General features: G+C 45.6%; 4 protein-coding genes across 4 annotated transcripts; 2 read left to right on the top strand and 2 right to left on the bottom strand.

Annotated features, from left to right (window-relative positions):
* Positions 1 to 39,329: 39,329 nt before the first annotated feature.
* On the bottom strand, positions 39,330 to 57,223 carry Saraf (store-operated calcium entry associated regulatory factor). Its single transcript, XM_028877177.2, has 6 exons — positions 56,978 to 57,223; positions 48,573 to 48,751; positions 44,967 to 45,375; positions 42,586 to 42,706; positions 41,812 to 41,972; positions 39,330 to 40,058 (listed from the first exon to the last, which is right to left on the bottom strand). Exons 1-6 carry the CDS (start codon positions 57,081 to 57,083, stop codon positions 40,033 to 40,035), a joined length of 1,002 nt encoding a protein of 333 aa, XP_028733010.1. The 5' UTR covers positions 57,084 to 57,223; the 3' UTR covers positions 39,330 to 40,032.
* A 6,936-nt stretch (positions 57,224 to 64,159) lies between these two features.
* Leprotl1 (leptin receptor overlapping transcript like 1) lies at positions 64,160 to 80,121 on the top strand. The gene is made up of 4 exons (XM_028877178.2): positions 64,160 to 64,326; positions 73,643 to 73,718; positions 76,680 to 76,866; positions 77,940 to 80,121. The coding sequence occupies exons 1-4, from the start codon at positions 64,311 to 64,313 to the stop codon at positions 78,054 to 78,056; spliced, it is 396 nt and encodes a 131-aa protein (XP_028733011.1). The 5' UTR covers positions 64,160 to 64,310; the 3' UTR covers positions 78,057 to 80,121.
* Positions 80,122 to 92,421: 12,300 nt separating this feature from the next.
* Positions 92,422 to 102,551, bottom strand: Mboat4 (membrane bound O-acyltransferase domain containing 4). The gene is made up of 3 exons (XM_028877175.2): positions 102,341 to 102,551; positions 97,427 to 97,651; positions 92,422 to 93,385 (listed from the first exon to the last, which is right to left on the bottom strand). The coding sequence occupies exons 1-3, from the start codon at positions 102,457 to 102,459 to the stop codon at positions 92,422 to 92,424; spliced, it is 1,308 nt and encodes a 435-aa protein (XP_028733008.1). The 5' UTR covers positions 102,460 to 102,551.
* A 3,397-nt stretch (positions 102,552 to 105,948) lies between these two features.
* On the top strand, positions 105,949 to 128,021 carry Dctn6 (dynactin subunit 6). Its single transcript, XM_028877179.2, has 7 exons — positions 105,949 to 106,085; positions 112,169 to 112,233; positions 121,107 to 121,212; positions 122,900 to 122,988; positions 124,815 to 124,862; positions 125,820 to 125,962; positions 127,599 to 128,021. The coding sequence occupies exons 1-7, from the start codon at positions 106,063 to 106,065 to the stop codon at positions 127,695 to 127,697; spliced, it is 573 nt and encodes a 190-aa protein (XP_028733012.1). The 5' UTR covers positions 105,949 to 106,062; the 3' UTR covers positions 127,698 to 128,021.
* The last annotated feature ends 15,760 nt before the right edge of the window (positions 128,022 to 143,781 follow it).

Raw genomic sequence — 143,781 nt, 5'->3', positions numbered from 1 at the left:
GTCCCACCTATACACACACCCTGCCCAAGCCAGCTCAACAATGAGGCAGAGCCCCCTTGATAACCAACACTCAGCCCAGCAGACACTGATTCTGCATGGTGTCCCATTCCTGAGATTCTGAATACAGATGGCCTGAGCTCCCCGCTCTTGAGGAAGCTCACAGTCTTCTCAATGGTTCTGGGAACCCTTCGGCTCCCTCTTTAGCCACAGCCCTCAGCACCTCCTAGCTCTCAGGTCTCAGCCCCAGCACGTTCTCTTCAAGGTGTGCATCGCTAACTGAGACAGCGAGATTTAAGGCCCATGGGTTGCTTGTCTATGTTCTCCGAAAGAATGTCAAGTCAAGGAAAGCAGATGCAGATCCTTGCTGATCGTACTTCCTGGTAAATATACCCAGTGACTGGGGCAGTTCTCAGCACCTCTTGGTGATGAGGATCTGCTGAGTGAGTAACTTAATGTGCCCTCTCTAGCCATTCCCTTTGCTCACACCATCCGTGTTGGTGAGATTTTCATCACTGTGGACAAATATTGAGAGAAACTTTTTTTTTTTTTTTTTTTTTTTTGGTTTTTCGAGACAGGGTTTCTCTATGTAGTTTTGTGCCTTTCCTAGAACTCACTTGGGAGACCAGGCTGGCCTCGAACTCACAGAGATCTGTCTGGCTCTGCCTCCCAAGTTCTGGGATTAAAGGCATGTGCCATCACCGCCCAGCGAGAGAAACATTTTAAAGGATGGTTTGTTTGGGCTCCTGGTTCAGAAGTTTTAACCCATGGTTAGCCAACTGTATTAGACTCAGGGCCTGAGAAGAGGCAAACATCATGGCTGCAGGATGTTGTGGAATATTATTTTAAGGTGTGTTACTTTTGTTTATGTTGCATTTGTTTAACTCTATGAAGCTGTGTTACTGTGCCTGTCTAAAACACCTGATGGTCTAATAAGGAACTGAACAGCCAATAGCAAGGCAGGAGAAATGATAAAGGGAGCTGGCAGGCAGAGTGAATATATAGGAGGAGAAATCTGGGGAAAGAGGAAGTAGCCAGAGAAAGAGAAGGACTCCAGGGGCCAACCACCCAGCTACACAACCAGCCATAGATTAAGAGTAGGATTTACAGAAGAGGAAGGAATAATTTGAGAAAAGCTGGCAAGAAACAAGCCAAGCTAAGGCCAGGCATTCATAATTAAGAATCAGCCTCTGGCCGGGTGGTGGTGGTGCATGCCTTTAATCCCAGCACGCGGGAGGCAGAGGCAGGCAGATCTCTGTGAGTTCCAGGTCAGACTGGGCTACCAAGTGAGTTCCAGGAAAGGCGCAAAGCTACACAGAGAAACCCTGTCTCAAAACTGTGCCCCCCCACCAAAAAAAAAAAGAATCAGCCTCTGTGTATGATTTATTTGGAAGCTGGATAGTGTCCCCCAAAGAGACAGAAAGAATTAAAAGAACAGTGGCAGAAGTGTGTAGAGGAAGAACATCTCACCTTATGGTTGAGAGGAAGCAAAGAGATAGGAAGAGTCTGGAGACCTCCTTCAGAGGCATACCCTCAAGGAACCTACTTCTTCCACACCAGCACTACCACCTAAAGAACCCATGACAGCCCCCACATAGTGCCACCACCTGGGGACCAAGTGTTCAACAAGGAGCCTCTGAGGACACTTCAGAGTCAAATCAGAACATTATCAAACATTCTTTTACCAGCAAACTCCACTGCCAGTGGATCTCAGTCTTCAAGAATAGCCCATCTCCTGGATGGAAAGTAGGAACATATCCTTGAGTATTTCAAATTGAGTCCACAGCAGAAGACAATGCAAGTCAACATCTAATCATTTGTTTTATACGCAGATATGTCTATACTATCAAGGTGGTTTTAATGACAGAGTGTAGACTGTGGATTGAGTTGGATCAAATCATAAAGCAGGTCTGAATTCAAGAATTTTTGGACTGAAGATTTAAACTTGGCTTAATGATCTCTTCACTTGTTCAGTCCTCCCTGAGGAAGTGAGCCATGAAAAGAATGCACACAAAACAAGAGATGTTTCCTTGTTACCTGTCTAATTCTTTACAAAGACGCTCCCAAAAATCCAGTGGTTTCAGCAGGGCATGCAGAATTCTCCAAGACAGAAGAGCCCAACATCATGGGTCACTGGCTTTCACAGCAATTCCCTGTGGGAATATAAGAAAAATCTTCCTTATCTGAGAAACAGCTGTTGTACTTCTGCATCCTGTTTCTCACAACACCAATGGCCGTCTTTGGGACAACAGACCTGGCTACAACCCATCATAGGGAATATCACTTAATGTCACCATCAAATAAATGAATAAATGACTGGACTATTTGAGTGCAGGTCTATGGTTCAAGGAAAGTAGCATGCCAATGAACACAGGACAAGGAGGATGTTTCCAAATATATGACGTGGCTTTGTTTAAAGCTGAGGAGAATGAAAACTTAATGTTCAGAGAGAAGGAACCAAGCCTGGCTCAAAAGGAAACTGTGGACGTGGGTTTTCACAGGCAGCCTAGAGCCATCTGGTGGAGGGTATTGAAAGCAGCCAAGAATAATGAGAATCTGTGAAAAATCTGCTCGGCAAATCACGTTGCAAAAGTGGTGGCTGGGAGATACTGTTTATCTTTACTTATGAAGAAATTGAAATTCAACAAAATCAAATGACTTCCTTAAGATGAAAGGGTGACGTGTAGTCAATATTAAATTGGTCACCTCCAGGTAAGATTTAAATCCAATGTGAACCAAACACCGGAGAATTGATTTTGAAGAGCCTCAATTATAAGATATTACTCTGTTCTGAAGCTTTCACCTTTTTCTTTTTTTTTTGAACCCAGGAATATATAGAGCCAAGTGATGGTGATATTGCTCTGTATGCTGTGAATGTATTGCTCTGATTGGTTGATAAATAAAATGCTGATTGGCCAGTAGCCAGGCTGGAAGTATAGGTAAGATAAGTAGACAAAGAGAATTCTGGGAAGAGGAAGGCTGAGTCAGGAGATACCAGCCTGCCATCCAGGAAGCAGCATGTAATGGCACCCAGGTAAAGCCATGGAATACATGGTAATATATAGATTAACGAAAATAGGCTGAGTTCAAGTGTAAGAGCTAGTCAGTGGTTAGCCTGAGCTAATGGCTGAGCAGTTGAAATTAATATATGCCTCTGTTCATTTGGGTCTGAGCAGCTGTGGGACCTCGAGGACACAGGAGCTGGGTGGGCACAGGAAACCTTCTGGCTACAGCCAAGCACGTGTTTGATTTTGTTTGTTTGTTTGTTTGTTTGTTTGTTTGTTTTGTGATATGGTCTCATGTAGCCCAGGCTGACCTCAAAAATCACCATGCAGCTAAGGACCTTGAACTTGTAATCCTCCAAAGCTCTAAGACTGAAAGTATGTACCACTATGCTAGTCTATGCAATGCTGGAGATCAAAACCAAGGCCTCATGCATGCTAGGCAATCACTCTGAGGCTTGGTGCCCCAGAGATAAAGATGGGATTCCTGCTATCTGTCACAGCCTTGTTTGCCCAGCCTAAAGGCCATTCAGTGGAAATGAAATGGCCACACTCTTTCTTGAGTTAGTGCTGCATTGTTAATGTCACCCCTTTATTATTGGTGGCAACAATAAAATTTCAAATAAACTGCTCTTTAGTCCAAGAATCAATGAGAGTGTCCTACCTCAACTGCATAAGAATTATACATAATTGCCTTATTCTGGTTTAGTGTAGGAAGAGATGTCATTGGGCTTGAAATTTGTAGAACAGATTTGCTGAAGGCATGAGTTTATGCTAGCATGAGTCTAAGTTAGCTCTTAAGATAAACAAAGCATGCAGGCTACTATACAGACAGAAGTATCTATTCCAGCAAAGATACACTTCTCCAGGCCCAATCTCAAAGGTTAGACATGCATGACCAAAGGAAAGATGGACAGAGAAAAGTGAAAACACCCAGAATTATCAGAAGCAACTGATAACAGCCTGATCTAGGCTGAAAAGGATCCTGCTTGAAGATGTCAAACAGCTTACACACCAGCCAATCCCATCAGCTGCAAGGGCAGGAATGACATTCAAACACACTGTAGATTTCTAGAGAACTACCTTTGACAACTAACCATTAAAATGTTTTCTCAAGGAGCCAACCTTCTATTGTCAACCTAGAAAACCAATTCCACCATCTGCTAGAAACTTCTGTGTGGTTACCAGAACCCATGAGTGCACACCTGCCCAGACTCTCTTGCAGCTAGTGAAAATTGTCTGATCCAGTCAGCATAAAACAGTAGAAGAGAAGTACTTTCTTTTCTGAGAGGGGAAGATATAACGAGAAATCCACAGGTCTGCTGAATTCTACTCTCTTGCTTTTGGATAACAGTTTTTAATCTCTCCAAAAATGTTATGGCAGGCTCTTTGCCAATATTCATTATCTTTCCATAAAGAGATTTCCTTATTGGTTAGAGGTGCTACAATTTCTGCTGGTCCATTTCTGTCAATTGATGCAGTCTTAATTTTCCTTTTAAAATCAAGTTAGAGATCTTTTCCACATATGTCTTTAACTTCTTACTCGGTTTACATGGTAGAAATATCTATTCCAATATAATATCTTCCCTCCCTGTTGGGTGCCAGAAATCCACAGGAGTCTGCTTAGGGGGTAAAAAGGAATTTATTAGGACATAAACTGGGAAAGAAAACTCGCTAAATAGAATAGGAGAATCGTTGCAGGGTCCTGGAAGACTGAGGTACTGTTACACACTATTCTGCCACCTGAATCAGTCCATGTCATCCAAGCCCATGAGGGAGAAAAGAGACCCCATGCACATGCCTCTCAGTCTTAAGGATAGCCCCGAGGCCATGCCCCAGGGGCTGGTACTTCAAGGTCATAGGTAAAACAGATATCCACTACAGAAAGGCCCATTACAATTATCCTACAAGTGTTCCTTTCTTGCTTCTTCACTGTCTCTGGGGATCTAGAACATGACAGAGCCACAGATTTAAATTTAAAAGAAAAAAAAAAAAGCCTGAGCCCCTGGGTGAGCATATGGAACAGCGACCCACCAGGATGTTTCACATCAGACTCTGACATGAGTAACAGGTAAATGTGCATTGCTTGTACCTGTGTATTAGGCAAGTAATAATGATTTGCTATAGCTACTATCACTCACCCTAAGGATACCACCACCCATGGAGCTCACTTATAAATTAAATGTTATATGGACAGAGTCTGATTGGAAGAAGCTAGATTATATGGTACACCCTAGTTGCAAGGGAGATGTTATCCTCACCATCTCCCAAACAGGCTATTTTACAACTAACTGTGTTACAGAATACTTTACATTATAAATTTGACAGTGATATAGACAAATGATGCTGTCATATCACATTGGTGGAAAAAAATCACTACAACCATTTTGGAGAATAAAGTTGGACACCAAATAATTAAAGATGTGCATTGAGACTCAACCCAGCAAGCCTGTGTCTAGACTTCTTAGTGATGAGGTGGATACTTCACCCTAATAGCTAAATATCCCCCAAGTGACTCAAATTGGTTTCACACACAGCGCATTGATGAGAACTAGTCAAGCCAGCTGCCCTACTGCAGGACAATAATCTTTCCTCATATCCCAAAGGGGATAGAAAACTAGACAGTTGAAGTCTCTAGCAGACTTTTTCAAAGCACTTCAGTGTGGAAGACTTTCTCATGTGACAGCCTCACTAGGAGACCTTCTCATAATGCAGAGACTTGTTGTCATCAAAAGGCTAGAAGAACTTTCTAGTAAGACAGAAGCCAGAGTGTTGAAAAGGAAAATTTTGTAGAGCTAAATTAGGAAAGGTAACAACTAAATTATACAAAGGTCAAAGTGATTCACCCCTTCCTCAGCATCCAGACTCAGACGTCCATGGTGACATCCTTCTACCTCTTCTACCTAATATAAAATCATTTCTCAACAACTCTTGATCAACAGTAGCGCGGCTTGTTGTTCGCTTACTGTGCTCCATCCCAGACGGACATCTTGATATCCGCATGATGGAAAGCAGCCAAAAGGCCAAGAGTCATAGAGATGTTAACCATCCAGACCACCCAATTTCAGGCAGGCCTGCACTGTTGAATCCACAGTCTTCCGCACAGCCAACAGAGTTACTACTGGGGCTGGAGAGGTAGCTCAGTGCTTAAGAACATTTGTTCTTCAACGGGACCTGGGTTCAGTTCCTAGCACCCATGTCAGGTGACTCCCCACAGCCTAAAACTCAAGTTCCATGGGAACTGATGCCCTCTTCTGGCCTCTGCAGGCACCCGCACAAATGTGCCACATATAAACTCGTGCTGGCACACACATACATATAAATAAAAAATAAATATTTTTTAAAGGGTCTAGTGCTTTACACCTCAACTACAATGCAAATTAAGATCATCTTTCACATCATATCCTCTTGGAACATCTAGCTTAATACCTGGCACCCATACAAGTGTTAAATGCTTGTTAAAGGAACATGTCGGCAACTCGGTCTAGATAACTGTATGCACACTGTTGCTATTTGGCCTACAGATGAAATTCCAGGATAAACGTGGAGCCAGTAAGTCACTACCAGAGCTAGATAGTTGTATATGTACAAGGAATTCTTGTCAAAATGCCAAGGGGAGGTGGAGGAGGAAGATGGGACGTATCCCAGCTGGCATGGCTCTATACATCCCACTGGCAAAGGAAGTAAGGAGGCAGAAACATCTCTCCGAGCCAACTCGGTGAATTCAGAAGCTGGGAGGTTTCACTCCGTCTCTCTGCATAAATAACAGAGGCACAGCATTCAATCTCTCCATGTTCCTGTTTCATCACCTTTAACAAGCCTGACAGAGGAGACTGAGAGTTCTGATCAGCTCCTCTGGCATACAGAAAGGAAGAAGTTATTCCATTAAATAGTTATTAGGATTCAACCTATTTCCTTGCCTGCCTTAGACATTGAGGAATAGACCCCTGTGAAGATGGGATCATAAATCTTCTCACGTGAAGCACATTATACATCCCTGGGTTTAAATCAAAACACATCTTGATCTTTGGAGGAAGCAGCCTTGAAAAAACCTTTTCCCCACAGCACGGCAAATGGTGTGCTAAATGGTGTCTAACCTGGGAAAATGGAGTCTAGAAAACAGAGTATTGCCAGAACAAAACAGTCAGAAAGGATCCCGAGGTTAGGCGAGTTCAACTCAGATGGCCCTTACTCAAAGTTTGAGGCTACTTTTCTTCTGCCTTCTTCTCCCACCCACCCCATCTAGTTTGCTACTTTTAGGTCCCCTTTCTTCTGGATTCTAGACTGTATAACTATTCATTTCGTTCAAAGAAAAATCATCTGAAAGTAATTCATTATTATCATAGTTACCTCCTGTCCAGGTTTGGAGCTGAACTGTTCCCCCCAGTGGCAGCAATTTGGGGCAATTCTGGGGTTTTGGGGCAATGATTACATCATAAAGACTCTGACTTCATCCAGGGATTAATCTACTGATGGCTTCATCAATATATGGTACACTGGAAGATTATGGGAATTTAGGAAAGGGGCTTTGTTGAAGGGAGTATGAAACCAACTCTTGTCGTCCCCGCCCTTTCGTCTCTGTTTCCTGACACTGTAAGACAAGCAACTACCTTGCCCACACAATTTGACCACCATGATTTTCTGATTCACCTCAGACCCCAAACACCAAAGCCAATAAGCATCTGAACCATGAGCCAGAATGGCCTTTCCTCCTCCAAGGAAACCAAGCCAGTAAAATCCACAGACCATGAAACATAACCACTCATTGCCAAACAGCAGGCCAGTTCCACCCCCTCATTCATCCCCCCACTACATGAGGAACATTGCTGGTCCTCTGTAACCCATCAACTAGGGCTCCAAGAGGTTAAATAAAGTCTGAGAATTCATAAAGCCAAGAAGGTAAGAAGCTAGATAAGCATGCTCACTTGTGTGACAACTAAAATGTTTTAGGTATACAAAAAAACAAAAAGCAATAAAATTAAACTGGATTTTTTTTTCACTGTGCCAGGTACCCAGTTCGTCCTCATTAAGGGTTTGAGACATGGCCTGTTGTTGTTCACATCCACAGTTGCAGTTAGAAAGTCCACCACTCCCCTTCCGGTTTGGAGTCCTAAAACGAGTCTGCGTCTTGTGTGACATCCACTGAAAAGATGGGGTACTGGTGTCTGGATTTTTTTTTCTTAATAGTCTTGAGGGTAGTAGCAGAAGATACAGAACTGGCCAAGGTAGACAACTGAGATCAGGTACTTAGGAGCTAAGGTTCCTACTGCTCTTCCAGAGGACCCAGTTCCCAGCACCCACATTAGGTAGCTCACATCTGCCTGTAACTCCCATTCCAGGAGATCTGATGCCCCTGGCCTCCACAGGCACCTGCATATACATGGTACACATGAACTCAAACAGGTACACACACACACACACACACACACACACACACACACACACACACACACTAACTGCTATGAATGTGTCCTCCATAACTGCCATAAATCCTAATTTCTTGAGTTTCAAAGTTTAAAAGCATTTAGCCCAATGTTGGCCCTTCTTTTTCAAGAGAAGATCCCGGTTGACCCCATTGAGGGAGCTTATTAATCTCAGAAGTAACCCTGGCATTAACTTTTGAAAACTGTCCACCAGATCAGTTATCTATCTATACAAAAAAAGTGAATAAGGAATTTACTACATGTGATAAGTCTTCTGCCTCTTTGGGTAACTAGAACTTGTGATTGATTTCTGGAGCTTTGTACTGAGCTGAGGACTCATGCAGATTGATTCTCAGGAGTCAAACGATGGTGTCTGCTCATCTCTATGGCTCAGGTCCCAAGGCCCAAGATGGTAATTGCGGTGGCCTCCCCCCCTCACTCACTCTGGTCTGCTCCTTTGTAAGTAACTGATGGCTTTTCCTTTGGGCTGCCCTCTCTATCCTGGGCATGAGCTATGATTGAAATTGCAGAAATGAGAGCCTCCATCTCCCAGAAGTATTTATCTAAAGTGGGATGGCTGAAGAACAAAGTTAGCTGTTGGAATTTATCCAGTCTGGGAGCTGCATTGGACTGTGAGCTTTCTCTACAGTTTGATTAGCTGCTCCAATATCAATTTGCTCAAGAGCAGCAATGAGATACAACCAGCAAGGTGTTTTAAAAACGCAAATGTAAGATTAAATTAAATGAACTTTTTTACAGTGCAGGAAGCTGAGGGTCTAAGATCTAGGAGGCAGCAGGGTTGATATCTCCTGAGAACCCTCCCCTTGACCTGCAGGTGCCTGAACCACCTCCCTTTGACTTCCCACCCAGAAGTTTCCGTGTGAGAGTTGAACTTCTGGTATCACCTTCTCTTCTGCCGGACACCAATGAGGGCATTAGAAGCCTTGCTGCGTCTAACTTTGCTCACCTTGATACAGACACTATCTCAGCCAGGCATGCTTGTGTGTGCACCTGCAGTCCCAGACACTCAGGCAACTGAGGCCAGATGTCCCTGAAGGTCTAGAGTTCAAGGTCCATGTACCACTGACCTTTAAAAGGAGGGTAGCTGGGCGGTGATACCACACACCTCTAATCCCAGCACTTGGGAGGCAGAGGCAGAAGCAGATGGATCTCTATGAGACCAACCTGGTCTACAGAGAGAGTTCCAGGATCACCAAGGCTACACAGAGAAACCATGTCTCAAAAAAAAAAAAAAAAAAAAAAAAAGTGTCTCTCCCAAGGCTGGAGAGATGGCTCAGTAGTTAAGAGCTCTATCACTGGCTGCTCTTCCAGCTTCCAAGGGATCCAGATTCAATTCCCAGTACCCACAAAGTAACTCATACCTGTCTGTAACTACAGTTCCAGGGCTTCTGACACCCTCACACAGATATACATGCAGGCAAAACACCAATGATCATAAAATTTTAAGAAGAAAAAGAAGCCAGGTGGTGGTGGCTCACACCTTTAATCCCAGCACTCAGGAGGCAGAGCCAGGCGGATCATTGTGAGTTCGAGGCCAGCCTGGTCTACAGAGCGAGATGCAGGATAGGCACCAAAACTAAACAGAGAACCCCTGTCTCAAAAAAAAGAAAGGAAGGAAGGAAGGAAGGAAGGAAGGAAGGAAGGAAGGAAGAAAGAAAGAAAGAAAGAAAGAAAGAAAGAAAGAAAGAAAGAAAGAAAGAAAGAAAGAAAGAAAGAAAGAAAGAAAGAAAAAGAAAAGTCTGTCCTTCCTTCCCAACACAACACAGTGACTGCCTGTCATTGTGGGACCCAAACTCATCCCAAACCCAAGTCCTATGATTATTTTTCTAGGAACTTGTCCTGAGTTTTTATGAGGCACGATGAGGAGCTATGTCTGATCAGGACTTAGGGGACCATCGCTGTGTGTCCTGCATCGCCAATTTGATGTCCCCCTGTGCTCCTACGCTAGAGCCCTTCTGTACCAAGTGGTACGTGGCTGTTCCCACTCGTTTAACAGGTCTTTTCAACCTCCTTCTCCCTCACCAACTCTGCCATATGTGTTAAAAAAAAAAACCTGCCCATTCCTTTTCTTGGTTCTCAAAGATCTAGTCAGTCAGTCAGCCTTGTATTATCCTCAACATTCTTGTGGGACCTCTGCTCTTCTGGGACCTTCATATCCACTGCTTTGTGGAAACAAGTCCTAAGTTTCACTTGTAAGTGTATGTAGTGTGTGTGTGTGTGTGTGTGTCTGTGTCTGTGTCTGTGTCTGTGTCTGACTGTCTGTCTGTCTGCCTGCCTGCCTGCCTGCCTGCCTCAGGTGAAATCCTCTGGAATATAATAATCACTATAAGACCTTCTCCAAATCTAAGGAATTAACCACAGGAAAAAATATCCAACCTACTATCTCATGTGTACTCTTCTCCCCTATCATAATAGAAGATATATCTGTATATTTTCCAAACCCTAAAAACAACTGTAAACACTCATAATAGAATCAGAAAGCACCAGATTTTAAAGACTAAAGTAGCAAGCAGCATAAAATGAGTGACATCAGTTATCAACCGGGTCACCCCAATCTTCTCATGGCAAATCTACTTCTCCTAAGCTCCTCGAAAGGACGCCATCTGAAGATAACTAAAGTTTTGCTACTTGCTAATAAAGTGCATTGATCAACAGTTGAGTAGTAACCATCAAAACATCAAGAAACAAAACACAAAGGATGTATGTAACTTATATTTAAGAAATTGACTCCTTCCTGGAGACTCCTAGGATGAGTAAATAACCGACTATCACAGCTCTGATACTGAACCCCAATAACTCATCCAAAACTATATACTCTAACTTTACAGCCCAAGTAAACATTTGATATTAATTTAGCTTTGTGATAGAGACAACCTGCCCTGGAATTCAGATACTGAAGGACATCAGTTTTAAAAAATTAGAATTGGGAGCTGGGGAGATAGCTCAGTTTTTAAGAGGCTACTGTTGCTGGGTGTGGTATCACATGACTTAAATCCTAGCATTGGGAGGCAGAGGCAGGCAGATCTCTGAATTTGAGGCCAGCCTGGTCTATAGAGTTCCAGGACAGCCAGGGCTACACTGAGAAACCTTGTCTCAAAAACAAACAAACAAACAAAAAGAGCCTTGTTGTTCTTCCAGAGGATCAGAGTTCTGTTCTCAGCACCCACATCAGGTAGTTCACAGCCACCTGTAACTCCAGCTCCAAAGGATCCAACACCCTCTTCTGGCCTTCATGGGTATCTACACACGTTTCACAGGCACAGACAACTCACATAAACATAAATGGCTTAGAACAGCAGAATGGAAAAGCCTAAGTCTTTCTATCCATAAGAGTAATGAACAGAGTAGCAAAGTTTATTGGAATTGGTGTAATATATTATATGCATTTATATATATAAACATATACATATACATATACATATATGACTTTAATACTCCCCTCTATGTGTACACACACACACACACACACACACACACACACAGGATAGTATTAATGTCATTGAGATCTCACTCTTGACACCCTGAATTCAGACATGACAGAGTGCAGTATAGAAGACTAGTAGAGTTTGTTGCAGAGTAGAGGACTGAAAGTAGATATGACAAAGGGACCACTGTCCCATCTGTGATGAGAATGTGAATGAGAATGTCCCCCATAGGCTCATAAGCTTGAACACTTGGTCACCAGAGAGTGGCACTACTTGACAGGGATTAGGACCTGTGGCCTTGTGAGAGGAGCTACGGCCTTGTTGGAGGAAGTGTGTCACTGGGGGTGGGCTTTGAGGTTCCCAAAGCTCAAGCCAGGCCCAGTGTCTCTCTCTTCCTGTTGCCTATGGATACAGATGCAGAACTCTCAGCTCCTTCTCCAGCACCATGTCTGCCTGCATGCCACCCTGCTCCTCGCCATGGTGACAATGGACTAAATCTCTGAAACTGTAAGGCAGACCCAATGAAATGCTTTCCTTTGTAAGAGATGCTGTGATCATAGCATCTCTTCATAGCAATAGAACACTGCCTAAAACATCATCTAAATTTTAGCAGACTTTACACTATTTCTAAAGTCTCTGGAACAAGCAGCTTGTGCTGCAGGCCTTTGTTCTGCCCAAATGATTGTCAGGCCTGTTTGGTTAGAGTCTAACCAGTGGTTCTCAACCCATGGGTCTCGACCCATTTTGGAGGGTTCAAACTACCCTTTCACAGGGGTCATATATCAGATATTTACATCACAATTCATAACAGTAGCAAAATTACAGTTACAAAGTAGCAATGAAAATAATGTTATGGTTAAAGTCACCACAACATGAAGAACTGTATTAAAGGGCCACAGCATTAGGAAGACTGAGAACCTCTGGGTTAGACCCTTATAGGAGGGAGCAATGGTATGTCTTTGTTCCTTATCAAGAAACTCCTACTAGGCAATCATCTCACAAGGTTTAGGGGTCCTAGAGCCAAGGACAGATAGTTACCAACCAATGATTGTTGGAGAATATCATTTAAAGATGTGTTACATTCTTTTATGCTGTGGGATATCTGTTTAATAATACAAAGATGTGTTGCATTCTTTTGTGTTGCATTTAACTCTGTGAAGCCGTGTTACTATGCCTGCCTAAAATACCTGATTGGTCTAATAAAAAGCTGAATGGCCAATAGCTAGACAGGAGAAAGGATAGGCGGGGCTGCCAGGCAGAAAGGATACATAGAAGGAGAAAAAGAGAAGGAGAAAAGAAGAGAGGAAGACATCAAGGGCCAGCCAGCCAGCCAGCCAGCAACGGAGTAAGAAGTAAAGAAAGGTATACAGGAATAGAAAAAGGTAAAAGCCCAGAAACAAAAGGTAGATGGGATAATTTAATAAAAGCTGGCTAGAAACAAGCCAAGCTAAAGCCTAGCATTCATAAGAAAGAAAAGGTCTCCATGTATTTATTTGGGAGCTGGGTAGAGGGTCCCCAAATAGCAAAGAGTAAAAACACAACTACAAATGACTTCCAGGAAGTCTTAGGTTGTCACAGTTTCTTCCAGACCCAGCTCCCATTCAGAAATCACAGCCCTGCTGCTCCAGGCCCTATCTTATTAGTTATTAGTTAGTTGTGAATGGTGAGTCTAGCTAGGCCCAGGGTCCTCCAATCCTGTTGACATCTAACTAGCTACCTAACACTTACAGTTCAAAGAGCTTGCCTTGACTTCATGTAATTCACAACTCTCCCAGGGTTGAGGCAACATGTCACCTGAGATAAATGGAAGGGTGACATTTGTTTAAAACATTCAAAGATAAATAGTTTAGCTGCTGCTCCCAGGGGCAAAGAATGAAACTGAAATCAATAATAGATAAACTACTAGACTTAAGAGGGAAAGAAAGACTCTGTGGAATTGAAAGTTTGAAAAATAAGGCCTTTGGAAAACACCCATGTGCTTCTGAGCCACTAAACAGCTTCCAGAGTAGCCTGACCAGATTAATATTCAAAAAAGGCCCCTGACTGATCGCCAGGCTCCCCACAGGAGTTAACAGAGAGGTAACACTGAGCTGTAGGCTTTCTGGCTAGGTGATGAAGAGACAAAAGACACTAATATATGACAGCAGTGTCAGTCAACTGAAGTGATACAAGAGTTAGAAGCATGCTTTTGTCTAAAGACAGAGACCAGACACTGGAGGCAAAGCTTCCAGAACTTACAGGAAAATGTCAACCGTAGCCGCAAGAGTCATGTTCCACTTCGGATAGAATACCTAGAAAGGGATGTGGAAGGAGAACACTCGACCCTCACTATAAAGCAGCCAGATCTAACAGACTTGTGTCAGCTAATCTCAGTTGCCAACTTGACTACACTGGTATTCAGCTAAAACCTAGGCAGCTAAGCATACCTGTGAGGGGTCTACTTCATTGGATCATTTGAGGCAGGAAGACCTATCCTAAATCTGGCCACACCTTTTGGTGGTAGCCCACGTAAAAGGACGCAGAAGAAGTGGGATATTACTACTGAATTTACAGAAATAAAATCACTATAAAAGAAGGCTGCAAATGATGTCATAAAACTCAATGACCTAAGTGAAATTCTTCACAGTACACAAACTAAGAAAAATGACTCATAGAGAAACAAAAACTAAGAATAAACCCATAAAGAGACTGAATTAGAAATTTTACAACAAAGAAGATCTCAGGACTGGTGACTTCACTGTAGAACATTACCAAACATTCCGAACTCCCTTAAGAGCAATCCTCAGACTTTCAAATTCAAGGAAAAGGAGAGAACATATTAGCTCTTTATATGATTCTACTAATGGCTTTGTGTTAAATCCAAACTATGACACTTGTGGTGGTTTGAATAAGAATGGTCCATACACTCACATATTTAAATGATTAGTCATGAGGGAGTGGCAGTACTTGAGAAAGAATAGGAAATATGGCCTTGTTGGGGTAGGTGTAGCCTTGTTGGAGGAAGTGTGTCTCTGGGGGTGGGCTTTGAAGTTTCAGGTGCTCAAGCCATGTCCAGTGTCTCCTCTTACTGCTGCCTGAGGATCCAGATGTAGAACTCTCAGCTACCTCTGCCTGCATGCTGCCATGCTGCCCACTGTGATAATGGACTAAACCTCTGAAACTGTAAGCCAGCCCCAATTAAATGCTTTCTTTTATAAGAGTTGCCTTGTCATGGTGTCTCTTCACAGCAATAGAACAGACTAAGACAACACTACACTCTAAGAAAGCCAATATATATGTTGAATTTCTACATACCAGTAATGAACACTCTGAAAAGGAATCAAAAAAAATTCCATTTACAATAGCATCCAAAACAGCAATGTACCTAAGAATAAATGTATGCAAAGAAGGCCAAAGATGTGTACATCAAAACTGATAAAGCATGCTGAAAATTCTAAAGAAAGCCTAATGAGTGAAAAAAAAAAAATCCTGTTATAAACTGGTACCCTAATTGGTATTCCCCAAATCTATCTGAAGATACAATGCAAGCCCTATCAAAATCCAAGTGTCTTTTGTAACAGATAAACTGAGTGAAAGATTCTCATGTGTTGTGAAGTATCCAGAACAGCCAAAAATGATTTTAAAGGAGTAAAGAAGTAGGATAACCCACACTTCCCAAAGCTGCAGCAATCAAAACAGTGTGATGTTGTATACAGACAAATGCTGACTGGGCTGGAGAGATAGCTCAGCTTTTAAGAATGCTCACTGTACAACCACAGGACCTGAGTTCAAATCCCAGCACCACGAAGCCAGGCATGTTCTCCCTGTACCCACAGCTTCACGGCTCGAGGGGTGGGGACAGAGATAGGGGACCCTGGGACTTGCTGGTTGCCAGTCTAGTCAAAACACACAACCTGAAGGTTCAGAGAGAACCAGCCTCAAAGAAATAAATCATCAGGTGTTAGGTCAGTGGTTCTCAACCTTCCTGATGCTATGACCCTTTACTTTAACACAGTTTCTCATGTTATGGTGACCGCCCCCCCAACCATAAAATTATTTTCATCACTACTTCATAACTGTAATTTTTCTACTGTTATGAACTGTAATGTAAACATTTGATATGTGGGATACCTGATATGTGACCCCTGAGAAAGGGGCGTTAGACACCAAATGGGTCATGACCCACAGGTTGAGAACCAGAGTGTTAGAGGAAGTCATTCAATACTCTCCTCTGGCCCCTGTGCTCACTCATACATATTAATATACATATTTACAGATCAATGAAACCTGACTGAATGTTCGGAATTTAAGGCCTTAGACCCATGATCAATTGGCCTTGCCAAGCCCAGAGGCTACCCCTAAATGAATGTGTTGATCTGGATCTTACCATTCTCTTTCCTTTATTTCCAAAGTTACTGGTTTTTGTTTGTTATGCTCATTGAGGGAGAATTTGGAAGACAGACATACCCTATTGCCATCCAAAAGTTATGACAAATTTGGAGACATCTCCTTCTCTTTGTCCTTTGAGTCAACGGGTAGGCACTCTGTCAATGACAGAGCATTCACAGGGATGAAATTCTGCCCAGTCAAGAAGCTGGAGGAGACAGGGTTCAAAGCTCATATGAAGTGTTGCAGGATATAATTAGGCCTTGACAGGTCCAAGCTCCAGTGTCTCCTATAGCCAGTTTAAGTGCCGCTAATTTTCTGATTCACCTGAATCATAAACCTAAGTAGGAGAGATGGCCTAATTGACAATCTCCAAAGGAGGGAGAATTCAGAGAGTCCTTTGGGATCTGAGGCTCAGGCGAGGGAGGGCTCACCCCCAGAGAACCACTGTTCTCATCGATGAATCATACCGTCGTCACACGCTGGAGAAAGGGGCAGGGGCTGGGCTAAATTCCAACTGCGATGTCACAAGGTTATGCGTCAACCCCGGCGGCGGGAGCTGCGTTTGGCAGGGGACGCTTCCTCTAATTAGGTATTGCTCCCTGAGGGCCCATCCAGCAGGACCTTTTCTTTCTCCGTAGTTATTAATCAGCTATCCGGTATTAACAGGATCAGATCTGGAAGTATGCAAATCCTTTCCCTGTCCTTCCTCCTAATCACTCAGCAGGCCACCTTACTGGCTGGCTCACTAATGAGGATCTCCATGACTAGCTAACAAGGTTCTCCGAGGTCCTGTCCTTAATGATCACTTGCGAAATGGGATACTTCCGTTACAGAGGCACGGGCCATCCGAAATGCTGAAATCATAGCTTTTCCACCCATTCCTGGTAAAATCTTATCTGAGTTGGGCAATGTTAAAAATGAGTACTTAAACGTCTATCACACGGAAGAAATGCCCAGCTAGTGCGGACTTCACGTGAGAACAAATTCAACACCTGGAGGTTTTTTCTCCAGAGACTGAGTACCTACCAGTGCTTCTGTTATGAAAGTTTCATCCTTCTGGAGATGTGGGGAGGGAAGGAATCTAACAGGAAGGAGGAAGGGGCAGGGAGGAGAAAGGTGAAGGCAGGAGAGGAGAATATCGTTAAAATACATGATGTACTTTTTTCCTTTTTTTTTTTTAATTGAAAATACATTTTTATACAATATATTCTCATCAGTTTCCTCTCCTTCATCTCCTCCCATAACCTCCCCACCCATCCAACTCCATGTCTTCTTTCTCTCTTTTTAGAAAACAAACGGGCAAATTAAAAAAAAAAAATCAGAATAAAACAAAACAAACAGGAAAAAAAAGAAAAGAAAAAGCACAAAAACCACATACACACAGAGAAACACACGCAAATCCACACACACAAAACTCATAAAAACACAAAATCAGACACCATGATACATAAACATAAGACCGGCAAGGCAAAACAACTCCCACACAAAGCATTATGAGGTATCTCCAGAACATCTCCAAGGACGCCATTGAGTTCCTTGGTGTTGGCCATCTACTGCTGGGCAAGGGTCTGCTCTTAAGTGTGGTTTGGGTACTCGGTGAGATTCCACTGGAGAAAACGAACTTTTCCTTTGCAAGAGGTTGTCAATTGGACGTAGCTTCTGGGTTAGGATGAGGGCTCCTCTCCGGTTCCCCTCTATGTGCTGGGACCCCATCTGGCTTAGACCTGTGCGGGCCTTGTGCATGCTGCCAAGCTCCCAGGGAATTCATATGGGCATCAGTCCTGTTGTGTCTGGAAGACGCTGTTTCCTAGTGTCCTCCATCCCCCTGGCTCTTACAATCTTCCCATCTCCTCTTCCACAGAGCTCCCTGAGCCCTGAGGGGAAGGGTCTGATGGAGACATCCCACTCAGTACTGAGTGTTCCAAGGTCTCTCACACTTTACACCCATTGTCTAGTTGAGGGTCTCTCTCTATTAGCTCCTGTCTCCTGCAGGAGGAAGCTTTTCTGGTGATGGCTGAATGAGACCTGATCTATGGGGACAGCAGAATGTCATCAGGAGTCATTGTATTGCTCCATTCCTTAGCACAGCAATAGTATTTGGTTTCCCCTAGGTCCATGGCTTATCTGGTCTCAGGTTCTGGACCTGCTAAAGAGACTTACCCTTTTCTCCCCAAAGACCTCAATATGTTCATAAAACACACTTCATATCTATTGTGTATGTATGACTTTAGTCTCAGCATCCAAAACCAATTCTGGTGGCCCAAAATTTAGGGTCTGCTGCCTCTTCAGGGGACGTAACATCACACATTTAAAACAAGTAATTTACTGTTGTGTTTATAACTCTAAAGACGACACAATAAGCAATATTACCCATCTGTTTATTGTGATGCTTTGGTAGTGCCTGGGTTTGAAAGAAGCGTCCCTCATCTCAGGGAAGATATCCTACTTACAGAGACTTTACTAAATACTGTGGTTTTGAAGGACCATAGAAGTAATGTCTCCCAGTGATGTCATCCCTCTTGTCTGCCTAAACAGAGCATGTAGTCAACTATTGTGAAAAAAGGAAAAAGATATGTGATCAGCTGGCCATTCATTCACTCAGGACTATGTGCCAACTGCCTACCATGAGACAAGAATCCTCTGAGTGATGTGGCTATAGAGCAGTGAAACGCTCCGCCCTTAGGCACCATATACGCCAGTTCAGTGAAGTGGGAATATCGATAACAGAGTGAATTGTATAATGTTCATCTATGATGTTATGAGAAAAAGTGCAATAGGGTAAGAAATGGAATTTTAATAGAATATGTTTACTCATTCCTTGACAATTTTATACATGTAAACAATGCATCTCTATCATATGCCCCCCCCCAGTCTCCCACCCACTCCTCTCGGGAATCTATACCCCCTCCCTTTTACTCCCCTCAGATACTACCATATCACCCCCCACTTCCTCTAGGAACCCCGAACTCTCTCTCCCACACACCCCAGGCACTCCCAACATATCCTCTGCCCCCCTTCACAGCCGCTGAGTCCTAAAGTGCTGCCTGCTGGAACGCTGATGGATCCTGTGTTGACTTGATCGTGTGCTGGTAGCCACAGCTCCAGTGAGTACAATAGCCACGCCATGTCCCGAAAGCAGCGTTTCACACCACTCCTCCCCATCCTCCTGCTCACACACCCTTTCTGCCCCTCTTCCCTGATGTTCCATGAGCTCCGGAGGACTGGTTGACAGTGATGTCCCATTTAGCACGGAGCACTTAGTGAGCAGGTAGTTGACCCAGCTGGGGAAATGCGGGGAAGGTTTATGCTGCATCACAGTAGGGCCTACCCTAATTCATGCAGCTCGTCAGAGGACACCTCACTGAAGTGACCGATGAGGGCGTAAACGTGAGCAGCCATAGCAGGAGAGTCGAGAAGGCCTCCAAATCCAGATATATTTTGATACTTGGGAAATAATCAGGTCCCGTATAGCTGAAAGTGTGAAACCAGGGAGCAGGGAGAGGGCTCAGCCAATAAAATGCTTACTCACAGCATGAAGATCTGAGTCCAGATCCCCTACACCCACCTTTAATCCCATCGATGGGATTAAACACACACACACACACACACACACACACACACTCACTGTTGAACCTATTAACATATCAAAGAACTTTTGTATAAAAAGTAACTTGGAAGAAATAACTCATTTCTCATAACAGTCTGGCAGACAATAATCCACCTAGTAGGTCTACAACAGCAGAACCTGATCTGTACTAAAAGTTTAAGAGATAAATGAATAAATGCAGTTAAAGCGATTGCATTGTCCTGCGGCAGGGCAGGCTCCCACTTTGCGTAATGGATCACTGCTGCCCTCTAGTGCCACGAGCAAACATGAGCTTAGGAACCAGAATGACAGCCAACGCCTCAAAGAAATACAGTTTTCAAATGTGGGTTCTCTTTCTGCCACACGGCGCTTTATCACAGCTATTTTTTTTAAGATTTATTATTTTCATTTTATGTGTGTGAGTGTTTTTCTGCTGCCCACGGAGGTCAGAAGATGATGGCATTGGGTCCCCTGGAACTGGAGTTGCTGATGGTTGTTGTGAGCCACCATGTAGGTGCTGGGAACTGAGCCCTGGTCTTCTGCCAGAACAGGAAGTGCTCTTAACAGCTGATCCATTGCCCCAGCACGCCAGCACAACTTTTGATGGGGAATATCATAAACAACTCTATATCACGGGAGATAAAATTAGGCATTGCCGTACAGTTATCCATGAAACCCCACTGATTAATGTATAACAATTACTACAGCTATAAAAACTAGTGGTAAAGTGACCCAGGCTTTTTCTTTGGGGCCACCAATCAGCTCCCAAATCATGACGTGGAGACTTCTTATCAGTCATAAACGCTCGGCCTTATTTTAGCTCTTATTTCCATCTATTTCTTTTCTTCTTTTCTTATTTCTTATTTTTCTTATTTTCATCTATTTCTTTGTGTTTTGCCTCAGGGCTTTTTAATCTTTCTTTCTGTATATCTTACTTTCCTGCTGTCTCTATTTCTGGCTGGCTGGCAGCTGCCTAGCTTCTGGCCCTGGGCATGTCCCTTTCTTTCTCCTAGTTCTCTTCTTTCTCATTCTTCTTGTTCTTCTGGAGGCTAGGTTTCTCCTCCTACTCATTCTCTCTGCCCACAAGCCTTGCCCATCCCTCTCCTGCCTAGCTATTGGCTGTTCAGCTTTTTATTAGACCAATCGGGTGCCTTTAGGCAGACAAGGTGAAAGAAATGCAATACATCTTTACATGATTAAACAAATGCAGCCTAAATAAATGTAACACACCTTTATACAGTTAAAGTAAGATTCTGCAGCATAAGCAAATGTAACACATTTTCACATAATTAAACACACATCCTTACATCGTTAAACAAATGCAACACAACAACAAATGTAACACCTTTACACAGTTAAAGTAATTTCCACAGCAATAAAGTCTGGAGGTATGCCTCAGTACTAAAGCAAATGGCTCTGGATTCAGTTCCCAGCGACATTAAAACGAAAGAGAGAGAGAGAGAGAGAGAGAGAGAGAGAGAGAGAGAGAGAGAGAGAGAGAGAAATTAGTTTAGCAGTGATATCAATAACATAAATCTTTCCTAAGTTCATGCACACAGATTCACCTGCACACATTCACACATATTCACAAGTACATGCATGCACACTCACACACACATGCATACTCACAATCACACACACCTGCAGGCACATGCACACACATGCACATGCATACACACACACAGACTCACACACATAGACTCACATAAACACACAGACTCACATGCACACTCACACACATTCACATGTACATGCATGCACACTCACACACAAGCACACACACAGACTACAAGTCAGGCAATGAGGTTTAGCAGATACAACCGTGAATCCCTGAACTTGACCCTTTGTTTTGTTTTGTTTTGTTTTGCTGTGGGATTTTGTCAATTGTAAATGGAGGATGATGAGAAACTTCCTGCCAGTAGATCATATGAAACAGAGTCTTGTCAAGCCTGTTGGCTCAGTCCTGTATCCCAGTTACTCTGGAGGCCTAAAGCAGGGGGATTGCAAGTTCAAGGCCAGCCAGGGTAACTTACTGAGATCCTTTCTCAACAACAACTAAGTAAAAATTGGGCTGGAGACATAGCTTCCTGGTAGAGTTACCTCGCTCTGAGAACTTGCTTGCCTGAGGACCTGGGTTCAATCCCTAATTCCTGAAAAAATGTTATCACCTTCATAAAATCACTACGAGATAACAGAGATAATAAAGTGTTTGCTTGGACTGAGAAAGGCTGCGGTGGCTTGAATAAGTATGGCCCCCGAAGGCTCATGTATTTGAATTCTTTTTTTTTTTTTTTTTTTTTTTTTTTGAGACAGGTTTCTCTGTGTAGCTTTGCGCCTTTCTGGAATCACTTGGTAGTCCAGGCTGGCTCGAACTCACAATGATCACTGGTCTGCTCCGAGTGCTGGGATTAAAGGCGTGTGCCACCACCGCCGCTGTATTTGAATTCTTAGTCATCAGTCACTCCAGCACTGTGTGGAAGGATTATAAGGATTAGGAGGTGTGACTTTATTGAAGAAAATGTGTCACTGTGGAAGGCTTTAAAGTTTCAAAAGTCCCTGATAGGGCCAGTCTCTCTCAGTCTACAGATCAGGGTGTAGCGCATGCCTTTAATCCCAGCACTTGGGAGGCAGAAGCAGGTGGATCTGTGAGTTTGAAGCCAGCCTGGTTTACAAAGCAAGTTCCAGGAAAGGCGCAAAGCTACAGAGAGAAACCCCGTCTCAAAAAACCAAAAAGAAAGAAAGAAAGAAAGAAAGAAAGAAAGGAAGGAAGGAAGGAAGGAAGGAAGGAAGAAAGAAGAAAGAGAGAAAGAAAGAAAGAAAGAGCACTAATATCTGAAACTGTAAGCAATGCCTCAATTAAATGTTTTCTTTAATAAGAGTTGCCTTGGTCACAGTGTCTCTTTGCAACAACAGAACAGTGACTGAGACAAAAGCAGAGTGGATCTGTGTGAGGGCCGCTCTGGTTCTCAACTTGACTACATATGCAATTAACTAAAACCCAAATGACTGGTCACTCCTGTGAGGAAATTTTTCTTAACTAAATCCCTTGAAGTTGGAAGACCCACTTCTAATCTTTGGGGTAGGAACACCCACCTTTAATCCAAATCTACCTTTAATTTCGAGCCACACCTTCTGCTGACAGCCTATGTAAAGGACATGGAAGAAGGAAGCTCTCTCTTTTTGCCTGCTTACTCTCGCTCTTACTAGAAGTTTCTTTTTCTTCACCAGCATTAGAGACTACTTCTTCAGGATTCCAGTGTATACCTAAGACCAGCTGAAACATCCAGCCTCATGGACTGAACAACTACTGGGTTCTTGGACCTTCCATTCAGACAGTCGTTGTTGGATTAGCTGGACCACAGCCTGTAAGTTAGTCTAATAAATCCCCCTTCATATACATATACATATACATCATATACATATACATATACATAGAGAGAGATTTGTTCTATAAGTTGTGCTACTCTATAAAACTCTGACTAATACAGAGATTCACTAAACTTTGTACACAAGCAGTGTAACTTATTTAACTAACCCAGAGTATAAATATGGTTATTTCTCTTTGCCCAATCTAAGCCTGAATAACAGTATTTTTGATAAGCCGATGGTCTATTCTTTCAGTGTATTTCTTAAATGCCTCCTGGAGATCCAGAGGACCTGACACATTGGACAGCAGACCACTTTCATCATTCCAGTCACATTGAGAATCATGGTCTTTCCCACTTTTCCTGGTACATTATTCCCATCATGCTTTCAGTCTAAGCTCCTGTGCAGGGCCACACAGCAGTACATCCACTTAGGCTTCCCTGGGATCTGGCTTTCTGGTTTGGACTCATGAGTGACTATTTCTTAGAACATGCTCAGTTCCAAACATAGCTACCAACCAACACCAGATCAGCTTTTCCTCACCATCTAGACTCTGGCAACAGGCCAGGATCCCCATTCCAAACCCATCTGTGAGGGCTAGTTTTATGTCAGCTTGTCACAAGCTAGAGTGATCTGAAAGGAGGGAACTTCCAGTGAGAAAATACCTCCATAAGATCTAACTGTAGGGCATTTTCTTAATTAGTGATTGATATGGAATGGCCCAGCCCATTGTGTGTAGGGCTATTCTTTGACTCTGGTCCTGGGTTCTATAAGAAAGCAGGCTGCGCAAGCCCTGGGGAGCAAGCCAGTAAGCAGCACTCTGTGGCCTCAGCATCAGCTCCTGTTTCCAGGTTTCTGTCCTGCATGAGTTCCTGTCCTGACTTCTTTCAATGATAAACAGTGCTATGGCAGTGTAAGCCAAATAAATCCTTTTTTCCTCAAGTTGCTTTTGATCATGGTGTTTCATTACAGGGATAGTAAGACACAATCCTTCCCTTCCTCTTGTCAGAGTTATCTCTAACATCCTAGAGGCAATATTCATGAACCCAAGAGATTCATGAAAGATGTGGATGCATTCTCTTCTGACAGCCATTTAAGTATCCAAGAGAATTCTTTCCTTCCTCTTAGGCAACCATTGATCTTTCTGTACTATAAGCAGTAGCATTCCTGAAGCCACTTATTAAAAGCCCTGTTGTATACCCCCCCCCCAAGAGCAAATGTTACCTACTTGCCCTATATTTATTCCTTAAAGAGCCATGAAGGCAATCTTCCCAAGACAAAGAAGTTGTACTTCACAGTGACTCAATTTATCCACACATGCAGAAAGATGGAAGACCATGTCCAGAGGGCAGTTCCTCTGACAGCCACATTCTGAGTCCACATTTAGGCATGAATCTCACCCTAGAAAAATATTCTACAAACCCAAACACACACATATATGGAAGATGTAAATTACACTAGTGTAGTGGGTGGCCATTCCAGCTTTGGTCTGGAAGTGCCAACCCCCACTGAGGCTTTGGTAACTATCATGCCTACAAGGCGGGGCCAAGGGAGGGCCCTGAAGACCCGAGATAGGGACGTGCTGTGCTCTCTTGTTTCCTGGACCTGGACGCTAGAGGTAGACGAAGCGGAGTTCCCCAGAGAACACTGCCAGACTGCGCTGCGTCTTTTCCAGAACCCACCACCTACCTATCCCTTCATTTGTAAGTTACCCACTAAGTAAATCTTCCTTTTAACTACGTGGAGTGGCCTTAATAATTTCACCAATACACTAGTCTGACCCCATTGTTTGTAGTGGTCGTGACATAAACACATGTACAAAATCAGTCTTTCCATGTTTGTTAATACATTGCTGAAAATGATGGGTGGTGTTAGAAATATGGGCAATATCCCTCAATAAAAGTATAAACAGATTAAATTGTGCTATGTTTATATGATATATAGCTGTATAAGAGATGCATTTGTTATGAAAAATGTTTGGGTATTATGTGTTATAACCAAAGAAACCTCTTGCTTTTGTAAGCATTGCAGCTCAGATGGAAAGGGATTCTGGCAATCAGGAGCCAAGGAACACCACAAGTCACTGTAAGCATAGCAGTTTAAAGCCCTGGTCCAGGGAAAGGTTTCCCCGATGTAACAGCTCTGCTCAGGCAGGGGAGAGTTTCCCTAGAGAAGTTGTTAACAGTGTTACTCAGGTCCCCCAGAGTTAACAACTCAGCCGGGGTTAGGGTTAGGAAAAGGTTTCCCTAGCCTAAGTGTTACAGTTCTGCTCTGATCTGCTCAGGCTCCTGGCAAAGGTCTCACCCAAACCTCATTCAGGGATTTATTGTGAGGGAAGAATCCAAGAGGGCGGCTGCCTCCGCCAGGAAAAAACCAGCAGCAAAATGAATAGGTACAGGGTTTATATGGGGCTCCTTAGGGGCTGCGTTTTTCCAGGGTGAAGATTTTCAGGGTGGGAATTGGTCGTATTTCAATCCCTGAGCTTGGACAAGCTCAGAGATTGGCTGGGTTTCCTCTCAGGGATTGGTTGGTTTTTGTGCTTGCTTAGTTGGTCAGAGGCAGAGTGTGTTTCTTTGGCTCGGGTTCCAGGGCCAAAGTGTGTTTCTTTCACTGGCTCTGGTTGGTGTGTTTCTTTGGCTGGCCTTTTTACTCTACGACTTCTAAATAGAGAGGCCTAACAGGAATCAGAGGAGAGAATGCACTGGAGGGATTTGGGAGACATCAGTTTTTCTTTCTGTTTAAATCCTTCTAAATTATTTTATTGTTCTACAAAAAAAATTATTGCTTTTACCTCTTATGGAATATGTATATTATACTTAAAATCATTAAACTATGTAAGTTCACAAATAATTTGGTTATTTAATGTAGCTCCACAGAGTATAAACTAATGACATGACAACTCTATGGTATGATTCAGGGGAGGGTTTTTATTGTAGATATGAGGGAGAGTGCAGCCAGAGGCATCTGGAAGAGCCCAAAGCAGAGAGAGAAAGTAATAGACTAGAGCTGGCCATGAGAGATACAGAAGCAGAGCAGAAAGGGAGGGGGAAGGGGGAGAGCAAGAGATGAAGACCGAAGAGAATACGGGCCAAAGAAGCAGCAGAGCCAAAACAGCAGGGTTGTGTGGAGCATGAGCTTCTGGGAGAAGGGAAGCCCACAAACTAGAGAAATTTAAAGTAGGGAGGAGGTGAGAAGAGCCCAGAGGAGCCAGGATGGCAGCATGAATTCTGAAATGTGTAGCAGATCATTGTGATACTGGGGGAGCCTGGAGGCCAGCATCCCCTTTAGTATGCTAATAGGCACCACAGATAGCCATGTGTCCCTTCTGCCAGTGATAAAGGAAATGGTTCCTTCTGGTACAGGGGAATCAGCTTCACAAGTTCCTGAGGAATCCTGGCGTTTACCTAACCACCAGAATTTGGGGAAATGGAGTTTCCTTTGGATAGCCCTGATAAACAGAATATAATGTAATGTATAAATAAAATTCAAGTTGTTAAGTATAAGTAATTTTCAATAATTATAATGCAAGGATAAAAACTAAAGATAGAGCTAATGATCTAAAATGATGACCAGATGTGAGAGATCTAAAAAGTAGATAAGTAAAGTGATCAAGCCAGGTGTGACAGCATATCCCTACCATCCAGGTCAGCCTGGGTTATTTAAAGAGAGATGTTGCCTCGAAATTTTAAAAACAATTTTAGATTTTAAACTTTGGTAAAAGATGGATTTATTCTCAAATGCCTAGACACAGTAAATTCTACTTTCTAGTAAATGAACAAGAAGAAGATTTGTGTTAGATTTGGGAATGTTCACAGCGAGAGGATGCAGTAGGCTCTCTGATGCCCAAACAGGAGCCAGGAGGGGGTAGGGAACAGGATATGTGTTGGCTAATAGAGACAATCCTTCAACATTAATACCCTCTGTCTTAGTTAGGGTTTCTTTTGCTGTGAAGAGACACCATGACCACAGCAACTCTTATAAAGGAAGACATTTAATTTGGGTGGCTTACAGTTCAGAGGTCCATTATCATCCTGGCAGGAAGCAAGGCAGCATGCAGGCAGACATGGTGCCTGAGAAGGAACTAAGAGTTCTTAACCCACAGGCAACGGGAAGTGGACTGAGTGTCACACTGAGCAAAGTTTGAGAAAAGAGACCTCAAAGCCCACCCCCACAGTGACACACCTATTCCAACAAGGCCACACCTCCTAATAGTACCACTCCCTTTGGGGGCCATTTTCTTTCAGACAATCATCCTCTCTGATGTTAACTCACTTCCCGTGGTCATCTGTCAGCAAGGAACCCACTGACAATGCCCTGGTAGGTCCCTGTCAGTATCTGAGAAGGGGGAGCAGGATGCATGAGCTAACGACATCATAGAACAGGCAAAGTCACAAAGATTCGGTGCTCCTGGATCTAAGGGAGAACAGGGGCTGCTAGAAACAATGTGCCATGGTTATGAACTACGCATTTTATGAACTATGAATATAAATACTGAGAAACACCACTGTGAGGCTCAATAAGGCATTCCATAAGTCCACATTATATAAACTGATGATGTGACCACCCCGTGGTATGGTTAAGGGGAAGGTTTTTATTGTAGATATAAGAGAGAGGGAACAGCCAGAGGCATCTGGAAGAGTCCAGAGGAGAGAGGGAAAGAAGCAGACTGGATAGGACCAGGAGACTGGACCTGGCTATCTGTGAGAGAGGGAGGAACAGCAGGGGAGAGAGAAGTGGTTCTCAACCTGTGGGTCACAACCCATTTGGGAGTTGAATGATCCTTTCACAAGGGTCACAGATCAGATATCCTGCATATCAGATATTCATATTAAAATTCATAACAGTTACAAGATTACAGTTATGAAGCAGCAACAAAAGTAATTTTATGGTTGGAGATCACTACTAAGTAGCTCCAGGGGAGGAGCCTCCACTTGACATGCTTTCTGAGGGCGGGGTCTGGAGAGAGGAAAGTAGAGCCAAAGCAAAGCTCCCAGGGCCAGCAGTGTTAATAATCTATTTTTTTTTTCCTAGCAACTTGCCTTCTCTGCTTCCTCAAGGAACAGATACCTGAGGTCTCCAGGATAGCAGTCAACTGAATGCTTCTCCACCCATACCTCCCACTGAGCATGAGCCCACTGACTCCCCAGTTGCCCTCCCCATGTGTCCCATGCCAGCAGGAAGTAGACAGACTTGAACATATACAAGAAGGTGGGGATGTTTAGCTGGGAACTTTGCTTCACGTCTCTCAGACCCCACCCTCAGAAAGTGTGCCAAGTGGTGGCTCCTCCCCTAGAGCTACTCAAGACCTCGCCTACAAGGTATTTAAGGTCCAGTCCATAGACCTGCCACGTGATTTCTCCTTCCCCCAAGATCACCCGGGGATGCTTTACTCATTAAACCTGGACTTTTAATTCAGCTTGATTTGGTTTATTGCATCGGCAGAGAAACCCACAACCAGGGATTTCAAATTACTTCTCAACTACAACATGAGGAACTCTACTAAAGGTGTTAGAAGCTCACTGCTCCATTTCTGCCTCCACCCTTGATTTTAAGATGAGTTAAATAATTTACTTCGTCTTCTAAAAAAAATAACAGGGCCTCCATTCTTCTTATTGTTCGGCTTCCGGGCCTGTTTTCAGAATCTTGATATTTGTACTTGTATTTCTTAGGTAAAATGAGATTTATGTCCCTATTATGCAGACTGTTTTTTCAAACCAACAGACCACAAAGACCTTCTAAAAACTAGATCAACTTCACTTGAGAAACAGCGCTTTCCAAAACTGACTAACCAGAAAGACATTAAAACTTGTAACAATATGTTTGTGCTAAAGGCTAACTGCAAAAAAAAAAAAAAAGAAAAGAAAAAAAAAAAAGAAAAAGAAAAGAAAAAATTTGTATTTAGCTTTACCAGCTTGCAAAATTCATGAAGGACCTATATGAGAATTCCCCTGCTGTAGCTCAGGGACACTTTATTCTTCCTACTCCTATGAGAACAAGTTGGCACCATCATCATAAAGCTTTTGACTTGCAACATCGCTGTCTCCTAGAGTGTTTCACTCTCGACTCCAACCCTACAGCAAAGGGCCACAGCAAATGGAAGGTTGAGAACCACCAGGATAGAGAATAGAGAAAAGACAGTAAGAGAAGCAGAAACAGAGTGGAGACGTATGAACGGGTGGAGACGTATTGAGAATAGCAGGGTTATAAAGAGAATGAGTAGCTCTGAGCTGCTGCAGGGAATTCAGAGGAGGGGAGGAGGGGGTTAGATGGACATTGGACTGTGTAACAGGAACCTGGAGGCCAGCATGTGCTTTGATATGCTGATAGGCACCACAGGGGGCTATATGTCCCTGTTACCAGAGAGGTAAGGGAGATGACTCCACTCCTTTTGGTAGATGGGAACCATTTTTACATGTTCCTGAGGAATGCTGGCTTTTATCTAACCACCAGAAATCCTCCTATTGAAGGGTCCAGGAACATAGAAATATAAAATTACAAGCTTAAGAGATGAAAACTGACAATCATCAGCTCTAAAGGTTAACTGCTAACAATGGCTGTCTGCGTTACAGCCAGCTCCTCTGTCAACAGCCAGGGGTTAACTTTTAACCCCCTTGCCCCTTAGAGCCAACAACTGCCTGGACCAAAGTTAACTTTTAATAGTTGTTTCTATGTGACTCCTAGCATGCATCCCATGCCTGGTACTATAAGAGGGGGTCAGTACCCACCTCCATTGCCACAGCCTCAGAATTCCAACATTGGCTGTGGTCTCAGCTGATAAGCTTTTGTACCCCAAAGCGTTTTTGTTTGTTTGTTCGTTTTTGTTTTGTTTTGTTTTCTGGAATAAAGTTTGTTTCTGGTTTAATAGACTTTAGTGTTCTGTTCCCCCCCCCCATTATTTCGGGACCCCTGACCCAATATTATCACCCAGGTTGAGCTCATTTCTAAATCTTTGGACTGCCTTTTGGAGTTTGAGGAATAGGAGTTTCCTTTGGACCTGACACACATGGTTTTTGAGCAAGGAGTCTCTTAGTGGACAAGACAAATCCAAACCCAGAGTAAATGTCTACCCCAATGACAACAAAACTCTACCCTTTCCATGACAAAAAGGACCCAAACATAATGAGCATGCCACTGGATGACTGCCCGATTCCTCCAAAGAAAAGAACCATGGCACACCAGTGTTCTTGTCTACCGTTGGGAGCCCGGCCTCCAGCAGGCAGTGTGGCCTGACCAGCTTTGATACATAGAACGTCTCTGCTGCAGTTATCTATAACATTCATTTCTACTGCTCTACTCACTTTGTTCAAGAGTAAACTGAGCAAGAATGGGACCTGCTGAAAAAAAGAGATGCCACCTTGCAAAAGCCCCTGCTTGATGTCACCCTTTTGTGAGCATTGTTGTGAACACAACATAAAAAACACAGCTTTGGTGTGCTCACCACCTTCCTTTCCTGTGAGAGCCAAAGTTATGTTTTAAGTTTTAAGTACTGCGCCTAGGAGATCCTAAAACAAAAATGCCTCTCACCTGTAAACCCCTTGCCAACTTCCTGAGGTGCTGGGGCTGTTGTTCATAGAAGATAACAAGCTGCCAGGCAGAGGTGGCGTGCGCGCCTTTAATCCCAGCACTCAGGAGGCAGAACCAGGTGGATCTCTGTGAGTTCGAGGTCAGCCTGGGCTACAGAGTGACTTCCAGGAAATGTGCAAAGCTACACAGAGAAACCCTGCCTCAAACAACAAACAACAAACAAACAACAACAACAACAAAAAGCCACATGTTTCCACTTTCCTAAACAAGTTTGGTTGACCCAACTGCACCAGATGTACTTGATCACAAGTACGCAGGAAGTATGAAGGCAGAAGTACGTCAGGATGTACGCTTGCCCCTGATTGGACAAAGGGGAGAAGTACATAGCCTTGTGGGTTTGCCTTTATAAACACCTAACCACAGTTGTAGCTTGTGGTCATTTTCTGGGAACCCCAGAATGGACCTGGCTTGAGTTCATCATCCTGGTCAGTAGTTAATTAAAACTTGCTTCAAATTTGACTCAAAATTGTGGTAGTGGTTTTATTCTTGCCAGGTAGGATTAACACACATCCTACCACTAACCTTGGCCTCCACAAGGCAACCACTGCTGGCTTTTAAAAATGCCAACTACCTTTTTGTAAGCACATCCCTTGGGGAAGTCAGGTCTTGGGTTATTCAGTCTCATAAATCAGTTCTATCATTCTTACAATTAGATCCAAAAGGAAACCCCCAACACCCTCCCCCACAAAAGGCAGTGATGTTGATGTCTCAAGATGACAATCTCCTGGCTCAGTTCAGGCTGGACTCTAGAAGGATTGCTAGCAGATAGATAAAAGCTCACACACAGCATTCCTCAGGAACCTGTGGAATGGATTTCTGTCTGTCAAGAAGAGTCATTTTCTTTATCTCTTCCTACTTCAGTCAGGCAAATGGAGCACCCAGTTACATATCAAAGCCCATAGTAACCTCCAGGCTCCTCCAGTCCATAATAATTTATTATGCATACCAAAGCCCCTACCTAGCCTCCTCTCCACCTGCCCTCACCATGCTGGCTCCCCGGCTGTTCCAGTTTACAGCTGACTACCCTCCACTCCACTCCCTCCCCCACACACACACACACACTCTTCGCTCTTCTTTCTGCTCCCAAGGGAAAGCCCTGGCATCTTTCTGCTACCAAGTGAAAGCCCTGGCAGTCTCCAGTCTGCTCCTCTCTCTGTCCCTGAGGGGTAACCATGGCAGCTTTGGACTCCCCCAGAAGCCTCTGGCTATACTCTTCCATATTCACAATAAACATTTTCTTTCACACACCCATGGAATGGTTTCAGTGTGCCCTTGCTTACACCTACCACCCTGGGCTTTGAATCAATTAGTCCATACTCTACCACAGAAATTCTGGCATCTGCATCTCACTTACTATAGAAATCATCACATGCAACTTTAAGAAACTATTCTAATATTAGGTACCTCACATTCTGAACAGAACACTGAATCACAAATCATAGGTTAATGCATGAAAACCTCCTCCACCAAATCTCACCCAGCAACTTCCAAATGAACTAGCTGCTCACACATACTTAATAGGTGCTATGATTCCTTTGTTGTGTGATTTATTTCCTCCTAGGACAAGGGCTGTGATCGTGACTCTCCTTGGCTGGAGGCAACGAGATATGGCAGGATGCAGTCTTGAAAAAGAATGCTACCTTACAAGGCATCAACTTCCGGTGAGATCATCACCTGGTCTTTAGGTGAAGGCAAGCTGATCCCCTTCAGCCAAGAGGTGGGGCAGTGGGGAGCCTGTTATGGCAGCAAGAAAGATAAGAGGAAATGTTGCTATTCCAAGTCCCCTAATTGGGGTGAACATTCCCGTTCTCTAATGCCATCCTAACTTCCTTTCATCTCTGGAGATTAAAGTTGTGACACTGGACAGGAAAAAGTCTGCAGACAGGATGAGTTAAAGCAGCTGAGGATGGAGAGGTGTGACGCAACGCCATGTGATGTGTTACGGCACTGACTGTTGCTTCCTGAGGAGACAGACACAGGTTGCGAGTGTAGAGTCACAGGCACATGTGTCTACACATGTCAACTCTGCACCTTGGATGTCTCCAAAGAGTTGCCAGGAAACAGACTATGTAGTCATTCCTGAGAGGAGGAACATTTGGTTCTTGTTGGCCACTGATCATGCATTGAAGTAATCCCCTGTGATTTCCCACGGAAACAGCCACAGCACTCCCTGAACTTTTGAGTTGTACCATCTGGGCTCCTAGCAGCTGCTCAGCAAGCCAAATCCCACCCATGACATGAAGGGTTATGTGGTGTTTTATTTATGTTCTCACACTGGAGAGGTGACCTAGTGTTCAAGAGGAAGAAGGGACTGGTGGAAACTGACAGGGCATGACATGCAGAGGTCCCTCCATCTTGTATTCTTTTTTTTAATATTTATTTATTATGTATACAGTGTTCTGCCTGCATGTATCCCTACAGTTGTGAGCCACCATGTGGTTGATGGGAATTGAACTCAGGACCTCTGGAAGAAAAGCCAGTGCTCTTAATGGCTGAGCCATCTCTCCAGCCCCCATCTTGTATTCTTGCTGAGGTCATTTCAGGTTTAACTAGAGTTTGATCTCCTTGATGGAGAATCCCATGGAAAATTGCCCAACTCTATTCTATAAATCCAAGGTCAGGATGCCCCAACTAATTTATGTTAGCTTTTGTTAAACTGTGTGCTTGTTCAAACCTCTCCCTGTACCTAACTGCTTATCTTAGCTTCTGTTAGACTGCTTGCTTGCACAACCCCCCCTCCCTGCAGTTGCAGAATGAAATACCAGGATGCAATTTTGTTGCTGTTTTGTTTTGTTTTTGCTTTTAAAAGCCCCTTGGTCTAAATGCTCAAAGGCTACACTTGGATCCCCAAATACCTGAGTGTAGTTCCAGCCAGCTGGAATAAAGACTTTCAATTGGCTCTAAACTGTGTCTAGGTGATCATCTCTGGTGGTCTCCCTATAACAAGTCAATCTGAGAAGATGCAAGAGATGAGACTTACATAGTGGTTTGGAAGATCTAGCAAAGTTTCTACTAAGGAACACTGTCACTGTGAACTGGACACCAGCTGCTGTCCTCTAGCCAGTTTGAGTTTTTCATGCTACTAAACAAACAGGTAAAGAAAGTTTGTGGCACTGGCCAGGGTAATTCATCCTAATTATCCTGAGGAGCTATAGCTGCTTCTAGTCTTAACAAAGACGACTACATCTCTTTGAATAGTCCTTCAGGCCTATGTTTAACCAACCTATTATTTGCTTCTTCTATTACAGAGGTCCTGGTGGTTTCTCTGTACCTACCTATACCTTTTTAGTAAATAGTTCCTTAATTAAATCCTCAAAACTATTCTGCTTTTAGCTGGGTATGGAGGTACATGCCTTTAATCCCAGGATTTGGAGGCAGAGAAAAGCAGATCTCTCAGTTCAAGGACAGCCTGGTCTACAAAGAAAATTCCACACAACAGCCAAGGCTACACAGAGAAGCACTGTCTTGGAAAAAAAATTACTCTGCTTTGACTGTGCCATCTATTTCTTGCTGCAACCCTATTTGATATTTCAGGAAGCAGAGACACAGCCTTGCACGAAACAGAGAAAGAAATCTCCTCTCATTAAAAAAAAAAAAAAAAAAAAAAAAAAAAAATAAAATTGAATGAGAAGCACCAAATTTAAATGAGGAAAAGTAGGAAGGAGATAGGAACTATCTGGAAAGGTGACAGATGTCAATTACTAAAGATGACCTTCTAACTGTGTCACCCTGGCTGACACTATGGCCTGCAATTGTTACAGAACCTTCTCTAACTGTAGGCCCACGAAAACCAGCAGCTTTGGGGTCCGTAACGTACACCAGGGTAGCACTCTGGATGGAGTAAGTTGCCTTCAAAGTCCTACCAAGCATGGTGCCTTTTCTTCTCAGAGTGGGTGGCCTGCAAAGGAGTTGTGGCCCTGTCTCCCCAGGAAGTAGTCAGTGCTGTAACACATCGCATAGCCTTGCACCGCAGCTCACCTCTCCCAGCTGTTTTAACTCATGTCTGCAGACTTGCTCCTGACCTAGGGTTACAACTTAATCTCTGGAAGTGAAGGGAGGTTGGGATGGCATTAGAGAACAGGATTGCTCACAATGTATCCTCCGGTGCAGGGATAGTTCCACATACTCCTTACCGCTGGATCCCTAGGAATTCCACTAGGTAAAAGGCCCCCGAATTTTTGTCAGATTTATTCTCATCGAGCATACAAAGGGCCTACCAATACACCTGGAATATATGCTAAGTATTGTTCACCTGGTGCAACCAGCTGGATAGCATCAGTATCGTGAACTGGTTTGAAGTCTAGAGAGGAAAGGTGTGGACAGTGTGACTGACCGATTGCATCATGTCACAGGGCTGGAGAACAAATACCCTCCTGAGGTAAGAAAGTGAAGGTGTACCGCTGACCTTGCCAACTGCAAGCTACCTCTGGGAGTCTAAGGGGTATAGAGGGGAAGCCTTTACCAGTGTGACAGCTGCATGTCAGGTACTTGATGTGTTCATGGACTGACGTAATGAAACCCACGTCTGCAACTGGAGTCACCAACTGAATAAACTTACGAACAATACTCTCAAATCTGCTTTCTGCACAGGCCAAATGGTGAACTGAGTGAGGATGTGGGCTGAATCTCAATCCTGCATCTTGCGGGATTTTCATGGTGTCACTCATCTCTGCAATCCCTGTAGAAATGGGGTGTTGCTTTCGACTTAAGAATCTATGGTCTTACATTTGGGGGGCTGAAAGTCTGAGATAAAGACATAAGCAGGACCATGATCCTTTCGATGGTGCTGAGGAAGGATCTGCTCTAGGCCTTTCTCTAAGCTCCAGGTAGCTTGCTGCTCTGTGTCATACCTTGGTTTGTGACATTAATTCTAATCTTTGCATGATTTTCTCTGCATGTGCATTTGTGTCTATTTCCCTCATTTTATAACATGAGTTGTAATTAATGGTTAATTGCTGTGGGAGCCCACAGAGGCTATCTAGTGAGAAATTACTCAGGGTCAGAGAATCTGAGCTTGCTTTACCCAGCAGGACTGCAAAATGGGATGATTTGACCACGAGTGTAGTTACCAAGTATTTGGAAGGGTCTACACTTGGCTGTACAGTGTGCTTTGATCTTGCAAGGGGGAGGAGGTCTTTTGCCTCTCCCTTGGCAATATTGTAAAAAGCCATTTTCAATAAAGGACGAGGCTGTTGGGTATTGATCCAGGCCCTTCCGAAGCTATCCTGTGTCTCTTTCTTCTCATCGTCTGGGTCTCTTTCTGATATTTTCTTACCCCTCTCTCCTCCTAAGAACCCTTCAAAAGGTGGGAGCAGACTCCTCCACACATTGCCAACTTGAGTGGAGTGCAAACTATATGCATTAGTAAAACATACCTCGGTGGTGTCTGGGTTAAGTCCCTGATGGATTCAAAATATGATGGCATTATTGGGAGATGGTTAAAGATAAAGGGTGGGTACCTAGTTAGAGAAAGGTCACTGAAGATGTATCCGTGAGGGCTTTCTCTTGCCCTGGCCTTGCTGTTTTTCTGCCTCTTGGCCACCATGATGTGAATTCTTCTGCTCTCCACGCCCTCCCTGCCCTGATACCATGAGGCGAAAAACTCTTTTCTTCAAGTTTGTCATGTACTGTCACAGAAATAGGAAAGCTAGTGAAGTAGTCACTCGTAGCTCTTCTACACTAGTATAACTGCATGCTGACTTAACAAGTTTCATTTACTATGACTCTAAAGACCATGCTTTGAGTTACGCATTTTCTGTGTTCATTGCCTTCATCACTCCAGCCCTATCGCCAGCACCCATCATTTCTAACGTGCACATTGCCACCTTCCTTATAATTGCAGTCCCTACACGCTCATGTGCCCCCAGACTGCAGCGTCCATCATAACAGCCCTGTTGAGATACTGAAGGCAGTCCTTGCAGAGACCACTCTAGTGACTTCTACTTGGCTTCTCCCATCCTAAGAGCCCCTCAGGGAGCCTATGTGGTGATCCCTCCAGTTTCTCCATATGTCTAACCAGGAATTACAGACCAGGAAAACACAGGATAGATGTCCTGCGATGGATAATCACTGAGAAGGCTCTGAGCTGAAACTGCATTGGTTATCTAACTTCAATAGGTCCTGCTCTGTGGTGATATTTTAATTGTGCTGAAATGTGATTTTATTTGTATGTTAATAAATAAAGTTTGCCTGGAGATCAGAGGTTACATAGTGAAGTCACGTAGCCATAAACAGAAGTCAGGCGGTGGTGGCACACAACCTTAATCCGATCACACGACAGGCAGAGTCTCTGTGTGGTCAAGGACCCAGCCAAGCATGGTGACATGAGCCTTTAGTCGTAGTACCAACCATAGAGACCTGGAGGTCTGTATAGACAAACAGTCATGTGGCTGGGCTTAGAGCCAATGAGAAGGCAGAACAGGAAGGCAATAAAAATACAAGTTAGATGGGAAGAAGCTCTTTGGGGAAGCAAGAGCAGCGAGGTGTTAAGATAAGGTAGTCGTGGCTCTTCGCTAGTTCTCTGATCTCTTTGGCTATTACCTCTGTATTTGGCTCTGTGCTTCTTATTTAATAAGACTGTTTAGAAATTCGTCTACACTGCTCTGTGGCGAGCACATCACAATGATGGTCAGGGATTCCTGTCAGGTCAGAGGGGGCATCCAGCAATCCTCTCAACATCTGGCTGCTTCTTTCCTCGGTGCACACTCCCCTTAGTCAGCAGCCATTGGTCCTGGAGACTGGGAGAAAGTTCAATAGAATAAACGCTTATCAGGATGGCAGGCTCCTTACTCAATCAACTACTCCACACGGTGGTGCACCCAACAACATGAGATTAAACCAAACACAAGCGAAAGTAATCAGGAGGTAAGCACAAGATGTATGAGGCTGCAACGTGAGTATTTTTACAGCAGACTTTTTACATGGCTGTAGTCTAAAATACTGATCAAAAAAAAGCACAGTAAATACATTTCAGTACCACACTATCCATAATGCACATGTGGTATTATTCTACCACTGGCAATATACACCTACTAACAGCATCATCACCCAAAGAAAGTAATAAGAATATTATAGTCAGCACAAGGCCACAGGAAGCCTCTACCTCCACTGGAACCTATTAGGAGCAGACACATATGCTGGGGAGTGTGTTCTCTGGCCTCTCCCGAGGCGGGTGGTCTTATATGGTAAGACCTAAATCTTAAATCCTAAAATTCCGTTCTCCCGAGTATGATGGCTCCTGTGTGTAGTACACCCTCCCATGCATCACACCTCACCCTTTGGTGCCTCCTGGAATGTGGGTCTAGGCACAGGTCTAGGTGTAAAGCAGAGTGGGAAGGAACTGCTTCTGAGGAGACTCAGCAGCGCCTTGCAGCGAACATCTCTGGAGACTATTACACGCCCTTCAAGCAGAGGGGGGTTTTCTTCTCAGAGGTGGGGCTGTTTCCATGGGCAAGGAAGATGCATCAGAACTCAGGGTTTCAATTTCCCCAGCTTTACAAGATCCGTGTGTCTCTCTGTCTACTTATCGGAACTGAATCCAGCCCAATCTGTGGTCTTCAACAGTAAATAAAATGTAATCTTTGGTGAGTTGGGAGACTTGGAGATTCAATTAAAAGAAAAATTTGTTCTCATACCACTCTGAAAAAAAAATTTAGATCTATTTGTGTGTGTGTGAGAGAGAGAGAAACAGACAGAGACAGAGAGACAGAGACAGAGAGACAGACAGCACCACTTTCAGAGGTCATATCTCCAGGAGTTGGAAAGAGCAGCTGAGTTGCCCAACACAGGTACTGGGAACCAAACTTGGGTCCTTCAGAAGAACAAGTACTCTTAGCCACTGAATTCTCTCCAGCCCCCTACATTTTTGTTTCACTTTGTTAGAGACAGGGTTTCTCACTGTGTAACCTTAGCTGGCTTCAAACTCTACCTGCCTCTGCTTCCTGAGTACTGCATTAAAGGTGTGCACCATAACTCTCAGCCTACATTCTGTCTTGTTTTGATGATTTGAGATTTTTTAAATCATGTCTATTGGTGTGTGTGTCTGTGTATGAGTATGTGCACCATGTAAGTGCAGGTGCCCCTGGAGACCAGAGACAACCACTCTCCCTGGAACTAGAGTACAGGCAGTAGTGAGCTGCCTGACCTGGGTGCTAGGAACCAAACTCAGGTCATCCGGAAGAGCAGTACAAGCTCTTAGCCACTGTGCCTTCATTCCAGCACCGAAAGTGATTTGGAAAATGTTTACCAGGCAGCTGGTGCCTGGTGTGAGACAAGGAAACCACACAAGACACAGCAGGGCTGCTACAGCAGAGAGAGACTGAAATGTTCTCTTTGGTCCCTAGTTCTGGACAAACTGTAAATACCTTCTGCTTCGCCAGTTCCTGTCTCCGTTTTCTGGCAAAGCAGCCATGGGCCAGAGATTCCATGGCAGGAATCAGATTACTATTCAAGGAAACACAGCTTCTGCACACAGTCTGTCCCTCTGGGTGAAAGGGAGAAAAGAAAAGGGGGGGGGGGGAAGCACACCTACTTGTGTACAAAGAACGAGCATACATCCTGGTTTTTAATTTATTGTCATTTAATGTAAAGCTGAAACAGACTGTTACAACACCCGACAGCTTAAGACCATACAGAGAACGACATGCTCTTCCTACTGAAAAACTGTTTCTGAAGCATCTGAATGTTACCACCTGAAAACTGAAAATCTAGTGAGTTCAAGCTCTCTGTGAGCACAGTTGAAAGGTCAAGAGCATTTAACAGACACTCACCACCACAGGAGGGGTCCGGGCTCTGCCAGTCAAGTGACTGGAACCCACAAATCAGTGTGATTAGTGGCCCAGTGCTGGGCTTAATGTCTGAAGAACAGCAAACGCCAAATGTTTTAATACCAAATAGAGGATTGCTGTTTCTCTGAGGGGGGACTCATTAACTGAAGGCGCCTCGGCTCAAGCTGGCTGTGCTCAGTTTCTGGGAGGGGATCCTACATCCTTAATGCCCCCTCTGGTATCACAGTCTTTAGGAACAAGCGGGACAATTTCGGCATCCCACGGTAGCCGTCACTTTGAACGGCACACTACACTAACACACACAACGTAAGCATTCTGTCACATATCAACTCTTGGCCACAAACAACAGGACAGGAAAAGCTATACAAGGACAAAACACCACACAACTGTTGGGTATTCCCATTATCCAGGTGTTAAAGAGATGTAACGACAATCAGAAACGCTGCATCCAATGTTTGCCTCCAACTTCTTATTTTACCGCCTTCTGGTGCCGCCATATCCTGGGTGAGAAAAATAAAGTCGACATTAGCTTTTCACAGTGTAGGAAAACTGCTTATAAAACTGCACAAGTTGTACGTGATTCTTGTTAGGAAACAAGAAACCGAGCTATGAGGGGAGGCTACAACGCACCACGAGGTGGAACAGGATGCTGTGGGACAAGGCAGCTCTTCTGGTCATCAAGTCTCAGAACCTCACACATACTTGCTATCGGGAAACCAAAGAAGAGCTCCACTGTAAGCTAACATGCAGGCAATATGCCAACGTGCAAATATTAACTATGAATATGCAACGTCTAAGCTAAAAATGCGAGAGAGGGCAATGGACCACAAGCCATGTCCTGCTGACCTCTCCCAACTCAAACTCAGGGGTAAACGGAAGAAACGGAGGAAGGAGTCATGAATTTTGAATCTTTTTAATGTGTCGCTTGGATACCACTCACCCATCCATCACCCCATATACACCCTAACAAACAGGCTCTCAATAGTCTGGAACATAGCTGAGCTTATCGGTCAGTTCAAGGAGTGCATGTATCTCTGTTGCTGAAATACAGCTGCCCCTCCATGTCTGTGGTTTCCACGTCCATGAACTCAACCAATTCAAGTTTGAATATTATCTTTTTAGGGATGCCCCTGTAGTCCACACATAGCATTTTCCTTGTTGTCCTCTAAACACCACAGTGTAACAACCACACACATAACGTGTGCACTGTCTGAGGACCACAGGTTGTTCAGAGGGCATGCTGCACTGCTGATATGCAAATACTATGCCATCTTTATAGGGAACTCGAGCATCCATGGGGTTCGTTATGCCTGGGGTTCTGGAAGCAATACCACCACCATCTCTACACGAGGGATTGTTACATCTGAGAGTGGAATTGCTGGGCCCTGGGGTGTCTAGGTTCAAGGTTAGTAGGTAAAGTGATTGTCATTTATATCCAAACCAGCACTAAGAATTCTACTCTTACATTTCTACACGATTTATGTATGTTTCTGTCAACTTCATCGATTGATTATTCTTTGCTCTGTGTCTTCCTTCTGGAGAAAGTCAACCAGTCCAGGGAAATCTGCAAATGCCTCATTTCCCACCACCTCTAACAGTAGTTCGTGGTGTTTGGTTGTTTTTCACATTGTATCTTTCCTTTCTATAAAATGTCCTCTTCACTCTTTAAATAGTATATAATCACACTGCTGACATTTTTTTTAAAGGAAGGGAAGCGTCCAAACTTTTTTTTTTAATTTGTATTTTATGTACATTGGTGTTTGGCCTGCAGGTATGTCTGTGTGAAGGCATCAGAACGGGAGTTATAGACAGTTGTGAGCTGCCATACGGGTGCTGGGAATTGAACCAGGGTCCTTTGGTTAACCACTGAGCCATCTCTCCAGCCCACAGCTGACATTTTTTTAAACGTCTAACTCAGTATATTTTGTAATTCTCTTGAATTTGAAAGGCCAGAGATCTACAAACGTTGAAGGCTCTGGCTGAGAGCTTCAAAGATTCTGGAGTTAAACGTTTATAGACACTAACATCCAGGAAGGCTTACTTTTCAAGCCACTTTTAGGAAATATTTAAGTGGAAAGAATGAATTTGAATTTGGTTTCAGTCTCAGTTAACTGTGTTAACATGTTTGGTGGGCACACCAAATAAAGTCCTGACTGCTCACACTCAGGGGTCTTAGGTGGACACACCCAATGGAGTCACGACTGCTCACACATTTTCACACTTCCCTGCACACACTGCAGCTTCTGCACTCACCTGATGCTGTTCTGGTTCTGCAGTCTGCATTGGAGCTTGAGGGTGCAGAATAACTCCCCGCGCCCCCACCCAGTGGTGAGTAGGTATGACTATTCCAGGCGCCAGAGTATGACGGAGGGTGAGATGGGTAGTACCACGAGTTTGAGAAGGGGGTCTGCGCCCTTAAAGACATAAAAATGAGTTAAGTATCTCACCACCATTATTTCCCTGTTCCTAAGTCACCAGAAAACTGCCATCTTTATCGAGTATTTTTTTTTTTACCATGGCACAAATTTGGTGTCTACCTCTGCCAGTTACAGACACTGCTGTAGGAATAGAAAGTGTGAGGAAGTAAGCAGCCCTTCTTTCTGAATTCCCAGCCAAAGTCTGAGTTCAGAGTACCATAAAACTCAAGCCATTCCAAGACTGGCCCCAAGCTCTTTTCCAAGCCTCCCTCTATCACTCCCCAGCCGGACTGCCACCTGTCCCTTCCCCAACTGCGGTGTCCTCCGACTTCTCCACGTGTGCTCAGTGTCAGGCCCACAGCCCTCCTCCTGTCTCTTAGGGTAGCACAGGAAGGAAGACAGGGAAGGAAAGTAACAGGCATAAGGCACAACACTGACCAAAGCAAACCAAAGTCCCGCGCCTTCCCCTCTATGCAAAAACCACACTGAAGAGGGCAAGATCTCCATCACTGGTTTCCCTTACAAAACCGAATGCAAAGCACGCAACGCTTCGTAAGCAAAGCAAAGGCACCTGGCGGAGCTAAGGGCAAATGATGAGTGCAAAGCTTACCTGTTGCTCCCGAACAAATATCCTAACAGTCCTCCGGCACCCACGCCAGTCCAGAACCCCGGCCCTGAACTGTCACAGCCTTGTCCTGTGAAAGCACTCCCAAAGCCAGGATTCTGTGGTCCTTAAAATAAAACACACTCTATTAGATTAAGTGCCTTCATAGACACATGACATTTCATTATTTCATCTGTACAGTACTACTACTAATAATGTTCAGCCCTCAACTTGTGAATAAGCTGAATTCAAAAGGGATATTTATAAAATATTGGCTCACAACTCAGGTACACATTTCCCACAGGAAGAGAGATTGAGAGAGATTTTTAGTACTTGCAAGGATAGTCTTTCTACAGGATTATCTCCCCTGCTCAAGATCAGTTTCTAGAAGATAAGAACTAGAAGGAAGACCACTTTCAGAGTCTTCCTTTCTATGCTATAAGAACTCCAGGTGAGAACTTTACCTAAGTCTCTAATGGAAAAGGCAGCCTGACATTTATCAATTATGATGCCAAACCACAAACATCACCTTCCCCTTGGGGAAACTGTAAACATGGTATGCACCTAGGAAAGCATGCGAATCTTATATATGTGGCCTATGGAACAATAAGCTGACTCTCTGTCCCTCCATGTAACCACCACCCACAGCAATAAACCAATTTAGCACCTCAGACAGTTCATGACAACACCCAACGGATACCCACTGGATGTTAGCTGAGATAAACAGTACTCAGACTTCTTATACTTTAATTCTGTCCATTCCATGACCATGCATCCCTAGTGCCCAAGGAAGACAGAAGAAGGCATGGGATACTCTTGAGACTAGATTTTTCTTTTAAACAGTTGTGAGCTGCTACGTGAGTACTGGGAATTGAACCCAGGTCTTCTGAAAGAGCAGTAAGTGCTCTTAACCACTGAGCCATCTCTCCAGCTGTGGATATCCTTATAGAATGGCTCTTTGAATCCTCTGCTCAATGTTCGATTATTAGACATTTATTTAGGGGTGTACACAGCACCACAGCATGCATGCACAGAGGTCAGATGACCACTTACAAGCGCCGGTTCTCTCCTTCCACCCCCTGGTCCTGAAGATCAAACTCAGGTCACCAAGCTCGGAGGCAAGCTCTTTACCCAAGGACATCTAACCGAATCCCTCTGCCCAGTTTGAATGATGTGCCTTTTCTCAGATTTATGGATGTCTTTAGAGTCGAGACACAAGTCACAGTCTGCGGTATGTTTTACAATTCTTGTCTTTTTGGTTGTGAGCCTCGCTGTTAACAGGTCATCCCTCCAGCCCATGCTTTACAAATTCCTTAGCCCAATCTGTAACCTACCCCTTTCATTTCTTAGAAGTGTTTTCTGATAAACAGACATTCTCAACTTAAGTAAAGTCTAGTTTATCATCTTTCCTTTTACAGTTAGTACTTTTTGTGCTATTAATCTTTATCTGGGCAGATGTGGTGGTGCAGGCCTCTAAGCCCAGCACTTGGGAGGCAGAGGTAGGAGGATCTCTGTGAGTTTGAGGCCGGCCTAGTGTACAGAGCTGGTTCAGGACAGCCAGAGCTACACAGTGAGTCTCTGAAACACACACACACACACACACACACACACACACACACACACACAGGAAAACTTACCTATATTCTATTTCATTCTAGTAAGTTGTTTTACTTTTTATGTTAAGTTCTATGATACTTAATGAGTTAATTTTTGTGTATAGTATGATGTAGAAGTCAAAATAATGCTTATTAACAAATCTGACTGTGTTCTCCAGCTAAAATGATGATCTACAATTTACCAGGTGTCTTTAACAGTGAGCACAATACACTGTTGGAAGCAGAGCAGCAGTCAGTGACCACTGGCTGAGCTGGGAAAGGTGCTGTACAATGGTGACCATTTTGAGTTCAACCCCACATAAAACCAGGTAAGGGTGGAAGGGGAGGACCATCTATGGTTATCCTCTGACCGCCACATCTACACCACGGCACATTCACCCCCCCCACACACACACAAAATGCACATACACAATAATACATATTTCTTCATTTTTCTTTAGAAAAAAAAGGGCTGGAAAGATAGTTTGATGACTAAGAGCACTTGCTGCTCTTCCAGAGGACTCAAGTTTGGTTTCTAGCATGTATATCAGACAGCTAAATGGAATCACCTGTACCTCCAGCCCCAGGGAATCTGACACCTATTTCTTGCCTCCACAAGACACATACATTTTTTTTAATACCTTTTTTGAAAAAGGAAGAGATTTCTTTTTCAATCCAGTAAACAGACAAATGTTTTGTTTCCAGATGCAATTAGTCTCTTCTTTAGAGACAGACACAAGACTCACCTGCTCACATGCAACCCACTCACTGTCCTTGAGCAGGGCAACATACCTGTGAACTCAGACTTAAAGCCTGGTGGAGGTGCTCCTGCAGCATTGGTAAACCTCGGATAGCGCTGGGAATATGGCGGGTACTCGGAGTAGGGTGGAGGAGAGGCCTGGCCATCACTGAGGAACAGTTTATAAACCACAAAGGCCAGAGCAAGGAGCACCCCAATGGTAACCAGCCCGCCAACGCCACAGGAATCGGATGAGTACAGCTTGTCGTAATAATCAGAGAAGCCCTGGTGCTTTGCAGACTCCTTCAGCCTCTTCAGGCCCAGCTCTGTGTAATCCAAGTGGTACTCCAAGCCGCAGGAACCCCTGAGGACATACTGGTCTTCGGAGGACTCGTAGCCTTCACAGCTCACCACGGTTTTTCCAAACTTGTATGCAATATCCAAGTCGGTCTTACATTCCCACTGTGAAAGACAGAGAAACAGGCTCTAAGAACCAAGATTCTTGTCCTTCCATATGTATCATAGCTCTCACAAAACTGCAAAATGACGCCAAAAAATTATCCACAAAATTCAAGACTAGGCACGGAGGAGACGGTGGTTCTCCTCGCAGCCTCCTTAAGCTGGATGGTGGCTACAGGAGCATTGGCTTTGTTGCCTTTCCTTTTATCCCTAGATGTACACTACATATTCTTCCGTACAGGTTAGGTATTCGTGTTTATAAACCTGAGACAAACTGTCAAACTATGACCTGCTCACCACCGTTGACGAAGGTACTTCCTCTACAGCTAGATCCTCTAGACTGTAAAATCAAAGAAACAACACCAAGGAAGAGTCCCCTAACTGGTTATCCTATACCTAGTGGTCAGCTCTAAAAATATACATGCTTGCAAAACTGAGTACTCGGCACATTGTATTTACCCTATTAATTAGGTATATTACCATATACATGATAATAATTAAAAAGAGGCCATGAATTTAAGGGAGTATGAGAGGAAAGAGGGGGAAATGATGTAAATCCAGTAAAATACATTCTTAAATCAGCATCCAATATATAAGATCAAACAGCTGTATACTGCAGATCACCTTTTGCAAAACAAAACTTCCCATACACATTTTGTAAAAGCCATGGACTGACTTTACAAGATCTAACCCTACATAATCTTTTGCTTTTTAAGATGTACTTAGAAAACACAAAAAGAATCCATATTAGCTTAAATTTTACCGGAGCGAGACAGAGATAAGAGACAGAGATGAGAGACAGAGAAAGCAGGTGTTCTCAACCAGACATGATGGCCCACATTTATAATGCTAGAGGTGTGGAGTACTGAGATAGTCTGAAGTCCAAGGCTAGCTTAGGTAGGCGGCAGACCAAGTTCCAGAGCAGCCAGGGAACACTGAAGATCTCCCCTCAAAATAAACAGACTAGAGCAGGACAGCATCTGGGGTCTGAGCTCCAGCTCCACCAAAACTAAGTAAACAAGCAAGGTAAGTTTCAATTCTTTCATGTTTGCAGAAGAGATAAGATACTTTACTCTGAACATTATGAGGGAAGCAAGTTTCAATTCTTTCATGTTTGCAGAAAAGATAAGATGCTTCCCTCACAATGTTTAGAGACTCAGGCTAGGACAGGGTCTACTGCCTTTCTGCTAGGTTTTGTTCTAATCATGTTTCTCTTTCAGAGTTCAGCTACACTGTTTTACTGTTTATAAAACAGCCTTGCTGGGGTATGAGTCACAGAAAATTCTCACACTTCAATATTTTTAGAAGTTCATGTAGTCATACAATCATTACTATTACCAGCTTTAAAATCTAATGGTCACTCCCAAGGAAACCTCAACCCATGAGAGCTGCCCACATCCCTTTCCCAGCATGCCACCCTAACTGAACTGCTTTGCCTACCCTACTGAGACATTTCCTGTGAGGAGAATCACAGCCATGTAGGTCTCTGTGACTGTGTCACTTTCAAGGTTCATTCATGTTACAATATCAATCTGTATCATTTTCAAGGTTCATCCATGTTACAACATCAATCCGCACTTTGTAACTTTTATTGGCTAAAAAACACTGCACCTTATGAATAGACTACATTGTATTATTCATTAGCAAAGACATTTGGGCTTTTTTGGTTTAGCTATTTGAATATTCCTGCAAATATATGTATAGTTTTGGGGAAGAAATATGTCTTTAGTTCTCTTGGATATATTCCTAGAAGTGGAATGATTGGGGCCTCTTTTTTCTTTTTTTTTTTTTTTTCTTTTAATTTTTATTATTTTGTTTTGTTTTGGGGGAGTTGAGGCAGGGTAGCTCTGGCTGTCCTGGAACTCACTATGTAGACCAGGCTGGCCTTGAACTCAAAGATTCACCTGCCTTTGCCTCCTGAATGCTGGGATTAAAGGCATGCACCACCACACACAGCTTTGCGGCATCTTTCCTGATGAGTTCTTTGAAGCCCAAATGTTTTTTATCTACATAATATGTAATTTTTCTTTTTGTTGTTATTATTACTATATTATGTATTAATTTTATTGGAAAATATGTCTGAATTTGCTGGTTTAAGTAAACAGAACAAGCTGAACCTATAACAGTACATACTAGAGCAGATTCTGAGTACTGCATTTCAATTTAAATCACTGCCAATAAACATGAGCCAACACGTGAGAGGCCCCACTTCATAATGCCTTCCTAACCCAGCACCTGTCCCTCCTCTGAGTCTTCATTAGTGCCCCCACCAGACCCAGCTTCACGCCACTTCGTTGGCATGCACACAATTCAAGTACTTATTTTCTCTCTCCTACTTGATGACTTCTTGCTATCCTAGTCATGTGGCACATGACACATTTAATATATGCTTAAATGGCTCTCTACACATTAGCACCCACATGTCAAAGTACTATAGAATAGATGTGAGACATCTGCATTAGCCAGGAAATCTAATTAAGTAATAATGGGAGAGGGGCTGTGAAGCCAGTACCACCAGCAAACATGAGCTCAGGTCAGGCATGGTGGCACACGCCTTTAACCCCAGCACTTGGGAGTTTGAGGCCACCATGGTCTACAGAGCCAGATCCAGGCCACCAGGCCTACATACAATGAGGACCTGTCTCAAAAACAATACAACAAAACTCTGAAGTACACAGGCCATGCATAAAAGTTTTATCAAGAGAGAATATTAGTTTCTCCAAAAACACTGATGTCTCAATAAACAGTTTAATGGATTAAAATTTGCTGTGTGTCAATTTCCACCGAGACAAAACCTCCAGCTTGGAGGGATGCTCATTAAGACATAGGCTGCCATTCTAACTGGAGGTGACACACTCCATCCTGCAGGGACGCTCGGTAAGCTCTGAAAGTAAACAGGTAGGCCTCTCTTGTGAAGGTGTACACAAGCAGTGGAGACGTCCAAGAGACACTCTCCCAGCTGCCCGGCTGCCCGCAGGTTGTGTGGTGAGCTCCAGCCATGCTGGGGTGGCTTCTGATGATGATGATGCAGCTGTCCTTGAGTCATTTCCGCTCCCATAAGTCACCTGTCACCCACACCCCCAATAAATGTTAGTGGTACCCTTGCTTCGGTCTGTCAATAAATTCTCTGTCTATTCACATCTCCCCAGGAAGAGTGTCACACAACTCCACTGGAACGCTGCTGCGGTAGGAACCGTTACCTGCACGTCATAGCCGTCCCAGCCTTTGTTCTGGCACTGGATCACTTTGGGGGTATAGGCATCGCAGCCGGCTGTGCCTCCAACACACTTGAGCTGAGGAATAGGGTCCAGCCTCCGGGAGGTGGTGTAGCGGTCATAGTGGAGGGTGAGAGCTTTCACGTCCCGCAACAGTATTCTGTCTGAAATAAGACACATCAAAGTGAGGCCCGCACACTAAAGCAGGAAGGGCAGTTCAAAGTCAAGTGTGTTTCTTGGCTTCTGAGGGGACTGAGACAGGACACAAGGCCATCCTAACAGCATCCAGGCCTTTCATACAAAACTCAGAAGACCATTTAAACCTCTCGTCACTTAAAGCTAGCTAGGTGTTGCTTCATCATGAGTCCTACATAATTTTTGCTAACTCAGAAAAGTTTAATATCAAACTACTATATAATAATATTCAGTTAAGGGGCTGGAGAGATGGCTCAGAGGTTAAGAGCACTGACTGTTCTTCCAAAGTACCTGAGTTCAATTCCCAGCAACCACATGGCAGCTCACAACCATCTGTAATGAGATCTGGTCCCCTCTTCTGGTGTGCAGTCATACATGCAGACAGAATACTGTATACATAATAAATAAATCTTTAAAAAAAATAATATTCAGTTGATTAAAAATGGCAAAAATACACAAAAATGTCCCTAAAGAACATTCAGTGACTTAAATGTCTACCCATTGAAAGAAAGGATAGATTCTAACCTAGTTTTTTCCATTATATAATTAGAATGCAACCTCTTTATTCTTTAGTTTTACTTTTTACATCCATTTACTGTGTGGGCAGTTGGCATGTCACAGGGCAACAAATGTGCACATGCCTTGACATGTGTGTAGAGGTCAGAACACAACTCTAGGGAGTCCACGCTCTCCTTCCACTACATGGGTTCTGGGTATGTAACTCAAATCATCATGGCTGTCTTTATACACTCAGCCATCTTGACAGCCATTATTATTATTATTATTATTATTATTATTATTTACTATTATTATACAGGATTACATAACATTTTCAAGCACATAAATAATGTACTTTGAGCCTATTCCCCCATCCCCAAGCCCCCTTCCATCCTCTCCCCCATCCCATTAGTGCCCTTTATTCCCCAGACAGTTAGACTTCCACTTTCAGTGATCAGTACACACGTGCTCTGTTTCTATAATGTCTAGGACCCTCAAATGAGTGAAAATCCATGCAATCAGTCTGGTATCTCCAGTTATATCTACTTTCCTGCAAATGACATAACTTTATGGCTCCAAAAAGTTATACTGTGTATATAAGCCTTTTTCCTTACCCATTCATCTGTTGCTCGACACCCAGGTCAGTTCCATAACTCAGTTATTGTGAACCGCAGTGACACTGGTACACAGCCATCTACCTACCTACGGTGCACGGCCATCTACCTATGGTGCGCGGCCATCTATCCACCTATGGTGCGTAGGCAGCCATGTGGTGGGTTGGTTTGGGGTCTTTGGAGTAATACCAAGAAGCAGTAGAGCTGCCCACACCTTTAATCCCAGCACTCAGGAGCCAGACCCAGGTGGATCTCTGTGAGTTCAAGGCCAGCCTGGGCTATAGAGCGAGATCCAGGACAGGCACCAAAACTACACGGAGAAACCCTGTCTCATAAAACTGGGGGTGGGGAGGGGAGGAGAGAGAGGAGAGAAAGAGAGAGAACTATGTAGCGTGTGTAAAACAAGGAAACTAGAACTCGTGTGTCAAACCAGACAAATGGCAAAAACTTTTTACACAAAATGGAAATGGCAGTGTTGAAAAAAGGTGAAAGTTACTACATACTAATGTCTACACACATTCTTGTTGACGTAAGCACACTTACTGAGAAAACATGCACAGGTATAAGTAACCAAATACAGAATTCAGATGAGTATCTCAGGGCAGAAGGAAAACACCGACTCTGGAGGAAGTACTCTGTACACTCCATGAGAGTAACACAGTGAGGCAGGGCACCGGCCCCTCCCATAGGCCGTGGCTGGCCTCTGCTTTACCTCAAAAGGGAGTTGGGACGTTGCAGGCACTTGGTCAGAAAAGGGAGCAGTCTCAAGCCCCATAATACTTGTCAGGAAGCAGGATGGGAAGTTTGGGAAGGGGGCTCTGCCAGGAGACCCCAAACACTGCCTCTCTAAAGCACCAGCCCATAGGAAAATGAGGGCAAGAATTTCTCACCAGCAGGGACTTCCGCTGTCTTGGCCAAACCAGCCCACCAGCCATTTTAATGTTTCTCTGCGCAGACATCCTTTTATGCAGAAATGTAATTCTAGATGCTTTCTTTCACTGGTTTCTTTATGCTGCCCACAGTTCCATCCTAGTGTTAACCTTTTCCTTTTTTTTTCTTTTCTTTTTTTCTTTTCTTTTTTTGAGACAAGGTTTCTCTGTGTAACCCTGGCTGTCCTGTGACTCGCTCTGTAGACCAATCTGGCCTCCAACCCACAGAGATCCACCTGCCTCTGCCTCCCGAGTGCTGGGATTAAAGGTATGATCTGCTGCACCACCACCCAGCTCATCTTTTCTTTTTAAAAGCCAATCCTATTTTCTCCAGCTCCCCATTTTTGTGATAACCACAATTACTAGCCTAAAAATTACCCAACCAGATTGTAACAAAAATACGCTGTGTAGATACTTATTAGTTTACCTAATAAAAACTGAGACATACAGTAAGTACCATTCTTTAAACTTTTTCCTTAGTGTGTATAAGGGTTTACAGGTGACCATGCCATTATTGCGCATGTGAGGAATCAGAGGGCGACTTCCGGGAGCCAGTTCTCTGCGTTCAGGAGATCAAACTCATCAGGCTTGTGTGGCAAGTACCTTTACACACTGGGCTATCTCACTAGGCCTCTTCATTTCTTAATCATAATCATGGTCAGCCATTTATGTTGGCAGATACAGATCTCCACTTACACTTTACCTATCAGACAGACATCCAAACAAATTTAAAATTGGCCTTATACACTAAAATGCCTCAAGAGCAGGTTCAATGTTTACAGCCATGAGAGGTTAACTGGCTAAAGCTTCTCCAGGGGATCTAACGCCCTCTTTGGCATCCACAGGCACCAGCACGTGCATGTACAAACATCTGGTTTAAGTATATAAACAGTTAAATATAAATATAAATTGCACCATAATTAGCACACAATTAGAAATTGAATCCAGTACTCAGAATTGTGGGTCGACTATGAGGCACTTTAATTCAGTGGGGATGTGGGGTGGAGGAGTGAGTGAACAAATGGGGCTGGGAAATGGAGTATGCACAGCCAAGAAAGATCCCGCCACACAGTTCTTTGTCTCTAGCTGGGCATGACCTCTGCACTTAGGAGGCTGGAGGCCAAGCTGGGCTAACTACCCAGATCCTGTCCCAAACAACAGCAAAACTGATAAGCGAAGCAAAAGACTGACCAGCAAGATAAGTGATTCACTGAGAGCTGCTCAAACGGGAGCAGATGTAAGATGACTTCAGTCTTACTAACGGTAGGTGTTGATAGTCATGGAGATTTTCTCTGATCAGAGATTTCTTCTGGCCGACAGCTGCGTTCAAGATTGTGTTTATTCAAAATTCAGCTTCAGTAAGATGAAGAAAGGAAGGGAGAGGCTCCAGAATTTTCTTCTGATTCCAGGCAGAGAGATGCAAAGCTAGCTAACTGCTAGACAAGACAATGAGTAAATCTACACGGTGGTTGTTCTGTGTCCTCACTGATGAATGAATCATCCTGGGAATTCCTCCTGCAGGGACCTGACCTGACTGACACACAGTTCTATAACTGCACATTTCCCTCACCTTTTTTATCCAGTTTATTAAAGTATTAACAAAATTGTATCCCCAACATTTAGGAGGCAGAAACAGGAGAACCAGGAGTTCAAGGCCAAGGTCGGCTACACACTGAATTCAAGGCCAGTCTAAGCAACATGAGACCTTAAAAAAAAAAAAAAAAGATAGGGATTTTTAAATTTTTATTGGTTATTGGTGTAAATACATCTGAGTGCGCACCAGTAACACGTGGAGGTCAGAGGACAGTTTGTGGGCACTGTTCCACCATGTGGGTCCCAGGGATCAGAACTCAGGTCACCAAGGCTTGGCAGCAAGCACCTTCACCCACTCAGCCATCTGGCTGGTTTACAAACTGGTACTACCAGGGCAGAGTTTCTCTGTGTAACAGACCTGGCTGTCCTGGAACTCACTTTGTAGACCTCACAGAAATCTACTGCCTCTGCCTCCCAAGTGCTAGGATTAAAAGCGTGCACCAACACATCCTGCCTACGTTTTAATAAATATTTTCAGTTGCAAAACTTGGCTCATCCTCTTTATCTATATCCCAAAACTCTCAAAACATAGAGAAAATAAAAGCAATGCATTCAGTATCAATTGTTACCTTTTTTCAAATTCTGAAATACTATTATTTTTTATCATTTATAATATAAATTATACTATATTTTAAAAACAAATAGTGGATCAAATCATGAAAATTACAGAAATGAGAAATCATGATACTCAGTGAATATCAAAAATTTGCTCATTGCTAAAGTGGCAACCAATTACTTCCTACTTTAAAAATAGTTATTAAAGATTAAAATTTAACATGCAGCCTGATTTCCCAGCAGGAATTTAATCATAAACAGCCTCAGCTGTTAAGGGAAAGCTCCACTTCATTCGTTATAATACTAGCTAATAATTAAAACGGACAGAATTGGAAAAAGTTTTCACTTTCATTTTCTAACCCTTAGGAGACAGATTCAGACAATGAGTGATTAGTGGTAAAACTCTGGAACAGTGCCAAGATCGTTACACAAATTGTTCTCCGATCCAGTAAGGAGACAGTAACTTAAGAAAGGTAAGGCCGCTTCAATGCAGTGATTAACCAGCAAGGCAGAAAGCAGAATAAACAGATGCTCGCTCTCTCTCTCTCTTATGAACCCCCAAAAGGATTTAGTACCACTCTAATGGTTATCCTTGGCTAAGAGGGGTTTGAGGCCAGCCTGGACTACATAAGCCCTTGTCTCAAAAAATTAAAAGAAAAAAAAAAAAAAAAACACTATAGAGACCCCGTCTCAAAAAAAAAAAAAAACAAAAATAAATAAATAATAAGTCACTGAGTTTAATCCAATCCCAAATTCAGAAGCAGTTTTGATGAGACAGCTTCAGCAAATTTCTAGAGTTCACATCTGAAGAGTCCTTATTAATGACTGTTTGACTTAAACCTAATCAAAAACTGCCACATTATTCTTCATGCATTTTCATTACATAGTGTTAACAAGCTCAGCTGACGATGAACACAACACTTAAGCTAACAACAAAAATAAGGGAAAAAATCATCTTTAATAAATGGAAGCAACATAACTATGATGCAGCTAGAAGAAAATCCACCTGCAGCCACACACAAAATTCAATACGGGATAAAGATCTAAAATTTAAACACTTCGGAAGCCCAGGAAGGAGCACCTTAAGTTTAAGGCTAGCCTGAACTACATACATACAAAATAGTGTCTCAAAAAAAAAAAAAAAAACCTAAAACTTTCAAGATCTATATTAAAGTTTGCTATAAGAAATACAAATTACTACCTCATACATAAAAAAACTAAACTAATGAAAATGTTCCATGATTTTTAGCTATGAATAAGCTAACTAAGAGGAATAGCTTGAATTTACCATAGGAGGCTTAAATAATGCAAAGAACACTGAAATGACATTACCAACTTAATATGACTTTGGCTGAGACAATAAATTTGTCTGTTCATAAGTTTCATCACCTGTAAAACTGAGATAGTAATCTTTAAATTTATCATAAACCTTAGATATTATTTATTAAAATTGCCAGGCAGGATATTTGAATATTAGATGCATAGTAGGTGATGAGTATGAGAAACAGGACCAAGAATATTTTAAGAACTACACACACAAGAGTATAATTACCATAACCCCCAGAGCACCATCCTCTAGAGAGCCTTCAGGTCTAAGAACAAAATGCTAACTTATACCCACTCCCACTTGTTACATCAGGCAAAGCTCACACAGAATCCCCTGAACTCCAGGCAAATCATTCAAAAGCTTTTCTCAGGTATCAGACTTGCGATAAATGAAACCAGGCCCCTGAACTCAATTCTCCCCACACTTCCCAGCATCTCAGGAAACTGATTAACACTTCAGTCACTCAAGCCAGAACTCTTGTACCATCCTTACCTTTTTTTTTTTTTTTTTTTTTTTTTTTTTTCTTTAGACAAGGTTTCTCTGTGTAACAGCCCTGCCTATCCTAGAACATGCTCTGGAGACCTGGCTGGCCTCAATCTCAGAGATCTGTCTGCCTCTGCCTCCTGGTGCTGGGATTAAAGGGGTGTGCCACCACCACGGCCACCACCACCATCCTTATCTCCCCCACTGACACCCCATCAGAATACCCAACTTCAAAACAGTTGGGACAATCCAACTCCACTGGCTCTCCCTTGACCTACAGGGGTCACTGCTCTTGGAACCCACTATTGACACCTTTTCACTAGGCTGCTGACGCTTCCTTCCCACCCATTTTTTTCAGCCTGTTTTCCAAGGATAGCCCACATGAACTTGCTCAAAAATTTGAATCCTATCATTTAGGCCTCCCTGCCTTCAGGTTTCTAAAAATGTCACTTTAATGATGGCGTCTTCCGAGACCGATGTATACTTCAGTCCCCACTTCCGCCTGCAGAGTCCGCCCTCCGTTTACCATTGTCCATACCTCACTTCACCACATGACGAGCTATTGCATGTTTACTGTCTACTCCACCTCAACAGACGCAAGTTCCTTGGGGACAAGACACTTCTTCAGAGCTATATACTCTCAGCATTCAAAGTACTAGCTTGGAGGAAATACCAAGAAAAAAAATTGAAAAATTTTAACTAATCTTAGAATGGTGTTTCCCCCCCACTCCCCCGCCCAGACATATTCCTGAGTGTTCTATATTACCTAAAGACAAAGTAAACAAAGCATAAATTAGGAAGTTGCTTAGCTGAGTCTTAATAGTTGATATTCCAATCAGCTATCTTCATAAGACAGTTCCTAAAAGTCTTAAAATGAGGTTGACACCAATCGAGTTAATACTGCAAAATAGATTGGTGCTTTCTGTTCCAGAACAATAATTTTTACAGCAAAAGTAGACAAAGAACCACCAGGAAGTGGTTCACCATGAATTTAAATGTGGTTTTTTGTTTTTTTGTTTTTTTTTTTTTCTTCTAATTCCCCTGAGTCTACATCTCTCAACTTCCCCATGTTTTAAACGAATTCTAATCAGGTCTCTCATTGTTTACACAACCTTCAAGGATTACTTATGCAAAGTGTACAGGGGATTTGTTTTGGTTTTTGTTTGTTGGGTTTTTTTTTGTTTTTTTGTTTTGTTTTTTGAGACAGGGGTTCTCTGTGTAGCTTTGCGCCTTTCCTGAAACTCACTCTGTAGCCCAGGCTGGCCTTGAACTCACAGAGATCCGCCTGGCTCTGCCTAGCGAGTGCTGGGATTAAAGGCGTGGGCCACCACCACCCAGCTGCGTACAGGTATTGCATAACCACTGTGGCTTCTTAACTCCTGACAACAAAGCACCCTTCTCAAATTAAAGGTTACTCAGTGTGAAGTGGGGACCAACTGCACTGCCTCACTCCAGTACACACAACAGAGTAGCTTACAAACATAAACCTGTTGCTTAAATTCAAAACTCAAGCATGCTCCGTCATTGCTATTTTTCACGCCTGACAGCTTTCCTCTCCAAACCAAAAATGTCATTTTAATTGACGCATATAGTTTATTTCTGCATTTTAACAACATATATAGCGCCACCTCCCTGATAATCAATTCTCATATATCGTCACCTAAAAGTTAAGAAATTGTATTTTAAATTCCCACGTGCAGTGAAAAGTAATGAAGACAAAGATAAATAAGAAGGTAAACAAGGCAGCTCGCGGCACTAACTAGAATAAACAGCGGGATTTCTGTTTTCAAAAACCAATCAATACAATCCAGAATTCCCCAATTTGCGGTCCTGGCTCCTAAGCATGACTCAGAGACTGCTGGTGGCATGGTAACTACGAGCCATAGCAACAGGCATCCATGGCAACGGTGGGAGACGATGACATCAAACAGTCATGATACCAAGACAAGATGCGCAGGTGAGGGTCTAACTTGTCATCAGGACTCGGGGATGTGGCCTAGAGTCCAGGGCCTGGAGAAAAGAACTTTCAAAAACAGAATCCTGCGCCTCGCCCACTCCGAGGGAAAAAAAAAAAAATCAAAGAAGCCAGGAAGGGTACAGAAAAGCCAAGGAGCCAGGAGAGGACAGAACGGAGGAAACCGGTCAGCGGGGCAGCGACGAAGGGGGTGGGCACCCCTCCGCGGGGCGAGCACTCACCAGGGTCGTTCCAGCACAGCGCGGGGCCGGCCACTAGCAGGAAGGACAGCAGGCGCAACAGCGGGCGGCGCGCGGCTCCCGGGCGGCCGACAGCGACCACGGCCATGGCGCTGGGTGAAGACGGCGCTCGGCGGCCCGAGATCCGCTGCGGAAGTGCTCCCGCCGCTGCGCGGCGACCCCGGGGAACCCGCGACCGAGAGAGAAACCGACGGACGGCGGCGCGGCGCGACCGTTCTGTGACCTGCGCCACCCTGACGTCACTGCCGCTGCGGCACGTTGGCGTCCGTGATTGGCCGCGTCCTGCCCCAACCCCGGGGCCCCGCCTCTTTTGGGGGCGGGGCCAGACGGGGTGCTGTCGCGTGGGCGGAGTCTAGGCTCAGACCCGGTCAGGCGCGTTGTGTCTGGTCGGCTGAGTGCGGGGAAAGTTCCGGAAGGTTCGGTTAGTGCGACGCTACCCCCGTTTAAGAGGCTAAGAACTGCCGGGCGGTGGTGGCGCACGCCTTTAATCCCAGCACTCGGGAGGCAGAGCCAGGTGGATCTCTGTGAGTTCGAGGCCAGCCTGGTCTACAGGGCGAAATCCAGGACAGGCACCAAAACTACACAGAGAAATCCTGTCTCGAAAACCAACAACAACAAAAAAAGAGGCTAAAAACTTTCTGGAAGGGAAATCAAGGAAGCAGTTTAGTATACTACGTATATACAAAGGACGTCCTGCTTAGGACTAGTGTTCTAGTACCCTGTCCTGGAGGAATCTGGTGAAAGGTACCAACGGAATGGCATTGTGGTTTCCGAGCTCGGAACCTTTGCACGCCGCGCCACCCGAGTGAAACGTTTCTCTGCACTTGAAATCCTGCGAGTCTGAGGATTCTTGGATGCGTTCATTCAACAAATACATGTTGAATGCCTAATATATTAAAATAAAAAGTAACATAAAACAGCCACTGTTTTAGCCATGGGAAATTACAAGGTCCTTGTATTCGGGAAACTTAGGATGATGTAGCACAAAGACAAACGAAAAATAATAAGTAGTAGTAAATTTGTTATCAAAAATATAACAAGATAATACGCACCAGAGACAAATTCTGGAAATGACTTGGAAGCTTGAGGCGTGAATAGTAAGAAAAGAACTCACCTTAAAAAAAAAAAAAAAAAAGCAGGGGTCTAACCTAACCTTGGGCGCGGCGGATTAGCACCCCACCCCCCACCTCACTCTGGCTATGTTTTGAGGAGCCATCAATCATCCGCTCAGCCTTTTTAGGTTGAGCATTTTACACATTTATCAGTACGGACCAGGTGGATGCCATGAAGAATTTGTAAATTGTAAATAGGATGCATGAGAGAGGCAGGCAGGCAAGGACAGTGAGGCAAAGTGGGTTTCTGGGGATTAGAACAAAATGGGAAGCTTTGAGTGGAACCCAGGAACCTTAAAACACCCCAAAGATAATAGAGCCGCATGCCTGCTGTCCTTCCTGTTAGTGGCCGGCCCTGCGCTGTGCTGGAACGACCCTGGTGAGTGCTCGCCCTGCGGATGGGTGCCCACCCCCTTCATCGCTGCCTTAATTGGTTGAATCTGAGCTGAGTATCCAAGTATCCAAGCTGGAAGACCACGTGGACAAAAGATAGCCACACCAAGAGTTCAAAGCCAATGTAAGTCTGGTTATGTTACTAATAGAGAAAGAGACAGGTCGTAGTAAAATTTAGACAAGGCAAAGAAGGCAGGAAGGCCCAAGCTATGAGAATACTGCTGTTTCTATCTTGAGTGGACGATCCTAGAAATAATCTCAAAAATAATCTCTGGTAAAGAAAGACAGGAAGCAGAACAGGGAAGTGGTTCAAGGGATAGAGGCCCCCGCCACCAAGTCTGGAGTTTGATCCCTGACACCTATATGGTTGGTTTTTTGTTGTTGTTGCCAGCACAAGCTAGAGTCATCTGGGAAGACGGAACCCCATCCGATTGGCCTGGAGGCAAATCTGTAGGAACATTTTCTTGATGTGGGAGGGCCAGTTCACTGAGAGAGGTCCTGAGTTGCCTAAGAAAGCAGGCTGAACAAGCCATGGGAGATGGAGCCAGTCAGCAGTGTTCCTCTATGGCCTCTGCTTCAGTCCTTGCCTTCTGGTTCCTGCTCTGACTTCCCTCAGTGAGGAACTGGGAGCTATGAGATAGAAATAAACTTTGTCCTCCTCAAGTTGCTTTTGGTTAGAATATTAAAATCACAGCCATAAAAAAGAAAGCCAGGACACCATATCAAAGTGAAAGGAGAAGCTCACATAAAGCTGTCCTCTGACCTCTACACACACACACACACACAGTGTAAAGGAAGAAAACAAAAAAGGGAAGTAGCAATATGGTAGTTGGAAGAGAAAATGGTCAATAATGGCCACTATTGCTGGAAAATTGAAGCAAGAGGAAATTGGGCTTTTGCAGTGTAGAATCACCTAATTGCCTTTACGGGAAAACTTCTGCTATTTGAGCCCCCATTATGTACCCTCTCTAGTTCTGGCCTGCGATTTTAAAACATGAAAGGGTGTCCTAATTTATATTCTAATGGGAAAGGAGCCAAATAAATAATGGGTGCCCTGAAGAAGAAAGCAGCTGATGTGCTGGGTATTGCCATAATAAAGAGAATTGTTAGATGGGATCCTCTTAGAAGCCAGGGGGAGCTGGGGAGGGGGGTACTTTCCTCCTCTCCACTGGCACTGTGTAGAACATCTCTGTGACCTAATGTGTTATGGAAGAATCTGTCTACACAGCAAACAGCTCTCAACTGGACACCACTCTGCTGTCCTAAACGTCATTTCAGTTCTGATAGGTCTGCTGGGAGGTGGAGTCAGAACTCATCAGTTCAGGACTAAGGAGATACAGCTACCCTACACTTCGGGTGCCAGTCTCAAGTCTCACATAGTGATAGAAAAGTCTCACTCACCAGTTGTAAATCAACCGTTCCTCTGACACACACACACACACACACACACACACACACACACACACACACTCGATGAAGTATATCTGGAATGTGCTTCATAATAAAATGAAGAAAAACTATATGGAGGAGGGGATATGGGTGGGGAGAATAAATAAACCAACATTAATGGATTGTTGAAAACCAAAGTACCTCGTGGTATCTAGGAGTTCACTATACTATTGTTACTTTTCAGACAGTATTCAAAATTTTTCCATAATAAAAGTTATTTGAACAAAAACTAAAAACTCCTCTGTTCTTTGTCTGAGTTGGTCTGTAAGAACTAAAATGCCCAGCTAATAGTAATGAAGAAGGTAATAGATCTATCTCTTTTAAAGAATTGGTTGTGAATACGTGTGAGTGCTTGCACGTATGTTCGTGCACCACATGTGTGCCTGGTGTCCTCAGAGGCTAGAAGATGGCATTGGATCTCCTGCAATGAGAGTTAGGAATGGTTGTAAGCCACTGTGTGGGTGCCGGGGACCGGCCCAGATCCTTCCTTTATAAGAGCGGCAAGGGCTCTTAATCACTGAGTCATCCTGTCCAGCCCCAGTCAAACATATCCTAAAGAACTAGAGACACAGCATTTGCCCAGTAAAGAAGTCTCTCCTCTTACCCATCTCTGAGGATTAATTTCGGAGGCTAGGAAGTCATGAAAGGTAACAAGGATTCACTACTATGTGGTCCTGCTTAAAGAACACTTAACCATACAACATTAGCAAACAAAGGAATTGCTTGAAAAACCTCAGAAAGCTCCTAACATTCTTCCCTTTGGGGGACAATGATTTTCAAGCCATAGTTTGCATGGCAATCATTCAAGATGCATCTTAACATTTTTATATTTCTGGGCTTTGTCCACAAAAGTTCTAATTCCAATACTGTCAAATAGAACTGGGAGTTTAAAAAAGCATCCGAAGCCAGGCACACGCCTTTAATCCCAGCACTCAGGAGGCAGAGGCAGGAGGATCTCTGTGAGTTTGAGGCCAGCCTGGTCTACAGAGTGAGATCCACGACAGGCTCCAAAACTACACAGAGAAACCCTGTCTCGAAAAACAAAAACAAAACAAACAAACAAAAAGCATCCCGAAGAGGTTTTACAAGTGATATTTGAATACAGCATTTGAAAACACCAGTTTTAAGGTCTCAAGTTTCTGGTCTCTAGGCAATATCAGGAAACCAAATTAGTCATTTGAGTGAAGAGTGGTGATTTGTCAGTTTTTGTTTGGTTGTTTGGTTTTTGTTTCTCAGACATTATCAGGAAACCCAAATAGACCTTTAAATGGTTATTGCAATGTGGTGTGTTTTGTTTTGTTTGCATTTTTGCTACAAAGACTGAATTTCCTGGGAAACGAAAGGAGGGCAATGTCCTTTAATTCTGTGACTGTGGGAGCAAAAGCGGATAGAACCCTCTGACCACATAAGCAGTCTGACTCTCCCTGTGATGTCATTAAAGACATCTAATACTCCATTTCTATTCGAAATAAATTAGGGAATACAATTTAAGCGCAGGAGCTTCCGGAAGCTACCTCACAAAGTACTTTTTAAAATGCATTTCCTCGGAGCCAAGCTCCAAGCCTTCAATGTGAACCTCTCTCACTTTCCAACCGCAGTCATTACCACTGACCAACAACGTGCACACAACCATCCCTGCTTTCGAAGACGCAACGCCACAGAAGAAAAGGAGAGCAGGTGTAGTAGTGACACTGGAAATGGGATCAGGGACTTCTCCCCAAGTTTATGTCCGGAGTGCACAATGCCAGAAACATAAATGAACACTTTCGGGTTTTTCCAAAATGTGGGAAAGTCAGAATTTATTGAATTAATAATACATTCACAAAGTTTAGTGATCTCTTTTTTAAAAAAAAAAATTAATTTGTTGTTTTGTGTGCACTGGTGTTTTGCCTGCATGTATGTTAGATTCCCTGGAACTGGAGTTACAGACAGTTGTGAGTCTCCCATGTGTGTTCTGGGCATTGAAACTGGGTCCTATTTCAATGGCAGTAATTTGCCATAAAATCTGCCTACTTTTTTTGTTTGTTTGTTTGTTTTTTGTTTTTTGGTTTTTTTTTTTTTTGGTGTTTTTTTGTTTTTGTTTTTGTTTTTGTTTTTCGAGACAGGGTTTCTCTCTGTAGCTTTGCGCCTTTCCTGGAACTCACTTGGTAGCCCAGGCTGGCCTCGAACTCACGGAGATCCGCCTGCCTCTGCCTCCCGAGTGCTGGGATTAAAGGCGTGCGCCACCACCGCCCAGCTAAAATCTGCCTACTTTGATACCTTGGGCTAGGTGGATTCAAGTTCTTTATTCCAATCTTAATGACTAACATTAACCTATACAGCATACAGTCATACACTTACAATGTCTCTCTACATATGCATGGGTTACAGAATGAAGACATGTTAAAGAGACTGAAGCAGAGCTCAAGAGGTTCCGGAGCAGACCGCGTTTGTATTGCTAAGACATGGGACAGACCAGTGCTGGTGGAAGTCGGGGTCGAGAAAGAAGCCGCAGAAATCATCTGCAAGGTGAACAAGCCCAGCTGGGTCGAGAACAGGAAATGGAGGATCAGGTCCAGAGCCTGACAGATGAATAGGCAGACAGGCAGACAGTGGAGTAGGCTGGGTCAACAGTGGGGACAGCGTCAGGAAGTCCTTGGACCTTGACATACACCACAGTTATGCTATGATAGGCTCCGATAGAGCCAGGTCATCGCAGTGTTAAGTATCCAACACTTTACGGGGGTCGGGCCAGAGTTATACTCTTTCCACAATCTTTTCTGTCCCATAAATTTCTGGACCTGGTCTCCCTGATATGATTTTAATATGCCCAGGTGCTCCTGCCTCCCAGTTTCAATTCTCCCCAGTGAAATTTATAGGGTGACTGCCTTTCAGTCTGTGCAGGTACAAATTCCAGGAGTTCCTAGATAGGCACTACCACAACTCTGATCAACCCAATGGCTCCTCCTCTCCCCAACTTCCCAAGCTCCCTGTACCATTTGTAGGCAAAGTGCACACCCCACCCATTCATTCCACACACAAACCAACCAATCTTGTGTTTCTATTAAGAGAAATGTCAGATCAAACCAAGGGACTATCCTTTCCTATTTCCTGAATATTCCTAGGATAAAGGTTTCCTCTGCCTTCTTAATTAGCTTCAACAGCTGAAAACTGCATAGTAAGCCGCCTTAAGGCAGATTTAAAGGGAAAAGTGTATTTCACCAGGCCTAGCAGGGCTCCAAAGAAGGGAAAACCCAATTGGCTGGGTCTGGGAGCCTAGACCGCATTTGAACAAAGGAGAAATGACTAAATGAGAGAAGTGTGGGCTTGCAGGGGGAACCAACTAATAAAGGCTATTTTTGTAACATTTCTGCAGACTCCAATTGGTGCTGCTTATAGAGACAGCTGTCTCTTCCTCAGAAATGAAAATATTTACAAATGGGAAAATTTGTGTTGCAAATATCTTTTTTATGTAACACGGGGAAGTTCCTGTTACCTTTACAAGGAGAAACGTATGCTCTGCTTTCGTACAGAAAAAGTGAGCAGCCAATTCTTCCCTGTGTCTTTTTTTTTTTTTTTTTTTTTTAATTTCAGCTAAAGTAACCTTTTCTGCCACAGTGGTACATTTTGGAGTGGAGATTCTTCTTACTACCGATTATCTTCGTTGCACTTTTATTTATTTTGAGTATTCTCCCCTTTCAGTCTGCAAACAACCCGAGTGCAGAAACCACACCTGGCTTTGCTCATCCCAATGCCTACCCGGTTCCCCGGCATATATGTGGGGAACATAGAAAGATATATTGGATCTCTGCGAGGGCGCCCCCCCCCCCCGCTCCCCATCCCTTTTGTCACCAAGAAGAGAGACGATCTCCACAGACTTCCAAGAGGATGCATCTGTCAACGATCGCGCGCACCCCCCACCCCCAACTCCATTCCATGACTCGGCCCGCTGCGCCCAATCGGGGGTGGGGGGGGGATGGTTCTCATCAGAGCCCCCATCTATGTAGGAACCCAAGGAGAGAGAGGCAGAGACCACCCATTTCCCGAATCACAGACTGGCTGGTGGTGGGGAGAAACGGGCTCGCCGTGCAAGAGCCGTGCAGAACGTGAAGTGACATCGCCCGGCGTCTTCACGGGACCGCGGGGACTCGGGGCGGGCGCTGTCTGCCGGGCCTGATGGGAACCACCGACCGGCCCTCCCCGCACATCGCAGCCGGTCCCCGAACCGGCGCCCCCGCGCGCCCCCCACGCCCCCGCGCGAGCGCGAAGCCGCCGGCGGAAGTGCTGCGTCGTGCACTTCCGGGTGTTGTCTGGCCGCCGTCGCGCGTCTCGGGTCTCCCGGCCACCGCCCGGGTCGTGGAGCCAGGAGCGACGTCACCGCCATGGCGGGCATCAAAGGTGGGCCTGGGGCGCGGGCCGCGGGGGGCCCCCCGGGGTGGCGGGCGGCCGGGCGGGCGGCCGGGCGCCGGGGTTAGGGCGAGGGCGGCGTGGGGACGACCCAGCCTCGGCTCCTCCAGCCGGCGCGCTCCGCTCCTGGACCAGAGCAGAGCCGGGCAGCCCGGCCACCCCGAGCGCTGTGCGCGAGTTTGCACCCGGAGCCATGGAGGGCTGCGATCGGGAGGGATGCCCGGCCCGGCACATCGGTGTAGTTTCCCACCCGAGGCAGGAGCGCGGTCCCCTCCGAAGCCTGGGCTCTTGTCTGCATCCACTCCCGGGATCCCGGTGCACCATCTTTCCCTTCCTTGCCTCTACATCGGATGCATCTTGATAATTCGGTGTTTGTACCGTGCAGCTAGAGCCCGGATGCTAGCCCAAAGTGCGTGCTCCTGTCTTCCTTTCCCCACAGTTAATTTGCACGTTGACACTTCTGTAGTTTTGTGTGTTTAAAGATAAGGTAACTTAACACCTTGATGAAAGTTCACTTGTTCGTTGCATTCTTTGGAGAAAGGGAATGTTGCCCGGTAGTCTTGCCCCAGGGGTTAGAAGGAAAGTTTTCTGTTTACTTATCAGCAGATCGCTTTGATTTCTTGACCTGCATTGTAGAAGAAGTGTCGCCGGGCAGGAAGTAAACATTTGGCTAGGGATGCCTCCCACCTCGCTGGAAGGGGCGACTTTGGTTGAGCTTTTTCCCAGGGTCACACTTTTTCTCGTATCTTCTTTATTCTGAGAAACGTTTCGTTTCCTATACAGAGAGCCTCGTCATCTGAGCAACTAGGATGCTTTCAGATCTCTTTTTGAACTGTAATAGACTCTTTCGAATCCTAATGTGAACGGAAGTTATTGTAAAATGCTGCCGGTTTTTAGGATGTTGCCCGTGTCCCTCTTCCCAATTCTTCAGTGTCATTACTGAGGGACTCTTTAGCAAGAAAATAGCTTTGTGATTCTCCAAATGTGGATAATGTTAATCTGGTGACAGTGAGTCCGACGGAATTTTACTTACTTTTTAAAGATTTCGATGGGTTTTAAAGTTATGATTGTCCATCAAGATTTTTCTTCCTGTTGGCCTTTGTATTGCCCGTAAATCAAGGAGTGTAGCTGTAGAGACCATCGCATATTTCTTAAGCCGGTTGCCTGTTACATTGTGATAAATTGTATTTTCTGCTAACTCCCAGCCTGGGGAACTTGACCGACCCTTTCACCTCTGTCTTTGGAATCAAAGAACCAAGTCATCTTGTCCCGGGAGAATTTTTGCTAGGTAATTGGGCTGTTCCATCCCTGGCCCAGAGGCTTTGGGAGTAGAAACCGCACTCCTGTTTCATCTTTCAGATGTTGCATCACTCAATTACTGTATGAGTTCTTACCTTACTGGTGTGTCACTGGAGACACCATTTATATAAAATAAGCCACCTGGTTGCCAGTGTCATAAGACTGAAGAAACATTACTGGTTTGGGGAGCACTTTTGAGCAGTTTGTTTACTCTTATCAGCCCTTATCTGTAATGACTTAAGAGATGAGATGTCACATTGGAGCTCACTTAGGTTTCCTAGTGGCTGTACCCAGCAGGACTGCATAAGAGGTTGATTGGACCATGGGCCTGGGTACCAGGTGTTTGTAAGGGTCTCCACTTGACTGTAACTAGCAAGGGGGAGTCTTTTGCTCCACCCCTTGGTATTGTTATAAATAGACCTTTGGAATAAAGCTCTGGGCCAGTGGATACGGATCCTGCGTTTCTCTTCCTTCTTCTCCCTTCTTTATTTCTAACTAAGTCTCTTATCCCTCATTCCTCAAGAGTCCCTGGGGTAGATAAATGTGGGGGCTGGTCCCCTACAGTTGCATTTGAACATCTTTTAAATATTGAGTGTTGAATGCATAGAAATATGACCCTAGAGTATCTTGATTCCCCAAACGGTTCCACAGGACTTGCTTTTTTATCTGTGAGTGTTGAAAAGGAATTGGATCCTGTATAAGTAAATGCATCAGTAATTTTATGGGCTGGAGAGATGGCTCAGTGGTTAAGAGTGCTTACTGCTCTAACAGAAGAGCTAAGTTCAGAACCGAGCACCCCCACCCAGTGGCTCACTCAGTAGGCACCTCACTGGCACAAATACAAACACACCCATACTAAAATAAATATTTTGAATTATTTACTTTTATTCAAAAATTTTAAAATAATTATCTTACAGTATTCATATAATATCAGTAGTAGGAGCTTGTGTTTTAAATGTGTTACAGTGCTGGAAACTTATCTTTTGGTTCCTTCTTTTTTAAAAAAAAATAAAGTCTTTAAAGTTTTGTGTATTTGCTTTCTTGAGAAATTATGTAGTCCAGACTGACCTGGAACCCTCAGCCTTTTTCCTAGGATTGTGGACACCTGCTATGACACAAATAAGCTTCTTGTTGGCTCTTTTCTCTTCATTAAACTCAGCTTTATTTTAGTTGTTTGGGGTGGGGGGTTGTGTGTTTGTTTTTTCCTAGACAGGATTTTTCTATGTAGCCCTGGCTGTCCTGGAACTCTCTGTAGACCATTCTGGCCTCAACTCACAGGTCCACCTGCCTCTGCCTCCAGAGTGCTGGGATTAAAGGTGTGTACCACCATGTCCAGCCCTGTTTTTATTTTTTGGGTTTTTTTTTTAATGTTTTTGTTTTTGCTTGTTTGTTTGTTTGTTTATTGGGTTTTTGAGACAGGTTTCCCTGTGTAGCTTTGCACCTTTCCTGGAACTTACTCTGCAAGCCCAGGTTGGCCTCAAACTCACAGAGATTCACCTGGCTCTGCCTCCCAAGTGCTGGGACTAAAAGTGTGCGCCACTACCGCCCAGCTCTGTTTTTATTTTTTTAAGGGGTAAAATTTTGCACAGTGGAGTCTCTTGGTGGTAAGCACCTCTCCTGCTGGGTTTGGAAGACACACAGCTGTGCAGCTGTGCTCTGTGACAAAGAACACACATCTGGAATCCCCACACCAATATCCCCAGCTCTGCTCTTCAGGAAAAGGCATCTCCACTGTTTCCTCCCCACATTAGCTCAGCCTCTGCTCTTCACAGGAACAGTTAAGAATGTATTCATCAAAGGGCTGGAAAGATGGCTCAGCAGTTAAGAGCACTGGCTGCTCTTCCAGAGGACCCGTGTTCAATTCCCAGCACCCACATGGCAGTTCACACCTGTCTGTAACTCCAGCTCCAGGGCCTCTGACATCCTCACACAGACATAGACGCAGGTAAAACACCAATGAACAGAAAAAAATATTTTTAAAGAATGTATTCAAAGAATATTATCTTCTTTTATAATAACTGTTGGAGGCTGGAGCTCAGCAGTTAAGAGCACTTGCTACACTTGCAGAGGATCCAGGTTTGGGGGCATGGCTGCTAGGAACTGTATGTAACTCCAGCTCCAGGAGATCCAGTACTTTCTTCTGGTCTCTTCCCACATAGGCATACAGATGGTGCGCGCGCGTGCGTGCGTGTGTGCGTGCGTGCGTGCGTGCGTGCGTGTGTGTGTGTGTGTGTGTGTGTGCGTGTGTATACATACAGGCAAAACACTTGTATACTTAAACTTTTGTTTGTTTGGTTTGGTTTGGTTTTTTTGTGGAGACTCACACAGGTTTCCTAGTGAGATCTGAACTTTCTTTACCCAGCAGAGCTGCATAGCAGAATGATTGGCCCACCAGGGTGGTAACCAGGTGTTTGGAAGGGTCTGCACTTGGCTGTGCTATGCTTTGATCTAGCAAGGGGGAGGTCTTTTGCCCTGCCCCTTAGCATTGTTATAAAGAGCCCTTTTGAAGAGACAGAAGGGGCCGGTGGATTTTGATCCAGGTCCTCCCGAAGCTATCCTGTGTTTCTGTCTCCTCTCTGCTATCTTTCTATCTACAAATTTCTTATTTCTCTCTCCTCCTCATAGGAACCCTTTAAAAGGTGGGAGCTGGCCTCCCCCAGTTTTTCAAGACGGTTTCTCTGAGTAGTCCTGGCTGTCCTGGAACTAGCTGTATAAACCAGGTTGGCCTTGAACTCCCAGAGATCCACCTGCCTCTGCTTCCAAGTGCTGGAATTAAAGGCCTGCATCACTACCACCCAGCTGAAAAATATTTTTTTAAGAAGAATCTAGATGTGAATTCTTTGTGACAGAGTAGAGCTAACCTCAGACACATTAAGGCCCTGGGGCTTCCTCTTGCTCAGATGACTGTAAACACACTTTTGAAAGACAGACTTTTTTTCCTGTCTGACTTACAATGTTTCCCCTGTCTGCTGTAGCGGGCAGTTGTTGACTGCATGCAAGTCTTTGATCTACTGCTAACTTGTTTCAATATGGGAAACAAAACCTCAGACTTAGAAAGTTTCACATCCTAAGACACAAGTAACAGTAATTTCTGTAGGAAAGGAAACATTTCTAAGCTCTAACTTTGGTTCAAAGCACACCAACTCTAAGAAATAGAACTAGCCGGGCTGTGGTGGCCCACGCCCTTAGTCCCAGCACTCGGGAGGCAGAGCCAGGCGGATCTTTGTGAGTTTGAAGCCAGCCTGGTCTACAGAGCAAGATCCAGGAAAGGCACAAAACTACATGGAGAAACCGTGTCTGAGGGGGGGAGAAAAAAAAAGACAGAACTAAGCACGGGTGATCCATTTTCTTTCCCTTTCCTTAGAGCACCTTGATGTGTAGGCCGCCCTGGCCTGGGACTAATATGTAGCACAGGCTGTCCTTGATCAACCTCAGTCCTCTTGCCTCACCCTGCCGAGTGCTAAGTGTGGGTCACCATACCTAGCTCTAGATTTTGTTTTATTTGGTGTCTCAAACGGTGGAGGTTTTTGATGGTGGTCATGGTGGTAGTTTGTTTGTCGACAAGTTGGTTAGTTGGTGTCTCATGTAGCCCAGGCTAGCCTGAAGCTTGCTGTGTGGTCCATCGATCAACTTGAACTCTGATGTTTGCTTCCTTCAGTAGAACAGGTTACCCCAAATGATTTCTGGATACATTCTCTGTCCTCTACATAGTATTTACAGTGGTGAACTTCGCTGTTTGCTGGCTGCATTTCTAAGAGTAGAGGTCGTTTTTCTTCAGAATGTCTTTTTGAATAGTCTCTCCAGTGTTTAGAGACTCGCTTGCTTTTTCTATACAGTCCTGGTTTCTAGAAAGAAGAACTGAGTTAGATAAGCTATTGAGGTACCCAGCTAGTGGCCAGCAGAGGCCCGGACTCCGTGATGTTGGCCTCCTCCCTCCCCTGTTCTGTGCTCCACTGGCTACGTTCATTCCACAGTTGTTACTGAGTGCTAAAGCTGGGCCATGGTGTCAGGAACAGAAGAGCAACACTTGGGAAGGGAAGATGACAGGAACAGAAGAGGAACTCTTGGGAAGGGAAGATGACAGGACCCGGTTGGGGATGGCAGCTGTGGTGACCCAGCAGGGACCCACATGCAGTTGAAGCCCGGCACACACCTGCACATCTGACGTCCTTGACTCTGCTCTGTCACTGGCTCGTCACACCTGTGTCCCCACCCTTCCCCGCCTGCTTCTACTCATCTCTGGCCATTTGTTTTCTAAATCTTTCGCTGCTTCCAGAATTCACGTTTACTGAGCAAACAGAACGGTCGTCTCTCACTTTCTCCTTAATCCCTTGTTAGGTGTTCACCGAGCGCCCACTGTATGCCGGCTACTACACAAAACCCTGAGGATACAGACATAAATAGAACAGAAATTCATTCTTAGAGGGCTCCCATTCTTGCAAGAGACCATAAATAATGCCCGTGGTCACATAATCCTGTTTAGAGGACAAAACAGTTAAGGAAGTGAAAATGAGGAGGTGAGAAGGCAGACTTGGCAGCCATAAAATCAATGCAGACTCATTGTTTGCTTGCTTATTGATTTATTCATTTTTGAGGTAGGGTTTCAAGTAGCCCAGGCTGGCCCTAAACTCTAACTCGGTATATAATCAAAGCTGGCCTTAAACATCCAGTCCCTCCTGCTTCCACCTCCCAAGGCAGGGATTACCAGAGTGGACCACCACACTCGGTCATTTGTTATTTTACGGCCTGGCCAGGTGGCTCATCAGCATGTGCACACAGATAGCACCCAGTAACTAAAATGGGATGATTTAAAAGCCTGCTTAATTCTCCCACTAGAATGTATGCACCATGAAAGTGAAAGCATTTTTCCTCCCGCCTCGTTGCTATGTCTTCAGTAGCAGAGACATGTGGCACAATTGAGTGCTTCGTGTGTTTGTTGTATGAGTAAATGAGTGTTGTTTATTCATGCAGCAGCCCTTGGCGGTTGAATCCAGAGCCTTGTTCGTGTCCACCAGGCAAGCACTGTACCACGGAGCTGGTCCCTAGCCCCTCCGTAAACCAATAAGTCATAAATACAGTAGCAGAGTTGGTGCGGCTCTGAGATGCTTGAGATGAGATGTGAAGGAAAAGCAGTAATAAGCGAGAAGAGAGACAGAGCGGGTCGGGAACACAGGCTCCGAGGGCTTATGGGAGCCAGGGAGATCCCAATGTATGCTTGACATCAGTCACGATTTCCTGAGTGAAAGAAAACTCTGAGGTAGGACGCTAAACATACACAGAGGCCTTCTAGGTGACGTAGCCACTGGTCTCCAGAATAGAAAAGAGTGGTCTAAGAAGCCAAGAGGACGTGACTGCCTGTGTGATCCAGGCAGGGACTGTAGACAGGTCCATGAGGGCCAAAAGGAGAACTCAGGGTTCTCCTGTAGTTACTGCATTCCCTGTAAACCTGAAAGGCTGTCTCTGTTTAAAACAACACGAACACATCTTTGCCTTTCCCCCACAGTCACTGGAAATGTAAAATATAATGACGTTAATAACTGAGTGCACTGTGTCATGGCAACCTGACTCATGTTGTATTCAGCATCCCAGCCGACTCCCAGCTGGCCAAGACAATGTCAACGGCCATCTTGTCCGTAGTATTAAGTGGTGTCTGACCTCTCGCCACTAATTTTTGTTTGTATGCTGTAGTTTTTCTACTTGGGAAATTTTAGATTTTCACTTAGCTTTTGGATTTTAACTTTTCTGTTAAGGTTAGACCATACCAGTTTTTGTGGGTTTTTTAGGGACCAATCTAATTACAGATGGTTGTGAGTTGCTGGGAATTGAACTCAGGACTTCTGGAAGAGCAGTCAGTGCTCTTAACCTCTGAGCCATCTCTCCAGCCCCGGCTGTACCAGTTTTTAAAAAGTTACTTTCTGGGCCTGTGAGATACCTTAACATGTAAGAAAGAGTGCTTGCCTCTAAACCTGATGGCCAAGTTCAGTCCCCAGAACCCATGTGGTGGAAAAAAAGAACAGCCCCTGCAAGATGCCCTCTGACCTGCACAAGGACACACATGAAATAAATAAATCCAAATAAGAAATGTAATCTCACCACGTCATTTTCTTAGCCACTGGGGATGCAGAAATGCAGGCAATGTATAAGTTAAATAGGTTGTTTTTCTCTTGGTTGAAATCTAGGTCGTTGATTATATATGATAAAGTCATTGCTCACTTTAAAATACACCAGCCATGTGTGGGGAGCTTCAGAAGTGTATCTGACTATAGGACGCCTCCACCTCCTTCTGTGCTAAGACAGTGGTACCACGTCCACGTCAGGCTGGACTGTTACCCTACAGATTTCCTCGAATTTGGGAAATCACGAACAAAATAACTGTGCTTCTGTACCATGTTTAAAGACAAACAAAATCGGGGCTGGAGAGATGGCTCAGCGGTTGGGAGCACTGATTACTCTTCTGGGGGACCCAGTTTCAACTGCCAGCATCTACACGGCAGCTCACAACTGCCTGTAACTCCAGTTCCAGGGGACTCAATGCCCTTACAGATGCGCATGCAGGCAAAACACATAAAATAAAAATAAATACATTGTTTAAAAAAACTTAAAGTCAGGTATTTTAAAAAGACTAACAAAATTGATTACAGTAATTAACTGTATACAAGTTGTTACTGTGAAGTCTATACAGTAACTCTTTCACTTCCTTAAAAAAAAATAACAATAACAACACTTAAGAGGCAGAGGCAGGTGGATACCTGTGAGTTTGAGGACAGCCTGGTCTACATACATAGCAAAGTCCAGGCCAGTCAGGGCTATACAGTGAGCCCCTGTCTAAAAATAATGAAAAAGAAAAACCACATCATCATAAATTAACCACACATACCCTTGGACAATTTATCTCTCAGTTCTGTGCTTTTTTATTTCTGTTCAGGTGAGGCTCTTCCCTCCCTCCGTCCCTCCTTCCCTGCCCCCACTCCTTCCCTTTGTGTGGACTTTTGTGTTTCTGTTTCTGAGGCTTTCTTCTCCCTCCTCCCTCCCTCCCCTGTGCCCCCCCTCCTTCCCTTTGTGTTTCTGTTTTGGTGAGGCTCTTATGCCCGGCTCCCCTCCCTCCTTCCTTATTGTGTGAGGTGCCTGTGGAGGTCAGAAGACAACTTTATCGAGTTGAGTTTTCTCCTTCCACTTCCAGGAATTGACCTTGGGTCATTGGTCTTGTGTGGCATCTGTCTTGTGTGGCATCAGTCTTGTGTGGCAAGTGCTTCACTCGTGTGGATTAAATAAAATGTTTGGGGGGTGGGCGCATTAATTCTGTGTGCCTCAGTGGTCCTGAGAAATGGAACTGGTCATTGGAGTGTATGGTGTGTGTTATCAGTAGGTCTAAACTGATATTCGGGTTAAGTGTTCCTTATTGGGAGTTTTTAGAACCAAATGTGTTTCAGCTCTTGGATTTCCCCTGATTTGGTAATATTTGAATATACACAATGGGGGCGGGGCTTGTTTGAGACAGGGTTTCGCTATGTATCCCTGGCTGACCCAGAACTCATTATGTAGACCGGAGTTCCACCTCCCTCTCCCTCCCTAGAGATGGGATGAAAGTCCCATGTCACCGGGCCTGGCTGACGTTCCTATCTCAGAGCCTTTCAAAGGGTTAAGGAGGGTACTCAACCTCTAACACTTTTGTTTTGTTTTGAGGATGCCAGAGAAGCTTGTTCTGAAACTGTGTAATTGGCAGTTTTGAAGACAGTTCACATTTTGTTTCTTTTTTCTTTCTTTCTTTCTTTTCTTTCTTTTTTTGAGATCGAGATGTAGCTCAAGCTGACCTTTATAATCCTCCTGCCTCCGAGATTACCAGGCATGAGCCACTCCTCCCAGTGTGGCATGGTTCACTTTTAGCAGCCCGAATTTAGAGGGGAGGCAGAGTGTGTTTCGCTTCTGGGGTCCATGTGGTGCTCAGACTGGCGTGGGGTGAACCACACTCTAACTGATCGCGCTCTCCGGGCTTTTGTATCTTTTACAGCTCTAATTAGCTTGTCGTTTGGAGGAGCAATCGGGCTGATGTTTTTGATGCTTGGATGTGCCCTTCCAATATACAAGTACGTAATGGTTTTGTTTTTCCTCTTTGAGTGTGTAAGGGTAAGATTCTCCTGCTTTTAAAGTTTTTAGCATGCTTTGTTTTCTACTATACAAGTAATGCCGGGAAATGTTCATTTACCAAATCCAATCCTCTTCTGAAAATCATCACTGTGAAGATACTAGAATGCCAAGGCAGAGACATTTTTGGCCATGACCTGCCTCTGTAATGGCCTGGTGACGACAGCAGGTCAGCCCTACTGCCCATCAATAATACTCAAACAATCTAAAACATCTTATTACAGAAAATAACATAGGCGGCTTCTGAACACAGCTGACTCAAGACACGGTGTCGGTGATTCCTTTCCCTAAAATAGAAAGAACTTCTTTCTGTTGAGACATTGTCTCACTGCGTGGCCCAGGCTGACCTCACTCACAGTCTGCCTGCCCCAGTCTCCCAAGTTCCAGAATTCCAGGTATTCATCACCATGTCCAGTTGAGAAAACTTTTAAAATTAATGTTTAATTAACTTAGTTTTAAAAATACAAATGAGTAGAAGTAGACCAAAGACACAGAGAGAGGATTGTGTCGCTGACAAGCACATGAAATCATCCTAAATCCCACTTAACACTACGTGGTCTCTACCGTTGAAGATAAAGGTTGAGGGCGGACAGGCGCTGCTAGGTACCCGCAGGGACTAAGTCTCGGCCAGGGGTTAGGAAGCGAGTAGTTGCTGTTTCTTGGAACTAGTTGAACTAGTTTGCCTGTATCTTGTAGTTCATGGAACTGGCCCTCCCCTTCTTAGAAATCCTCATACAAATCCACTTGCAAACACCTGCAAAGGTACATGTAGTTGGCTAAGAATATTGCTGTTCACAGCCGCCATGCCTATAAGAGCAGAAATGGAAAACTGGTGACATCACTAATGCCCATCCCAAGCTAAATTATGGGCATTTTGTGAGGACCTGAGTTCAAATCCCCAGAACCCATGTAACAGCTGAGTGTAGTAGCATGTGTCTTTAACCCCAGTGTTTCTCGATGAGACGGACTCTGTAAGCTTTGCAAGCCAAGATAGCCTGGTATAAACAACAGACAAAGACCCTGTCTTAGACCATGTGGTAGGTAAGAATTCACACCCACGATTGTTCTCTGACATCCACACACTGTGGCACACGAGCACCCACATCCATACACACACACACACACACACACACACACACACACACACACACTTAAAGTGCAGAGGCTGGAGAGAGTAACATGTAAAAAAGCAAAGTGCTTGTTGTGTAAGTGTGAGGACTGATTTCCAAACCCATGTGCCAAAGCAGAGCATCACGTTCCATGTTTGTAATCCCAGTGCTGGGGAGGGGGGGACAGCCTGGCCTGATTGGCAGGCCCCAGGCCGGTGAGAGACCCTGTCTCAAATAGAAGTGGACAGTGCTGAGGAGGAACAGCGCCCAAGGTTGTTCCCTGACCTTCAGACCAGCACCAATGCACACCCATGCACACACACTAATACACCCATACAAACACACATACCAAGGTTGTTCCCTGACCTTCAGACCAGCCCATGCACACCCATGCACACCCACTAATGCGCCCATACAAACATACACATACCCAAAAACAAATTATCGTGGATCCTTGAATGACAATATTAATTTACCTTAAGGAATGAGGAAGGGCTGTAAATCTGTAAATGTTGTTACATAGTTTTACCTTGGTTAAATTTGTATGGATTGTAGAGGGTCCACAAGAAGCTCCTTAGAAAGATTTAAAAAATGAATAAAAATAAAATAAAATAAAATAAAAAAGCAGGGGTTGGAAAGCTTCTTAATTTTTTGTATTTCTGTATTTGTATTTCTGTATTTGAATTTTTTTTCTTCTTCTTTTGGTTTTTCGAGACAAGTTTTCTCTGTGTAGCTTTGCACCTTTCTTTGAACTCACTTGGTAGCCCAGGCTGGCCTTGAACTCACAGAGATCCGCCTGCCTCTGCCTCCCGAGTGCTGGGATTAAAGGCTTGCCCACCACCGCCCGGCGAATTTTTTTTATTAAGCACATATTCCCCTTAAAAAATTTTGCTCTCTTAAAATGCTTAGGGAAAGATTAAGAAAAAGATAATGGGCTGGAGAGACGGCTCAGGGCTTAAGAGCACTGGCTGCTCTTCAGAGGACCCGGGTTCAGTTCCCAACACCCACATGGTGCCTCCCATTCCTCTGTAACTCCAGTTCCAGGGCATATGACACCCTCTTCTGGCCTCTTGGGTATTGAATGCCCATATTCATGCACAATACATAAAAATAAATCTTTTTCAGAAGAAGAAACTATAACAGATAGCTCCAGCAGATCTCCACTGTGTGTGTGGCTAAGCTTGTCGATTTTAAAGACCATTTGTTTCTTGTAATTTTTTTTAATATACTGTTAAAGCATGACAAAGAGGTGGAAGGAGTTAGTCTGTCCCCTTCACACAGCTCCCCACCCACCCCACCTACCACAGTTCCCAAAGCCAGGGAATGAAATCAGCACACCCTGGTTAACAGCGAACTAAAAACCATGTTGTACAGTACTGTTTTCAGTTAGTGCCCTGTATTTTGGTTTCAATTAAAGGAAGCGTGGGTGTTTTAACATTATGATGAGGTAGGATGTCAGCCATAGCATGGACCTTTAATTTTAAAAGTTTCTGTGTCAATACTCTTATTTTCAGTACGCCTCCTTATTAAGCTAAAGTGGTTTTTTTGGGGTTTTTTGTTTTTTTACATTTTGGCTATTCTTTCATTTTGTCAGCAGACCTTTTCCATAGTGCGCCATAATGGAATACAGGGGTAAACTGACTGAAATTCCCACATGAGCTGGTGGCTTTGTTTGCGGCTGCAGCCTGGCTGACACCCTGTCGCTGTCCTTTGGTCTTTAAACGAGAGCGAAGTTGGTGTGTTGGGAAGGGTCGGGGCCGACCAGACCTGCATTGACCCCTCTTTCTTTTCCAGCGAATACTGGCCCCTCTTCGTCCTCTTCTTTTACGTCCTCTCGCCCATCCCGTACTGCGTAGCCAGGAGGCTGGTGGACGACACGGACGCCATGAGCAGCGCCTGCAAGGAGCTCGCCATATTCCTCACGACGGGCGTCGTCGTCTCGGCCTTTGGGCTGCCCGTTGTATTTGCCAGAGCAAATCTGGTGAGCTGCCCTAACCTGCGAACGTTTCTCTATCAGACCGTTGTTCATTGCTTTTTCTTCCAAGCTCCGTCACAGTAGAAAGAGAGAGAGAGAGAGAGAGAAGAAGAGAGAGAGAGAGAGAGAGAGGTGAGGCATTAGAATGGAGAGGACAGGTTTAAACCTCAGCTCTCGGGGGGAAACTGTTGGAGGGCGAGGCTTGGGTCTGCAGGAGAAAGGGCACCTTAACCCACTCACCAGTGCTGAGCACCGTGCGCCTGCCCTGTGAGACCTTGCGCAGTGGTCCTCAATCTTCTAATGCTGCCACCCCTTAATACAGTTCCTCATGCTGTGGTGACCCCCAACCACAACATTATTTCGTTGCTCCTTCCTAACTGTAGTTTTGCTGCTGTTATGAATTGTAATGTAAATGTCTGATATGCCGGCTAGCTGATGTGCCACCCATTTGAAAGGGTTGTTGGACAACTTCCCCGGTTGAGAACCACTGACCTAAAGCATGGAAGTGTGAGTCAGTCGTTCTCTGCATCTGGGAAAGTGTGAACAAGGAGAAAGAGCAGAGCCACGCTTCAGGTGTGATGGCGGCAGTTCCGCACTCTGCCCCTTTCAGAGAAAGCACGGTATGTTTTCATCACCGGCGCTTAGGGTTCCGTCTCTGCCCTAGCAAGATTCTTAGACTCACTAAGAAAAATCAGCTTCCCTTGTAAGCAGTAGCTGTAGAATCCTGTGTGGTCCTAGGGACCCACCTCAGGGGCAGGGTGCACCCTAAATGCACAGGGCCCTGGGGTGGACCCTCAGCACTGCAGACAGAGCCAGACGAAGCTCTGACAGTCATGATCAAAGCTAAGCTTGTTCCGCAATAATGATCACCCCCTTACTCTCAACTTTTCAATCAATCAGTGCAAATGAAAACACTGTAGGAGAGTGTTGAGCGCTGTACCTAAGCTAGATGGTGATTGGCCAGCGCACAGAGCGTTGCGTGGCTCCCTGTGGCTCCCTGTGGCTCCCTGTGGCTCCCCGTGGCTCCCCGTGGCCCCTGCCTTGCGCACCGGCTGACTGTTGCTCCCTTCCTTCCGCAGATCAAGTGGGGAGCCTGCGCACTCGTCCTCACAGGAAACACAGTCATCTTCGCCACCATTCTGGGCTTCTTCCTGGTCTTCGGGAGCAACGACGACTTCAGCTGGCAGCAGTGGTGAGAAGAGCTACGGACTGTTGTCACATGGACTTCTGTCGCCTGCTGGCCGTCCAAGCCCGGGAGATGGGGACCGGGACGCTGAGTTGTGTAGCGAGCCCCCGGGGGTGTCCCACGTGCTCCCTTCTCACTCTTGTACGCCTACTGTTTCCACGGGGACTTGCTAAGGATTAAAAGGATTTTCTCTTTTGGAAAAGCTTCACTGGTTTCCCACTTCTCTAGACTGCTTTTCATGGTGTCCTGCTGAATCTAAAATACCTACGTGTTTTCCCCATTCTGTTGTTTTTAAATCAGTATGCAATGTTAAACCTTTTTAAGATGTAATAACCATTTGCATTGGTTTAGGAATTCAGAACTTCTGGCTGTATTATGGGCTAAAGTACATATTTTCTCTAAAAATCAGTTCATCTCCATTATAAAATATATATATATATAAGTTAGTTTCCATTCAGTCAGGATGCCATCACTCCCAGGTGAACGCAACCATCCAGAGCGTCGACATACCTTATCCACTATTTACTCAGTGCACAGATAGCCGCATTTATACCTCAGGGGGGCCGAGTAATACTGCCCATGCCCTCCATAAGGGTTGCTGGTTTTATGAGTAGACAGGTGTTTTGTGAATTGAAAATTATTTTATGGAATGGCTACAAAAGAGTGCTTTTCTCCTCAATCGTTAGAATTTATGTTAAACTTTGAGGTACAAGTATAAAACAAGTCTGGGGGTGCAGTTTATATCTGTGTGTATTACGGTCAAAGCAAGTGAGTTGCTGTGTGGGACGCAGCAAAGCTGAGATTCGGCCATGTGAATGCCGCTTCTGTTTATAAGTGACCAAGTCTGAGCTTCTGTCAGCCTCTCGTGGTTCGGAGGGTGACATGGACATGCATGGGACAGTCATGTGTTTGCATTGTAGAGACTCAAAAACTCGCCCGCTTCCTCCTCTTAACTTATTTTGTACATTGTATATATTGTCAGAGATCTTTTCAAATATAGTTTAATAGCATCTAGAAATGTTTGACTACTAGGAAAACGATTGCTACGCCATACATTCAGAGTGCCCCCTCCCCCTCAAGGCCTTGGACTCGATTCACAAGTGACTTGTTAGTCTTGCAGATAACCCAGGGATGGACAGAGGTTAGAGGGTGTGTATTTCAAAAACACTGAAGACAGGCTTCCTGATACCTCTTAGTTGAGGTCTCGTTTCATCACCATAGATGTGCTGTTGTAAAGGTATTTATTGTATGAATTAATACAGAGTAGCCAAATCCAGCTGTGTCACAGCTTCAAACTCAAACCCGACCAAAAACTTCCCAAAGTGGCCAGGCATGACCAAACCGTAGCGGTCCTTCGCATCCTCGATTCTCGGTACGTAACTCAAGAGCTGGTTATGAAAATGTTCACATTGATCCGACAGTATTTTGTGAGGACATTTGTATGTTTCTTCAGCCTGCTTATATAAAGAGAAGTGTTCTGCCTTTAGCTGAAAATGAGTAACCATGACAACTGTCTTTTGTTGTTTTCTGGGGTTTTATTTCTCAAAAAGGAAAATGGGACCACATACGAAATTTGTTCAGCTTTTTACTTAAAGATGCCCAAAGCTGCAGTTTTGATTTTGTTTTGTTTGATCTAACCCATGTTGGATTACCACTGGCTGTGAGATGGGAAGCAGTGTGGCTGTGCCATTTGTGGGTTAGACCAAATGTGGCTCACTGAGTAATGCTGATGGAGGTATGTGTGTGTGTACAGACAGTCAGAACTGTGCCAGTGATCAGGATGGAGTGGGAGGCTCCTTCTCAGGTCCTTCCCCATTTTTCTGTTCCTTCACAAATACAATGCTGTGTGCGTGGCCATAGACTCCTTTTCTAGCAGCTGCATTCTTTCTGGGTACTAATTTCATCAGCAGCATTGTGTGTCTGACCAGGACACTGGCTTCACAGTCCCATCTCTGGTTTCTAGGCTAGTTACTTAAAAGAGTTTTTCATAAATATGCACCAACACAACATTGCCATTCTGCTGTGGAGAGAAAGAAAACTTTTGATGATGAGACAATAAAGATTTTAAATATCCATTTTAGCTTGTGGATGTTTTCATAATAAAAGTTCACTAACCATTTAATAACATGACACAAAGCTAGACATGGGAACACACGCCCGTAGCCTCGGCAGGTGAGAAACTGAGGCAAGAGAATCAAGAGGCTGAGGCTACACGGGTCTACATGGGACCCTGTCTTAAAAAAATCAAAAATGGTCATGGGCTAGGAAGCAAGCAGGCTAGCAGATCAAGCCTGCTGCGGAAAGTGAAACCATAGTAACCGTGCTGCCGTGAGGCTCTGTGATCTTGAGTGGTGATAAATGGGCTGGAACTGTGCCTGGTTTACAGTGAGTACAGCGAGACTCAGACATTTCAGCTAAGAGCAGAGCCTCCGCTGAGAGAGTGCAGGTTACTATTGACTGGTCTGTGCTTTAGACCCCAGGGCTCTTTGTGATGGCTACGAACGGTGGGATATTCAAATCCTTGTTTCTCCCATACATGCTCGCTCCTGTTGTGGGAACTCCTGTTAGAACTACGTGGGCTGGGGATGTGGCTCCCCACGTACCCCACCAAGGTAAATTAAGTAAATCCTATTGAAAAGGTAGCTAGCTCTGGCTTTATTTTAACCATTTGACAGAAGTATTAAGGAGATCATATATGCTTGCGCTTTTTTGTAATATTTTGCTTTTTCATTGGTAACCAAGAGCTACAGGGGAGGTTCAGTGAGTCAAGCCACTAATAACCTGAGTTTAATCCCAGGGACCCACATGGGGCAAGGAGGGAACCAGCTCCTGCCAGGGGCCCTCTGACCTCCATACACCCGCCATGACACACATTGACCCACCCGTGTTCACACACACACACACACACACACACACAAATTAATTTTTTTTAATTACAAACCAGCAAGTGAAGGCTGCCAACCTGAGTCCAGTCCCCAGAGCCAACACGGCAGGAATGAACTGGGGTCTGGGAGACGGTTCAGAATTAAGAGGGCTGGTTGCTCTTGCAGAGGACTGGGTTCAGTTCCCAGCACCCACTTGACGGCTCATAGCCATTCATACCATCCATCATAACAGTTCCAGGGGGCTCTGACACCCTCTTCTTACCTCTGTGGGAACCAGCGTGCAAGCCTTGTACATACATAAGTGCAGGCAAAACACTCATGCGCATAAATCTTTAAAAACAATTTTTTTTAAGGGAGAGAACCGACTCCCTCAAGTTGTCCTCTTATCTCCCTCCAGATGTTCACTGTTGCAAGTATACCCCACATATACCAATAATAAAAAAAATTTTAATTTTTCTATTTTTAAATGGCTATAAATTATATTTGAGGAGGTTTCTGTTGCCTTATAATTGACCCTAGCGCTCCTCCATTTCATTGGTTTCTAATTTGCTAGTGTGTAGGTTAGGAAGCGTGGAACACTGTTGGGGGAAATGGGCTGATCAAATGATCTGAATCAGTCACATGACACGTCACTCCGCTCCACCGTGGACTGGGCATCTCTCGCCTCCTGCACGCGTGAATTGCTCTGTGAGCAGTGCTCTTCCTGCTGATGTAGTTCTTCACTGTCCAGATCATCTAAGATGCTGAGCAATCAGAGCAAGCTGTGGCACCCCAGCCGAGGCCTGGAACTAAGCCTCCACACTTTAAGGAAGGAGCCGTTCTGTGACTGAAGCCTCACAGCCCTTAACGTCTGACTCGTGAAGTATCCCTTCACCATTTGTTTGTAATTACAAAGTGTTTTAGGGCTGAAGATTTGGTGGGTTTTTTTTTTTTTTCAATTACATTTATTTTGTGTGGAGATGGGGTGGAATAAAATCCAAAATCGAGCCAGGCAGTGGTAGCACACGCCTTTAATCCCAGCACTCGGGAGGCAGAGGCAGGCGGATCTCTGTGAGTTCGAGGCCAGCCTGGTCTCCAAAGCGAGTTCCAGGAAAGGCACAAAGCTACACAGAGAAACCCTGTCTTGAAAACCAAAAAAAAAAAAAAAAAAAAGAAAGAAAATAATATGCTAAAAAAAAAAAAAAAATCCCAAACTGGTTTCCGTGAATGAGAGGTCAGGACCATAAAGCATTTCTTTTTCAGTGAAAACTGTTTTCTTGTTTGTGTTCAGTTGCAGTACTGATCGGTGAGAGGTTACTTTTCATGTCAGTCCCATAGTTAACACTGTGAGGGAAGAGTTTTGTTTACTTAGAGCAGTAGAAACCGTCAAATGGGACGCAAAATAGGAAAGAATAAGCCTGTGTGCTTCCATGCATTTGTTGTTTTAAAATTTTTTTTTTTATTTTATTTTTGTGTGTGACTGTTTTGCCTGCATGTATGTCTGTGTACCACACGTATGCCGTACCTGTGGGGGCCAGAAGAGGGTGCTGGATGTTGTTGTTTTTTCACTCTTTTGGGGGCCTGTCACCCAGCTCCCAAATACATCACACACTGGAGGCTTATTATTGCTTATGCATGCCCGGCCTTAGCTTGGCTTGTTTCTAGCCAGCTTTTTTTTAAATTATCCCATATACCTTTTGCCTCTGGGCTTTTATCCTCGTAACTTCTGTAATCTTACTTTCTCTTACTCTGGCTGTGTGGCCAGCCCCTTGCATCCTTCTTCTCTTGCTCCTTGATCTCTCTTTCTCTCTTTTCCTCTTTCTATGTATTCTCTCTGCCTGCCAGTCCCGCCTATCCTTCCTCCTGCCTTGCTATTGGCCGTTCAGCTCTTGATTAGACTAATCACATTTTAGACAGGCACAGTAACACACAAAGTTAACAAATGCAACATAATAAAAGAGTGCAGTACATCTTTGTATCACTAAACAAATGTTCGACAGTGTAAACAAATGAAACACATCTTAAAGTAATACTCTACAACAGCCAGATCCCCTGAAACTGGAGTTAGAGATGGTTGTGAACCCCCAGTGTGGGTACTGGGAACCTGGGTCCTCTTCAAAAGCAGTAAGTATTCTTCTCTGCTTGCTCCTTTGTTTCTTTTTGAGACTGGGTCTCTCTGTGTAGCCCTGGCTGTTCTAGAACTCTCTATGTAGAATCTGTCTCACAAGTGCTGGAATTAGCAGCATGCACCACCATGCCAGGCTTGCAGTAAGTGCTCTTAACCACAGAGCCATCTCTCCAGCTCACCGTGCAACTGTTAATAACGTTGCTATTTAATAATTGAGTTATTATACAAATGTGCTTGGCATTTAATACCAAAGCGTGTTTCTCTTGGCAGATGGCCATTGCATAATGTCATGTAAATGTAGCTGTGGCGTTAAAAATAAGCATAGATTTGTGAGCTGCTCCCCAAAATGGAACAGATGTTTTCCTGAAAGCTAGGCTTACTTCAAAGACTGGAGGCCACTTTTAAAACCGGTCACAGTTAAAGCGGCTTCCTGGGAATAAGTCAGGTAGACTGGCTTTGGCATGGTCTGAATCGTCTAAGAGAAGCAACCCTGAGAGGCTCCGTCAGTAGAGTGCTTGCTATGTGTGCATGGACCTGGGTGGACTCCCAGCCCCATATAAAAAGCCAGGTGAGCCCATGAGTGAGTGCCTGTAGTCCTGGTACTTAGAGGCCAATCCCCGGCACTCACTGGCCAGCTAACCTAGTCAAAACTGACTTCCAGGTTCATTGAGAGACCTGTGTCTCAAAAAAAAAAAAAAAAAATGAGGTATAGGGCGATTAAGGAAGAAACCTGACATACCTGTGGCCTCTATGTGCCTGAACACCCACACACAAACACACACTCACACACATGTACACATAACAGGCATACATGCAAAGCATCTTTGAGACCCGGTTACCAGTATAGCAGTGAAAACTGAGGACATTGGTCTCCCATCAGGAGAGGGATATGATATTGAGCTATACAATCTGTTAGAACTGGCATTTGTCACCAGTATAAATAGAAGAATAATTCTTTTCAAGTGTGTTGCTCAGCACAGTAATTTCAAAGTAGTTTTTTTGTTTTTTGTTTTTTGATTTTTGATTTTTAATTTTAAACGTTACATAATGTCTGTAGTTCTAGGGCTGGGAAGGCCCTAGAAGGAAGATTGCAAGTTTGAGGACAGCCTGAGCTACACAGACCCTCAAGAAAACTTAAGTGAGCGAATAAATAAATGGGAGCACACAGTCTTCAATTTACCTAAAATCTAGTGAGATAAGACACCCCAAAACAGATCAAAGGATGCCAGCCCCTGTCTATGTAAAGAGAAATATGGAGACCCCCCCCCAAAGGGAGGATTTGAGAAACTGGTGATGGTAGGGTGTTCAGTCCCAGGCCGCTGCCCGCAGGACTGCAGAGCTGCGGGTGTCCTGGGGCAGAGGTCAGCTGTCTGCTCCTCAGCTACCTGGGGCTCAGCAGGCAGCCGAGGCACTGTACAGGAAGAGCCTGGCTCCTGGCTTCTGCATCACAGATTCTGTGGAGGTGGGAGGGGTGACTGGGTACAGCCTGTGGAACCAGACTTGATGATAAGTTTTGTAAATGACGGAGATGAATCAAGGCTGACTATCACCTGTCCCATTGCACACTGCTGTGGGATGGTCTGTATGCCAAATGTGTTGCTCTGATCGGTCAATAAATAAAACACTGATTGGCCAGTGGCCAGGCAGGAAGTATAGGCGGAACTAACAGAGAGGAGAATTGGGAGAACAGGAAGGCAGAGGGAGACACTGCCAGCACCCGCCATGACAAGCAGCATGTGAAGATGCTGGTAAGCCATGAGCCACGTGGCAAGGTACAGATTTATAGAAATGGGTTAGTTTAAGGTATAAGAACAGTTAGCGGGCTGGAGAGATGGCTCAAAGGTTAAGAGCATCAGCTGCTCTTCCAGAGGTCCTGAGTTCAATTCCCAGCAACCACATGGTGGCTCACAACCATCTGTAATGAGATCTGATGCCCTCTTCTGGCCTGCAGGCACACATGCAGGCAGAACACTGTATACATAATAAATAAACCTTTAAAAAAAAAAAAAAAAAGAACAGTTAGCAAGAAGCCTGCCATGGCCATACAGTTTGTAAGTAATATAAGTCTCTGTGTTTACTTGGTTGGACCTGAGCGGCTGTGGGACTGGCGGGTGACAGAGATTTGTGGTGATGGAGATTTGTCCTGACTGTGGGCCAGACAGGAAAACTCAAGCTACAGCACACAGTTAAGGTAAGTAGCCGTGAAGAAGTAGTGGGGGGTGCGGGTTTGAAAAAACTGTAACTAAAGTATATGTCCAAACTCCATCGTTACCTACAGATGCCGTGATCAGCTTGCTGCAGACCTTCACCACACAGAGCAACATTCTTGACCTTGACACTTTAACCTTTTAAACATTTAAATTTTCATTTATTATTATTATTATGTGTATGCGTGAACATAAAAGATGGGGGTGGCATGTGTGTACCACAGCATGTATGTACAGACCAAAGTACCACTTTGGGGAGTCAGTTCTTTCTAATTTTAACTGAGTTCTGGGGTCAAACCCCTTACCTCCCACCCGTCCCTGCCTTCTCCTCCTTCCCCTCCTCCTCCCTCTCTTCTTCTTTCCAATTTTTGTTTGTTTGCCAAATTGCATTTTAAAAATTTATTTACTGCCAGGCGGTGGTGGCGCATGCCTTTAATCGCAGCACTTGGGATCTCTGTGAGTTCAAGGTCAACCTGGGCTACTGAGTGAGTTCCAGGAAAGGCGCAAAGCTACACAGAGAAACTCTGTCTCAAAAAACAAACAAAAAAAATTATTTACTATAATTACACCATAATGTAATAATAAATCTAATAGTGTAATAAGCATGAATAGTGTCCACATTCCACAGCATTCATGTGGAGGTCAGAGGGGAATTTCATGGCGGTCATTATTTCTTACCTTTATGTGGGTTCCATGGATTGAGCTCAGGTCACCAGGCTTTGCAAGGCAAGTTCTTCTTACCCACTGAGCCACTTGCTGACCTGACAGAGCATTTTAACTTTTATTGACCAACTTCTTTGGAAATTTTTAATATTTCCTCAGAAACATTTCTCTAATTGTTGAAAGTACTCAGGAAATATATATAGTTATATATAGTTTTATATATATAGTTATAGTTTCATATATATATTTTTCATATATATATTTTTCATATATATATAAAAAAAAGAGAGAAGAGGAGAGTCACAAGCCAAGCCTTAATGACATCTTGAAGGATATTTTATAAGCTGAATACACCCGAATAGCTGGCTCCCTGGAAGCACCCCCATGCAAAGTATTCATTTTTAATCTCTCTGTGATGATCAATCATAATTTAGTGTTATTGTTTAATGTTATTAATTGACAACTTTCCCCAACTTTTTTTTCTGTAAATAATGCTGCAATGATGATTAACTTTCTTGCCACCTAACATGTCCCCCACCCACACTGCTTCTCTGAGTTAGCCAAAGGATGGTCGTTATAATGACATGTTCGTCATTTACCTTTAACCCTCCCTGGCCATCAGTCGTTTGCTCTTGACCACCTCTGACTCAGGGAAATCCTATGTCCACTTGACTCTTCTGGACTGTTGACTACTGAGAGAAAGTATGGAAGTATAAAAAAAAAAACTGCTGTGGGTAAGACTACAGATCCATGCCACCCCTGCTCATCAGGGCCCTCATTGGTGGATTGGGATGCTCTCAGTGCTAAGATTTGTCTCCTTGCCTCACGTGAATTAGATGACCTATAACTAACTCACTCGCCCTCTCTCCACCCCCAACCTCTGTGTGTGTGTGGTGGAGACTGAATCCAGGGCCTTGCACGTATTAACCATGCGCTCTACCCCTGAACGACAGCCAGTCCCTGTACCATGCCTTCGTGGTGGAAGTCATCCCAGGTAAGCAGATTCTTTTAGTTGGTCCAGAGACATTTTTATTTGAATGGGTGTGTGTTTCTTTTAGTATGTACTAGAGTGAATTATCACTGGTAAACTGGACATGGTGATGTGATCTCAGAAGATAGAAGCAGGAGGATCGTGGTTTGAGTCTAGACCAGGTTGCATAGTGAGATGATTTCTCAAAACAGTCAAAAAGTGTAAAGAAACAGTGAGCTGACTTAACACGGACTTAAAGACAAGTCAGACTGGAGAGATAACTCGGTAGGTCAGATGCTTGCTGTACGACCATTGAGACCTGAGTTTAATCCCCGGCTCCCACATAAAATCAAGGCATAGGAGCACTGAGAAGGTAGAGGCAGGTGGGTCCCTGACCTTGCTGGCCAGCCAATCTAGCTGAATCCCTAAGCTCAAGGTTTATTGAGGACCGTGTCTCAAAAAAAATATGGTGGAGAACAATTGAGGAAGATATCCAATGCTCACACATACGCCTGTGGTTGTTTTTGGCTCTTTTGGAGGACCCACCACCCAGCTCCCAAACAAATTCACACACACGGAGGCTTATTATTACTTATGAGTGCCTGGCTTTAGCTTGGCTTGTAGCTTGCCAGCTTTTCTTAACTTAGCCCGTCTACCTTTTGCCTCTGGGCTTTTCCTGTTCTCTTCCATAAATCTTCCTCTTACTCCATGGCTTGCTGTGTAACTGGGTGGCTGGCCCCTGACGTCCTCCTCCTTCTCTGGCTCCTAAATCTCTCCTCTTCCTAGATTTCTCCCTCTATTTATTCTCTCTGCCTGCCAGCCCCGCCTGTCCTTTCTCCTGCCTTGCTATTGATCAGTTCTTTATTAGACCATCAGGTGTTTTAGACAGGCACAATAACACAGCTTCACAGAGTTAAACAAATGCAACATAAGCAAAAGGAACACACCTTCAAATAATATTCCACAACACACACACACACACACACACACACACACACACACACACACACAAATACATGTTTTGTTTTTTAAAGGAAAAGAGTAATTGTGTATGGTCCAGATGCCCACAGATGTAGTGTTGCTTCCTGGATGAGTTGGAGGTTCTGATACCCTGTGTGGGTGGGTGTGAAACGTAAAGATTGGTTTATTAAGGAGCCAGGGAAAGGAAGGACAGCTGCCTTACAGTTCTCCAGAGACTGTGTGCCTCCTGCAGCCCACCTCTTCCTTTGTTACGTTTAGTCGGTTTTGGTTTCGACAACTCCATAAGTAGTTACCAAGTGTTAGGTGGTGATCTAGTTTGATTTCTGTGGTGTGATTAAAAAAAAAAAAAAAAAAAAAAAAAAAAGACTTCCCAAAACCAACCTGGGGAGAAAAGGGTTTATTTCACCTTACCTTGAGCCCATCACTGAGGGAAGCTGAGGTCAGCACTCAAGGCAGGAACATGGAGGCGGGAGCTGCAGCAGAGCCCATGGAAGAGTGCTGCGTACGAACTTAGTGTCCATGGCTTCGCCAGGCTGCTTGGTCCTACAGCCCAGGACCACTTGCCCTCCCACATCAATCTTCAGTCAAGAAAATGCCCCACAGACATGCCCACACTCCATCCAGTCTGATGGAATCAGCTCCTCAGTTGAGGGTCCTTCTTCCAGATGACTCTGCTTTGACTTGAGCCGGCACACTAATCGACACGGGTTGGTTTTTCGCTTAGTCTCCTAAGAATAAGTCATCATCACATCCAGTTTACCAGTGATAATTCATTCTAGTACATGCTAAGAGAAACACTCAAACAAAAATGTCTGTGTACCAGTCACTATTTCTATTTCTTTTTTAAATCCAAATTTCCAAGTTTAGTCCTGTATGGGTTAAACACATTAGTGATTGGCTGCATGTTACCAATAATGCATTGGTGTCTCATTGGAGAAAGAAAGAAAAGCACTACCCCTTGTCAGGCCAGATTTGGATAACCAGCTTCATGCTCTGTCTTTTGTCCTCTGTCTGTCTGCTCCATGAGTCTGTGTTTGTGCCTGCCCTGTGTGTCTGTCTGTTTTGTCTGTGTGCCTGTCCCTGACAAAGAGCTTTACACATGGGGAACAAATGGGATAATTTGCAGACATCTTTAGCAGAGTTTTACAAGGGATTAAGTCACTGGCCCCAAGTGACCCAACTGACCCAGATATCAAACATTATTGTCAACCAATAAATGGATGTTTTCAACCTTTATGGTCGATTTGATTCTTTCAACTTCTGTATTTGCTGCTATGGTGGTTTGAATAAAATGTTCCCATAGGCCCATAGGGAGTGACACTCTTAGGAGGTGTGGCTGTGTTGGAGTAGGTGTGGCCTTGTTGAAGGACACCTGACCCTGGGGACGGATTCTGAGATTTCAGAAGCTCAAGCCAGGCCCAGTGTCACTCTCTCTTCCTGCTGCCTGAAGATCTAGATGTAGGAGACTCTCAGCTCCTTCTCCAGCACCGTGTCTGCCTGCATGCCGCCATGCTTTCCACCATGGTGATAATGGGCTAAACCTCTGAACTGTAAACCAGCCCCAATTAAATGTTCCCTTTATGTGAGTTGCTGTGGTCATGGTGTCTCTTCACAGCAATAGAAACCCTAACTAAGACAGCTGCTTTCAGCAAATAATACACAAGCATTATCTGGGTCAAGGGCATGGAAAGGTCTATAATTTAAGATTACAACTACTGTTTAGCTTAGGTTGTAAAAGCTGGTTACATGGGAAGTCCAAGGCAAATAAGGTCGGTTGCTACATCGTCCTCCTAAAGGCAGGTGAAGCCAGCAGTCTGAGTAAACAGTAGGATAGCCAATTTAAGTCTTCAGTGACCTCAAGGTGTGTTATTAACTCAGCCGTGAGGTCCAGCAAACATTCCAGTCTCTTAGGATGTAAGAGATATTTTCATAGCCGGGCGGTGGTGGCACACGCCTTTAATCCCAGCACTCGGGAAGCAGAGCCAGGCGGATCGCTGTGAGTTCGAGGCCAGCCTGGCTACCAAGTGAGCTCAGGAAAGCGCAAAACTACGCAGAGAAACCCTGTCTCGAAAAAAAAAAAAAAAAAAAAAAAAAAAGAGAGATATTTTCATAATTTGAATGGCCGCATAGACTAAATGTGCCAAGCCTATGGCTACGGATGAGTTCATGGGACAGAATAATAGGATGATACGGTTGAGTATTGTCGCTTTCGCTTTGTGTCTGATAGTCTCTTTGTTTGCTGGCTGATTTGAGTATTTGTTTGGTTGAGGTAGGGTCTCACTATGTGGAGCCCTCCCACCTCAGACTTGGGGTTTCCTTGCAGAAGATTCCTGAATACTGGGATTCCAGTCATATGCCACCTTGCCTGGATTACTAGGGTTGAGTGTTTCCTAGACGTACATGTATTAGAGGCCTGGTCCCCAGGGTGGCAGTGTTGACAGACAGCAAAACCTTTAAGAGATGGTCATGTCCCCCAAAGAGCTGAAGGTAATTCTCAGGGGACTCCTTAGTATGTTTCCCAAGAGGATTGTTAGGAAAAGCTAATCCTGGTCCTGAGAGCTCTCTGGTTTAATGTTTGAGATGGGAGCCATTGTCTCTACTCTGGCTTCCGCTGTGAGGTGATGGCATCCACTGTAGCATGAATCCTAAAAGTTCTTATTAATAAAATCAAACCCAAGGCCAGTTATTGGGGTCAATGCTGGTAGATCAGAGAGACAGAACAAGTCACAGCTAACCTCACCTGGCCAACTTCTCAGCTGGTCTTGTTTCCTCAGACTGGAAGCTTCTGTATCCTCATCCCAATGGCTCTCAGCTGAACTGCTGCTCCAAAGCCTGAAAGCTTAACCAGCCAAATGCTTCTAGCCAAATGCTTCTGGTCCTCATGCCTTATATACCTTTCTGCTTTCTACCACCACTCCCTGGGATTAAAGGCTTGCTTTCTGGGATTAAAGGCGTGAGTTCACCATGCTTGGCTGTATCCTTGAACACATGGATTTCTGCCTCTGGAATACTAGGATTAAAGGCATGTGCTACCACTGCCTATCCTTTATGTTTAATATTGTGGCTGCTCTGTCTCTGACCCCAGATAAGTTTATTAGCATGCATAATATTTGGGGGAATACAATACCACAATCCACGATGAGGGCCTCAACAGAAGCTGAACCAATAGGACCAACCAGTTTCAGACTTTGAGCCTCTAAACCTGACATCTAAATAAACCTCCTTTTCTTCCTAAGTTATCATGTCTCTAACATTTCATTATATAGCAATGAAAAGTCAATTCATGCCAGATTACTATAATCCACATTCCGGAGTCTACAGGGCCCACTGGACCCTGGACATTTGAATCTCCGTGTGTATAACATCTTCATGTGGTTCACAGTACTTGGAGGCTTTATCTAGGTTTTTTTTTTGGGGAGGGGGGTTGTGTGTGTTGGTGGGGGTTGTTTTTGTTTTTTTAATGTGGTGGTGAGGATTGAACCTAGGACCTCACACATGCTGGGCAAACACTCAATATGCCCTCCAAATACCACTTATGTGTTTTGTTTGTTTTGGTTTTGGTTTGTCACACACACACACACATACACACACAACAACACACACACACACACCCAGACAGGGTTTCTCTATGTAGTCCTGGCTGTCCTGGAACTCCTTTTGTAGACCAGGCTGACCTCGAACTCACAGAGAGTTCCTGCCTCTGCCTCCCAAGTGCTGGGATTAAAGGCGTGCACCACTACCACCCAGCATGTCTTCACTTAAATGTCTCTTCCACATCTAGAAAAGTAAGTCCATGTGCTTCTCTGCTTTTAACCCAGCAGCAACAGAATAGCTTGTTAAATGTAGGTGTTTTAGTCACTGCTCTATCGCTGTGAAGAGACACCATGACCGCGACACCTCTTCTAAAGGAAAACATTTCATTGGGGCTGGCTTACAGTTCAGAGGTTCAGTCCATTATCACCACGACAGGGAGCTTGATGGCATGCATGGTGATGGAGAAGGAACTGAGAGTTCTACATCCGGATCCACAGGCAGGCAGCAGAGCTTAGGCCAGCCTGGGCTTTTGAACCCTCAAAGCCCACCCCCCAGTGATACACTTCCTCCAACAAGACCACACCCCCAAATCCTTTCAAATAGTGCCACTCCCTAAACATTTAAATAGGAAACTGTGGAAGCCATTCTTATTCAAACTACCACAGTAGGCCAGCACATCTCTGTGGCCAGGCATCAGGTTTATCCAACCAATACTTAAAAACTTTTTTTTAATTTTAATTTTTATTATTAATTATTATCATTATTATTATTATTTTGGTTTTTCCAAAACAGGGTTTCTCTGTGTAGCTTTGCACCTTTCCTGGATCTTGCATTGGAGACCAGGCTGGCCTCGAACTCACAGAGATCTGCCTGGCTCTGCCTCCCGAGTGCTGGGATTAAAGGCGTGCGCACCACCGCCCGCCATGAAAAAAAAGCTGAAATACTTTAATCATCAACGCATCCTCTGGCATTTCCTAAGCTCGGTTTCATGGCTGGATGAGATGAAAGACCGGGGGCGGGGGGGGATTTCAGTTACATTTCTGTTTTCTCTTTGCTAATAGAAAAAGCAAAACACAGTACACCCCGGGGAAGATACTGTTGTATGAACAACACAGCCGGCCTAGAGAGGAAAGGCTCCGGCCCTCCACCGCCAGCATGACGTAGGCAATGATGAGCTGGGTCTGGGCCCAGGTGAGGGCTCTATAGAGCAGCCACAGGGGCCAGGAGCTGATGGAGACATTGGCAAAAGCGTGAATCAGGTAATCGGCTTCCACCATGACAGACCAGCACAGGAAGCCAAACACCTGCCCCGGGTGGAGCCCGTGCCACCAGGCGGAGAAAGCAAAAGTCTGCAGCACCGGCCAGCGCCGGCTGTTCTGGAAGACCAGCCGCCGGAGCCACCGGGCCGTGCTCCGGTTCCACTGCCTCGCGAACAGGGAGATCCTGTGGGTAGTTTCCAGGGTCCACATGTCCACGTCGGGGATGTATCCCTCCTCCCCAGACCTCTGGCCAGCCTCAGACCCAAAGCCCGCCGCATGGAGGAGAGAGTCGTCCAGGATCCAGTGCGCGTAGTAGGTGAGTTTGAAGAGCCCAGCTGTGGACCACATGACGTAGATGCACTCCAGCTGCTGACACTCTTCCAGCCCGGCTCCGGCGCTCACCGCCCTCCTCAGCACCACCTTGAGGCATTCCAGACCCGCAATCTGCACGCCCCTCCAGGTCAGAGCCCAGAATGAGATACTGGGATAAGAAGAGCTTGGTCTTTCAACACAAGCTTGAAATCTCTGAAAAGAACACAGGGGGCCTCCCAGGAGGGCAGGGAAAAAGAGCAAGTAGCTGAAATAGGGTAGAGTCTCGCTCAGGCACTCAGACAAAGAACTTCTGTTCCTGATGCTGCCAGACGCTGCCTCCACTTTCCCCTCACGAATGTCCAGTGAGAGCGACGTGACCCTCTGGGTCAAGAGCATGAGAGAAGAAAGAGCAATGTAGAATCTGAAAGAGATTAAATAAATACATATGTGAAGCCATGCCGGATTTATTCTCTCGTTGCTGTCCCTACCTGCCCACAGATCTCATAGCAAACCACATTCCACAAAGAACTCTTTGTTATTTCAGGTTATATTTCAGAACCACACATTATTCCAGGGCAAAAACACTAATCATTGGATAGAAATGAAAAAAAAAAAGAATGATGAGGAATACTGTGGGAAAATATTGATGATAATTGTTTTGAGACAGGGTTTCACTTGTAGCCCTGGCTGAACTGGATCTCACGGGCTACTCCTGACTACCTTCTGAATGCTGGATTAAAAGCATTGTGCCACCGTATCTGGCTGGCTATTATATACACATTATATTTAAAATTTTTATTTTTATATGTATGGGTGTGTTGCCTGCATGTAAGTTTGGGTAATACTTACATACATGCCTGAGGATTCCAGAAGGGAACATCAGCTCCCCTGGAACTGGAGTTTTGGAAGGTTGTGAGCTATCATGTGGCTGCTGGGAATTGAACCTGGGTCTTTTGCAAGAGCAGCCAGTGCTCTTAACCATGGAACCATCTCTCCACCTCCTGGTTATACTATTTTGGAATGGCTTTAAAAGGGCTGGAAGATGGCTCAGTGAATTAAGGCACTTGAGGTTGATATCCTGAGTTCAATCCCAGGACTAAAAAAAGAAGAAAATTGGCTCCCAAAAGTTGCCTTCTGAGCTGGGTAGTAGTGACACACGCCTTTAATCCCAGCACTCAGGTGATAGAGGCATACAGATTTCTGTGACTTGAGGCCAGCCTGATCTACAGAGGGAGTTCTAGGATAGCCAAGGCTACAGAGAAATCATGTCTCCAAAAAAAGAAAAAGAAAAAAAAATTGCCTTCTAATCTCCACAGGAGTGCTGTGTCATGTGCAATAAATAAATTATAAATTAATAAATTAATAAAATATTCCTAAAAAAAAGAATGACTTGTAAATATTAGGGTCAGAGCCAGTATGGTGATTCACACCTATAATTTCCACACTCAAGAGTCTGAGGCAAGAGGATAGTAACCTGGAGGCTTGTCTGTACTATATAGTAAGTTCTAGAACATTCCATATATAAAAAAAAGAAAATCAATAAAAAGAAATTTAAGACTGGAGACATGGAAGACATCTGATACAAAAGAAGCAAGAATTCGTAGTGACAAGATTACAGGAAGTTGAAGTTTTTAATTCTAAGCCATGTCCTGGCTGTAATATTCTGGTGACAGAGGATGTGCGCTGGAAAATGCATCAGGGTGAGCAGTGGCTCTCGAGCAGCTGCCACTGAACCTTCACCAGGACACCATCAGAGATCCTGCTGATGAGACTGCTGAGGACAGCCGGTGACACACTGCATAGTCAAGAGCTGTCCCCAGGCGTGACTGTGTCCGTCTGGGCACCTGACTTGAGGACATCAGAGCCTCCTGCCTGACTACCCCTGAGATCAGGGTCCTGTGGTAGAATATGATTTGAAGGTATGTTACTTTTACTTATGTTGCATTTGTTTACCTCTGTGAAGCTGTGTTACTGTGTCTGTGTAAAACATCTGATGGTATAATAAAGAGCTGAATGGCCAATAGCGAGGCAGGAAAGAGAGATAGGTGGGGCTGGCAGGCAGAGAGGATCTATAGAAGGAGAATTCTGGGAGGAGAGGAAGAAGGAACCAGAGAAGGGGAGGACTCCAAGGGCACCCCCCCACCAAAGAACAAAGAGCCAAAAGAGCAAAACAACCAACCACAGGGTGCCCTCCAAATGCCAACTCCTCTTCTACTATTGCAGTCTGTGTCCCCCAAATTCACATCCTGAAGTTCTAACCCCCGATGACTCAGTGTGAGCATACTTAGAGACAGTCTTTAAAGGAGAGGTTAAAGTGATATCACACGGGCAGACTCATCACACTCATCCAACGTGACTAAAGGATTCAGACACACACAGTGACACGTGTGTGATCGGACACGGGGACACACGCTCACGATGACCATTGACAACCCAGGAGAAGGTGGCCATCTATGAGCCAAGGTGAGAAGGCTCAGACGCAGACCCTGTGCCTGCACACCATCCTTGCTTGCACTTCCGGCCCCTGAGCTGTGGAGAGATAGAGTTCTGCTGTGTGTATCACCCAGTCAATGGGCTTGGCTCCAGCAGCTCTGGCTAGCTAGCACATGCTGTCGTCATTCACGTCTGCCCCAGCCTTCCTCCCATCCGCTCAGAGCCTGTTCAACTTGCCTTCCCGGCCTCTGCCAGGCCCTGGCTTCCTAGTGCAGTCCCGATTCATCATATTCTGTACAGTCATCCCACCCACCTGCCATCTAATCCTTCCCAGAGAAGCAAGACTTAAGTCAGTCCATCCCCAACCTAACCCACCCGTGTGTGTGTGTGTGTGTGTGTGTGTGTGTGTGTGTGTGTGTGTGTCTGTGTCTGTGTCTGTGTGTCTGTTTGTGTGTATCTGTATGTCTTGTGTGTGTGTGTCTTATATGTGTGTATACATGTATGTCTGTGTCTGTGTATATCTCTGTATGTGGGGGGGTGTATATCTATGTGTGTCTGTATATTTGTATCTGTGTGTATCTATCTGTGTATGTCTGTGTGTGTCTGTGTGTGTGTCTGTGTGTATCTGTGTATGTGTGTCTGTGTGTATCTGTGTATCTATGTGTGTGTGTGTCTGTGTATATCTGTGTCTGTCTTGTGTGTGTGTAAAGTATGTATGTCTGTGTATATCTGTGTGTGTGTCTATGTGTGTGTGTGTCTGTGTGTATCTATGTATATCTTGTGTGTGTGTGTGTGTGTGTGGTGTCTATATCTATGTGTGTCTATATCTATGCGTGTGTCTGTGTATGTGTTGTATGCACACATGGAGGCCAAGGGAGAATAAGCGATGGTTTTCCTGCTCTATCCCTGTCTACCTTACTCCCTCGGTATACAGGGTCTCTCACTGAACCTGGAGTGAGGCTGGCTGTCATCGAGCCCCAGCGACCCTCCTGTCACCACGCCTCTCCCAATATACGCACAGAGCTGGGGTTACAAGTGCACACCCAACCACACCTAGCTCTTTCCACCAGTTCTTGAGGTTTGAACTCCGGTCCTCATTTTGCACAGCAAGCCCTCTTGCCCGCCCGCCCGCCCGCCCAGCCATCTCTTTAAGCCCGCAAGTCTGAAAAGTCTTGGTGAACATTGTCTTGTTTATTTGTTTGTTGTTTTTGAGATGGGATCTTGTGCATCCCAGGCTGGTCTTGGATTTGCTATGTAACGGAGGATCACCTTGAACTCCTGATCCTCCTGCCTCTCCCTCCTTGTGCTGGGGTTACAGGCCAGTGTCACCATGTCTGGCTTGCCATCATTTTTAAAGGACTCTAGATGAAGTGGGAGTGGCGAACTCCATGAGCTAATGGGTTCGAATCAGGCGGTGACCCTGCCGGGTGCTGTCATAGCCTGGATGCCCTGAGTGACACAGACCTCTGCCAGCTGACAGCCATGGGGTGCCAGGAACACTCGGTGTCAGGACCACAGACAGAGATGCTGGATTGGCTCCCAGTCCTGCCAATCCCCCTGGCTCAAGACGCACATCTCTAGTCTGTAATTAGCTCTTGGTTTTTGTTCTCTGTGGCTCTCTAGATTGGGTGGCTAGCCTTCTTGGAGATGGAAGGGCGGGAGCCCAAAGAAAGATAGCAGGCAGCGGCAGCCAGGCCCTCTGTGATTTGGCTGTGCCCAAACTGCCAAGGCTGAGATGAACAAACTGTCATCACTGCCAGGCATGATGACAGCTACAGCAAGTGCCAAGACACCGAGTGCACGGACAGTGGCGCGGAGCGACTCTGCGTGGTTACAGAACTGCATGTTGCACTGATGAGCTCCGACACCGCACACACAGCCTTTCAAGAAAGCTATTGCCAGCCCTGGGTTCCTTTTCTAGGAAAAGAGGTTGAGCCCTGGGAGACGCTAAAATAGCTTAAGAGCGCGCTCCGCAGACGTGTGAGGATTAGAGTCAGCTTGGTACGAGCAAACCGACGGGGGCCTTTACCGCACGGGTGGAGGCTCTTGTAGGTAGTATTGGGTGTAGTGAAGACCCAGGTGGCACAGGGTCTGCCAGCCCATCTGAAAGAAGAAGGTCAGCCTGTGGACTTCCTGTGGACCGCGGGAGGAGACCAGAGCCACCGTGCAGAGAGTAGGGGTGAAGATGAGCAGTGCGTAGGGCCCCATGGCAGCCATGGCCAGGACACCTCCGCCAGCCAGGAGAAAGAGGTACCTGAAAGAGAAGAGACAACCAAGGTGGCGCTTAGGACAGTGTGGCCGTGGATTCCATCGTCATCATCCAAGGGATCTGACACAACACGTAAAGGAGCTGCGTGGTTGCCACCGTGACTCTTCCATTCTGAAGGAAAGAGAGCCCAGGTCCCGTGTGAACTCCTGCCTCCAGAGACAAATCCTGCTTCCCCTCTTGGTGATCCTGGTGAGTCTTGCATGCCTATCATACAAGTGGCTATAACCACTAAAAGTCTGTGAATTTGAATGAGAATGGCCCCATAGGCTCACATGTTTGAATGCTTGGTTCACAGTTAGTGGAACTGTTTGGGAAGGGTTAGGAGGCGTGGCTTTGTTGGAGTAGGTAGGGACTTATTGGGGGAGGTGTGTTTTGAGGTTTCAAAAGTCCATGCCAGTCTTTCTCTCTCTCTCTCTCTCTCTCTCTCTCTCTCTCTCTCTCTCTCTCTCCTTCTCCCTCCCCCTCCTCCCTCCCTCTATTCCCTCCCTCCCTTCTTCCCTCTCCCCCTATCTCTGCCTGTGGATCAGGATGTAAGCTCTCAACCCCATGCCTGCCTGCATGCCACCATGTTTCCTGCCATGGTGATCATGGACTAACTCCCTGAAACTGTAATCCAGCCCCCAATTCAATGCTTTCTTTTATAAGACTTGCCTTGGTCATGGTGTCTCTTCCCAGCAATAGAACGGTGATTAAGACAGTTTGACAATGGGGCTTCTCGAGATCTAACTGAGAAGCAATGTGAACAAGTGTGGGGTGTGGAAAAACTAGCAAGTCCCCCCCCCCAAAGCCAAGACCCTTTCCTCCTCATGGGGTGTACATCACCCAGCATATTTCAGAGAGCTGGAGAGAGGAGACTGTGGTAGCCCACAGAGGCTTCCTAGTGAGACCTTACTCAAGGTCAGAGAATCTGAGCTCGCTTTACCCAGCAGGGCTGCATAATTAGGGTGATTTGGCCACAGGCATGGTTACCAGGTGTTTGGAAGGGTCTACACTTGGCTGTACAGTGTGCTTTGATCTAGCAAGGGGAGGTCTTTTGCCGCTCCCCTTGATGTATTATTAAAAAAGCCCTTTTGAATAAAGCTCTGGATGGCTGGGTATTGACCTAGGGCCCTCCTGAAGCTATCCTGTGTCTCTGTCTTTCTTATTGTCTCTTTCTATCTCTATTTCCTCATTCCTCTCTCCTCCACCTAAGAACCCTTCGAAAGGTGGGAGCAGGTTGGAGCTGGACTCCGGCAGTCTCCATCAGGAGACACAATGTCTCTCTCAGACAAGTATTTGAACACATAAGCAGCAAATCTTTATGTCAGCCCTTCATCCTCACTACTGATTTTAGTTCTCAGGAGCTCATAGTTTGCTTGGTTGTTGTTGTTGTTTAAGTTTTAATAGTTAATGAAAACTCTACAGTCAGGGCAGAATCTTCCTTTCTTCTCTCCAGCAGAGGACCGGCCTATTCTCCCTTTCTTCATTCTCTTCCCACCTGCCTTTCGCCACTGCCCGGCAGTCTTTCTTCATCAGCTCATGCCGTTCATGGCTTCCTTTCTCATTGCATAATCCAAGGAACCATAAATTACGTCAGTTATCTTGCTACTGCCAAAAGGAGATCTGACTCAAATTAAAGATGACTTGCTGGGCATGGTGTCCCATGCCTGGCATCCCAGCACTCAAGAGACTGAGGCAGGAGGATTACCAAGTCTAGGGCCAGCCTGGTCTTTATAGCAAGTTCCAGACTAGCCTTAGGCTATATAGTGAGGCCTTGTTTCAAAAAGACTGAAAGAAAAAGAAGATGCCATCTGGTATGGCTTTTCTGATTGGCCAGCATTCCCCAGTTTTCCTTCTTGGTATCACTGCCTCCCTAGTGTAAAAGTTCATTGCCACTGAATAGTGACATGATCAACATGTCTTCTGTGATGGTGAGCAGTCTTCCGATAGCCAGGAAACAAAACACCATTGTCTTTCTCAGCAACATAAGGTGCCCACATCAAAGCAACAGGGTGTGCCCCAGCCCTTGCTCAGGGGCCTCCAGGAGGAAGATGTGTAAAGTCTGGGGGAATCCACATTACATGAACTTGGTTCTTCTAGCCCCAGTATGTGCCCCAGCCCTTGCTCCAGGAGGAAGATGTGTAAAGTCTGGGAGAGTCATCTTATATGGACTTGGTTTTTCTTTCTGCATTATATGAAAGGTTTCTATTTCAATTTTGACACATTAATAAAGCTGGAGAAAGGCGTTGGAACACCTGTAATGTGGGCTAGCCCAGGCACATCGAGGTGAGTGAACAAAGCTTGCATGTACTTCTCTACCACTCAGCACCCAGAGACACTGTCATCACGGGGTGTGGGTTCAGTGCCTGACACATATGAACCACAGTTCCTTTCCTGGGGGGCCCAGGGCCTGACACCTGTGAACCACATTTCCTTTCCTGGGGTACCAGCAGAGAACTCTGTGAGAAACTATTACATAAACCAGACCATTCCTAGGCTTTTTTTTTTTAGCCTATGCTTGGGGTGACTCACCCCACATCACCCCAATTAACACTATGACCTAAGCCTTCACTTGCTCTGTGTGGTAGTTTGAATGAGGATGACTCCCGTGTGAACATATAAGCATCAAATAAGCTACCCGCATCTACAGTGTAAGCTGCATAATTTATTGAGTGCTTTTGATTTCATTTCTAGGCCTTCTGCTAGTAGTGAGCAGTACTGAGGAGGCTGAGACCATACAGCCATGAGTTCAAGGCCAGCCTGAGGTATACAGTGAGACCCTATCTCAGAAATAAATGAGTAAACAAATGCAAGGGTTAGGGATGTGACTCTGGTAGAGCCCTTGATAGCATGTTCAAGGCTCTGGGTTCCATCATTCCCAACACTGAAGTGACCATGGCTGCAAGGGACAGGAGACAGGCTTTTTTTTTTTTTTTTTTTTTGCATTTTTTAGGTAAGGACAGGGTGCCTCAGGAAGCTTATTCACATACACAAAGACTCATCTAGAGAATTAGGACTCCACAGTAGTCTTGGGACTGGAGAAATAGTTCTGGAGAAGTGGTTAAGCACGCTTATGCTCCTGTAGAGGACCTGGGTTTGATTCCAGGCACCCATATTGGGTGGGTCACAACCCTCTGCAACTCCAGTTCCAGGGGATCTGACACCCTCTCGTGACTTTCCTCAGCTCTTGCACACACACACGGAGCACATACACACACACAGACACACACACACAAAATAAATTTAAAAAATAAACAAAAAACCCTCAACAGGTCAGAGAGCAATCTCAGCCCTAGAGTAGCTGCGTGGGGGTTAACCTTTATTTTCGTGTTCACCTCTCTTTACTGCTCTGTGAGTCTCCGTATACAGAAAGCTTCTTTATCACTCCCCCGGCTCCGAAGCTGGGTAGTGGTGGTGCACGCTTTTAATCCCAGCACTCAGGAGACTGAGGACGGCAGATCTCTGAGTCTGAGGCCAGCCTGGTCTATAGAGTGAGTTCCAGGACAACCAGGGCTGCACAGGGAAGCCCTGTCTCACAAAACAACAACCAAAAGATAAAAACAAAGAAAGTCTGTTCTCCATAGTCATCTTCCAGAAACAAGAGTAAGGGCCATCCACCAGCTGTGAACACAGGCTAACACACCACCTAATTTAGTCAACCCCAGTAATTGCTAGTATTAAATATAGCTAGATTTGACTTAAGAGGATCCACTAGCTCTAAGAGGGGGTACTTAGCAGTAGAGTGCATTTTCAGCATGTGCAAAGCCCTAGATTCCACCCCGAACGCCACACACATGGACACACACATGCACAGCTCCACTAAATAAAAATCTTTGTTTCCTAAATAAGAAAAATTAGGAGGTCCGTTGCTTTAGGCAATAGAGTGTTGACTTTTCAGAAGAATCTTCACTAAGCCCTCTTCAAAACAGAACGTGCTTCTAAAGTACTGAGCTTCATAAAGAAAATATATAATCAGATCTTTAGTGACACCAATTTTAGACCAAATTGAGGTATAATCTACCAAGAGTTGTTTTGACTTATTTCTCAAAAACAAAGAAACAAAAAAAAAACATCCAAAGGCAAATTTTAAAACTTTTTTATAGATGTAACACACAAACAATATTTTCCATACAGTTTAAATTTGTGGTAAGAAAAATCCTATAAAACTAAGACTTCAAAGACTATCCAGGATCTGTGGTCAGCACAGAGGTATACATTTTTGGACTACCAGTATCATCTCAATATCTACCCATTTTTGAGTCAAGGCAAACATGAAGTTAATTTCTGAATCAGTTTTTCTAATCCAGAGGTTCTCAACCCCTGGATCACAACCCCTTGGTGGTCGAATATCAGATATCCTGCATATCAGATGTTTACATTATGATTTATAACAGTGGCAAAATTATGGTTATGAAATAGCAACTGAATAACTTTAGAGTTGGGGATCACCAAAACATGCGGAATTATATTAAAGGGGCTCAGCATTAGAAAAGTTGAGAGCCACTGCTAATCTATAGACAATCGTTATCAAGCAGCCAATAATTAGTGACCAGGGTTCTGAGCGCATCACATACAGAAAGTACGCATTGAGAGTAGTTGATGTGTGGTCTCCTCACATCTACAGGACACTGTGCTTTCTTTCCACCCTATTACTGTACTTCCAGATGGAAAAGCAGCATTAACCATCCAGCCTACCTGGCCCGGGTGGAAAAGGAATCCATGCCGCAGAGATAATTAAACAGCAGTGCAAAGGGGAAAGCGGCCCCCTGATAAAGCGATACGGGATGGAGGAAGAAGAGCCGGAGCCAATCCATGACGGACCCGGAACACACTGTCCTTCCTGGAGTTCTTCGCTGGTGCCCTCCTGCAAGGGAAGTCACAGCCAGGCTCTCCCTCGCCTTTTTACGTGGTGTAGAAAGGCCTGCGGGAGCAGAATGAAGTGGAGGCTCTGGAGATAAGCCGTGTAAAGAGTGGCTTCCTGATACAGGGGCCGAGCTATGGAAACCAGTTCACGCTGTGGGGTTCTCTCGCCTCACAGTGTTTACTGAAAAATCGCTCTCAGAGAGTGTATCTTGCAGGCAACATGGCATATTATTTGCCTTTCCATCCATCACACTGTCATATATTTTCTTCACTGAGTCAATGAAAAGAAAAAAAAATCTATTGTTGTGAACAAAGAGCCCTGGACTAAGGACAAAAGGAAGGCAGATCCACAAGACAAAAAACAAGATTCCTCTTCTCCACTACCTCTCTTACAGTGCCCTTTCTACCATAATCCCCCACACACACATCATGTACCTATTTTTTTAAAGATTTATTTATTTGTGTATATGAATGTTCTATCTGCATGCATGCCCATACTCCAGAATAGGGCACCAGATCTCATTATAGATGGTTGTGAGCTGCCATGTGGTTGCTGGGAATTGAACTCAGGAACTCTGGAAGAGCAGCCAGTGAGTGCCTTTAACCACTGAGCCACCTCTCTAGCCCCATGTACATATTTCTTGATTAGTTTATTTTCATAAGCAAATCGGGAGTTCAGTAAGGGGCAGGACCCTATTTCATTTATTGCAATATTTCCAGCACACAGAATAGGGATACAAACCTATTTTGTATTCATTAAACATTTATTGAAGGTAAGGTTTGGAGGACAAAAAAAAGTGTGGAGAGGAAATATTTAAAGAGAGTCTTTGAGGGATGGGTAATGCTGAGGAGACATCCTCAAAGCCAAACAAGAGTGAGAAGCCATCTCTCAGCTAGTGGAGACCTGTCTGCTTAGCCCAGGACATTGCCAGGCTGTCACCACCCAGCTCTACACATTTGGGGAGGGAGTTATCAGCCATGCATCAGACACTCTGGTACTGAAGAAATATTGGAAAGCATTCAGGGTCTTATTCTCATGGATCTCAGCTCCAGTGGAGACAGCTGTCTTAGTTAGCGTTTCTGTTGCTGTGAAGAGACACCATGACCACGGCAACTCTTATAAAGAAAACACATTTAATTGGGGCTGGTTTACAGTTCAGAGGTTTAGTTCATTATCGTCATGGCGGGACATGGTGGCATGCAGGCAGACATGATGCTGGAGAAGGAGCTGAGAGTCCTACATCTTGCAGGCAACAGGAAGCAGACTATCTCACTGGGGGTGACTTGAACATAGAGACCTCAAAGCCTGCCTCCACAGTGACACACTTCCTCCAGCAAGACAAGGCCACGCCTCCTAGTGCCACCTCCCTTTGGGGAGTTATTTTCTTACAAGCAGCCACAACAGTAAAAGAAATAAACTCAGCCTAAAAAATAATCAGAATAGAAGGGTGGCACTGTTTTGTTACATGATGCTGTGTTCTGAATGTCTGTGTCTCCTCCTTAAAGCCTAATCCTCGAAGTGATGGCATTAAGAGATGAGGCTCTGGGACTGGATGAGGAATTCTCTGCCCTCCTGTATAGGATTAGGGGTCTTATTCAAGGGCTTGACAGAACTTATTTCCACCCCATAAGGATGCAGACAGGCACTATCTGTGAGGAACTGGCCCTCATCATAGAAACTACAATGCCCCGATTTCAAACTTCCCAGCCTCTGGAAGTATGAACAATACATTTCTATTATTTAGTCCCCACACGATGCCACATAAAAATATGCTAGAGCCAGAGAGATCTGAGAACTTCACCTTTACCTCAGCACAGCTATGCCAGCCACTCACTGCACAAGTAGTCTTTTTATCTCTCATTTTCTATCATTTGACTTCCATTGTTGCTTATGTGGCTCGTGACGTTTTTGCTCTTGTTTGTATTTTGTTCAGCTAGGTCTTAGAACCGTTGCTTATGTCTCTCCATCGAATTTACTACAACACATTCTTTTAAAAAAATTTACTTTTATGTGTGTGCGCACGTGCGTGTGCATGACGTGTTTGCCACGTCTGTCGGGGGAGGGTACCCATGGAGGCCAGAGGACTGCACAGGATCCCCTGGAGTACAGGCCTCTGTGAGCCGCCTATTGTGGGTGCTGGGAAGCGAACTCACTACCTCTGGAAGAGCAGCAATCAGTCTTAGCCATTCTCCAGGGCCTATTGCACATTCTTTACTATACTCTTAAGCCATATCTCATAACCCCCTCTTCTTCCTATGTCTTCTTTCTCAGCCTTATCTTCTCCTCCTTTTACTTTTTTTTTCCCCTCGAGCTGAGACTGAACCCAGGGCCTTTAGGCAAGCGCTCTACCACTGAGCTAAATCCCCAACCCCTCCTTTTACTTTTTTTTTTTTTTTTAGAAAATATTTATTTATGTATATGAGTGCTCTGTTTGTATGTGTGCCTGCATGACCAAGAGGGTATCAAATCCCATTACAGATGGTTCTGAGCCACCCTGTAGTTGCTGGGGGTAAGGGGGGATGATCCCACCCATGGACAGCAACTTGGACTTCCAAATGAAAAGTCACAGCTTGATCTACAGGTTTTGACCTTGCACCACAGGTCCGTAATTCCTTGCAAAATCCTCATGATTCATATCCCCGGCGGTTCTGTTTCTCAGAATGAATCCTGGCTATGACATCGAGGATTAGAACAGTGTTTCTCAACCTCTGGGTTACGACCCCTTTGGGAAGTCGAATGACGGGGGTCATTGCCTAAGACCATCGGAAAACACAGATATTTACAATACAGTTCATAACAGTAGCAAATTCACAGTTATGAAGTAGCAACGAAAATAATTTTATGGTTGGGCTGGGGGGTGGGGTCACCAAGACATGAGGAACTGCCTTAAAAAGTCGCAGGCAGCATTAGGAGGGTTGAGAACCACTGGATTAGAAGATGCCAGAGGCGTGAGGGAAGAGCAGTAGTTAGAGGTGGAGAGTCAGCTTGGTTTCTTCAAAGTGTGAGAAAGAGCATAAGATAACCGTGTCTCAAAACAACAACAACAACAAAAACAAAAACAAAACAAACAAACAAAAGAGCCAAGGACATACATACATACATACATACATACATACATGGAATGCGAGATTTAAAAACTGGATTTGATGTTCAAAACAGATTTCGACAAGAGAAGCCGTGACTAGGGCTTGGGCACGTGATTCTAGAGGCTAAAGGTAGAGCGAGCTAACAAGAAAGGACTGGGCAGCGGGGGTTAGATCGGACGTGGTGGCGTAAACACCGCCAAGCGGAGGAACGATCTGGGGACACCAGCCCGCAGGATCTGCAGTGCGGCAAAGCAAGGGGCGGGCGGGGCGGGGCGGGGCGGGGGCGGCGCGCGGGCGGGGCGGGAAGACGCAAACTATCCGCAGTGCGCAAGCGCGAGCCTGCGGCTCTCCTCTCTCAGGCCCCGCCCCTCCCGGCCGAGCCAGGCTCCGCAATTGGATGTCGAGATCATCGCTCCAGCCAGGCCAGCAGGGTCGATCTCGCCTCTTCCCGAGCCCCGGGCCTGACGATGGCGGAGAAAACGCAAAAGAGGTGCGTGTGCTGCTCGGCCGAAGCCTGCTCTCACTCCCCCGAAGGGGCGTGACCTGCTTCGGGTCGCAGTGGGGGGGGGGACGTGGGACGGCGTTTAGGTGTACGGTTCCGGAAGGCCACGCCCGGCGGGCGTCCTCCGCGGTGGGGACCGGGAAGGCTTGGGCCTTGACATCCCCCGGCCCCCCCAACCGCAGTACCCACCCTGTGCAGACTCTCTGACGGGGCTCCCGGGGCCTCTGTGTGAGCCACAGGCTGCCCAGCCCGGGCTGCCCCATCGGCCCTGCCTCTCGTCCGGAAGAGGAAGGCCGGGAAGAAGTCACCCTCTGCCAGGTGGCTGAGAGCCCGGGGGGACCGGGAGCTGCGGCCGCTTCTGTCACCGTCTTCACCGATGGGGACCGTCGGTGGGAAGAGTCTGCAGGGCTGGCATAAAAGCATACAGAACCGTTTGCAACAGCAGTAGTGTTGAGCACCCTCTGTGTCAGACATTTTTGTAGTTTTTTAAAGTCCCCCACACACACCCACTCTCTCTCTTTCCTGAGACAGGTTCGCAGTATGTAGCCCTAGCTTTTTTTTGGAACTCTCTCTGTAAACCAGGCTGGCCTTGAACTCACAGGGATTCGTTTGTCTCTGCCTCTTTTGTGCTGCGATTAATATCTTGAGCCAAACTAGGCCGAGATTTATTCCACCCTCCCTCCCTTCCTTCCTTCCTCCCTTCCTTCCTTCCTTATTTCCTTCCTTTTTTAAGTTATGTGTATGTGTGCAGGTATGTGCATGTGAGTGCATGCGTCCCTAAGACCAGAAGAGGGTGTGGGAATCTCCCTGGAGCTGGGGTTACAGGAGGTTGTGAGCTGTCTGATGTGGATGCTGAGAGCCTAACTCTGATGGTCTGGAAGAGCAGCAGTTGCTCTTAACTAAAGTCTGAGCCCGCCCTCCAACTCTTCTGCCGACTTAACAAAACCCTTGTTGTAACCAGTGCCATACACTAGAATTTAACTTTTTCTTCAGTTTGTGCAGGCAATCTGTCACCTTTTTCATAAGCTGAAGAGAAACCGATCTGCTATAAGCATCTCTTGCACAACGGTATACATACACACAGCCTTCAGAGGGCGAGAGCCTGACTTGTCATGTGCTAGGTCTGAATCCCCATCTCCTAGCTGCCTGCTTCCCACTGTGTCGTCCCCCCCACCCTTAGAAGGTGCAGTGGATCCATGGGGAGATGTTAGTAAACATGTTTCCTATTGTAACCAGTTGATCTCAGAATAAATTTATTCATAATTATGTTCTGCCTCCCTGAGAAATGTGTTGATTGACATAAACAATACTTGGAGTTTCTCTTTAGGATATGAAGTAGGGCTGTGGTAGTTTGAATGGAATTGGCCCCCATAATCCCATAATTTTATAGAGAGTGGCCCTATTAGAAGGTGAGGCTTTGCTGAAGTGGATATGGCCTTGTTAGAGGAAATGTGTCACTGTGGGGGCGGGCTTTGAGGTTTCATATACTCAGGATACTGCTGAGTGTATCAGTTGGTTTCCTGTTGCCTGAAAGATGTAGCAGTCTCAACTCTAGCAACACCTCTGCCTGCATGCCGCCATGCTTCCCACCATGACAATAACTGAATGAAACTCTAAAATTGTAAGGGAACCCCCTCAATGAAATGTTTTCTTTATAAGAGTTGCCATGGTTATGGTGTCTCTTCACAGAAATAAAAACCCAAACTAAGACAAGGTTTAGAATCTTGGAATCTCTTTTACCCTTAGCTGCTCATAATGCTTACTGCATGAGAGTAAGCGTTATTTACTTCCTTGAAGGCGTCAAGTTGTGACAGGAAATGAGAGAGTTTATGGAAGCTAGGCATGGTATCAAATAACTTCAATACCAGCTCTTGGGAGGTAGGCAGGGGCAGGATCTCTGAATTTGAAGCCAGCCTGGTCCACATAGCAAGTTCCGAGCCAACCAGGGCTACATAGTGAAACCCTGGGGGATGAGGGAGGTGGTGGTTATTGTAATGTCCCGCCAGCCAGCTCCCAGATCACAATATGGAGACTTATTAAGGCTCAGCCGATTGCTTAGGCTTGTTTCTAACTAGCTTTTATAACATAAACTAACCCATTTCTATTAATTTGCTTTCTGTCTCGTGTCTTTATTACCTTTACGTTGTAATGCCCATGTTGCTTGTTCTGGTCTCCTCTTGTCTCTGCTTTCTTCTTCCCAGAGTCCTCCCTGCCCCAAAAATCCTGCCTAGCTACTAGCCATTCAGCATTTTTTTTTTAAACCAATCCAAGTGACAAATCTGCACAGTGTACAAAAAGATTATTCCACGCCATGTTATAAACTAGCTTATTTGACCAGAGCTTTAAGCAATGCTGTATTTTAACACCAAAGCCACTTTAAACGAAAAGCATCTAATATAGGACACTTAAAAGTGGTGAGAGCTGAGTGTGGTGGTGCACACCTTTAATCCCAGCACCAGGAGGCAGAGGCAGCTGAATTTACAGATCTGAGTTGGAGGCCAGCCTGGTCTACATAGTGCGTGTCCATTCAGCCAGGGCTACATTGAGACCCTGTCTCAAAAACAAAACAAAAAACAAAACAACAACAAAAAACCAAACAAACAAACAAAAAAAACCACTACCAACAACAAAAAACCCAAACCAAATAATAAATAGATAATGATAGGCTGTCCACAGAGAGTCGTTCAGTTATCACAGGACAAAGGTCTAGAGAGGCAAGGTGTTTCTGGGCAGCCTTCAGCTAACGGCTGAGAATACAGATTGACAGAACAGTGATGCCCCAGAAGTGAACTTGGCTTCAAGAAAATTTCTGGTATGCATTTTCATCTATAAAAATTCTAGGGTTAATGTCCCGATTAGTTTTCCTCACCTGGGAAGAGGGAACCCCAACTGAAGGGTTGCCCGGATCAGAATTGTTCTTGTCTGTGAGAGAGGGTCTTGATTGATATGGGAGGCCCCGGCCCACTGGGGGCAGTACCATCTGTGGTCAGGCAGGCCTGTGCTGTTTAAGAAAGTACTAGAAAGTGATCGGTTAGCAGCCTCCCTCCTGGTTTCTGCTTCACACTACTGCCTGAGTCCCAGCCCTGACTTCCCTGGATGGATCGTGACCAGGACACGTAAGCCAAATAAACCTTTCCTTCCCAGGATGCATTCAGTCATGGTCTTTATCACAGCCGCAGAAAAGCAACACTGAACAGGTAGAACATGCGGCTTCTCTTCTCCAACCCGGTAGGAAAGTTCTATGTTTTGATGACTTGAGCCGAAAAACTCTCGATCAGACTTGTGGTAACCCCGAAGGATTGCTGGTAGGGTTTTCTGAGTTTATCTAAAGTCACTGATGGCTTTAAAGAGGTCTGTCACACCGCCGCCTCCTTCTTCCTTTTATGTCTGTTCGTTTCTTTTGTTTATGAGACAAAATCTCACTGTGGAGCCCTAGCTGACCTGGCCAGGCACACGATGTAGATCAAGCTAGCCTTGAAATCACAGTAATCTCAATGCCTCTGCCTCCCAGTGCTGGGATCATAATGCCCAGCCATTGTTTTAGAGTCTCACTGTGTCACTCAAATTGCCTTCAAATTTGTGGCAGTTGTCCTTCCTCAGCTGGGATTATAGATGTCCACCACCATGCCCAGCTGATACATTTTATCATAATTGTGGTTTTTGTTTGTTTGTCTGTTTTTGGGTTTTTTGAGGCAGGGTTTCTCCGTGTAGTTTCGGTGCCTGTCCTATATCTTGCTCTGTAGACCAGGCTGGCCTCAAACTCACAGAGATCCACCTGCCTCTGCCTCCTGAGTGCTGGGATTAAAGGTGTGCACCACTGCTGCTCGGCCATTTTAATCATAATTTTTAAGAATATGTTCACTGAAATTTGTGTTAGAAAATTTGTGTCTTTTTTCAGTTTCTTATATCAGTAGGGAAGTTGATGCAATTTTAAAAAATAAATATTTTCAGTACCGTTTTTGCATTATTTGAGAACATTTGGTCAATCCTGGAGCATAAATAATGGAGACACATGTTAAAGAGGAGTCCTATGCTGGTCTGATGACCAGAGAGACATCTTTAGGCCCTTTTCCTAAGTTCCATCTGAATCCTTCCAGTTGCTTTTGACTATCTCACACACACACACACACACACACACACACACACACACACACCCAGCTGCATGTGTATAACTGTTCGAGTGAAGCCGATGCCTGCATCTCCTGTCAGGGTCGTTAACAATATGTCTCCATGCAGGCAGCCAGTGTCCACTCCTGTCTGCCATCCCAGAGACATCATAGAGCTGTATCCAAAAAAAAAAAAAATGCACAGTGTTCTTTTTCTTACAGTCTGTTATTTAAAAAAAAAAAAAGCTTGAAACACAAATAGAAAATAGCATTAATCTTTTGTGTTATCTACATAAATATACATATGAATAATAAAACTTCACAAAAAAAGGTGAATTGATGTAAGCAGACGGGTGCGATTTGGAGTTCTCTGGCTTGTGCTGAAATGGGAGCACCACTTCTGGGCGTCTGCAGAGCCAGCTCTGGTTGGGTCCACCTGCAAAGCTTCCGCTGTTTGACTTACCAGGGTCCTCACACTCTGCTTCGAGCATGAAACTCCAGGCTTAAGAGAGAGTTTCTAGGGCCAGTGGCTTATGGAACTAAATGATTTCCTCCACCACTGGGAATAAGGCGAAGAGGTGTGGTCTCCTGGCTCCGGTTTGGTAGTGGTCAGCCCCGTAAGCCAGAGCCAGTCATTTTATACGTGGCACCACTACCACCCCATTTACAAATAGAATGCACACCACTACCACCCCATTTACAAAAAGAATGGCATGTTACATGCCGCCAAATTGAGGGGCTCTGCTGTTTTCCTTAACCAGGTAGTCCGGAGGTCATCCCAAATCCTGTTCTTTCCCTGCCTTGCTATTGGCCGTTCAGCTCACTATTTGATCAATCTGGTGTTTCAGATAGACACAGTAACACAGCTTCACAAAGTTCAACAAATGCAACATGAAAGAACGCAGCACATCTTTGCATCATTAAACAAATGTTCCACAGCATAAACGAATGTAACAGATCTTCAACTAATATTCCACAACAACTGGAGGGCTTTGAGAGTTCAAAGGCTCTTGACATTTCCAGTTGCTCGCATGTACTCAGTCTCGGTCTGTCTGTCCCTTGTTTGTGGTGAACCAAGCATGCACACTTGGTTCAGGGTGTGATGTCTCGGCTTCCTGTTTTGCTGCCTCTGATGCCTGACTCCCCACCGTGATAGACTCTTTTGGTTTGTTAATTTTGAGACAGGGTTTCTCCATGTAGACCTGGTTGTCCTGGAACTCACTCTGTAGCCCAGGCTGGCCTCAAAATCACAGAGATCTACCTGCCTCTGCCTCCCAAGTGCTGGGATTAAAAGCGTGCACCACCACCACCTAGCAGGTTTATTTATTTTTATTTTATGTGCATTGGTGTTTTGCCTGCATGTATATCTGTGAAGATGCCAGAGCCCCTGGGACTGGAGCTACAGACACTTGTGAGCTGCCATGTGGGTGTTCTGGAAGAGTAATCAGTGCTCTTAACCACTGAGCCATCTCTCCCCTCCACCCCCCACCCCATGATGGACTCTTAGCCAAAATAAATTTTTTCTTCCACAAATTCCTGTGGTCAAGGTGTTCATTTCTACAACACCGTGGAAGGCTGATGATGTAATTAAGGACCGAATCCTTACAGTGAGTGTTTACATGTATGGGGCTATACACATGCAATAGTGTGCAGGTGGAGGTCAGGAGACAACATACGGGGAGTTGGCTCTCTCCATCCACCACGTGGGACCCAGGGTTGAACTCAGGTCATCAGGCTGGGCAGTAAGTTCCTTAATCAGCTCCGTACCCCACTGAGCCATCCTGCTGGCCCCAACACACCTTCCGTAACAATCCATTTTAAATTTTCGTGTCCTTAACTTGGGTTCCCAGACTCGAACTCGGGTGGTCAGGCTTGCACAGGGCAGTGCTCTGTCAGTGGAGCTGTCTCGCCAGCCTGCGCTAATGTCAACCTTGCCCGGCGTGAGTGTCCCTTTGTCTCCTGCAGTGTGAAGATTGCCCCTGGAGCCGTGGTGTGTGTGGAGAGTGAGATCAGAGGCGATGTGACCATAGGTAAGAAAATGACCAGTGTTGCTTCTCAATACCTGATGTGACCATAGGTAAGAAAATGATCAATGTTGCTTCTCAAGACCTGATGTGACCATAGGTAAGAAAATGATCAATGTTGCTTCTCAATACCTGATGTGACCATAGTAAGAAAATAATTAGTGGTGCTTCTCAAGACCTGATGTATTCTGTGCCATGGATTTTAGTGCTTCACCTCTAAGTCCTCTCTCCCCTGTCTGTTTTTAAAGTTTTTTTTTTCCTGCTAAGTGTTTAAGTGTGATGGAGGCCATGTTTGAATTTCTGTGTGTAACACGAGTGAGTGAGTGTGGCTCAGACACCGCTTGATTTGAGAGAGAGCTGTAGTTCGCCTTGGATGTGCCAAGCACTGCCGGCCCCAGAGCCATCGCAGTGAGCCGAACAACTTGCCTCTGTGGACCTTGCTCTCCTACCGGTGTGGACCCTGGAGTCCACAGGCCCAGGGTCACCTGCCATTCCTGTGGGTCACTGTGGACGTGTTACTCAGCCTCTCTGCCCTCCTGAGTCTTGCCCGTCTGTGGAACTGTACATAGCCAGGTCAGGTTCAGCGCATGGCTTATGGGGTGGCTCAAACATGCAGAGGCTCATTGACGCATACAGGAGGTTGGAGGTCATTGATTGTTCAGCCGGAAGTTCTGACTTTCGGCACCAAGGAGGGAGGCTGTGAACAAGGGTCCCTGTGTTCCAGTTGAGTTCTGTCCATTTAAAGGGCCTTCCCGTAAGTTCCATACAACCATTCTCTCGTGTCTCGAGGCTAGGACCTGGATGCAGCATACGCTGCACTGTCCCCTAATGAGGTCAGGGTCCTACTGCAAAAAGAGGAGAGTGAACCGGATGGCAGTTAGTGGTCCCGTCACATGCAGAACAGGAATGTGGGGTGAAAGCTCAGAGAGTTTGCTGTTCGTTCTGTTAACCCTCACAGTACAGCCTTGCCAGGAGTCACCCAGATCAAGCCGGCCCAGCACGTGGCAGGTAACTTACACGCATGGCGGAGTCCCCAGTGCCACGTCTACGACCCAGTTCTTTTTGTACAATCTGTTTCCCAGACACTGAGCCCTTGCCGCGCTCCTCCTTAGCCACAGTGTGTGCCACGCACACTGTCACAGTGGCATTTCTGTTCCCACACAACGACAGTTCCTTGCTTTGGTTTGGTTTGGTTTGGGGTCTTGAGACAGGGTCTCACCGTGTAGTCCTGGCTGGCCTCGAACTCAATAGAGATCCACCTGCCTCTGCTTCTGAGGATGGGATTAAAGACGTGCCTCACCAGGCCTGACGATGGTTTCTTTAATGGGCAGAAATGTCATTTTCCCTTCTGATAAGTTGAAGCCCCCAGACAGTTTATGTGTCCTGTCTTATGACTCCAGTGAAGACCATGCCACTGTTGTGGAACTTCGTTTAAAACGTGACCTGTTGACTGATTCTAAGCTGACAGAATTTGGAAGATCACTCTGTTTCTTCCCAGTTCTCTTAACTTTCTGTCTCCAGCGCAAACTTCCTATGAGGAGAAAGTATGAGCCGGGACGCACTGAGGTGCTCATCCGTGTTTTCACTCCCCGCCGGCTCCAGTGTCTGTGGCTCTCATCATGACTCAGCAGGGTGTGCTGTACTTAGAAGAAAAGTCAGACTGAAGTCATGTGTGCAGTCAACTATGGAACACTTCCCTTGCATTTCTTATTCCTTCTCATTTTAAATAATCAGCTGATGATAGTACTATAGAATACATAAATAGATAGGATAGATCTACCCAGAGGATGAACACACAGAAGAAACGTCCAGAACAAGAAGAGGAAAGGATGGAGGTGACAGACTCATAGTTTAAGAAGGGATTCAGTCCATCGCAGCCTGTCACAGCTGAGAAGGCCTGAGGGTGAGGGCCTTGCTTTATCCCCACCCAGGAGGCAGAGGATAGAAGTGGAGCTGGGGGGAGGGGGGGCTGGTGAGGTGGCTCAGTGGTTAAGAGCATTGGCTGCTCTTCCAGAGGTACTGAGTTCAATTCCCAGCAACCACAAGGTGGCTCACAACCATCTGTAACAAGATCTGGTGCCCTCTTCTGGCCTGCAGGCGTACATGCAGACAGAACACTATGCATAATACATAAATAAATCTTTAAAAAAAAAAAAAAAGTGGAGCTGGGCTATAAACTTAAAGATTCCACAGACTTCTGGAACTACCGGCAGCTGACGGGACTTCCCACACTCAAAGCCAGCAGTGGTCCTGCCCAGGGTTGGGCGCCAGTGTCTGCACCTAGCACCGCCTCCTCTTGCTCTTCTGGTTTTCACTGTTCGTGTCCCCCACTTTCTACAAACCCCCCTCATCTTCCCACCTCCCCAGATGTCTGGGTTATGTAAGCAAAGACAGTGTTTATGATTTTATATGTATGTGTGTTTTTTGTCTGTGTGTATATGTGCATGTGTACTCTATGTGCACAGTGTTAGCTGAGAACCCCTGGAACTGGAGATACACATCTGGAGTTGTGAGCAGTGTGTGTGTGTGTGTGTGTGTGTGTGTGCGCGCGCGCGCGCGCGCGCGCTGAGCCTTCTCTCCAGCCCCCAAAGACAGGGTTGAAATGTCCTTTCAGTCTGACATTTGATCACTTGTTGATAGTATACAGTTAGAATATTAAACATGTAAGATGGTCTGTCCTATAGATTTTTAGTAAGTTTTGATATTTTTGAGATAAGTTTTGAGACAGTCTTGCTTTACCAGGCTGGCCTGAGCCCACAAGGATCCATCAGCCTCCACCTCTTAATTCCTAGGATTAAAAGTATGTACCACCACACCTGACCTTAAGAAGTGGTTAAAAGAATAGTTTTATTAATCTTTTGAGAATGTTATACATTGTATTTTGATCATGTTCATACCTACTCCCTCAGAAGTGATAAAAACTCTTTAAAGAAAAAAAGCTAGAATGATTTGATGTTTATCAACAGTGAATTATTTTATATATGTTATGCATGTGTGTATATTAACTACACACATATAGTGGTGCTTGTCATCAGACATGGTCTAAGCATGCACTGAATATGCTTACATTTATCTTAGAAACAATTCTGGTTGTTTTTGTTTGTTTGGTTGTTTGGTTTTGGTTTTTTGTTATTGTTTGTTTTGGTTTTTTGTTATTGTTTGTTTTGGTTTTTTGTTTTTTGAGGCAGGGTTTCTTTGTACAGCCTTGGCTTTCCTGGAACTCACTCTGTAGCCCAGGCTGGCCTCGAACTCAGAGAGATCCGCCTGGCTCTGCCTCTTGAGTGCTGGGATTAAAGGTGTGCGCCACCACCGCCCGCAAGCAGTTCTGTTTTTAAAGCAAGGAAAAGATGCGAAGAGTGATGTAGTACACGGTATTTATTGTGTCTCCCACAGTTTACCTCACATTTGTTAGGATAGTTCTTCTCTTCCCCCACCCGGTACTCAAGCTTCTGTTTCTTTAGTTATGTATAAATAGGGGGTTTCCAGAGTTTGTGCTTAGATACCGTTTCTGTCACTGTTACATTAGCTGTGGCAGCTGTTCACTTTTTTGAGATCACACCCCCGATTCAAACCCTCCTGAGAGACACAATTATGAAGTTTAACCAGAGCAGAGTTGCCTGGTTCCAGCTCCCCGCCAGGTCCTGGGTTTCCTTTTCAAGCTTTTTGTTCTGTTTTGCTCCGGTTTCTGCTGCCCTTGCTGTGTGTCCTTTCCCTTGTGCTGTGAGGTGGCGGTTTGGGCACTGGACACAGTGCTCACCAGAGAGCTCGGGGGCGGTAAACAGCAGTGGGGCTCAGTTGGTCCACCATCGGGTGCTCCACGTGCTCGCCGTCCATCTTTTTACACCTGTACTAGTTTGGAGGGGGCAGGAGTTTGGGGTTTTTTTTGGTTGTTTGGTTCTTGGGTTTTTGTTGTTTTGTTTTGTTTTCTGGTTGGTTGGTTGTTTTTGCCATGTTTCAAGTTTTTGGCCCCTTAAACAGATCTGCAGTTTTCTAGAAATTCAGTTGTTTGCTCTCTCAGTGAAACTGATTGGAAGTGTGAAGCAGGTGTGTGTGTGTGTGTGTGTGTGTGTGTGTGTGTGTGTGTGTGTGTGTGTGTCAGGTGGCCTACAGCACATTGTCTGGAAATGACAGGGAGGGGTGTTCAGGGGGTGGATCTCTGCGTCTAGCCCTGTCCGGAGTGCTCTGGCTTACAGCCCTAGGGAAGCACCCCCACCTCCTCACCCCCCACCTCACCTTGGAGGGCGCTCAGAACTGAGAGTCCTGCTCATTTTCACAGCTAACATCATTTTCTGTGAATCCTCCTTTGAGAGCTGACTGGCATGTGAGGAGGGCCCCAGTGGAGTCCTGTCCCTGTGCTTGTGAGGGTGGACGGACTCCTGCTGTGAGCTTTAGAGGAGCAGACTGGACACAGTGGGAAACTGTCCCACTTAACCACGCTCCCCAGCCGAGGGCACTCAGCCCCAGAGCCCTCCTGCTGGAGTCTTCTTCAGCAGAGCAGTGGTCACGGGAGGTAATTTTCAAAAGAAAGAGCGGGGGTTTACTTGAAAATTATTTATTGATAGATGAAAACGGACCCAGAGATTGCTGTCTGTGGCAGAGGTGGCGAGCACCCTTTACCAAATGAGGGAAAAGGAGACACGGTGCAGGAATGTCTTCCTGGCCATGCTCCGGAAGCCCAGCCAGCCATTTAGAAAAAGAATTCATCTGCCAGTTCAGGCAGCTCCGACTCCAGACACATTTGTCCAAACAAGGAGATAAGCCAAAGAGGCTTTCAGCACACTGTGTAGGGAAACACACAGACTGCCCTGCCAGGAGGAGCACCAAGAAGGTCCTCGCCAGAGTTAAATGGGAAAGGGACTCCGCACCGTGATGGATTTTTTTTTTTTTTTTTTTTGGAAGCATATTAACTTCAAGACCCTTAAACATGGCTGTAAATCAGACCCATTCTAGGTAGAAGTTTTCCTGATCCACAGGAAAACCCAGAGGCGATTGCCTGCCAGCCAGCATGCTGTCCCTAAGGCTGCCAGGACTGCCAGCCTCTCTGCTCTGCAGCCTCCAGCGTGAACCGGCCCACAGCCGTGCCTCCTTCCCGGTCTCCAAGCCATGCTCTTAGCTGTCACCTGTGCTCTGTGCGAGCGCCCTCTCGGACTGCTCAGTTATTGCTGTCCCCGACAAATTGCTTTCATCTCTGGATTCAAAGCAGACTGGTTCACCTCGGGTTATTTCAGCCCAGACACAGCCTGCACTTAGGCCGTGAGGCCAGCAGGTGGCAGTAGTGTCCAACCCAAAGGCCTCATCTAAGCTGCCGTGTGCCTTAGCTCCATGGGAAAGTCCCTGAGATTGTAACAAGGTGTTTTCCAGTTACCTATTAGTAACTAATGATTAACAAATAATAATGGCCACAATAAAACACCAGCTTAAGCTGCTCAGATGCTGGGCAGTGGTGGTGCACCCCCTTAATCTCAGCACTCTGGAAACAGAGGCAGGCGGATCTCCGAGTTCAAGGTCAGCTTGGTCTTCATACAGTGTTTCAGGCCAGCCAGAGCTACATAGTGAGACTCTGCCTCAAAAAAAAAAAATACTCATTCTGATTTGGTTTTGTTGTATAATAACTGTGTTTCATTTTGCTTGTTTGGTTTGGTTTTTTGAGGCTGTCCCGGGGCTGGCCTCCAACTCGTTGTGAAGTCTGGGATGACCCTGAACTTCAGCTCTTCTTGCTCCCTCCCACCGAAGTGTTGGGATTACAGGGGGCCCCCATTCCAGGCTGTATTTAGTGTAGGGGAGGGTGTGTTTGGATGCCACGGTTCATGTGCATGTCAAGGCCAGGGACGAGCTCAGGAGTCGATCTCAGGCACCCACCTTTTGTATTGTAGAACTCAGCAGGTAGCTGCAGGCATCCTGACTGAGCTGTCTCAGTCCTACATCAGTGTTTTTGTAAGAAATGGTGTCTTTTATCTCTAGAGGTCTACATTAGAGGAATGTTAAAAAAAAAAAGAAAGACAAGGCCCAGTCGGCCCCTGGTCTTCATAACCCATCCTCGGTGGCTTCTCTCACTTCTCTCACCATGTTGTTCTGCTTCTCCAAGCTGCAGCTTGAGGGTCAGCAGGAGGCCTGGAGCCCTGACTAGCTCTGAGTCCTACTCAGTCAACCCTGTACCAACCGGAAGTCTCTCTGATAGTTAACAGCCCTTCCCATGATCCCTGAGTAAAGGAGAAAAGCAGGCCCTGCTCTGTCCTTAGGCCTAAATTCGCCATTTGCTTCTTTTTCAGAAGTTTTTAGCTCTTGGTGGCAAACAGTGGACTTCTCATTTTTAATGTTTTACTGTTTGTTCTATGCGTGCAAGTGTGTGGAGCCAGAGGACAGCCCCAGGAGTCGGGCCAGCATGTGGGATAGAATTCGGGTCCCTGGCTTGGCAGGGAGTCTTTACTTGTTGGACCATCCTGTCAGCCCCGGAATCTCACCTGAAGAACTGGAGGTCAGGTCCTGCGAACCCTTTCAAACACTGTTTCTTGTGGCCCACATTTCCATCCAGTGAGGTAGGCTGTTAAGGATCTCGTCCTTTTATAGATGTGAAAATGGGCCCTTGAGAGAGCGCAGGCATGCACATAGCCTGTGAGTGATAGAGCCCAGAGTCTAGACTTTCTAGACAAGGGTGGGTCCTGGCTGGGGCTCCAGTTACCAAGACCCTAAAATAGACTGTGGCCCTATATTTTGAATATTTGGAAGCAAAATAGAAATCTGTACTGGGTGAGCTACAGCTCTCCATTCATTGGCTTGTACCAGAGCAAGATGTAGGATTTGTAGAATCCAGTGTTTGTGATAGCATTGTTGAGCACCTGGGCCTGTAAATGTCTAAGGGACCATTATGAAGAATGAGTAAATGGTAGCGTAATGAAATGTGAGGTGTTTTGTAGCCATTAAAAAGAAGCAGTCGAATGCTTTCCCCCACGTTTTATTTATTTTTAAATTCCTTAGTGATTTTGTATGCTCTGGTGTTTGCAGGTCTCAGGTATAGCACAGTGTTGAGTCTGCAGGACCTGCCCCCTGCAGTGTAGACAGGAGTGGGACTCACAAACAGACCACCTCATTTCGTGCTTGTTTTACTTTCCTTTTTAGTAATGAGTGTGCATTTATTTCATAAATAAGCACATCTATTTGTATAGGTGTGTACCTATGAACATGTATAGATACACACACACACACACACACACACACACACACACACACACACACACACACACACACACACACGAAGGAAAAGGCACACGTGGTCACTTTTGAGACTCTTCCCAAGGATCTCAGCAACCCCATCTTCTAGCCTGAAGAGCAAAGGTGTCAGGGAATTATCAAGGCTATTGTGCTGTTTTATACTGGATTGTATGCTCTCTCTGTCTCTGTCTCTGTCTCCCACTCCACCCCCTCGTGTGTGTGTGTGTGTGTGTGTGTGTGTGTGTGTGTGTGTGTGTGTTGTGTGTGTGTGTGTGTGAGAGAGAGAGAGAGAGAGAGAGACAGAGAGAGAGACACTTGGTGCTGGGGACCCACCCAGGGCCGGGTACACACTACCTCCGTGTTCACCAGCTGAGCCGCACCCCTGGCCACCTCATATGTTAATGTTTTGTTGCCCGGTAACATACAGCATTATGTCTTGCCTTTTATAAGCTAATAGTGACTTAAAAAAAAAAAATAACAGTTTATACCACAGAATCCTGGGACGTGTCACCTCTGCCCCCTTGATCCTTCTGTCCACCTTCCTTTCTGAGTGAGGTACTTCTTGTCGCTGTTTAAAATTGAGATAGCCTTGAATAGTCCAGCACTCAGGAGAAGCCAGGCCAGCTAGGGACAGAGTGGAGCCTGCCTTAAGAGACGAAACAGGAAACAGGAAAGGAAACGCGCTTAGATGCTGAGATAAGAGCAGGTGGGTGTGAGGCTGAAGGGAGATAGGTTTCTTATCAGTGGTTTCTTTATCACCAAAATACTAGGCCTGAAGGCAGGTCAGTGCTCTCCAAGGGCGCCCTCCCCCCCTGTGTCCAGATTGAGACTGGAGGTGTCTCAGGTCTCCCAAGCTCAGTCTGAGGGGCCCGGCATTCATCTTTAGCTCCCCTTGCCTGCGTCCTCTTTAGTACTTGAACTGTCCATGGCATGTCTTGCCTGCGTCCAGTGAGCATGCTTGCACTCATAACAACAACAGAGCAAGGCTGACGTGGACCCTGTGTTCCCAGACTCCTGTCCCCCGGGGACAGAATTGTTGCTGTTGTTGTTGTTGTTGAGACAGGGCTTCTCTGTGTCGCCCTGGCTGACCTGGAACTAGCTCTGTAGACCAGGCTGGCCTCAAACTCAGAGATCCGCCTGCCTCCGAGTTGCTGAGATTAAAGGTGTGCACCACCACCACCACCACCACCACCACCACCGCCGCCGCCTGGCCACCGACAGAATCTTGATCACGTGGTACAAGATGACCGGTCTGTGTTATAAGCAGAGTGCCCAGCCTGTCTGAAAGAGAAGATGGGGATTAGCTTTATCACTGCCCATGTGCCACCCACAGTCTTCAGCGTCACTGCATCTAACCCTTCCCACAGTCCCGCAGGACTGCTCCCCTACCTGTCACCCGCATGTCCTGATGAGGTCACAGGAGGTTGGAGCTGGAGGCTGAACTGTCTGGCTCAGCTGCATGTGCCCTTCCACTTACTTTGGCTCTAGATTTGGCACTAACCGCTGCTGATAACAGCCAGAGATAGTGCTGGTAAGGTACCTAGCATGGTGCCTGGCACAGACTTAGAAAAGGTTCCTCCCTGCAGCCTCACTCACCTCCATCGCCTCTCACCCTCCTGCTGAAAGCGTAACCACACCAATAACTTCTCTCACCTGCTGTTCGTTCACAGGCCCTCGGACGGTGATCCACCCCAAAGCACGGATCATTGCGGAGGCCGGGCCGATAATCATCGGAGAGGGAAACCTGATAGAAGAGCAGGCCCTCATCATCAACGCGTGAGTAAGACTCAGGCGCTCGGAAACTTTCCAGTGTCAGCTGGGCAGGAGCCTTCTCCAGCTTAGCTCGAGAGAGCACGCTCTTCAGAGCTACAGAAGGGGTTAAGACTCTCTCCAGCATAAGCAAACGAGGAACCCAGGAAAAAAACAAAAAAAACCAGACCACTAAAAGACTGCCCAAGGTGAGAAAGCCAGAGCCCCAGCCCCGGGTCTGGTAGTGTCCGGTGTGTGTGACACGTTTTCATCGGTCATCACCTGGAATGGTTTCTCGGCTGCCATCCAGTGCCCTTGTGTTGTGGCTACCATGCTGAAGACGGTTTTGGTTGGATTTCTTTTGATGGCCACGTGTGAATTGAACGATTTTCCCCTGTTCCACATGGGACACCCAGAATCACATTCACAAAGTGTGGGATCCTTGTAGCGATTCATAAACTTCAAAGATAAAAATATAATGTCAGACAATGTGTAATCTCTGTGAACTGGGCTTGCAAGACCCAGTATATTTTCAAAAGTGTGTATAAATTTTTCTAGATAAAATTTTGGCAAGAAATTCACGCTTTTACCTAATTTGTAGCAACAATGTATGGAATGTGTGTGGGAGAATGTTTAGCTCTGATAAAAGGGTGATTTGTCTGACACTTAACACAGGTCATGTGGGAGTTTCTTAGGGTGGGAAGCCTTTTCTCTCGCTCTATTTTTCTTTTTTTTTTTTTTTTTTTTTCAGTCTTAATGCTCTCTATTTGGCAGCTTGGGTGTGAGTCCATTCCCAGCAGCCTGTTCTGCAGAGGTCAGCTGTCAGAGATAAAGCCATCCTCTTAGAGCAGAGGTTTATTTTCCACACATTTCACTAAATACCCCATCTCACAAAATAATTGTTTCATGTGGCTATCTGTTTACAGTTTTAAATGGTGATGATGAGTGGGAAATTTTCAAGTTAGACGTGATTTTGATTCTGCTTTAGCGGGCGAAAAGTATAGTTAGCAAAGAATTTAAGAAATAAGGGGCCAGGCGGCGGCGGCAGTGGCACACGCCTTTAATCCCAGCCCTCGGGAGGCAGAGGTAGGTGGATCTTTGTGAGTTCGAGGCCAGCCTGGTCTCCAAAGCGAGTTCCAGGAAAGATGCAAAGCTACACAGAGAAACCCTTTCTCGAAAAACCAAAAAAAAAAAAAAAAAAAAAAAAGAAAGAAAAAAAAAAAAAAAAAAAAAAAGAAAAAAAGAAAGAAGGGAAGGCTCAGTAGTTAAGACCCCTTGCTGTTCTTGAGGAATACCTGAGTTCGATTCTCATCAGTCACATGGGGCGGCTCACATCCAGCAGGGACTCCAGCTCCAGGGGATCGGATACCCTCTTTATTTGGGGTTAGGGAGCACAGGGTTTCCCCAAAGCCCTGGCTGTCCTGGAACTCACAGAGATCCACGACCCTCTGCCTTCCAAGTGCTGAGGTTGGCCCCTCTTCTGAGGTCGCTTTTCTATCTGTGACTTCTTACATTTCTGTAGTTCTGTTCATCTCAGAACCTAGCCTTCCCTTCCCCAGCACAGAGAAGAAGTAATTCACCTGGCTCAGGAGCAAGGTAGCTGTGGGTTTTAACCTGGATGCAGGTCAAACTGAGACAGTTGATCCACATTCTGCAATGGGTGGCAGCTGTTGACTGTCACTGGCCTTTGCTGACTTGTCTGTCCTCTTTACAGTCACCCGGATAATATCATCCCAGACACTGAAGAGCCGGAACCCAAGCCTATGATCATTGGCACCAACAACGTGTTTGAAGTTGGCTGTCGTATCCTATGCATTAATCTGCTACAAGTCATCCCCAGATGATCCCTCCCCATGTAGAAACTGATACATCTCATCTGGCACATATAGTTAAAGTATATATAGACTGGGCCATCAAGACTTTCAATAGACCCATTTGTAGTATGTTAAGAGATCTTTTCTGAGGGTTGGGGATTTAGCTCAGTAGTAGAGCGCTTGCCTAGGAAGCACAAGGCCCTGGGTTTGATCCTCAGCTCCAAAAAAAAGAAAAGAAATCTTCTCTGGGGATTGGAGGGATGGCTCAGTGCTTAAGAGCATTGGCTGTTCTTTCAGAGGACCCGGGTTCAATTCCCAGCATCCACATGGTAGTTCACAACTGTTTATAACTCCAGTTCCAGGGGATCTGACACCCTCACACAGATACACATGCGGGCAAAACACCAGTTCACATAAAAGAAAAATAAATCATTAAAAAATGAAAAACAGAAATCTTTTCTAGGAAAGGGGCGAGGGAGGGAGACAGTGAAAGAGATAGATGTATCTTTCTGGGATTGGGCTGTGTGCAGAGCACATAGCTGGCGTGTGTTTGATCCCTCTTACCACAGGAAATGAAGTCCCTCAGTAAGGTAAATACTGACCCTGACATGCACGCTCGCACACTTATGCACACACGAGCACACATCTTAGCACCTTGAACGTCATTTACGAGGCCTGCTTGATGACAGGTAACCGTGGTGAGGGGCATCAGACACTGAGAAGCTAAGTCCAGCTCCTGTCTGATGTAAGAGCTGGCATGGTGGCTCAGCCAGGAAAAGCACTTGCCACCAGGCCGGACCACCCGAGCTCAGTCCCCCGTCCCACACGGCTCAGGGAGAGAGCTCCAGGCTGGACCACCCGAGCTCAGTCCCCGGCCCACACGGCTCAGGGAACTCCAGCTGACCACCCGAGCTCAGTCCCCGTCCACGGCTCAGGGAGAGAGCTCCAGGCTGGACCACCCGAGCTCAGTCCCCCGTCCCACACGGCTCAGGGAGAGAGCTCCAGGCTGGACCACCCGAGCTCAGTCCCCCGTCCACACGCGGCTCAGGGAGAGAGCTCCAGGCTGGACCACCCGAGCTCAGTCCCCCGTCCCACACGCTCAGGGAGAGAGCTCCAGGCTGGACCACCCGAGCTCAGTCCCCCGTCCCACACGCTCAGGAGAGAGCTCCAGCTGGACCACCCGAGCTCAGTCCCCCCCCCCGCTCAGAGAGCCCCCCCCCCCCCCCCCCCCCCCCCCCCCCCCCCCCCCCCGTCCCACACGGCTCAGGGAGAGCCCAGCTCCCCCAGCTCGCCCCCGCCCACCCCAGAGACTCCAGCTCCACCCGCTCCCCCCGTCCCACACGGCTCAGGGAGAGAGCTCCAGGCTGGACCACCCGAGCTCAGTCCCCCGTCCCACATGGCTCAGGGAGAGAGCTCCAGGCTGGACCACCCGAGCTCAGTCCCCCGTCCCACACGGCTCAGGGAACTCCAGGCTGGACCACCCGAGCTCAGTCCCCGTCCCACACGGCTCAGGGAGAGAGAACTGACTCCCTCATCTAAACACAGACACCTGGCACACATGGATGCTCAGGCACAAATGTACACATATATGTAGTATATAAGTCAATGCAATAAAACGCTTAAAGGCTTATGGGTCATATGTTTATACCTGGAGATACTTGTGTTTGAGAATTAAAGCTTTGCTATAGATTGGCTCTAACAAAGAATTCCAGCAAGGCTGAGTCTGTGTGGCCCTCCTCACAGCTCTGTTCCCAGTACACTGTGAGGACATTCTGCATTCGTGGGAAAAAGCATTTCCTTAATTCAGGCTTTCAGAGTCCCAAGCCATGAAAATAGGAGATAATAATGTCATTGAGTCAAAAGGTAAGCTGTGGCCAGAGTTTGATCATCAAAGGAATTGCCTCCTTTCTCTGTTATGTCTGGGAAAAGACCGAAGTTCAAGCAAGGTGGCATGCGTGGATTGGACCAGAGTCATTGCCAGATTCATTCTTTGCCTCAAAAAAACCTAACCTGGTTATGTAGTCATCTGATAAGGTGGCTAACTAACTACATTAAGTGAAAAGGCCCACTTTGTACAGTTAAGTAGGGCTGGATTAAAGCTGCACTGAAGACTGGAGATGGACTTCTCCGGCTGTGTTGGCGGTGCTCGGTTGGATGAGCATTCTTATAGAATGAAAGAGACAAATGGCCACTTCTCTAGGAATTACTTTCTTTAATTTCAGGACTGCTTTACCCTAGCCAATCAGAGACAAATGTCATCTGCTTATCAAAATTAGAGCCAGGCAGGGAGTGTGTGAGGTCCCACCCTGCTGGGAACCAGGTCCCACAGCTTGTCCTGCGGTTCATAGAGAACACTGCTTTGTCTTGACCCTGACTGACGTGAAAGAGAATGCTGCTTGTCTGAAATAGCAAAGTGTACTTTCCATGAATTTGCCTAATAGTTTTAGTTTTCATTACCAACTGTCACTGTCGTTGTTGGCCTCTTTCTGTTTCTGAGAGTCAATGTGCTCGGCACTGTATGCTCATTTCCTATCGATCCTTAAAGGGAGCTGAGAAGGAGGTGGACTCCCTGCTCCGAGATCTTACCCTGACCTACAGTACCACCCGGCCTGCTGGCAGGGACTCTACTAAATCCCCCCGCACTCACACACGGCCTGCTTCTGTGATGTCTGTGCCGCCACTGGACCTAGGCATTGCCTTTCCATTTCTTCTTAAGGCCTGTTTGCCTTTGTATGCCTAAGATCGTAAGGGAAAGTGGAAACAGTGAGAAATGTCAATCCTCACTCGATGTCTTAAGCTGTGACTCTGTCCTCACCGCAGCATACGTAGGCAGAAACGTCATCTTGACCAGCGGTTGCATCATCGGGGCTTGCTGCAACCTAAACACTTTTGAAGTCATTCCTGAGAACTCGGTGATCTACAGTGCGGACTGCCTGCGAAGGGTGCAGACGGAGCGGCCGCAGGTACAAGGACCTCTCTCGAAGAGGAGTTCATCTAGGGCCACTAACTCTTGCGAGTCCATATGATTGTCTCAATGGGCAGCAGATAATTAGGGGCAGGGGTGTGACTCAGTGGTGTGATTAGCATGCAAGGCCTTGTTGGGTTCCATCCCCAAAGGCAAATGAGTAAAACATTAGAGAAACATTCCCCAAATCTGAACTTATTTGCAGTTCATTCATGATTCCTTAGATTAAAATCAAATATATAAAATCTCAGTGTGTATGTGTGTGTGTGTGTGAGTGTGTGTGTGTGTGTGTGTGTGTGTGTGTGTGTATGAGAAAAGAGGATCTGGAATTGTTATTCTGATGTACCATTGACCCTCACACCAAAATATTAATTCTGATTTACTTCCAAAATACACATCTTCAAGATGAGGAAATGACCCCACAAATATCACACTGGGCTTCTAACTTAGTTTATGAAAGTACAGTGGCTGGATTATAAACACAGCTTATGAATAAAGGAAGTATGTTTAGCTATTTCCCAGGCTTACAAGAAATCATCCCCTCCTACTAACCCAAGTCGAGACTAATGCTAGACTGGGAGATGAAAGGCTCAGGCCTTTGGCCGTCCCTTAGACTGCAGTTTTAAAGCTTATGTCTCATGTCTTGGCATGCTCAATATAGATTTCTGGAGCTTCCTTTTCCTCCCCCCAAAGAAAATATTTTCAAGACATTTGATACTTGACCTTTCTTAACCATATTTTTAATCATGAATTAAAACCAGTTCTTTCTAGATTATTCTACTTTTCCATTCTCAGAGTTTAATATAGCCCCTGCCACTCTGGAACTTACAGCCATGGATGACCCTGAACGTCTGTCCTTCTGACTCCAGCTCCCTACGGCTGGGTTACTGACGTGCACCAACACTGTGCCTGCTTTGTGTGGTGCTGAGAATAAACCCAGGGCTTCCTGCGTGCTAAGCCAGCCGCAGGCCACTGACCAGGCGGCCTTCTCACTTACTCTTCTCTTGTAGTCTTGGCGTTATTGTTATTATTATGAGCTGGTGTTCCACAGGCAAAAGGGGAAATTTAAGTTTTTACATTATCTTTTTGTGTAATAACAAAAGTGAGTAAAGGAAGAAAAATAAAGGCAGAATTGGAGGAAGGCGATCAAAAGGACTTGAGCAAGAACGTCAGAAGTCTAATGTCAGAGGTGTACAACCGTCTCCCAGACGTCACCAACCGAAGCAAGACGGTCACACGGTGGTCCTTATTAAGACAGGTTCCTCGGACGCTGTGACACAGTGTCTAGGGAGGAATCCCTGCTTTTCACAAGTCCCTCAAGCGCGTTGACAGTCAGGAGATGGCCAGTGCTGGCCCACGGAAGTAAAGCTCAGCCTAGGACATCCCAGGGCGTATGAAAAGCACTCTTCATGTTTAGAAGCCAGATAAAAATCTATAAACAGAAATGCAAAAATGTGTCCCTGTATGTTTTCATAGGTGAAATTGTTTGGCTTTATGACATTACCATTGCAGATTTAAGACAGCAAACAGGCAGAAAAGTACATCAGTGAAATCATGTTGAACTCCATAAACTCGAAACAATTCCTCCTCTAGTGTTGACCTTGCTTTCTGCCATCTTCCATCTGTCTCTTCAGCCCCAGACACTGCAGCTGGATTTCTTGATGAAAATCTTGCCCAATTACCACCACCTAAAGAAGACAACGAAGGGGGCCTCGACTCCGGTTAAGAATTAAGCAGTTGGCGAAGTAGTGATCCGTCTCCGCTGGCTTTTGAAAGGGCCGGGAGTTTAACGTCACCTTGACTTCCTGTTTGAAACTTGAGTTATGGAGAGAGGTGGGTCCCACTGTAACTACCTACCTTTATAATTTATGTGGAGTGTATTGTTTCCTGTCCTTGTGCTAATTTATAGACTCAGTCTTTCCTTTGTGATAAAATATTAGCCATGCATGTATTATGTAAAGACCATCCATGATGACATGTCATGTTATGTGTTTATATGCTAATGTAAATAACCATAACTAAATAAAAGTTTGGCTGCTCGCATTAATCTTCCCAAATAACTGTCTCAATTTTTATTATTAATATTTATGAAACATCCAAGCTAAGAGTCTTCCCTTTACCTCCTGTGTACTTATACACAGGAGGAGGGCCTGGAGAATGCTCAGTGGTTAAGAGCACTGGCTGCTCTTCCAGAGGAGCCGGGTTTGATTCCCAGCACCCACATGGCGGCTCACAACCATCTGTAGCTCCAATTCCAGGGGATCTAATACCCTCTCTAATCTCCGAAAACACCAGGCATACAAGTGGGGCACATACCTACATGTAAGCAAAATACACACATAAAAGGTGAATAAATCTAATCAAATTGTAATACCCATGAGGTCTGGGAGATGGTTCCCGTGGGGTAGGCTCACATCTGAAGATGCAGGTGAGACTCCAGCAGCACCTGAGTGCTTTAAACAACTCTAGATCTGTATGTTTCTTCTCTTGCTAAGTAGTCAGGAAGGGGGAAGCCTTAAGGACATTCGGAAGGATTCGTCTCTGATTAAAAGGGCACGCCCATGACCACTTAGCTTAGTGTGTTCCTGAGTTTCTGAGGATAGTAAAACTAAGGCTGGGGGCTGGAGGGAGGCTCAGTGTGTAGAAGCTACAGGCACTGGCCCCAAGTCTGGTGACCTGAATTCCATCCCCAGAGCTCACCCGGGAGGAGAGAACTGACTCCCCCAAGCTGTCCACTCTGACCTCCACAGATGTGCACACACACAGACACAGGAAATAAATGTAGAGAGATAAGGACTAAAATATTTTGACATGTTTAAGTTATTTTGACAATGGTACTAATCACAGACTAGTAAGTATGCATAAGCTTGCTTATCTAATTATGTGGAGGGTGAAAACTTAAGGACTGTGGATTGAACCAAAGACCTCATACGTGTTCAGCACACATTCTACCTCTGAGCCACACCTACAGCCTCTCATATCTTAATAATCCAATACAGTAATACATAAAATTAATAGAACATAACTTTTCAGCTTGTGAATGACATTAATACCAGGATACTAAGTTACAAGATTAATGCCAGGCAGTGGTGGCGCACACCTTTAATCCCAGCATTCAGGAGGTAGAGGCAAGTGGATCTCTATGAGTTCAAGGCCAGCCTGAGCTACACAGAGAAACCCTGTCTCATAAAAACAAAAAACAAACAAGCAAGAAGATTAATACTAAGATGATAAAATACTAAGATACCGTCTTGATACTTCATTTTCACGTGAATAGGACCTAGAACTGAGTGTTTGCATTTCTGATACTGGTGAGGTTTGATTTGGGTAAGAATACCCATGACTCGGGCTGGAGCACTCAGCTGGAGCAGGCTGAACGGGGCCGTGGGGACAAGAAAACATGGCGCTGATTCCGTGTTTGGTAACTGCCATTCCCTTTCCAACGCCCGATGGTGAAGTCAGAATTCTGTTGGTCGTGGAAATTCAGTAGACCATCAGAAATTACAGAGCTGAGCCGGGGCTGGTGGCGCAGCAGCCTGAAACCTCAGCTGTTCCGGAGGCTGAGTGGGACGATGGAAAGTTCAAGGTCTGCCAGGGCAGATCTTAGGAGTTCTAACCAACCTGGCCACCTTAGCGAGGCCTTGGCTCAGAGAGTGAAACCAGAGCTGAAGCTGTAGCTTGGAGGTAGGGTCCTCGCTTAAGGCGTGAAGTGCAGGTTTCCAACCCCGCTGCTTGTGAAAAGTACTACCTGGGAAACCCTACACTGGCTCTAAAAGGCTCTTGGGCAGGTTCTGCTGTGCCGCAGAATGGCTGCTCGGATCGTAGTTAGCAACAGCGAGAGCAGACTCCGCCTAAGGACTCGGCAATAGGAGCCCGGGAGTTCAGCTTAATGATTCACGGGTAGTTAAGACTGGGGTGTAACACTGCCTAGCATGCATAAGGCCCTGGGCTCCATCAGGCTCCTGGGGGAAATGTGCTGAGAAGACCCTGGGTATTTCTGAAGCCTTCTGTAGGTTATGAAGGAATAGTAACTCATTTGTGAGTTATGAGAAAATGAAACAGAAACAATGTGAACAGAAACAATCTACCAAAAATGGATTTTAGAGAACCTGAATGTTACTGTGAATGTAGTGCTTTCCATGAAGGGAGGTCTCGAATCCAGGAGCTCTAAGCCATTCTGCAACTAGAGTTCTCTCATTTCAACAGGACCAGCTGTGGCTTGAGAGAAGAAGAACATACCTCAAATGTAGACACTTTATTTTTTAAAGCATTAATTGCAGGCTTAACTGGACCACCTTCTAGTTTCAGGCGCAAGTGTGAACTTCATTTCAGGGAAAGGAGCTCTGGCCAGGAGCAGAATCCAGTCCACACATTAGATCTTCTGAGGAGCGCTCTGGCTTCTACATTTATCTTGTGTGAATTCAGTTTCTGTGGAGTCGCACTTGGGCCTTTGAGTTTCCGAGTCTCTGAATATTCTGGTGAAGTAGTATCTGACCCTGTAAGATGAGGAACCAAAGTTCAGACACTCTGCTGCTCTCTCCCTCTGTAGCTAGCCTACCAGCCTTCCTGTGGCGTGAACCCACTGACCCTGAGTCACCACACTTTAGTACTAGACAGGAAGCTCCATGGTAGAATAAGCTGACCAACACGTCCTGGATGTGGGAGCAACCAGACAGGGAAAGAAAGAAACTTTCTTTCCCTGCATCCTGATGCAGTTGGCTCTTGAGTCAGGGATGGAGTTCTCCAGTTGAAGTGTCAAGTCTGGAAAATACTTACATTGCATATCATATGTACACTGTACCAGTTGCCTGTGCTGTGTGGTAAATCCGCCCTAAACAGTAGCTTCAAACAACATGGGTGTTGTTAACTGCACCCATGTTTCCGAGGAGCCAGAATCTGGGTGGCTAGGCTGGGTTTGGTTTCTGTCAGGAGCCACAGCTACGATCATCAGACGATGAGTGAGGCTGTGGGAACTGCTACAGGATGCCATGGTCATGGTTGTCCATAGGAAGCCTCAGTTCATTACCACATAAGACCACTCCAGTGTCCTCATGACACAGTGACTGGCTGCCTTTAAAACTGATCCAGAATCTCTCTGAAGGTCTCCATGCTGTAGGGAAGATGAGTTTGGAAAGCAGCTGCTTATTAAATGTCATGACTCATGACACTCATGTCTTAACCATCCTGACGCCCTATCAGAGGGTATTTTCTAACAGAAAGCATGCAGTGTTCGCCCACTACCAACTATGTGTCTTGATTCAATTTACTTCTGACACCGTCTGGAATTGGCCCAGACCCTCCAGACTGAAGACTGTCTCTATCTTGTTTGTTAGCTGCAAATGGACAAAACTGTTGCCCAATGAAGTAAAAATATGGAGTTCCTACGATCACCCCTCTGGGTTTAATAGTTATCTAAAAATGACTCATGGGACCCAGGAAAGGTATACTGGCTAGTTTTATGTCAACTTAGCATAAGCTAGAGTTGTCTGAAAGGAGGGAACTTCAATTGAGAAAATGCCTCCATAAGATCCTGTTGTAAGGCATTTTTTAAATTAGTGATCGATGAGGGAGGACCCACTCGTTGCCGGGTGATACCATCCCTGTGCTGGTTGGTGGTCGTGGGTTCTATAAGGAAGGCTAAGCAAGCCAGTAAGCAGCACCCCTCCATGACCTCCACGTCGCACCTACCTCCAGGTTCCTGCCCCGTTAATCAATTTGGAAGTGTAAGCCAAGTAAACCCTTTCCTCCCCAAGTCACTTACTTGGTCACGGCGTTTCATCATAGCAACTAGAACAAGATTTAGCCTCACTGTTCCAGACCTACTGTAGAGGGTGCAGCTTGGGATAGCAGAGAGGCAGAGGTGAGCGAGGTAAGAGGTGGAGTGGGATGCATGGGGCTTCATTTCCTTGGGGCATCATTCTCCCTGCGTGGCAGTGTGTTGTCAACAGGAAGCTCAGTGAATGTCACCCGAGAGGTGGCATTCCACTCTCCGGCTCCCCTGCTCTCCTTGGAGTTTGTGGGGTAGAGCTGAAGCATCATCCTCAGCTCCTGGTCTCAGCGTCCATGAGATGGTAAGTTCCAGAAGTTTGTGGAACTCAACAGCAGGAACCAAGACAAAGACCAAATGTTTTTGCCTCGCCGTTTAGAAATGCCCCTAAATATAACATAAATCTGATTAGGCATCAGTTTAACTTGTCTAGGCTTAATACAAATTATTATTAACAAAGCCTTGAAGGATAATATTCGGTGGGAGAACGCTGAAAGTACTAAACGATTCCTAACACTAATAAACACATTTAGTCGACTCTGACTTTAAAAAATTGTGTGTTTATTACACTTGCATGGAGGAGCCAGAGAAATGGTTCATCAGGTAAGAAAGTGAAGTGCCCTTCGAGAGGACCAGAATTCGGTTCCCAGGACCCATGTCAGGAAGCTCCCAACCACCTCTAACTTTAACTCAAGGAGGATCTGGTGCCTCTAGCTTCCAATGGCGCCTGCACTCCTGGGCACACTCCCTGCCTACACTACACACATAATTAAAAATAATAAAAATAATCTTTGCTGGGCATGGTGGCACACACACACCTTTAATTCCAGCACTGGGGAGGCAGAGGTAGCCAGCCTGGGTTTCAGGATAGCCAGAGAAACCGTATCTTGAAAAACAAAACAAACAAAAGACTTTGTTTGCATGGAGTTTACTGTACACATGGCAATTCATTTATGACAAAATGACTCCTTCAATTCTTCCAATCAGATAATAGCACCTGTATTTTACAGATGTGGAAACAGAGGCATAAAGAGGTTAGGTAAACTGCCCAAGGTCCCTTAGCTAGTAAGTGACATTTGGGCCCCACAGCTGGCGATCTGAATCATCCTCTGTGTTCTTGCCTTTGGAAGTCATATTAAGACTTCTAAAATCCAGATTCTGTAATTTAGTGAGCTCCCTGGATGCTAGGGAGAAAAGGGGGTTGAATTTAACTTTTTCAGTCTATAAAGTTCATCTGCAGGAAAATAAAAACAGGGAAATTTTAAAAAGAAAAGGCTATTTGGTCTTTTTACTGAGTTTGATAAGAATTAACCAAACAGGAACCTCATTCTTGAGGCTCCCTGCCAGTCTGCCCAAAACTCTAAGCGAGGCCAGCATCATACATCTGCTGGGACTTGCTTTTTAGTTCTTGGGTTTTGCTGATCACAGTAATATAATTTCATTTACGATGATTTGGGCCGTGGGAAACCCTCCTCATTTCTTAGCCCACCCTCGGACACCACCTCTTCTCATTTTGAGGGCTCTTTCTTAGACTGCAGTCCAAGCATTGAGGAACTGAAGGGCTTGGAGTTCCCTCTGAAAACGTTGTGGCCCCTACCCCAGATCATCATCTGCTTTATCCCGAGAGATTCCAGCAGTGGGAGTGCAGCCTCTTCCTGATGCCCATAAATGCTGGCGGGTCCTTGTGGAGACTTTTGTCACCTGTAACAATGACACTTCAGACTTTATGGAACATAAACCAAGAGCAGATTCCTTTCTGGCTCCTCTAAAGTGATAATATATTTAAATATTTCAGAGAGTTAGCAGAGATCAGTCTCCTGTTGCTGGACACATCCTGCAGGAGGTACCAGCCACACTCTCCGAGGGGGAGTGTTATCGGTGCCACCAGAGACCTGACCAAGAATGGTTTGACCAGATCCTCATGGTTAACAGCCCTTCGGAAGCCCTTGACATGCCTTACCTTCGTGTGATTTGAATGGTGCTGAGGTCCTGAAGTTAGATTTCCCTTTTTGCTTTTGTTTGTCTCTTGGTTGCTACTTATTTTCTTTTGATTTGTTTCAAGACAGGATTTCCCTGTGAATGGCTTGAAAGTTGCAATCCTCCTGCCTCCGACTTCTGGCATGCAAGGATTTCAGGTGTGCACCACTAGGCTGCGCTTAGATTTTTCCATTTGTGAAGTCACCTCGGCTTTTCTTCACGCCCCGTGTGGCTTACGCCTCTGCTCTCAAGGCCCTTTGTATTTTCACAACTAGAGGGTTGCCTGGTCGATGGTGGGCTGATCGTATCCAACCCTGGATCCTGAGCATGCCAAAAGCTAATTATATTTGTTCCCAACCGTGTTTATACAAGTTGTACTTCGATTATGTAATTTCGATATCACCCAAGCCAAACAACTGCTGTGTGTGAAAAGAGTTGTAATCTTTATGAAAATAAATTGAATGTTTAGGAGTTGATATAGACTTAACTAAAAAAAACAACAAACCAAAACTGTAGAATTATGTGTGGACAAAACAATCCTGAAGGTTTGGGCAGAAGGAAAAAAATCAAATTCTACAAGGATTTTCCTCACCCTTCACAAGCGTCTTAAGTCCTCATGCTGGTAAAACCTGGGCTTGATAATGCTGTCCTAACACAGACTTGCACAGTCCCCGCTGGCAACCTGCAGTCAAAGAAAAGGCTACGCATGACGTGAAATGAAACGATGCGGGAGCTGAATGGACGTAACTTACATTTTGATTTTGCATTAAAAATAGAATGTTGATGAGGGATATTATAATTTTATAAATCCCCATTTTAAAAGATGACTGACCAAATTCAGATTCTGACTACCGAGGCAAGTGAGGCTTCCAGAGCTGAGTGCCATGAGCTGGGCCAGCATGGGAGCGCAGCTGTGAACTGCCAGGCCTGGCCATGGCCTTGGTGCCCGTGTGTACCTTCAGAAGAATATCTTCTGCTGGTTATGGAGTTAAGTCTGCTAGTTACAGACTTGTCCGTCTGTAACCCCATCACGCGGAGGCTCAGACAGGAAGATCCCAAGATTGAAGCCAGCCTGGGCTACATCGTGAGTTGATGATGGGAAAATAGAAAACATACAGATGCTTTCAGACCTCCGGAAAGCCCAAGTATGTAAAATAGATAACACATTTTCTCATTGTTTAAACGGGAATGAGAGGCGCTGCCTTTACTTAAAAGTTTTGGGTCCTAACTGTTACAAAATAACAAAACTTACTGTTTTCCGTCTGGCTTTGCTGCTCTAATAAGGCACCCTGCCCTACACCTTTCAGCTGCCGTGGAGGTGGTGAGCTGAGGAGACCAGACGTGTATATGTGAGGAAAGCAGGTTTTGTTTAACAGGAAATGGTGGAGGCTTTGAGATTTGCCAGTCTTTATTGGATTTATCTTCTCTCTACAAGGCCAAGTAGAGAGAAAAGAAAAGTTTAGGAAACGCTATGACTCAGGCATAGACTAGGTATGAAAGATGGATTTGCCTTCTGAAAGCAGACGATTCACATCCGCACCGTCTTGGTAAGGTGTCATCAGGCATTAGTGTCCCAGCTTTAAACTCAGTTATGAGCTCAAGTTCATCACCTATATCAGTCTTGAGGAATTCTGAAAAGTAACGTTTCCTCCTTCTGGTCACCGTCAAAGAGGCAGCAAAAGCCGTGGCAGTCTACCTCAACGTGCGCTGTATACAAATGAGCTCAGATGGATTAAAAGAGATGGCTGCGTGCACAGCTGCAGGGTGGGAGCCCTAAGGCTGGGTCCCTCCAGAAAAACAACCGCGAAACGGATAAAAAAGAAAAAAGGACCAGAATAAACCGCAGGATGCTGGGATCTAGAGGCACACAGCACAACCAGGGGGGCTTTGTGAAGGGGAGGGGCTTTGTGAAGGGGAGGGAGGGCTTTGTGAAGGGAGGGAGGGACTTTGTGAAGGGGGAGGAGGGCTTGTGAAGGGGAGGAGGGGCTTTGTGAAGGGGAGGAGGGCTTGTGAAGGGGAGGAGGGGCTTTGTGAAGGGGAGGGAGGGGCTTTGTGAAGGGGAGGAGGGGCGTTGTGAAGGGGGAGGGGCTTTGTGAAGGGGAGGAGGGCCTTGTGAAGGGGAGGAGGGGCTTTGTGAAGAGGAGGAGGCTTGTGAAGGGGAGGGGCTTTGTGAAGGGAGGAGGGGCTTTGTGAAGGGGAGGAGGGGCTTTGTGAAGGGGAGGGAGGGGCTTTGTGAAGGGGAAGGGAGGGGCTTTGTGAAGGGGAGGAGGCTTTGTGAAGGAGGAGGGGCTTTGTGAAGGGGAGGAGGGCTTTGTGAAGGGGAGGAGGGGCTTTGTGAAGGGGAGGAGGGGCTTTGTGAAGGGGAGGGAGGGGCTTTGTGAAGGGAGGAGGGGCTTTTGTGAAGGGGAGGAGGAGCTTTGTGAAGGAGGAGGGGCTTTGTGAAGGGGAGGAGGGCTTTGTGAAGGGGAGGAGGCTTTGTGGAGGGGAGGGAGGGGCTTTGTGAAGGGGAGGGAGGGGCTTTGTGAAGGGGGAGGGGCTTTGTGAAGGGGAGGAGGGGCTTTGTGAAGGGAGGAGGGAAGGGAGGAGGGCTTTGTGGAAGGGGAGGGAGGGGCTTTGTGAAGGGGGAGGAGGGCTTTGTGAAGGGGAGGAGGGGCTTTGTGAAGGGGAGGAGGGGCTTTGTGAAGGAGGGAGGGCTTTGTGAAGGAGGAGGGCTTTTGTGAAGGGGAGGGAGGGGCTTTGTGAAGGGAGAGGGGCTTTGTGAAGGGAGGAGGAGGCTTTTGTGAAGGGAGGGAGGGGCTTTGTGAAGGGAGTGAGGGAGGGGCTTTGTGAAGGGGAGGGCTTTGTGAAGGGGAGGGAGGGGCTTTGTGAAGGGAGAGGCTTGTGAAGGGAGGAGGGGCTTTGTGAAGGGGAGGAGGGCTTTTGTGAGAGGAGGAGAGGGGCTTTGTGAAGGGGAGGAGGGGCTTTGTGAAGAGGAGGAGGGCTTCTGTGAAGAGGAGGAGGGGCTTTGTGAAGGAGGAGGAAGGAGGGGCTTTGTGAAGGGGAGGGAGGAGGGGCTTTGTGAAGGGGGAGGAGGGGCTTTGTGAAGGGGAGGGGAGGAGGGGCTTTGTGAAGGGAGAGGAAGGGGGCTTTGTGAAGGGGAGGAGGGGCTTTGTGAAAGGGGAGGAGGGCTTTGTGAAGGGGAGGGAGGGGCTTTGTGAAGGGGAGGGGTGAAGGGAGGAGCTTTGTGAAGGGGAGGAGGGGCTTTGTGAAGGGGAGGGAGGGGCTTTGTGAAGGGGAGGAGGGGGCTTTGTGAAGAGAGCTTTTGAAGGGAGGAGGGCTTTGTGAAGGGGAGGAGGGCCTTTGTGAAGGGGGAGGAGGAGCTTTGTGAAGGGGAGGGAGGGTCTTTGTGAAGGGGAGGCTGCTGATCTGTAAAGTAAGAGACGGCTGCCCCTGTGGGAACAGTGGGCCACAGTCTTGAAGCAGGTGGCTGGAACCCCAGCAGGGAAGACGTATCTCATCCACACGAGGTTTGGGCTGTGCATTTGTTTAATTGCAACAAAATGGACTCAGCCTCTTTGGCCTCACTGGCTTTCTCTGGTGACGTCCATAGAAAGATTTAAAGCCACAAAATATAGATTGGGTTTTTTTCCACTTTGAAGGCAAACATGAAAGGAGTATTTGTCAGGACAATAGCTGGCCACATGGACAACAGAGCAGGACTTTCGTTGACAGCAAGCAACAAGGAATAATAATAATAATAATAATAATAATAATAATAATAATAATAATAATAGTTAGGCATGGTCACAAACAAGTAGGTGGCAACAACCCTTGAAGAGCAAAACTCGGCGTGGGGGGGGGTAGGAGTAGGGGGCCGGGGACGGGGGAGGAGACTGACTCCACAGTTACCATATCCTAGCACTCGGTCTGCCCAGGTCTTAACAGGTAAATACAAACTCTTAAGGAAATGAAGACAGAAACTGCCAAGCAAACATTCTAATTCGGGAGGCTGGAGACGTGGTTTAGTGGCTAAGAACAGGTACTTGCCCAGGACCGGAATCCCGTTCAGATAAGACAGCTCACAGCTGGGGGAAACTGTCCCCAAGGAGTCACACCTCCAGCTTCTGAGGGTGCAAATGCCTACAGACAAACACACATATACATAATTGTGGGGTTCTTGTTTGTTTGTTGTTGTTGTTGTTGTTTTTGTTTTGTTTTGTTTTGAGACAGGGTCTCTCTATTTTGTAACCCTGGCTGTCCTGGAACTCGATATGTGGACCAGGCTGGCCTTGAACTCACAGAGATCCACCTGCCTCTGCATGAGCACACACACACACACACACACACACACACACACAAATACATATAATAAAATACTCAGACCAGAATATCAGCCAGAGAAAGAAACCAATTAATTAATTAAAAAGGAAAAGTGCATAATCTAAATGGGAGATAGAATGAGAGCAACAGGCATGTTAGAAGATACAGTAAGACTCAAATTAAAACACTAATTGTTAGTTGGGCGGTGGTGGCGCACGCCTTTAGTCCCAGCACTTGGGAGGCAGAGGCAGACAGAGATCTCTGTGAGTTCGAGGCCAGCCTGGTCTAGGAAGTGAGTTCTAGAACACCTAAGGGCTACCCAGAAAAACCCTTACTTGAAAAATCATATCTAGATAGATAGATAGATAGATAGATAGATAGATAGATAGATAGATAGATAGACAGATAGATAAACAGGACTGTTTAGGACATTTGGCTGCTACTTTCCAAGGCTGACTTCTGAGAAGGTCAGAAAAGCAGCTTCATTTCAGAACTTCCCTGGGAATGACACTGTGTTTGTCGGTGTCCAATTGCTGTGACAAAATTCCTGAGCACATCAACTTAAAAAGGACAAAAGACGCCAGGTGGTGGTGGCGCACACCTTTAATCCCAGCACTCAGGAGACAGAGGCAGGCAGATCTCTGTGAGTTTGAGGCCAGCCTGGTCTACAGAACTACTAGTTCCAGGACAGCCAGGGCTACACAGAGAAACCCTGTCTCAAACCCACCCACCCCACTCCTCCCCCCCCCAAAAAAAAAGAGAAAAGAGTTGACTCTCAAATGCCTCCTTACTTTTTTCTTGGGAAAAAAAAAAAATCAGCGTTTTCCCAGACAAGCTAGTGGCATCTTGTAATACCAGCTACTCAGGAGGCTGAGGAAGGAGAGCAGTGTTCAGGGTGGGACTGGGCTGTTACGGAGTAAATGTGCTCAAGTTTAGCCTGGGCTACTTAATTGGACTCTGTCTCCAAACAAAAAGTAAAAAGTGGGCTGGGACTATTGCTCAGGGGTAACACTGCTTACCTAGCATGTAGGCAGCCCTGGGTTCAGTTCAGTCTTCAGTACCACACACACATACCCCCCACACACACCACACATACCACACACACACCACACACACATCACTCACACCACACACACACACATACCCCACTCACACACCACACACACACATACCCTACACACAAACACCACACACACCACACACACACACCACACACACACATACCCCCCACACACACCACACACACACCACACACACCACACACACCACACACACATACTACACACACACATACCACACACACACACACACACACACCAGACACACCACACATACACACCACACACACGCATACCCCCACACACACCACACACACATACCACACACACCACACATACACACCACACACACACCACACACACACACATACCCCACACACACACCACACACACACATACCACACACACACCACACACACACATACCACACACACACACACTACATACACCACACACACACATACCACACACACACACCACACACACACATACCACACACACCACAGACACACCACACATACACACCACACACACACACACACACACACACACACACACACACACACGCATACCACGCACACACCACACACATACATACCCACACACACACCACACACATATACACATACCCCACACACACCACACATACACATATACCACACACACATACCACACACACACCACACACACACACACACACACACACACACACACACACACACACACACGGTGGAACAAGGAAGAAGTTAGCTGAGCAGGTGGGCCTGTGAACATTTGGTCCTAATCCACCCAGTCAGCACATCTTTCTTAGACTTATTTCTGACTTAACTCATTTTCATCTCTAAAATCTCCCCCATGCCTACTGGAATGTATATTTAACCAGAAAAAAAAAAAACGAACTAATACTAATAGGTGTACAGTTATGAGGTGATTGTGAAAAACAGAAAATGTGAGAAAATGACTTCTTTGTAGATCCGTGCCATCAAGGTTAAATCCTCCAGCCCCCCTCCTCAGTCCTACATTCCGACATTCAAAGCAGAGATGGATATAGTGCTTGCTAGGCAAGCATCAGAACCAGAGTTCAGATTCTCCAGCACCCATGGGAACGCTAGGGGCGGTGTGGTTCACCTGTAAATCCAGTGCTCAGGAGGAAGCCAGCTAGCCAGACCATCAAGCTCTGGGTGCAAGTGAGAGACGATGCCTCCAGGGACACACTGTATATCAACCAATATGGCCACGCACACATACACAATTTAGATAAAAACACCAGTGAGTCATAAAAATGGATAGATGTGGTACAGGTTGTTCGTGCTCATGTGAGATGGAACTGTAATAGACATGGTTCTGCAAGAAATGTTGCTGTAGGTCAATGAACCCTCGGTAATCCTGCTACCAGACCTGGTCCGATTTGCCTGCTTCATGGTATGGCAATTATGAAAACAAGTATGGCGAAAGAGAATGTATCCATTAGGTGCCCAAGTGTGGAGATGGTAGAGCATGTATGTCTTCAGCCTGTCTCCTCCAAGATGGGTTTTGAGGGGTGTTTCTGAACTGCAGCGTTGGAAAAAGGGATCAGAGGTTGAGAAGTAACCAGTGCTTTGAGCAAGCCTGATCACACTTTCTCAGCTGCTGCTGTCACGACCACAGGGCAAAGCTGTTCTCTGTACTCTGGACATGGATGATTTTTGAAGTTGCCTCACGTCAAGCAACTAAAAGTAAGTGACGAGGGTTACATCTGTAGGCTCGATGCGGGCTTTCCTTTGATTTTAACCCTGTTCCACACGACTGCTTATTTCTTTAATAAAGCCAAATATTCAGCACGCACGTGGTAGTTTTTAGAAGTGCTCAACCATGAGGGTGGCAAGATCATAACTGGCTGACAGCATTCTGGATTCTTCTGATCTCAAGATGGGGGGGGTGCAGGCTTTGCTCCTAAGGTCATGACCTTCATCAACCAACCCTGCACCCAATCTTTCAGCGAAGGAGCAACAGATTCTTCATAAGACTTCTTCCACCACCACCCCCCATCCCCGGAATGTCTGTAGTGTGAGATCAAAGCGGTGCTCAGAAAAACCTGCACACAGAAATTTTCCTCAGCCCAAAGCAGCAAAGAGAGGTATTGGCTCATCGGTCCAGAAATTCTGATCCCAGGGATGAGGACAGAGGATTAGAGCATCCTGCTTGATTTACCTTCTGACCTAGGAGCCTGGAGGTCAAGACTGTGGCCTCCTTAGAGCCTTGAATCATAAACCTACAGTCAGCCAAATGGAGTCTGGATGTTTTAAGGTTGGTACACGGAGGTAGAATGGCCCCAGATGTAACCACACCGTGTGTGACACGCCCCAGTACCCCCCATGTGAACACACCCCCTCTTGCCCTACCTGCCCCTTTGATCTCATGTCACTGCTTCACCTGCTTTCCTTGCAGCCTTCCTCAGCCTGACCAATCACACAGCAGCCTTCCTCAACCTGACCAAACACACAGCAGCCTTCCTCAGCCTGACCAATCACACAGCAGCCTTCCATCAGCTTCTGCTCAACTCTCACTTCCTACCTCACACCCACCGCCCCTCCTCAGCGGCGCCCCAAGTGCTTGTGTTCCGTGACTTGCTGTCCTGGGGGATGTTTACCTCTGCCTCTGGCTCCAGACGCTCCACCATGCTAATTATTTATAGTCCGGATCTCCTCCCTGGCCATCTTCTGACATTCAGACAGTCTACCCGTCTCCCCAGCAGTCGACCTGGATGTCCCGCTAGGGTACCACACAGCTTGTTGTTGGGTCTGCATGTCCTAGACACGCCCGAGTTGGGTGTGTGTGTGTGTGTCTAGAGTGTGAGTCCTAGTCTTCCTTTCACAGTCCCTCCTCTCCTCTGCTACCCTCCCCGGCTCACCCCTGCATCTAAAATCTCTCTTGAAGATGCCCCCTTTCTCCTCATCATTATCCTCTGTGGTAATCACTCCTTTTAGTGTTGTTTTGGCTTCAGTCCATGGGGAGTTGGACTCCTTGCTTAGGGCCTGAGATGAACTGGAATATCCTGGCAGCAGGGACATACGGCACAAGCTGCTCAGCTCACACTGGCCGAGAAGCCGAGAGCCAGCACGCCTGTGACAGTGGGCCCCCCTTCTTATCTGTGCCCCAGCCCGTGAGCTGTTGCCACCCTGAACCGGGCAGGTCTCCCCCTTAACCACACTCCTCTGGAAATACCCCCACCGAAACACCTAGAAATGTGCTTTACTAGTCAACCAATCCCTCTCCATACAACCAAGCAGCCAAAATAACCACTCTATTTCCTGCCATCTACATAATCAACCCCCACCTCCCTCATGATACGAAACGCTGTGTGGTGTTGCACGCCTCTAATCCCAGCACTGGAGACAGAGGCAGGTGGATCTCCGAGTTGGAGGCCAGCCTGGTCTACAGAGTGAGATCCAGGACAGCCAGGGCTACACAGAGAAACCCTGTCTTGGAAACAACAAACGAAGCATGCCTAAACACACCTGACCACATCCAGCTACGTGTTGGCAAAGCACATTCTGATGTGTGGTGCCCAGAGGCATTATGGGCAGCCTGCTCTCCTTCACTAGCTGCCTCTTGGCTCACTCTTCCCCAATGCAAGACTTCCTGCACTCCTAACCGCCGTTTTCCCAACACACCCTCCCCAGGCCCTGCAAGACTGCCTGCACACCTAGCTCCTCCCGCCCCCACCCCCCAAATCCCCACCATTTGTATTCCTCTCCTCAGTCTGGAAACCCTTGACTTTGCCTGCCCAACACCACTTACCTTTTAAAACTCAGTGGAGACACAGTTGCCGGTCCCTCCCACCCCAGGCAGGGCTCTCCCTGCGCACCTACTGCCTGGCGGGTGGGCTTGACCCCACGGAGAGCACTAGGTGACTATTTTGCTCGGCCCGCTTCCAACTGCGCCCCCTTGTGTGCCTCATTGAGCAAGTGGGTGAGCCGCGTGGCTGTTGGTTTTCTTCTCGTCAAAACACAAAACAAAAAAGGGTAAACGGCACAGGCATTTGCTCAACAGTTTCATTACACTTTATGGCCCCATCAGACACTACATAAACCAGAATTTAATGCGATGGACAGCTACTGAAACGATGTCTGGAAACTTAAGGTCAGCTTGTAGGGGGCAATTCTTTCTGTATGACCGGCTGAGGCAGGGGTGGGAAGGGGGAGGAAAGGATTTACTTATTTCCGTTAAAAAAGAAAATTAACCAATGCTATCAACACTGCCATGGCTGGTTATGACCCAAGTCCTCTGGCTGCCTGAGTGTGCTTTTGGAGTGGGCCAGTAGGCTGGACAGAGTAAACCACCGGGGACGAGAGAGGCCACAGCACAGGACGCCTGGAAGCAGAGAGATGGATGCATACGATGTAGCCTAGGCAATTGCTATTTATTAATGTAATTATTGCTACTGTTCTGTTCAGTGACTTGAAATGATGGCAAAGATTCTTGCTTAGAGCAGAATGCTATTAAAATATTGGTGGGTTTGAGGATTCAAAGAGGTGTTATGGGAGAAATCTCAACATGTAAGTAGAGATTTGTTTGTTTGTTTTTTCAAGACAGGATCTGTCTGTGTATTCCTGACTGTCCCAGAACTCGCTCTGTAGACCAAGCTGGCCTCCAACTCAGAGATCCACCTGCCTCTGCCTCCCTAGTGCTGGGAGTGCTACACAGAGAAACCCTGTCCGGGGGTGGGGGTGGGGG

The sequence above is a fragment of the Peromyscus leucopus genome, chromosome 17 (genome assembly GCF_004664715.2).
Source record: "Peromyscus leucopus breed LL Stock chromosome 17, UCI_PerLeu_2.1, whole genome shotgun sequence".
NCBI classification, from domain to species: Eukaryota; Metazoa; Chordata; class Mammalia; order Rodentia; family Cricetidae; genus Peromyscus; species Peromyscus leucopus.
This window is presented reverse-complemented; position numbering and strand designations above follow the sequence as displayed.

What these genes read in the sequence shown, in the direction of transcription:
- Saraf (XM_028877177.2), bottom strand. Translation starts at nt 57,083, where the DNA reads ATGGCCGTGGTCGCTGTCGGCCGCCCGGGAGCCGCGCGCCGCCCGCTG. An exon ending in GGGACGGCTATGACGTGCAG is followed by an intron (nt 45,376 to 48,572) that starts GTAACGGTTCCT and finishes TGTCTTTCACAG; the next exon opens with TGGGAATGTAAGACCGACTT. An exon ending in CAGAACCAGAACAGCATCAG is followed by an intron (nt 40,059 to 41,811) that starts GTGAGTGCAGAA and finishes TTTCTCACCCAG; the next exon opens with GATATGGCGGCACCAGAAGG.
- Mboat4 (XM_028877175.2), bottom strand. Translation starts at nt 102,459, where the DNA reads ATGGATTGGCTCCGGCTCTTCTTCCTCCATCCCGTATCGCTTTATCAG. An exon ending in TCCTTTTCCACCCGGGCCAG is followed by an intron (nt 97,652 to 102,340) that starts GTAGGCTGGATG and finishes CTTCTCTTTCAG; the next exon opens with GTACCTCTTTCTCCTGGCTG. An exon ending in CAAGAGCCTCCACCCGTGCG is followed by an intron (nt 93,386 to 97,426) that starts GTAAAGGCCCCC and finishes AATCTCTTTCAG; the next exon opens with ATTCTACATTGCTCTTTCTT.
- Leprotl1 (XM_028877178.2), top strand. An exon ending in TGTGCCCTTCCAATATACAA is followed by an intron (nt 73,719 to 76,679) that starts GTACGTAATGGT and finishes TTTCTTTTCCAG; the next exon opens with CGAATACTGGCCCCTCTTCG. An exon ending in TATTTGCCAGAGCAAATCTG is followed by an intron (nt 76,867 to 77,939) that starts GTGAGCTGCCCT and finishes TTCCTTCCGCAG; the next exon opens with ATCAAGTGGGGAGCCTGCGC.
- Dctn6 (XM_028877179.2), top strand. Translation starts at nt 106,063, where the DNA reads ATGGCGGAGAAAACGCAAAAGAG. An exon ending in CGTGTTTGAAGTTGGCTGTC is followed by an intron (nt 122,989 to 124,814) that starts GTATCCTATGCA and finishes TCAGGCTTTCAG; the next exon opens with AGTCCCAAGCCATGAAAATA. An exon ending in TGCAGACGGAGCGGCCGCAG is followed by an intron (nt 125,963 to 127,598) that starts GTACAAGGACCT and finishes CTGTCTCTTCAG; the next exon opens with CCCCAGACACTGCAGCTGGA.